Source organism: Sorex fumeus, unplaced genomic scaffold (genome assembly GCF_029834395.1).
Source record: "Sorex fumeus unplaced genomic scaffold, SorFum_2.1 ptg000044l, whole genome shotgun sequence".
Lineage (NCBI taxonomy): Eukaryota > Metazoa > Chordata > Mammalia > Eulipotyphla > Soricidae > Sorex > Sorex fumeus.
Genome location: NW_026606101.1, coordinates 24332856 through 24477034, shown reverse-complemented (window position 1 = coordinate 24477034; position 144179 = coordinate 24332856). Strand labels below are relative to the sequence as shown.

The 144179-nt window shown below is 37.1% G+C and overlaps 1 non-coding gene across 1 annotated transcript; it reads left to right on the top strand.

The window, feature by feature from the left end:
• Positions 1–59605: 59605 nt before the first annotated feature.
• On the top strand, positions 59606–59677 carry TRNAA-AGC (transfer RNA alanine (anticodon AGC)). The gene has a single exon. It is a non-coding gene; the product is annotated as a tRNA-Ala (tRNA).
• The last annotated feature ends 84502 nt before the right edge of the window (positions 59678–144179 follow it).

The following is a 144179-nucleotide window of genomic DNA, read 5'->3' as shown; positions in this document are numbered from 1 at the left end:
ATTTTTACATATATTGTATATCTCATATATGTAAATATTACATACATATATGCTGTTCATTTTATTAGGGTAGAAATTTGGTTGCACTTTTTAGGAAATAAAGAACATACTCTAAAATTAATTGTGGTGGTGGCTGCACAGCTCTGTGAACACATTAAAAATGATCCCTTTTCCTTTTTTAATTTGCTTTTTATTTTGAAATTCAGTTTTGGAATGACTACAGATACATTGATTCCTCAGAACTAGGTTTCCACTTAGTATCTACAATTCCTATATTTTGGTCATTGTCTCAGTGAGTTTATTTTGCTTTCAAAGAATTATGCTAACACAAAATGTATTTTAGAGTGAAAATTAAAATGTATCTATAATGAAATTGGTTTTTATTTAAAAATTCATGTATGTTCTTTAAATAGATGAATTTTATAGTTTGTGAATATTGTCAAAATTTTATAAATGTTACATTTTATCGCTGGAGCGATAGCACAGCGGGTAGGGCGTTCGCCTTACAAGTGGCCAACATGGCCGACCCGAGTTCGATTCCTCCGCCCCTCTCGGAGAGCCCGGCAAGCTACCGAGAGTATTCGATATGCCAGACACAGTAACAACAAAGTCTCCAATGGAGATGTTACTGGGCCCGCTCGAGCAAATCGACGATCAACGGGAGGGCCTTTACCTTTACCTTTTACATTTTATAAAATGTAAAATGACTCACAAGAAAATTTGGACCCTTATTTTATTTTATTTTTTTATATTTAATTAATTAATTTATTTATTATTTATTATTTATTTATTTTTATATTTAATTTATTTATTTAATTTATTTAATTTATTTTATTTAATTTATTTATTTTTAAACTTATTTTTATGAAGTTGTTCACAATAATTTATTACATTCAATATTTCAACACAAATCCCACCACCATTATTTTGAATCTTCTCACCATGACCCAAGCTTGCCTCAAAGGCAGATGCTAAATAATTTATTTTATATTGCTTGTTATGAATATGGATCCCTATTTTAAAGATTCATGGGTTTTAGGAAAAAGGGTTTTTTTTTTTCATTTTATAAATGGAGCAGAGAAAAGTGTAGCAGGTAAAATAAATTTTTAAGTTTTAAAAAATGTCCTTGGCAATAGTGTTCCACATAAAATAATTAAATAGTCAAAATGATTCTACACTAATATAAGGAAACACAACAGAAACAAGATTATAATGGTGGCAGTAGAAAAGAAGGACTACCTAATGTATGATAATAAAATTGTCAAGAATTTTGAATATGGGTAAAGGAGAAGCAAAGAAAGGTTCAAATTTAAGTCAAGTTTGTAAATGTTTATGTTGTGCAGCAAATGAATGGCATTGTTTTGGAGTAGATCAAACATTTTCAAGCAATTGAATTTTATAAAACTCATGTCAATATATCTATTAGTTTATATTTATTGTTTATATATCCATTAGTTTATATATCTATATATTAATATATCTACTGTTGAAACTTGTTTTATGCAGGTGAACAAAAGTAAGAATCATAGGGTCAGAAAGATAGTACAGCAGGTAAAACAGTTGACTTGCTTGAGGCTGATCCAGGTTCAATCCCCAGCATTGCACATGGTCCCCTGAGGCCTGCCAAGAGTAATCCCTAAGTGTAAAACCAGGAGTAAACCCTGAGCACCACTAAGTATGATCCCAAAACAAACAAAAAAATCATAAAAACTACAAAAAAAAACTGGAAGAAATTTAAGGCTTTCAGAGAGTTCTACTTGAGATTATATATTCCAAATGTGTACTGATTCCAAATTATTAAAAGGGAAGGCAAAAATGAGCCAACATTTATTTTTATAAATTAAAGAGAATAAAATTCAAGAAAGAAGTAGGTCACCAGTAGACAACAGTACTATTCAGTGGAGCTTTTGGTGAATTCAGTATTATTCAACATCATCTTGAAATTTTCAAGTAGTAATTGGAATGAGAATTAAGTATGAGTATTGTTGACTCTTTTAAGAACATTTTGGTGAGTGGGGTTTCATGTACCACACTAGTGGTGCCCAGGTGCTATTCCCGGCTCTGTGCTCAGGAGTGTCCCCTGATGCCACTCATGGGAATATATATGCCAGGAATTTGAACCAGGGTTGGCTGGATGTAAGACAAGTGCCTAAACCCTAGTACAATCTGACACTTGAAGAACATATTTTACAGAGAAGCATACAAAGGAAAACAGCAATGAGAAAGAAACAGTTTAACACAAGAAAGACTATCAAGTAGCAGATCAATTTACTTGTGGTTTAATCTGGCTGTGGAACCAGAGGAAAATAGAGCTGGAACCTCAAATATTTTTCAGTTAACTCTATTTCCTCATGTTGCCACCATAAATTTTTCAGTTATAACGTTTATAAAAATCCCCCTTTGAACTAAATTGTGCCATCTTCTGTATTAAATTTTAAAATAAATTATTTTCCTAATTACAATTGTTCCTTTTACTGCTCTAAAGTGACTGAATTTAAGCTGAAATGTGTTCAATTATTTAAAGGGTTTTGATCATAATACTAATCAAATAAGCATTAAAATGCAAATTACTACACTTAGTATCATTTCTAATATTCTAGGTTATGGAAAATGATTTTTTACCTTTATCTAGTGTTATAACACTTTGTAAGCTGCTTATAAAAAAAAGCAATGCTTACCACCATTAAACCACCCTGATACAGTTTGAAATCTTTCATGGTTTATCAAAAGCTACCAACTACAAATTTTAAACACAAGCCTTCATGAATTTGCCACAAAGAATTTTGTCATCATATACACTTATATCCATGAATATTAAAGAAACACATAAATGGTCTAAAACATTCCTTCTATTTTTTCGTACTTATTTTGTTTTAGGATCATTCCCTGAAGAGCTAAGGACCTACTCCTGACTGTGCTCGGAAACTACTCTTGTAAGTGCTTGGGTGCTGGTTATCAAACCCAAGTTGGCCACATGCAAGGAAAGCATCCTGCCCACTGCACTATCTCTCCAGCCCTTTTATGAGCATTTCTAGAGAAGTACAAAACAGGAAAAACATGATCTAGACATAAAAAGGAATTTTGCATGCTTTTTTGCTTCTAACTTCTTCCAGGAATTTTTTTACAAAATGGACATTCTTAAAATGCACATTTCCTATGGAAAATATTAAAACAATACATTCAGATACTAAAGGCACCAGATATTTCTTAAGTCTTTTACTTGCAATTTATGTATTTTTGGGTTTTTGTGTGTGTGTGTGACCCAGCAGTGATCAAGGATCATTCCTAGAAATCTCAGGAAACAGTATGGGATGCTGAAGATCACACATGGCTTGACCACGTGCAAGGCAAATGCCTTACTTGCTGTACTATAGCTATACCCCTAAAGCTGCCACTTTAATTTGAAGAGTTAAATCAGTGATCTAAAGAACCAACAAACACTTGAAATCTCCTATCTCTCTCTATCTCTCTTTCCCTCTTTTCTCTCTCTCTCTTTCTTTCCCTTCCTCCCTCACTTCCTTCCTCCCAGCCCCCTCCTTTCCTTCCTTCCTTCCTTCCTTCCTTCCTTCCTTCCTTCCTTCCTTCCTTCCTTCCTTCCTTCCTTCCTTCCCTTCCTCCTTGCCTTCCTCCCTCCCTCCCTCGCTCGCTCCCTCATTCACTTCCCTTCCCTCCCTCCCTCCCTCCCTCCCTCCCTCCCTTCCTTCCTTCCTTCCTTTCTTCCTTCCTTTCTTTTTCTTTCTCTTGCTTTCCTCCTTTCTTTCTTTCCTCCTTTCTTTCTTTCTTTCTTTCTTTCTCCTATTTTCTCTTTAATTTACAAAGTTGTTCTAATACAATTGTTTCAGGCATACAATGTTCCAACACCAATCCCACCCACAGGGTCACCTCCCCTCCATCACTGTCTCCTATTCTCCTTCCATCCCCCAAGCATGGCCCCTTAGCAGACTCATAACAAATTTATGTGGAATTATTAGAAATAATTCAATAAAATTCAATTTGTGAGGATTGATTGTTATATCTTACAGTGATTTGACTAAAGTATTGTCTGAATATATGCTGATCTGGTTGGTTCTGGTTGAGCCTTTCTGTGTTACTCTTTTAGCTCACTGAGATTGGTGAGATTCTATTCATTTTCCCCAACAAATTTTCTGTGCACCTACTGGCCTTTTAGTACTGTGAATTTGGAGGAAGTTTCAGGGTCTTTGAAAGTGCAGTGTAGCTTTCAATAATGTTTATCCTTTGGTCAATGACTTTTACATCATCTTTTTTCTTCTCTCACTCATAAACACAATATTGCCCATTTTTATTTGCTCTGTTAAATAATAACTTCAGTTTCTATAGTAACAGGCTATAGGTCAATGGGCTGAGTAAACAATTTACCTGTAGAAGGTCCAGGTTCAACACTGTACCAACTGGCCTCAGGACATCAGGATGGAGAGAGCTTCTACCTAGATCTGGGAGTTAGCTTTGAGCATTGCTGCATGTGTTCTAAAAATCAAACAAAATTTATTGGAGCTAATTTACAGTATTACATCTGCTTGTAATACTCTCAATTCAATGAATTGATCTATGTGAAAAGTTTATGCATTTTTACTTCTATTTTTATAAGGTCTTCCAAACCATGGGAATTAATCCCAATTACCCCATTTCCTCCAAAATCTCAAAGAGTCTAGTGTATTGTTAAAAAGTATCTTAATTTAGTGTTATAAATAATATGTGTCTTAGACCCCCTCTGGAATTTACCATTCTCAAGGCTAAGACTGATTGACACCCAATTCAAAATGTTCTAACGCTCCTTTTCAGTGTGTCATGCATTTTCTGAGCAAGTGAATACAGTAGGGAGGCAAACACCAACTACCAAATTGTGTAGGAATCATCACCATGGTCAAAATCATACATAAATTTTCTAACTTCTCCTTCATACCACTTGCCTCAAGTTGATCCAAAATTCTCAGCACAATCTCCTGGCCTTTTTAAAAGTGTTCAATCCATCAATAAATGTGCTTTCACCCAGACATTGAGAGAATCTCATATGCATGTATTTTTTTCCATCTCACATAATGATGTTTTCTGCCCTCTAGGATCTCAGTTCCACTGAACACAACACTACTGCAATGTTTTCCTTGGATGCCAACATAAAATTTAGTTGAACTTCTCCTAACCTCTTGAATCTTGGACCTTGGGTTGCAAGTCACTTGGGTTTCCCAGTTGCCTCACAAGTACTTTCTGGTTTCAACCCAGTTGGAAATATTGAGACAAGAGTCTCTCTCAGAGTGAGTGTTTGATCACTTTTACTTTTTTGAGTTGAAGGGAAGCAAAGCCTCTAAAAACAAATAAACAACAGTTAATCAAGCTTTTGATCCTCCTCAAAAGTTTGAACTCCGTTCCAGTTTGAGGCAAAAATTTAGGTCAGCTCTCATTTTATTTATTTGTTTCAAATTTTTCAAGAGAGCCCTTCACCTAGGACGCCCCAGGGCACAAACACAGTAATACACACGCAAGCACACACACTCACATACAATTTCCATGTTATTTTAAAATTTATCAACTTCTTCATAGAAGCACTACAATTTCCTAACAGAAAAAAAGGAACAATAACAAACCAATTCCAAAACCAGCAACATTTTATCAGTGGGACTTTCCCCAGTTGCGTTTATACTATGGTTTGAGTGATAATGCCAAAAATTTCCCCTGCCCTCAAATATTCCAAAATTTATCCTATCATTTAAATGGGTTTAGGCCTTTGAATAAGAGCATTAATCTCAAAAAATCCTTTAATGTCTTAGAAGAAGTATCACTAAGCCATTGACACCTCAGTGTGAATTAATTTATAGGAGATTAATGAGTGAGTCATTTTTAAGACCTGCAGGAACTCCCCACAAATGTAGATTCTTGCTCACTATCCACCAAACCCTTCCTTAAACAAACGTGTCTGTTCCAACTACTCACTGAGGTTTGCTTGTTGGGCATGCCAGCCCCTGCAACTAACTGGAATTTGTTTAACAATTTAAGGCTTAGCTCAAACTTTATATTTTCCATAATTACCAGGATGGAATAATTACCATATATTAAATGTTTTACACAGTGTTGCTTGTTTGTTTATTTATTTATTTACTTTGGTGATGGTGGATGGGGTGATAATAGAACAAATATCATTATTCTATCTGCAGAGTTACCAAAGACTTTTGTGAGTATCTCAAGGATGATGGTTGAGTCACAAGTGTCTTTAAGTGCCAAGTTAATAGCTAATAAGAGTTTAGAGAGGTGTAGTATTTTTTTATGAGTATTCCCATTTGGATCATATTCAAAGTAGAATAGGGTGGCATTTTCAAACTTTCTTGAGTGCCAGGGGAAAAAACAAGTAGAAGTAGTCAGTGAGAGGCTGATGGGCAATATATAGTCACATTCAAACACAAATGAATGAATGAAAATAAAGACTCTAAAGAAGTAGGTGTGTATATGATTTAAAAAAACGTGAAAAGGATAATAAGCATCTCATAGTAAAAGTTACTTTTCAGGGGTCTGAGAGTACAATAGGTAAAACACTTGCCTTGCAGGCAGACAACCCAGGTTCAATCCCTGGCAGCCCAAATTATGCCCTTTAGCCCATCAGGAGACATTCCTGAGGGCAGCATCAGGAATAAACCCTGAGAAATTCCAGGTGTGGTCCCAAAACAAAAAAAAAGGAAAAAAATAAATTTTCTTGCACAGAGAGAATACAACAAAAAGAGCAAACTATGTGGAAGCAGAAAAGTGAGTGGATGAGGAGGTCAAAAGTTAATGAAAGACAACACCAAATTTCTTATTAAAAAGCTGCACGATTATATTTATATACTATGGAAAACACATGTATAGGAAAAGAAGAAAGTAAAACTGGGGAAAAGCTGCCAAAGGTAAGGAAAAGGAACTCGTCATGAATAAACAAATATATTAGTATGTAGTGCTGAGGGTTCAGTTTTATGAAGACATACACATTTATATAGCAAACCACATGCTTTAATAAATGGTAACAAGGAACGATTTGCCCTGGTAATGAAGTTGCCTGCCCCAACTCAATTTTCTATGTATAACACATAAGGGAATAATAAATGTACTGTTTTTCTATATCAAAGAGAATTAACACTTCTCTTCTATGTTAAAAAAAATGAGTTTAATACTAAAGTGAGTCTACCCTCAAAATCTGCACAATAAACTTGTAACAGCTTCATTCATAATTATCAAAATTTGGAGGCCACCAAGAAATCATTTAGTAGGTGAATGAATAAACTGTGGTTTACATCCAGATCAAGGCCTAGTCTGCACTAAAGTGAGCTCTCAAACTCTGAAAATATATGAAGAAAAATCTAAGTGCATCTTACTAAACAAACAAAAAAGATAATATGTAAAGGCTATATGCTGTATGATTATGACTGTATTACATTGTGGGAAAGGCAAAATTATGGCCACTATAAAAATATAAGAGTGGTTTCAGCGGGTGGTGGAGGAGAGAGGCAGAGCCCAGATTTTTAGGAAAGTAAAAATACTCCACATGATACTATAATGGTAGCACTGTAGCGCTGTCACACTGTCCTCCTGTTGTTCACTGATTTGCTTGAGTGGGCCCAGTAGTGTCTCCATTGTGAGACTTGTTGTTGCCATGTTTGGCAACAAACAAGGTAGCTTGCCAGGCTTTGCAGTGCAGGCGAGATACTCTTCGTAGCTTGCCGGACTCTCTGAGAAGGTGGAGGAATTGAACTTGGGTCGGCCCAGTGGGACACGTGCAAGGCAAACGCCCTACCCGCTGTGCTATTGCTCCAGCACATATTATTATAAATTTGTTTAAACATGCAGAATTTGTATCACCAAAACTTAGCTCTAATACAAACTATAGACTTAGGGTAGAAGTAGTTTATCAGGAGAAACAATAGTAGAGCAGGTTGTATGTTTGCCTTACTGACAGCCCACCAGGGTTGGGTCCCTGGCACTCCATATGGCCCCAAGGCCCACTAACGGTACAGAGGCAAGATTAAGCCCTAAGTACCTTTGGCTGTGGCAAAAAAAAAAAAGAAACAAACAACAACAACAACAACAAAAAAAACAAACTAACCACAAAAACCCATCTGAAATGTGGCCTGAGTTATGATTATCAATTGCCATACAGTTTCTTCCATGGGGCAATGGGTAATTTTTTCAAGGGGAAAAGCCATATTACTTCAAAGCATTAACTTTCAAATACATCCCTAACACAACTGTTGAAATTGAATAAAAGGGTCAGTAAATGAGATTTCTAAAATATAACAATAATCAGATCAAATGGAAATAAATCTCAGGACCTTATACAAACCTTTTCATGGTCCAGCAAAAATATTCACAAAGACACGTCTCTATTGTTCTACTTTTTAAAATAAGATATTTAACCAAAATTGTTTGTATTTATTGTTTGTTTTCACTTCTTATCATGTTTCCTGACACATTGATTGCGATTGGTGGGCCACAGAGCTTTGGGTTAAGAGAAAACTCAGTTGTACCTAATTTTGAAAATGCTTAGCTCTGGGAATAGTAAGATGAATGTATATTTTGGCATCTGCTTCTACATATCATTGATGTGTGGTTTGAAAGTTGGTGTAGGAATCATACCCAGGAACAACAGTTACGACTTCAAACTGTAGGGTTAGAGGTTATATATAATGAAGGGAATCAATCCTATGGATTTTGGCACTAACCACAGGTTTATCACAGAGAAAATATGATGAGTAGAGGAGAAATATGGTTTGGAACATAGGCATTCACTGAAATATTCACCTTCCAATATGGTTATCTGAATTCATATGCAAGGGAAAAAAGTAGTTGCAAGGAAAAACTTTAAAGAAACATCTGATAGTTCTGCATATTTCTGTTTACTTTGTGATTCTAGTGGCATGTTTTAAATTTATATAGTGAGTACATTTTCATTATTAATTTTCTTATTCTAAGTAGATATTAATTATAAAACTATTTCATTTGATTTTAATTTTTTTATCCTCTTGGAGAAGGAAATTTTTCTATTTTATATAATATTTTAGACATTTATAATGTATATTATAATAAATAAAAGGCCCTCCCGTTGATCATTGATTTGCTTGAGCGGGCCCAGTAACGTCTCCATTGGAGACTTTGTTGTTACTGTGTCTGGCATATCGAATACATCACAGGCTCTGCCGTGCGGGCGAGATACTCTTGGTAGCTTGCTGGGCTCTCCGGGAGGGGCGGAGGAATAGAACTCGGGTCGGCCATGTTGGCTGCGGGCAGGGCAAACGCCCTACCGCTGTGCTATCGCTACAGCCCAGTATATTATATAACAGCAAAATAAATGTCTTGCTTGCTGTAAACAATATGACAGTATTATAAAAGTTGTATGCAAAATTAAAATTTTTTTTCTCTTTCTACTTTTTTTCTTTTTCTTTTTTTCTCCCTTTGAGAAATTGAATTAACTTAAGTTGCAGTTTTTCTATACTATACATTTTGATTTTTATTAAGATAACATAATTGGCCTACTTGAAAGGCTTTTATGGTAAAGTAATGTGAAAAATATAAGGGAACAGTATAAGATACTTGGATCATGTTGATATTTTCACATTTGTCTTTTCTTTAACCCATTAGAAATGGAATCTTTTTGCAAAATAGGCATTTTACTCCAAGAAGCTGTTACGCTAGCAAAGAAAACTTGGAGGTCTAATAGCCTAAAATTCAAATTCTACGATATTGATTATGTTTCCTTGGAGGATCTTAATGACACTATACCAACCTAGGAAGGAAGATTTAAGAACTGTACTGTCTGCGGTCATGACCTCACAATAGTCCACAAGATGGAGCCAGAGATTGAAAAGATGGCAGTACAAGGAAGAGAAAGGAAGACCACTACCCAATTTAGGGTGGTGCTCCTTAGACTCAGAAAAAATTCGTGAATTTGGTGTGTGTTTGTCTTTATCAAATAGATTCTTTGTTTTGGATTTCTGATTATGATTTTTTTTGCACAGTCTACCATGTAGGACAGAAGAAAAGTGACACATTAAAATGCAGATGTCCGTTAATATTATTATTGTTAGAATACATAAAATAATAGCATTAGTTCTAAAATACAAGCTTAGACATCATAGTGAATAGACCAAGATGACACAAAGATTTAGCAAGAGAAGGTGAATATTTTTATAAAACTTGCAGTTTGTATGGGCTTCTAATACGTATTTATAAAACCCAGATCATCAAAGTATGCTAAGTTCACCTGAAGTTTCCACCTGAAGGTCTAGTTTATAAAAATACATAATTATTCAACCACAAATTGAAAGTACTTGTGACCCTATAAGATTACCAAAGTTGTATATTTTATTATCTCCAAGAGGACTCCTGGGGAAAGCACAATTTACCATCTTTGTAATTCTCATATCTCTCAGGAAGACTATATTTTCCTTTTCTTACTATAGTTCTTAACTTTGCCTTGAATATTTATTGAACCTTAATAAATATTAACGGATATGAGTACCACTAATGCAAGAACCATCTAAAATGGATAGCAACAATATGAGTTTATAATTTTATTTTATGATACTATAAAGGAGAGCTACGTCAGGTGGTGCTTGATGGCCCTTATAGTGCCGGAGATCAAACACATATGAGCCTGCACATGTAAGGTGTATATGCTCTATCCCTTGGGCAACATCCCCAAAGAAGCTTATACTCATTTATCAGAAGATTGGTTCGTTTCTCTCCAGATTACTTCTACCCAATATCAAATAGCAATTTAGTAGTAATTACTAGTGACAATAATTCTAATTTCATTGAATTTTTAGAGAAGTTCAATTCCAAACATCCCTTAAAAAACTGTTTTTTTTAATTATTCATCTGTTTATATTTTAGAATCAGAAACCTTGCCATTTCTTTACATATATGTTATAGAAAAAGTCACACTAAATGTTGATATGGAAATAAATATTTGGAGGAACCACTGAAGCTTGAAGCTGTTATGAGTGGAAATAAATCTTTGGAGAAACCATGAAGCTTGAAGCTGTTATGAGTAAGATTCATGTAGACAGGGCCTATCAGTAGTCAATGCTTAGTTATTCTAGAAGCTTCTAGAGTGGTTTAATACTATTGTCTCCATAAAATGAAACAGTTGTTGTAATTATTTATTGACATCAAGTCTGGAGAAGAAAATTTCTAGGCTTCTCATCAAAACACTTTTTCTATGCTCGATAATAGACAAAACCAAAATTTAAATGACTGGCTCAGGATATAAGTATAGTTAGATTTGGAGTGAGAAAATTATAAAGAAGTCCAGTTCAAATCTCTGTCACTGTCACTGTCATCCTGTTGTTCGTCGATTTGCTCTAGCGGGCACCAGTAATGTCTCACAACAAATTGTGAGACTTGTTGTTACTGGTTTTGGCATATTGAATATGTCACAGGTAGCTTGTCAGGCTGTGCTGTGCGGGTGAGATATTCTCACTAGCTTGTCAGGCTCTCCGAGAGGGGCCTGGCAAGCTACCGAGAGTATCTTGCCCGCAAATATAGAAGAAAATAATCAATGCCTAAAAAGACTTCTTTCTGAACTTAGCTTTTCCAAAGATGTCAGAAAATCAGCATAGTCAGAGTCTTTATTTGAAAGGCATTTCCTTCCTTAGATTACATTTGAACATATTTTTATTCAATCCTATGTAGTGCGGACATTCAACTTAATTAGAATGAATTTCAGCATCTCAAAAAAGGAATGCTTCCTACATGGAAATAGTCTTTCGGTTACCTTATCTCAAAATTTGCTGGTCAGTTTTAATATCACAACTATCCCCATAACTGATGATTTTTTTTTAATTTAAGTTGGCAGCAGGGAAGAGAATGACTAAATTGATCCTCTGGTTCTCCCTTAATGTGAATTTCTTCAGCAAAGTGCCAGAGCGCTTTCTAGACAGCCACAATCTTCAGACAAACCAGAGTTCCCCAATCTCACTATAGAACTGTAACAATTGATCTTTTGTCATATTGAGCAAAATAAATAAAAACCTTAGGCGTAATGTCATATCTACACAATACATATATACATACACTAAATGACATATATATAAACATATATATACATATATGTATGCATATACACATATACATATATGTCATTTAGTGTCCATTTGTTTTGTGGTCACACTCTGCAGTGCTCAAGGTTTACAGCTGGTTCTATGCTCAACGGTGACTCCTTGAGATACTGGTGGGAAGAAGGGAGGCATGTGCAGTACCCAGGGGTTGCACCGTTGTCAGCTATGTGCAAGACAGTACAGCTTGCCACACCCCCGTGCTAGCTCTCTTATTCCTGAGTTTTTGTCATTGGTTTACCTTTCACATAACTCATCCCACTCTCAGCCACCCTAAATTTTCTTTCTTTTCGTTCCTAGTATCTAAACATTAAGGCCAGAGATTTAAGAGGGAAAAAGCCATTGTAGATAATGATAGGCAATAAACAACCAAATTAAGGAATTTAAAATGCATTTATGTGACACAGAACACATGGATTATATAAAATAAACAAGCCACACTTAGTTTTCCAGAAAAAAGAAAAAAATATTTCATGGTCTTCTTTACTTTTCCATATGGGCAGAGGACATTTCTCTCTTCTTTCCAGGAAATAAAAAAATTTAATTTTTCTAGCCTCCATTATCAAAATTCTGCCACAACTTTCCTGTTCAGTACTTTGAAAGCACTGACACTCAATGTAGGAAAAACAAAAACAAAAACAAAACTGAGATACTTGAAAAAGCAAAAGCCTAGATTAGAATAATCATGTTTCCATATTTTTTGAGCCCCTTAAAGATTAATTTGGCATGAACTAAAACAGGCTGGAAGCTGGCTTGTGACAGATGTTTATTTTTATTCTCTTTATCAAATATCTCCACACAACTCTTCTCTCTTTACCATCTTTATCTTCATGTATGTAGATCTATATACCTATATATACACACATACATATATCTATACACACATATACACATACACGCATATAGTTCATTTTGAAATCGTCATAAAAATAAAAGTTTTCTTCTTTCCCATTTTTCTTCGAACTTGCTCAAGATTTTCCAATCTAGAATTATGTAAATAAATTATATCATACGAGGCAATATGTTCAAGGAGTACTTACATCAAGTAAGTAAACGTCATAAAAAATAAAACACTGCAAAAGCAAAGTTCTTCATTCAGGTCCTTTGAAACATGTTTATTCTTGGGAGCTCATTCCCTCTTCAAACCTCCTTACCTTTAAACTGCTTCCAAGCTCAAGGAGGCCCGGAAGGAATACATCTGCCTGAAGCGATACCACCCTGAAAGGATCTCCTTAAATTTTACAATTGTCAGGTGGAGATGGGGGTGGGGGGGCAGGGTTAGGGTTGGGTTCAGCGGGAGTAGGAAGCCAACCTATCACACACCTGCAGTACAGGGGAGTTACCGTGTGTTGCCTATGACTCAGGCCTGGATCGGACTTTTTTACTCAGGATCTAAAGACTGTTGCTCATTTAAAAAAAAAAAATCTAACCCCCAGATAAATAAATAAATAAAGTCTTTGGCATGATGTCATTGAGAAACAGATGTTAATCCTCTTGGCTGGCCCGAACTGATTCTTGGAACATTCTGAGCTGCCCGCCTTGATGCCACCTGTAGGTTGAGCTGAACCATCTCCCTCTACATCTCTCTCTGCTCCCTCACCCAGCTGCGCTTCCTCTGAGCTAGACAGCCAGAAGCTGTGCTCCAGCCCAGTACCAAGTGGCTCCTCCAAAATGAATGCTCTTTTGTTGCCTCGAAGAAGGGAGTGGGAATCAGGGTGGACTCAGTGGGTGGTATCCATGATTACCTTCCATCACGTTCTTTAATCTTGATAGACAAATCCTATCTACTTCCTTACAGATCTTAACAGTATTTGTAGGAAAGCCTGGGTCATTTTTATTCTAATGCATTAGTTGTATACTTACAAGGCATATCAAAACCCACCATTACTGTGACTGAAGGGAAGTATTACAATCTTTCCAGGAAGGGGCTAGGAGATGGTATAGTGGTTAGGGCACCAACCACTATATTATCACTGTACATCCAACCCTGGTCTGACTCCTGCAACCACATCACAGAGCACCACTAGGTAAATTCCCAGGGTCCCTCCGCAAAGTAGGGTGTTGTTTTGGAGCCTCCTAGCATCACTGCTCTACCCAGATATCTCTAGCACAGCGGGACCAGAAATAAGCATCTCATCCTCTGTCCCTTGCATTAAACATCAGCCTGGTTGGCCAAGAATCACCCGTGGGGTCCCTGACCTTCTATCCCCCACCCCTGATAACAGGAGGCATTATCTAGTTTTTGAAACATTACAAACTGGAGTTTGCCAATTTTTTATAGACAATAACAATTGATATCTTGTCATGTTGAGCTAAAGAGCAAAACCACCCTCAGGATTTTCTCCTTCTCCCCTTTCTTCTTCCTACAAAAAAAAGTAACAAAATACAGTGTTTTGGATATCTTGAGAAATCCATCTGTGGTAGATAGGAATCATAATAATACTGATTATTGTGGAATAGAGTTTGGTGCAGGGAGAGGATTTTGTTGAAGTTTATTTGAATCAGCTTTAGCGGGTAGGATGTTTGCCTTGCACGCAGCTAACCGGGGTTCGATTCCTCCACCCCTCTTGGAGAGCCCAGCAAGCTATCAAGAGTATCTCACCCGCACGCCAAAGCCTGGCAAGCTACCCGTGACATATTCAATATCCAAAAACAGTAACAACAAGTCTCATAATTTGTTATGAGACGTTGCTGGTGCCCGCTAGAGCAAATCGATGAACAATGGGAGGACAGTGCTACAATGCAGTGCTAGATAATAAAAATCTTAAGTTTTCAGCCCCTTGCTGAAACTGCCCCACTAGATCAAGCTCTTGAAAGAGCTAGACTAGCTTATGATGAATTGTTATCTCTAGGTTGTTGTTTGTTTTTTAGGTTCGGTTCCATATTCAGTAGTGCTCAGGAATTAGTCCTGGCTCTGTTCTCAGGGATTATTCCTTGTGGTGGTTGGGGGATCATATGTGGCAAGCGCCCTACCCACTGTGCTCTTGCTCCAGCCCTGGGGGAGGGGGACATATATGGTGCCAGAGACAGAACTTGAGGCTGCCACATGCAAAACAAGTACCTAAACCCCTGTACTCTTTCTGACTGATGAATTGTTATCTTTTATTCTGCATTTTATGGTACATAGAATGATTCCCTCCTCTGAGATGATAGTCTCGAGTTAAAAATAATGTATATTTTTGGTCCAGAGAGTTAGCACTGGGGTAAAACATTTTTCTCTATCATGAATAGCCCACCTGCCCACTATTTATAAGTTGAATCTTCCCTTGTTGGAGGGGTGGGGTGTCCATGTGAAAAACTGAAATAGAACTTTTTCTCTGCTGGTTTCTACCCTTGGCAACACTAAACTCCAACTTTGAAAATTTAAATTTTGTTCCTTTCCCCCATATGGTGGTACCATTTTATTTTATTTAATAGTATGCGTATGAGTAAAAATCTTTTATTTGGAAGAAACATCATAGAAAATTTAATCAGTTAAACTGATGAAATCATATCTTGGCCATTTGGGGCAGTGGGGGTAGGGGTGGTGCTTCCGCTCACCTGGTGTTACTCAAGTATCCAGGAGGCAGTGAGGTATCTGGAAAATCAAAGACAGGATATGACTCTGACAGTCCCTCATAATCAATAATGAAATCCACCTTGCTAGATTTGCCAGACAAAATGCAGAGCACCAAGCTCATTTTGAATGTCAGATAAACAGTGAAAACTTTTTAGTGCAAATATGCCACAAATAATATGTAGGCTAACTAAAATTTAATGTTTACCCAAATTTAAAATGAAGTGTATCTTATTATTTTTTATTTGCTAAGTGTTACACCCCCTTTTATCCAAGCCTGGAAATCTGTGAACTACTACTCATTCCATAAAGTTATTGGAATAGCTCAGACTGAACAAACCTAGGGAGACACAATCTTTGCTTACATTCTAGTCTCTTAGTTACATCACCAAACAAATGTTTCTTTGGTTTTAGCTTTCCATATCTATAACTCTTGTCTAGGAGTCTTTATGAATTTTTGAAACACATATTTATAATCTACGTTGTTTACAGATAACTTCCATTTTAAAATTCCCCCAAGCCAAAGGAGTACGTGACTTTGAAGAGAAAGGAGTGAAAAGAAAAAGAGTCATATTACGAATTATCTCAATAAAGCTTTTTCATAGTAGTAATTTTAAACAATAGACCCTTTCTAATATGCATGTATAACTTTCATAATTATTTTTCTCTATGTATTTATAAATCATGTATAAGTTGGTGAAAATTACCAAAAATTTTTATACACTATTGTATAGTCACTATACATTTTAGCTTTATAGGACTTTTCTAAGTTCACCCTGCAGGAGAATTGAAGCTGATAGTGAGATTGACCTTGTCTTGAACTCAGTCATAATATCTTCCTATTTGTGTAGCACAGTTATTTTCCAGTTTATATTGACACAGAAGTTGTTGAACCAACGTTTATCTGATTTAAATAATGAAACCATACAACAAGATCATGGGTTATTGTATATCTAGGTTAAAAAAAAACATTTGGATTGAGAGTTGCAAAATTTGGAACCAACAACTTCTTCAACCTCTGTGTGATCCAAACAACTAAATCTAAGTAAATTCATCAAGTTTGTCACGAAAAAATTAAATACAATATGATCAGGCTGACTAAATGAGCACTAAAATTTTTATTTTTCCCTCCCAGATGGGTAGAAGGACTGAGTTTTCCCATGTGATATTTTTCCATGAACATCATAGTGTGAGAAATAATATTCTATATATTGAGACCTGAAGATCTTTACCTGTCTATCTTATATGGTAGAAACACATTCACAGGTTGGTCTGAGACTTCAGTTCTTGAAATCATGAAGAAATCATGAAGAAAGTACAAACTCTTACTGTCTAGCACCCCTCCCTGCCCCCGTCTCCCAGTTTTCCTGGCAAATACACTGCCCGAGAAAGCTCTTCCTCAACACAGCTGCTTCTAACACGAAAATCTGGTCTAGTGCTATTGAGTGGAAGAAAGTCCTTGATCATGGGAAGGGACTTTGATGCAGTGTATTTCCTAGTACCTCGAGACGGCTCATTAAAAAGCTCCAATTAAGCAAATGCTGACATTCTCTTCTCCTCCCCACCTCCTAGCTTATTATTAATATTTTTACATACTTATTCACTTTGAAAGTCATCAGAGCAACAGGGTATCCTAGGAGTAGTGGAAATATATACAAGGCACATATAGGTATTTTAAGATGCCAGAATTTAAGGAAACTGTGCTCTTTTAATTAGAACGGATTCAGATGCTTTGACAAGTCTTGAAAGAATAACATATGAGGCATTCCAGGTTTTCCCTGCAGTCAGGCTCAGTATTTCCAGCCTTTGAAGTTGCTGATTTACACACATCTGTGATGGGCTCAGCTGGACCCACTGCTTAAAGACAACTTTAGAGTCACAACCCCAGGTTCACTGCATTTAAATGGCTTAATAGAGAAGTACTGTTCATCCCTGTCTACACATTAGAATCACTCAAGGAACTTTCCAAGAATCCCAATACCTAGACTGCGTCCCAGATCCACGAAGTCAGGTATCTGGAAACGGAGGTAGTTGGGAAAGGGATCCAGGCATCACTGCTTTTTAAAGTCCCCAGAAGGGATATTAAGAATGAGAATAAATGAAATCTAAAGTACCTCTAAAATAAGGCCATAATAGGCATATCTCTAAATGCATCCTGAGTAGACAGAATAAGGACTACAGCAAAGGAAAGTGCTTCAAATGAAACCATATAATCCCCACCTTAGAGATCTAGGAACAAAGTCCCCAAAGGAAGCTTCCCTGCAAACTTCTAAGGAATGTACGTCTTGCAGTCTAAGGGTGCTTGAACCCCTATGTTTTAATCCTGATTTTACCACAACTCATTCTATACAATCCCTGAGGCTTCAGTTTCATCATCTGATTAATTGAGGGCAAGTTTTTATTAGTAACTCCAAACCATGGCGACGTATCAGGATCACCTAGGGATTATGTAAAGTTCACATGCCCAGACTGCATCCTAGGTCAATTCGATTGCAGTTGTGGCAGCATGGATGCAGACTTTGATATTTTAATGTTTCTTGTATCGGGTTGCCAAATAAAACAGAGGCTATTAAGTTGATTTTGAATTACTGAAAGAGAAACCAAAGGTCCTACTTTCATATAAATATACCACCAATAATTTCATACTTAGTCTTAAACATTTTTTCATGCTTATCTGGAATTCAGATACTAGTCTCTCATACTTTTACATGCTAAATATCATTACCTATGTATGCAGTCCCACATACATAGAAAAATTCAAGTAAAACTCTTTGTCTTCTTACTGCTCATGGTGTGGTCTCCAGGTCAGCAGCAACAGCTTGACCTAGGAGCTTATTAGAAATGCGAACGACGTGAGACATCCCCTCTCCTTCTCAGACATCCCCTCCCCTTCTCAGCCCTGAAGCAGAAACAGTATTTTAACAAAATCCTCAGGCATTGATGTGCACATTAAAGGTTGAAAAGTACTGGCCTAGATGATCTACCACAAAGTTTCCAAGGATCTTCCAACCATACCAACCAAAATCAGCAAATCCAGAGTTCGCTGTGCAAATCAAAATGTGTCCCCAAGTTCTTGGAAGCTTCAGGAATAGTTTGGTTATATTTCTGGCAGGAGAACTAGTTGCTTCTATTTTCACCCTAAATCTAAGTTAAAAATGTCTGTATTTTCTTCCTGACAGTCATAGCTTGCACTCATATTAGACCTCATATCAAACTTAGCCCGCCCATGCATGGTTTCTTCCCTATCGTGGCAAAGCCTGGATTTTGACCCAGATCTTGCTCTTGTCAGAACACAAAGCTGGGTTGACTTCATGCCACAAACCGAAAAATGGTGACATGAATGTGAACTGTCTCTGTAGAGAGACTCCTAATTATAGGGCAGGACCTTTTATTTGAGCTCACAAATGGGGCCTTTGATGACAATGGAAAAGTCTAGTCCTTAAAATAAATAGACATATATACCTGCTAATGCACATCTATATATACACATATATAGCACTGTAGCACTGTCCTCCCATTGTTCATCGATTTGCTCGAGCAGGCCCAGTAACATTGTGAGACTTGTTACTGTGTTTGGCTTATCGAATATGTCATGGGTAGCTTGCCAGGCTTTGCCGTGCAGGTTAGATACTCTTGGTAGCTTGCCAGGCTCTTGGAGAGGGGCAGAGGAATCGAACCCAGGTCAGCTGCATGCAAGACAAACGCCCTGCCCGCTGTGCTATCACTCCAGCCCAAAATATATAGAATAGTAGCATATATTATGAATGTATATTTATGTGCACATTGATGTTGCTGCTACCAAAATGCTAAGCTTGAACTAGCCAAATTTTGAAAATACAGCTTTACAGAATATAATGCCTTTAGACAACATTTATGATTTAAATCATAACTAATCAAATGCCATAAGCTTTCCACTCATTGATTTTAGGATCCAGTTATAAAACTATATGCTAATCATTTTGAAAGTTTCATACTAAAAATTTGTATGAAATTCACAGGTATCTTTCAAAAGAATGTGATTCTAACATCAGTTTTTATTGTATGAAATATAACCTCTTCTTGTTCCTATTAAAAAGGTTTAGATATGTCTAAATGTAAACCAGCCATTCTACTATGAAACTTCGCATTTCAGAGAAACTCAATATTTATGCTTCAAATTTATATGCAGTGAAGCTCAATAACATTGTTTTGCAAAAGAAATTTTCTGTAAAAGGCAATATCTTTCATATTCCTACTGCTTAGATAAAAGGTAATTAGACTATAATTTACAAAGCAGGGTAGCTGTTAAATCTGAAAGCTAGTACCCTATCAGCTCAAAACAATATTAAATTGTTGTACTTCAAGGAATCAGAATCTTGTATTTAGAAAGTTTCTTAAAGGTTTTTCTTCATTTGCAGTTGTTTAAAAAAGGGGTTTTTTTTAATTGAATAACTGTGAGATGCAGTTACAAAGCTTTCATGATTGGGCTTCAGTCATACAATGTTCGAACACCCATGCCTCAACCAGTGTAATTTCCCACCTCCAATATCCCCCCCAAGTGCCATTCCCCACCCCCACCCCACTGCCCCAACCTGCCTCTATGGCAGGCACATTTCTTCTCTCTCTCTCTCTCTCTCTCTCTCTCTCTCTCTCTCTCTCTCTCTCTCTCTCTCTCTCCTTTTGGGTATTATGGTTTGCAGTTTTTTTTAAAGCTAAAGCAAAAGATATGTGTTAAACTCTGGATACACCAGTTATAGTCACTTTCCCCAAGAAGTCTCCATCAAAATATGTAGTGAGTAAGTGCAATATTTATTCCACTTATTGTTTTCAATCAGAAAAAAAGACAGACCTTTTCTTTTCTATAGTAATTAGTATTAGCATAAACATGCTAAAATGGCCTCACAATTAAAAGATAAATCACTAGTGCTATTTTAGAGCTAACAATTTTCTCCCTATGATCGGGACCAAGTTGATGACCTAACTTACATTATTTTTCCCTTTCAATTTTGCAGTTGACAGTGAACTCAGTTCTTCCCTCCAGATCATGCCTTTGGCTGTGGAGTTCCTGACAGATGTTAGCTGGCTGCAACTTGCCCTCCTTGCTTACTGAGGTGACAGGACCTTTTTGCCCCATGGGGACTAGAGCCATTCAAACCAACACCCACACAGGGTGGGACTGATTCTCCCTGGACATAAATCTGCCAGATTGTCATCAACTAGATCATCCCCCTACAAGGGCAGAGCAGTATAAGCAAGCTGAATCATGGATTACTTCACAGCTTATAGCTAATAAAATAACAGACCCAAAGGTTAATGTGATTATTTTCCTGAGTTCAGGACCATATGCTGAGACAATTGGCTAAAAAGTGTGTGTGTGTGGAGTGTGGGGAGTTGGGAGGGGGGTAGTTAAAGAAGTCTTGCATGCAAAATAACTGTTAAAGATATTTAAAATTATTTGACAAACACAGAGATTAGGCTACTTTATAAAGTATTTATAAACAAAAATACTTTAAAATAACAAACTGCACACTTAGAAGACAAAGTAATATTTATTACCTTATAAATGTTTGTTATGAAAACTTGTTAGATAACATGAAATGGCCCATTGCAACTCTTTCTGATGGATTTTAAAATGAAAATGAAGGCATTTTAAGTATTGTTTGAATGTCTCACCTGTGGTTCTTGAGTTTTCATCTCCTTTTCACCTTACTTCTCTCAGAATGCAACCTTCAAATAGGACGATTGATCCTAATAAAAGTGAAAACATATTGAACAAATTGGAAAAGTGATAGTGTGTTGTAGAAAATCATTGTTTTCTCCCTAAGAAGATCATAGATATGATTTAAAATGAGTCATAGGGACCAGAGAGATAGTACCTTGTGTAAGGTTCTTGTTTTGGAAGCACTGACTCAAGTTCTATTCCTGGTGCCACACATGATGCCAAAGCACAAGGTGTGTTCCCTGAGCACAAGGCCCAGAGTAAGCCCTAAGCATACCTGAGTGTGCTCCACTCCCACCCAGGAATAATATTCTTTGTTAAAAGTATATATGACACCCAACATTTCTACTACAAAGCACAGTTACTAGAAATCATCCCTTGAAAACGTGAGATTATTCCTTTCACTACTGTGGAATAACAAATTACACCCAAACTTTGGAACTGAGAACATGTTTGTGATTTTGTAGATCAGGAATTTACAAAGAGCTCTTCTCAGTAGTATTAGCTTATGGTCTCACATATGGTCTTAAATATTACCCGGAGTTGTAGTTATCTGCAGGTTAATCTGTGTGAGATGTGAAGAAGAATCTCTTATCTTGCTATGGGGGGTTACCACTTCTGACTGTTATTTTTGGAGACCATCTAAGAACCTTAACTACATAAGACAGTATGTGGGAGAGATCCCATGTAGTAGACACCTAGATTAATAGCCATTAGCACCTTTGGATGTTATTTAGCCAGAGCTATTAATCTGACTGCCTACTACATGGAACCTCTCCAGCATACTGTCTTAGGTAGTCAAGGTTCTTAGTTCTTAGATGGTCTCCAAAAGTCTCTTCAAGCTATAAATAAGTTTTAGGGCATCACCTCAGAAATCACACCATTTCTTCTGTGGGTTTTCATTGGTGAGAAATAAGTCAAGATTTGAGAAAAAGAAGATTTGATATCATCCATTAAGAGGTAGCGTTCTTTTCATGCTGGTGGCATTGTTGATATTGCAGCCATCCTGGAAAACCCTGTCACTACATATTCAAGATTAACTAAAAGAGAATAGAAAAAAGTTGGAAAAGGGAGAAAGAAGAAAGAAAGAAAGAAAGAAAGAAAGAAAGAAAGAAAGAAAGAAAGAAGAAAGAAAGCTGAAATGAGAGAACAGGAAAAATGATAGAGAAATAGAGGGAGAGAGGAAGGAAGGAAGGAAGGAAGGAAGGAAGGAAGGAAGGAAGGGAGGGAGGGAGGGAGGGAGGGAGGGAGGGAGGGAGGGAGGGAGGGAGGGAGGAAGGGAGGGAGGGAAGAAGAAGGAAAGAAGGGAGAGAGAGGGAGGGAGGGAGGAAGGAAGGGATGTAGAGAGTGAGTGCATGAGGGAGGAAGATAGGTAGTAGGGAGGGCAGGAGGGAGGGAAGGCAGGAGGGAGGGATGGAGGAAGCAGGGAAAGCAGAGATACATTTCACTTAAATTGCATGCTTGACAAAACTGGAAAATCTGCCACAATAAGTCCTGAGGTGAACTTTTATTCTTGCAGGTTTCATTCAACAGGAAAAGTTAGCCTAAGTCAGCACTTAGATTGTTCTCATCTTAGGGTCAGTTATACCTATTATTATTATCCCTGAAGAAGTTTAAGAAAGAGACAACATAAAAGGAATAGGTATAGTAGAGGAAAAGCTAGGAAAGAAAAGAGGGTGGCCGGGAGAATAGCTCAAAGTACTGTAGCACAGACATATATGTTGGGGTTCCAGATTCAACCTCTGACACTCCGTAACAGTCCTCTGAGGACTACTGAGTGTGGTCCCCAAACAAAACTAAATTAAGTAGCAACTTGTGTATTTTTGAAGTAAAATAGATGTATTAAGTGAAATTTATGTGGAGGAATATGAGAGTAGAGAGAGAGTTGTGTTCAAAAGATAATACAGGTTTCTCCAGAGGGGAGGAAAATGGTGAGAGTACACATCTCGGGTCCAGAAAATCTCCATGTTGGAGAAATTCACATTTGTATCTTTTGTTTGTTTGTTTTAGGGTCATGCCTAGAAGTCCTCAAGGCTAACTGCAGCCCCTGGTTTGCACTTGCTGTTCAGTCCTGGAAAGGCTTGTGGTGGGGGAGGGGAGGGAAGAGAGGTCAAATGCAGTGATGGGACCAAAATCAGGTAAGCAACATGCAAGGCAAGTACCCTACTTTTGTGCTGACTCCACCCTGACTCCTGTACCTTTTATTTCAATGATCATACAAATAATACTATTTATATGTGTATTTATGCCCTCTAATCTCTCCTCTCTTTCTCTATTTTTTCATTAATGTATAAATGAATCTTCTTCCCCTTCATCTAGTTGAACCTACTAAGACTCAGCACAAAATACATACTGAATTTATTTAAAATGCAGAAATCAATCAATTCATTGATTCATTAATTTTATCCACTGTCCTTAATGCCCCAATCGTGATCTCTTTCTGCTTTATAACTCAAAAAAAACCCTCAGTTTCTTACTAACTTTCTAAAAAGCAAACAAACAAACTTAGTAAACTTCTTTTATCAACTTTGAAAATGAATGAGACAGAATTATCTCATTATTTTATTTAATTATCTCAGATCTGAATTAAACTCTTAGATTTTTTAAATAATAAATTTTCTAATAAATTTTTTTAGGGATCAGTGATCATATTTTTTAATAGTTTTTGCACAAAGCCAAGAACAAGAAAGATAGTATTGACACAGCAAGAATCAAAAATACAGGTTCTTAGCCAATCAGGTTTCTAATCCATGATTTTTTTAAAAATTTTTTTTTCTTTTTTTATTAGTGAAACACCATGAGGTACAGTTATAGGCTTACAAATTTTGTGCTTGGGTTTCAGTTATTCAGTGATCAAGTACCCATCCCTCCACCAGTGCCCGTCATCCATCACCACGGGTCCCAGCATCCCACCCCCACCCCCCATCCCCCCGGCCCATCCTGCCTCTGTGGCAGGGTATTCCCCCTTGTTCTCTCTCTCTTCTTTTGGGTACTGTGTTTTGCAAGAGAGGCATTGAGTGGCAATCATGTTTGGTCTATAGACTACTTTTAGCATGCTTCTCCCACCCTGGGAGGGTCCTCACAACACCCTTCATTTGGTGCTCTCTTCTCTATCTGAGCTTCCTTTTCACCTAGAACGTGTGGCTGGCCTTCCATTCTATTCTGTTACTTTTTTTTGGGTCATGTAGAGTTTGTTCCATGACCATGCTCTTAATTTATTATACTTACAGCGCTTAGCTTGTCCCCTTTCGATGTCAGGGTAGCTTAGAGCTTGCCCTGGGTTTATGCAGCCCCTTCGTCGGGACCCTCCTTTTGGGGATGTTAGGAAGTAAGGGCACCTGAGGTTTAAGTCAGGTAAATATGATGAATGCCAGGGAGTAAATATTATTTTGTAGTCAATTCATTCCCAAGTTACAAAGCATAGCATCAACTGTATTCTTGTGTCTATACAAAAAGGACATTGCTCAACCGTGGAGTGACATAAAGGAAAGGGAAAAACAGTATAGGATTATTATTTCTTTATGAAATTAGGTTTATAGTCTCTGGGTCTTGGCCGTTGATGGGATTACATGGCGCCAGGGGGCCAGTTGGTGGGTGTGACCCATGCCTACTGGAAGATGAAGAATCTGGGTGGAGGATGCTCAGCCCCAATCAAAGCAGGCTTGGAGATCTCAGCCCCGGAACCCACATGCCTTTGTTCCTTTGCTGGTACCTGCAAGGGGCCCTGGTGAGGACAGCAAGGCGTGGGGGCAGCAGGAGACGGCACTGTTCTCTTCTAGGAGCTGGTTTTTATAGTCTCTGGGTCTTGGCTGTTGATGGGATTACACGGCACCAGGGGGCCAGTTGCTGGGTGTGACCCATGCCTCCTGGAAGATATAAAACCTCCCTGAAGCGCCTGGCCCAAATGTGGTGGCGCAACATCTTATTATCTCATTTTTACTTTGGACAACTTAGCAGGCTACCGAATGTAACCTGCTCACACGGCAGAGTCTGGCAAACTCCCCGTGGCATACCCAATATGCCAAATACCAGTAACAATGATGGGTCTCATTCTCCTAACCCTGAAAGAGTCTTGAATATGGCACTTTTTAAAATCTCAGGGCTAGGACGAAGGGCTAGGACGAAGGAGACGTTACTGGTGCCTGCTCGAGGCAATCAACAAACAACAGGATGATCGTGATCGTGATAGAATTAGGTGTGCTTCAGGAGCACTGTTCTGGGAGTAGCCAGGAGCACTGTTCTGGGAGTAGCTCAATAAACCTAAGCTCCCTGTGGGAGGAGCAAGGACAAACCAATGTCTATCTAACTCATTCATCTTTTCAAATATTTTTTAAAATTTACCCTTTTTTTTTTTTAGGTTTTTGGGCCACAGCCAGCCTGGCTTTGCAATCAGGAATTACTCCTGGCAGTGCTCAGCTGACTATATGGGATGCTGGGGATCAAACCCAGGTTGGCAGCATGCAAGGCAAATGTCTTACCCACTGTATTATTGCTCTGGCCCTCTGAAAGCTCATCAATTCTTTTAATTTGTAATGCTCCCTACATTTTTTAATGTACACATTTTTCTGGCATATTCTTTAATTGGAAGGAATCTATAATGTTGTGTTTAATTAACCGGCTCTCTACAAAAATGAACTTTGTCCTTGAATTGTCCTTATTTGTAGTGTAATGGCTCAGCTATGATTGGTCTGTTGTTGATGGCCTTGGAATCATGAAACTTAAGACATGGAGCCCACCTTGATATTCCCCTTTAATAGCACCATTAAGCACACGAACGTTCTTGTAAATATTTAGACAGGAATGGGCGTTAGAGCAGCCACATCAGAAGATCCACAAGTCTGAGTGTTATACAAGGTTCTCACTCAGTTTCTGGCTTTGATTAATGTCTAAAAGAGAGAAATCCAATTGACTCCTCTCGTGTTAATGTTAATTAATTGCCTGTGGTGTCTGTTCATCAAGCGTGAGTGTGGAAACCTGTTAGTTCACTTTCCACAGGGGCTGGGCTTAGCAGATGGGAAAAATATTATTTTGGCATGTTTTTAATGGCAGCACAATTTATTTTTACCTCACACTCTTTGGTGTGCATAAAAGGAGACAGCCACCTGTGCTTTGTGGATAAGTGTCAATGATTTGGACAGATTAATTTATGGCTTAGTAGAGAACCACAGGAGATTGCTAGAGCAGAACTCACCACTAGTTCCAGAAGTGACGCAGATTAGGGTTTTACTCTATTTTCAAGGTCGAGAAGACTGCACTTGAGTTAAATTTCTGCCACATATAGTATAAGCTGACTTTCTCTTGATCTTGAAGAGTGCAAATCAAGGTTCCGTTTTGCTTCCTTATAGCTATAAGTATCCGCGTGCTTCAGAAATTTGACTCACCTCACTTAACAATATTTGTAGCTTATCAAAAGCTAGAGGCACAAGTGAAATTATGAAGGATGTAAAAGCATACACCCCTTTATGAGCAATAATAGACGGCTATAGAGCATCATTCTAGAACATTGAAAAGCTAATATTAACAAAGAAATTTACCTGTAACTTGCTGTCTGGGACTTGGTTTAGAAAATCATTCTGAAATTGGAACGCTGCTAGATATCTTCCTGAAGTATTCTACATGCAATATATTTTTCAAGGAATAGGTTTGACTTAAATGTAAATTATTAGGATCTTTTGTTCACTCTTTCAAAGAAATGCTTGTTGTATTACCCAGGGCTTTTCTGTTCTCTCATAGTCAAAATAATTAAGATCATTTGTAGGGCCTGGTTTGCTCATTTTGCCTAGTTGCTTTGCTGCTATGGTCCGTTATGTCTAAAGGGGTGTACCATTTTTTAATCTAGACATCTGGAATCCATCATGTGTAGTGAAAGAAAATATGTATCCTCAGTTTAAGCCAATATCATGATAAAACTGACGGATGGAGACAATGTGTATAGGTAAGGAAGATTAATACTTGAGAAATGTATTTTGTGATTGGGAGATCACAGAGACTTTTTTTTACTTATTTTTTGCTTTATTCTGTTTTACTGTATTTTATTTTCTTTATGACTTCACAAAATCATAATCTGATTGAGAACAAACATATCCTATTTGGACAGTTAAAAAATTGAATGAAGAAACAACTAATATTTCTTAAATCTCTCCAGTACAAGACGTTTGTTCTCTGGCTCCTTGATACAGTTTGGCATATCTAACTGCAGAAAATACCTGCCAAATATAAGGGTCATATATATGACTCTCATGCCCATTTCTTTCCTATGCCTCGGCAAAAGAGTGAAATGTTGTTGGTGTCTAAAGTTCACCTTGTTTTATTTTAATCAGAAAAGTATATGAACCCCAAACTGCACAAACTTACTTTTAATAATGCAAATCATCCCCTTGTTTATATGATTTCTCTGGCCCTTATCCTTTTTATTTTTCTTTTTACCTTTTTTTAAACTTTAAGAACATCTGTTCCACTGCAACTTCACTCTCATCGGGAAATCCAATTACAAAGATAGAGAAAACGTCTGGCAGATGAAGCAAAATAGGGCAGCTCCACCTCTCCTACTCAAATGACTCCCAAATGAACAGCTGATTCTTCTACAGTTTAAATTCTAGCTCACCTGGTAAACTGAAAGGGGCAGTTGGTGGAACAAAGAAGTGACAGAGAGAAGAAGGGGAGCACAGTGATCTGAAATATATTGTTAGGGGGCATAAAAACACAACTTGACTGAAGTTATTTCTAATGGTACACTGATGAGAAGACACAAGGGCCAATGTCAAGTTTGAAAAAGAACCTTTGGGTTAGTTTAAGTTTGCCTGTATCCTTTTTGTCTTAATCTGCTCCCCAGATATGCACTTAAAAGAAGAATGCGGGCCTACTGGGGTATGAAATAGTTGAGAACTATTCAACAATGAGGAGAATGAGAAAAATCTCTTTAGAAGTACATTTTGGAATTTAAGCCAGTTGAACCTGAATAGCCAGTGATAATTTCACTTGACCCTTAAGCCATTAGAAGATTTTTATTTATGGGAACTCTATTCGCCATGAAGGATGTCATCCTTAGAAATTCATAACTCTATAATTCTCTTATGAAATATAAGAGAAAGGATAGCTGTTCTTTGTGTTTAGAAGAGATTAAGATAAATACGAGATAAGGACTATGAAGTCCATTGAATCTCTTCCTACTATTTCAGTGTCTCAGTGTCAGAGATAGTAAAAAAAAAAAATAGAAAGCATATTCCTCTCTTCTCCCATTTCCCCTATAGGCAAGTTAAAATCAGTAAAATGGTAAAATGGCTATAATTATGGTGAAGGATCTATATGAAATACCAAGAAACTATTTCTATATGTCATTAAATAAGCCATAAATGCTGTCAGAAAACTGACTATTGTGGAATATATTGTTCTTTTAGTCCTGTCTTAATGATTTCCAGAGTTACTTTATTTAAACCAGATAAACATTTATTCATTTTCAGTGCATGATAATCCCTCTGCTACCTATCCCCCCCCTTTTTTGCTATTGCACATTACTTGTTTAGCATTAATTTGTATTAAATAACTTCTGTTTTAACCAGAAGTGCTATGACTTTACTTACAGTGCATTAGTAACTCTTAGGAGCATCTAAGGTAATCCAATCAAGAATTCTGCTTCATTTGATGGAACTGACTGCCAACATTTTTAATACAGTGCCTTCCTTTAAATCTAGTTTAGCAAATTTGCAAGAAAATCGAGTTGTCAAATAAATATCTTATTTGATTTGTACTTTCCGTGTCATCCAACTGTTCGTCTTGATTGGACCAATACAGTCAGACACTGGAAAGTGAAAGATGCAAGCCTAGAATGTGATGGTGTAAGTATGTCTAGAAATTATAAATCAGAAAGTGAGAAGCAATGACCAGCATGTATTTAGGCTTCCGGAATTTCCAAGCATATAGCAGAGTTTTAGAAAAGTGAAATGTTGTTGGGTATTTTTTTTCTTTTCTCAACCTGAGTATGACTTTAAGTTATTGCTTTTTCTCTGGAAACTTCATTTAGCCTGTGTAATTATAGTTTGCTCCAATCCCTGGCTCCATCAGTATTCATCATTATCTATTTAGTGCATTGTAGCAACATAAATGTAATGAAATTAGTAGGGTCAAACCACAACAGAAGGTACTGTTATGCTAATTAGAAGAGAAATGTAGTCTTGTTTTTTTTTCTTTTGGGGTCACATCCAGCGATGCTCAGGAGTTACTCCTGGTTCATGCACTCAGGAATTACTCCTGGCAGTGCTTGAGGGACCATATGGGATGCTGGGAATTGAATTTAGGTCGACTGCATGCAAGGCAAACGCCCTATCCTCTGTGCTATATTGCTCCAGCCCCGAAATGTAGTCTTTTTTGATGCAACTTGCAGAAATGCAGCTTGGGGTATGGCTTATAAGGCTGCCTTTAAAGTCTGGTTGTGGGTTCAAAGAGATAGAATGATAATGATGAAGTATACCATTAATCACAATTCTAGAAAACACTCTGCACTAAACCTCCTCTGTTCTCTATCAAGATTTCTCTTAGGTTGTCCAGAAGACAGAAACCAAGAGAAAGTTTAGCCTGAAGGTGCAAATTCCCATACCTTCACCAATTGTCAAAAAATATTTAAAATTTAATTGAAGCGAGTTAAAGGAAGCAAAATATTGGTGAAAGAATAGTGTCCCACTCAACACCACTGTGTGGGGTTTTAATATTATTACATTTTAATTAAATGGCACAATAATTTGAATGTATCTACCCATTCAGAACTTTTTCTTAGTCTACACATCTTTCAATTGTGCTTTATCTTAAAGAATGATTTGAGGTCTTTACACACAACCTATAAGTTTGCAACTTAAAACCACAATTTCACCATAAGTTCATTCAGCTTGTTATTCTTAATTTCTCTTATTTAATTTTTTGGTTATTTTTTATGTTCTGAGGTCATATCTAAGCAGGATCTGAGGTACCAGGCAGGATCAGATATCAAACCTATGGCTTCTTCATGCAAAGCATATGTGGTCCAGAAATTATCGGCCAACTGGGCCTGTAGTTCAGTGTTGAGGCTGGAGGATGCAGTGCTGTTATGGCCCTGCAGGGTCAGAAATTACTCAGGCCTCCCTGATTGTTCTCCAGAGTGTCAGAGCTATACCTGGTGATGTTCCTGGAGCTGGTCAGCCAAATAAAAGACAATTACAATAATCTCTTTACTATCTGTCAGGACTCCGATATTGCCTTTGAAAACTGTGATTCTAGACTAAAATTGATGTGTATGGAAATGTTGAACACAGAGTCTCAAAAATTAATAATTGCCATTATGTTTTGCTTAATGTCAGAAACTGAAGCATTCTAAATCAATGAAATATCACCTTTTTTATAGAGAAGTCAAATTGTAAAAGAAATGCTTGATCTTTAAGCAACACGGTTGAAGGAAGCAGTTAGTGACTACCTCGTACCTTTATTTAAGCTCACCCTATGTTGTTTTGGGTGTATTTTTACATGTATGTATACAAAAGGCTCACAGATGATTATAAACGTTTTGAAATTATTATTATTTTTTTATGTAGGAGTACTCAAATTATTTTTTGAAATGGACAATGTCACTTCTTAAATTGTCATGTAATGTAAGTCTGCAATTTGCAAAGTTAGTTATAGTTATTAAGCTTCCCGTGGTGTGTTCAATATAGCAAAAACAGTAACAAGTATCACAATGGAGACGTTACTGGTGCCCACTTGAGCTAATCAATGAACAACGGGAGGACAGTGCTACAGTGCTAGTATAGAGTCTAGTATGTTGTAAGCATCTAATAAGTTTTGAAAGTATGAATAAATTCTAGATATTGACAAAACAAATTTGTTGTAAAAGCCTCAATCATATATATGAATATTAAGCAACTGGAAAGTGATGGCTTCAAACTGCCATACTTCCACAGAACACTGGATTCATGCCTTCTGCTTTCTTTGACTTTCCAAAATACACAATAAAAATGTTTCCCATTGTACCACAAAACCTAAAAGGTCAGAGTGGTGAGCTGTTGAATATATAGTTCATGATCATCATTTGTCTAACATTTGGCATTGTTGTTCATCTTTGGCATTTTCATAGTTAATCAGTCCCAGCTTCTTTGAACGTTTCCTTGTTTGCTTAAACAAACTTTATTTTGGGGGTGGTGCTCCCCAGCTGTGGTTCTCATTCCAGGGGTCACATGGAATGTTGGCAGATGTTAATTAAACAAAGGTCTGAAATGTGCTTGTACATTTGGGCTTTTTATATAGCTCTATATCTTGTGCCCCAACAAGAACATATTTCAGTTGCCACTGACTGCAACTAGGATAAGAAACAGCTGGAGTTGACCTAAATTCAGCCTGCAGCTCTGAATCAAAACCAATCCAAAACTTTACATTTGGCAGATTCCCTGCTGTCCTCAAAAGATAGCACTCTAGCACTGTCCTCCCAATGTTCATCAATTTGCTCGAGTGGGCACCAGTAATATCTCACAACAAATTGTGAGACTTGTTACTGTTTTTGGCATATCGAATCATTACGGGGAGCTTGGCAGGCTTTGACATGCGGGCAAGTTACTCTCAATATCTTGACGGGCTCTCCGAGAGAGGTAGAGGAATCAAACCCAGGTCGACCTTATGCAAGGCAAATGCTCTATCTGCTGTGCTATCACTCCAGCCCCCTCAAAAGATAGGCATTAAAAAAACGAGATGAGGGAGATAGGCTAAAGCAATGCAATGCTTGCCCACATTCAGGAACCCCCAGCTCAAACTTGGGTATCACACAATCTTCTGAGCACCACTGGGAGGGACCCCTTAGCACCAACCTAGGAATAGCCTCCATCACTGATGGGTGTGGCCCCAAGACCCTCGAAATAATGCTTGCACTCTTTGTCATTAATTTTTGCAGCACCCTTGAGAAAACTGCAAACGATACATTTCATATATGCACTCATACTATTTTTAGGCAGTTCTTTTATATGCATTGTTATAAGACGATATTTTACTTAACCCTTCCCACAATCCTTTAAATAAGATATTACTTATACTCCCCAATTGCCACAATTCTAGCCCTGCAAGCTTCCAAGAGTATCTCATCTGCACAGCAAAGCCTAGCAAGCTACCCATGATGTTTTGGATATGCCTAACACAGTAACAACAAGTCTCACAATGGAGCATTACTGGGCCCGCTCGAGCAAATCGATGAACAACGAGAGAACAGTGCTACAGTGCTACCAACTTCATGCTTTTGAAAACTGAGACCCACAGAGGTAAAGAGACCTTCAAAGTAGGACTTGACTTTAGTGTGAATAGTTTCAAAACTAATATTTAACATTGACTCTCCTGTATAGATAGAGTTGAATACACCTACAATATGTTCAGGATGAGAACGTTATTTGGGTCTCCCAAAGAGGAATCAAAAGAGGTAGGCTTGGAGTATCACGCTTCTCTCAAGTGAGAGAAGGAATTCAGAGTTCCGACCTCTGTCGACGATAGAGAATCAGGGACACTGTCTTGTTCGTCAAGGCATCAAAATTCAGATGGGCTGGACACGTAATGCAATTTTGAGATGACCACTGGACTAGAGCCGTTACTGACTGGATTCCACAGGATGTCAAAAGATCGTGTGGCCAGCCACCTAATGGACAGACTTCTTCGTCAAGACCCTGAGTGAACGGTTTGAGGCTCTTTGTGTTCCTGGAGCGAGCAGATGGCATTGGGCTACACTAGCACACAGAAGGGACAAATGGAGATGTTACTGGCACCCGCTCAAGCAAATTGATGAGTAACGGGATGTCAAGTGATCAAGTGATCAAGTGATGTTCTGGTACCTTGTAAGTACTCAGAAAAAAGCCAATTTACTCAATATTTCTTTTCTTGAATTTCACGTGTCAGGTTTTCTGAAAATGTATTATTGAAGTAAAATTACTAAACCTTCATGTGGAATAGAAAGAAGGATAAAGCAAAAATCTCCCAGACACAATCTGTATGACAGTGGAGGCAAAATAAGGTGGTACAGATAAATTACTGAAACATGTATATAACTAATAGACTAAACAGTGGTTGTAGCTTGGTTAGAAACTAGACATAATTTATTGGAAAACTGAGCTTTTAGATAATTCACCTTAGAGGATGAGAAAATGAATATTTCTTACAAAATTTTTAATACTCATAAAGACTATATGAGTAATTATTGAAATGTTATGTTACATAATCAGATCAAGTAACTCAATTGTATTCACATGGAAAATAATCTCAGAAATTTCCTTATTTTACTACTATAAAGCTGGTTTTTGTCTCTTACCCACTGCCTCTGGCTTTGGAAGAGAAGGTTTTTATCTACAAGTATAGACTCTGACTCTAAATTCAGCTTTACTATTTGAACTAAATTCTGAACAAAATGTTCTTTATTCTCCCTCTCCCATTTTGTCTCAATTATATATGTTGTGACTGTTTGTCTATGTGTGTGTGTGCATGTGAAAAAAAAAGGATAAAAAATTCCTAAAGTCAAAATCAAATATTTTTTCATTTTATAATCAATGAAATTTCATCTTTCACAGTGTTCAAACGGGCACAGGCACACAAGTTCTTGTCCTCAAGCAGTCAAGGCTGAAAGCAAGGGACTGGAAATCAAGTGGCCAAATTCAGAAAATACTTTTTTTAAGGGAAGGGGAAGAAGGAAATGGGAAGCAGGGAAGCTCCCAGATTATGAGAGTGTTCTCCTACGGATTCAGGACAAAAGAGGAAGACATTCACCTTTTATATTTTTTTAATAAAGTTGTGGTCATGTGAGCATTTATTTATTATGTTCCAAGAATGCTGGCTATTAAAACAGGGAGAGAATGGTAATCTTCATTCTCTCCCTGTTTTATCTTTGTGTGTGAAGATGAGCAGTCTAGTCCTCTACGTTATCAGGCACCTTCTAGACTACAAATGATTCCCTTTCTTTAGGACTATATTCTTAATCTTGCCCAGACTGTTCCTTTGCTGTCCCTATCCATGGGATGGTGATTTTAGGTGTTGATTTAAATACATATTATGGGTCATGAATAAAACAGAGTTCTATTGTGCACGATGGTTTAGCTCATCTGCTACAGTCTTGCATTATCATTTAGAATGGAATCAAAGAAGTTAGAAATTTACCTCTTTCTTGCTTTATGCCAATATCTTCATGTTAAAAAAATTAGACCAGTAAAAGCCATCTCATATAGGGCTAATTAAATCTCTCTTTACAAAATGGAGATTTTTTCTCACAAAAATGAGAAAATAGGAGTATTGGAAACAGTAGAGTCACTCAATAATATTAGCATCACTCTTCTACGAATGTGTGTGTGTGTGCGCGCACGCGCACAGACATACACACACATATATACATATATACACATATTAAGAGTTGGATAAAACAGAAAAAAGTGGAACACCTGTTTCTTTCAGGAAGGTTGAAACTCTTAAGAATGTTTCCTCTTGGTTCCCCCAAAGGTTAATAGGGTAGAAACCTTGTTATAAACTGTTATTTGCTGTTACTTTGGTAGTGTGTCTCAGGGAATCAGCCAGACTCAATTTATTTATCACCATGATTCTCTTCAATCTGTAACATACACCCACTGCCTAAAAATGTGCTTTTATGTTTTCTTTACCATACAATAGCTTTTTGTAACCATGAAGTAAAGATGGTTGCTTTAAGGACACGAGTCTGCCATTTTCCAGACTATTAATCTACTGCCAATAAAACTCTTTTTTTCACAGGTCACCATATTTCTCACTTAATTGTTCCTCCAGTAGTAGCAGTGGAACTGAATCTTCATTATCAAACATACGCATATCTATTTGTATGTCTTGGAATTGTCCTATCATTCATCTATTTATTTTTGCTTATAGATTGTAAGCTAACTAAACATTGGCATGCAGTGCGCTTGGAAAAATTGTAGTAAAGCAGCTTAAGTTCTTGGACATTCCCTATTTGAATATGAGCTATGTGCTATTATGTAAATGTATTAAATCTCACTGGCTTTATTTTATTGAACTGTGTGATGAAGATAACACTTCATCACACAGTGCAATAGAATTATTATGTGGGGAATAAGTGAGAAAATAATTGTTTTGGTATTTAGAACAGTAACTGCCACATAGCAAAGAGTCAATAAGTATGCTATTATTTCTACCATCCTTTAAATGGTTACTCAGTTTCTACTTTTATTTTCAGATAAAAAGAAGAAAGAATAAACCCTCTGTATGTGTATGTGCAGCACTGTTAAAGAAATATATCTTACAATGTGTTATGATTTTTATAAAACCTAAATTCTAGTGAAGTTTAAAATCATTTTCAGAGTTCCTTAATTCCATCAATGTCTTTCAAACTTGAATTTTCATTTAGGGTAACCAAAGGATTGGTTTTAGTAAATTGTGCTTTTTTAAAAGGACATTATCTTTCTATTAACCATAAAGTTGAGAGCATAGATTTGTTTTACATTATCTTCACATAAGATTACTTGTCAATGACCTGTGCTGAATTTGAACTGGCATTCTTGAAAAGAAAGACTCACTTTACAAATCCCTTAAGCTCTAATGCAGTCACTTAATTCACAACAGGCTAGAACCTTGTATAATTGTTCTCAGCTCAATACGATCTTTAACAGCTTTTGATTTACATATTGAACAGCTGTTTTGAATAAGAAGTTGTCCATCATGGATCCTTTTGTCATCTGTCCAAGGAATGTGTTTATAAATGGTTCCAATTAGAGTAATGAAGGATTCATGTGAGAACAATGATCAATAGCCAACCTAAGGAACAATATAAGCCAAAGACAGATGTAATCTGTGACAAGGCATAACAGTAACAGTATCAAGCTATCAATTGGGAATGTGCACAATTGCTCCTGGAAAACAAGTGGAAATTTTCAAGTCTTTGACTATTGGACAGCAGTTGATTCCATGACACAGAAGTATTTATATTCTGTGTTAAATAAATCATTGACCCACACATGACTGAGGCTATGTAGAGTAATGTGAACAGCAGTGGCTAGGAAAAAGACAGTTCAAAAAAGGCCAGCCAGATGAGTCCTTTACTATGATTATGGACTGCACACTCCACACCCCACCACCCCCACCAGTCTTCAGGACCAGATGTCTATTACTATGAAAATGAGCCACGTTGATAGCAATGTTTCTGTGCAAACATACTTTAGTCTGTGTCAGACACATCTGGTCAAGGGCTTTGTAATAGCTTTATTTATTTCTTGCCTGAACTGGAACGTCAGAAGCATGCACTTCACATTAAGCCAAGAGTTCCCTTTGTTCCACACGGCTGCCACAGCTGGAACTTTTTGTTGGTTGACACAGCCAGATCTTCTGTAGAGACCATTATATTCTCTGGCCTATTCCAGTGAATTTGCATCTTTTAATCCACCTCAGAAAGCAGGAGGGGGTTTTGAAGGGCCACGCTTAGGACCTTCTATTAAAATTATATAGGGACACAAGCCGAGAATGCAAAATTGGTAGTGTCGAGGTGGCCTGCTACCAAGTTGGCCACAGTGGGGTGTGCTATTTGCCAGTTTTATTTGCTTAGATCATTTAGGGAAAAGGCATCAAAACATAAATTGCTTAGTTTTCTTAGGCATTGAGATTGTTCTTAATTTACCATCTCTAGACAAAAGAGAGGGGAGAACGAACAAAAAACAAGCAAGTGTAGACTATAAGATCTGTATAAGACACAGTTTCATGAGGATGACTAAAGAAACATCTGGCCTACAAAAGCTGAAGAAGATGAGACCAGTTAAAACTAGGTTCTGCCGAGATTTTTAATGTAATTAAAGCTGTTTTTCCTCTTTAACCACATCAATTGAAAGCTCAATTACAATGTTCTATTGCCTTAAGGAGTCATAAGTTAAAGGGAGATGGGGAAGGCTGAAAACTCTAAGTAGATATTCGCAACGTGCACCTCAAATGGTCTTGAAACACATGCTGAATTGATTGTGTCGGGCCTGGTTCAGATAAGTTCAGTGCCTGCTTCTAGTTTTCAGGAACACATTGTCTCTAAGATGAGAGTAGCCTTATTACAACCCCGGAACACTCACCCTTGCTTTGCTTTTGTCATATCCTTCCTAGGAACATACACCCACCATCCCTAACCCCCTCAACCCCTAATTCAAAAGAATTGATCTGACCTTTCTATTAACAATCCTTAGGCACTTGTGAGATGCTCTTCTCATGGAACTACTTGACCAGTGGCTAAGCTCTCATTTATTGGCAGAGTCTCTGTGTATATACATGCCTGACTGAAACTGACTTTTCACACACACTCAGTTAAAGCTTACCTACCAAAGATGTCTCTTGGGAATTAAATCTTCACTAAGACCCATTCTATTCCATTGTAGTTTCTTGAATAATCAAGAAAATTCCCAAGAATTATTTCCATTTATGTTATTAAAGTATCCTACCATGAGCAGATATATAAAGAGCAATGTGTCAATATGAACACACACAGATGTTAGCTATTTGTTTAATACATGGGGTGATATAGAGCTGCTTTACCACATACAGCAAGTTTTACTTTTATTAGGAAGACATTTATTCAATTAGAATGTAAGATCCAGAAGGAAAGAATTCTGTATATTTGGTTCTACTATGTGGTAAACACTCAGTAAATATTCTCTTTTTTAAAATAATGTTATTAAAGTGTCCTGGTTTATAAACTTATTCATAGTTGAGTTTTGGACATAGTGTTTCAGTAATGGTCCCACCACCAGTGTCAACTTCCCTTCACCAATGTTCCCAAGATCCCGTCCAGAACTACCCCAACCTGCCATCTTTCACACACCTTTTTTTAAATCTGGTGGTTGTTATTCAAGTTTGGGTTTCATGATTTCAGTGTGGTTGACTCTGTGGTTTGTATATTTAGCTCTATCATTTCTTAGTGTCACTTATGTAACTGAATTCCTTGATCTCTGCCCCCATTGCTACTCATTTGTCTCTTCTCTCTGTCCCCTGCACTTTATTTCTTTTCTTCTCCTCTCTATATTCTGGCCAAGGGCTATTTAGGTATTTCCCCTTTAAGACTTTGCATTCCTTCTTTCAATTATTCTAAATACAATGTATAAGTGAGATCATTCTGTGTTTGTTCTTCTTCTTCTGGCTCTTTATTAAACATGATATGGTCCAGTTCATCTAAGCTTGCTGTGAATTGTATGATTTCATTATTCTTTAGTGCTGTGTAGTATTCCATTATGTTATATGCCATATCTTCATGAACCACTAATCTGTCATTGGACATTGAGATTGACTCCAGAGTTTATCTATTGTGCTGCAATGAATAATAGTGTGTCTATGTTCTTTTGAATGAATTGTTGGGTCATATGGAAGTACAATTCTGATTTTAATGAGTACACTCCGTACTGGTTCCCATAGAGGTTGAACCAGACAACATTCTGGTTAAATGGATGAGTTTCTTTTTCACCACATCCACAACAATGCATGAGAATTCCTTTCTCACCACATCCTCACCAACAGAGATTATTCAGTATTTTTATATGTGTCATTCTCACTGGTATAATATGATATCTGTTTCCTTGATTTGAATTTCCCTAGTAATAAGTGATGATGAGCATTTTTTTATGTGTCTATTGGGCATCCATTGTTATTTTTTTCAGAGAAGCACCTGTTAATTTTCTTTCTCCATTTTTTTCTGGGATTTTTTTTTGTGAGTACTTTACATATTCTGAATATCATTCTTACCTTATATGATGAATGTGAATATTTTCTCCCACTCAGCTGGATATCTTTTATTTTTAGCCAGTGTTTCTTCATATGAAAATTTCTTAGTTTAATGGAGTCCCATTTATTTAGCTTTGATTCTGTAGCCTTTGCCAGTGACATCATATTGTTCAAGACTCAATTGAGGTCTAGGTCTTGGGTTCTGCTTACTTTGCTCAATGTGTTTCATAGATTCAGTACTGATCTCAAAGTCTTTGATCTTTTTAGTTGACTTTTGTGTAAGGTGTAGGATATGGATCCAGCTTTAATGTCTTATGGTCATCCAATTCTGCCAGCACCATTTGTTGAAAAGGCTGTCGTAGTCCATTTCATGCTTTTTTCTCCTTCGTCAAAAATTAACTGATTATTTATATTGCGGTTTATCTTTAGATATATTTTTGACTATTGGTCAGAGTCTTTCTTTATACCAATACTATGCTGTTTTGAGCACTATGATTTTATAGTATAGCCTCAAATTAGTTCATGAGATGTCTCACAGTTTCTTCTTTTTGCAGTATGGCTTTGTCTATTCAGGGTCTCTTATGATTTTAAACAAAGTTTATAATTGACTGTCAAAAGTCCTTGGAAAAGAATGTTGTTTAAATTTGGATAGGGGTTGCATCAATACATAATGTTTTAAATTGAGTTATACTTTATTTACCTGATAATCTTTATTCTTAGTTGTAACAAAGTATTTGGTTTTTGGCATTATAATGAAAGATTTACTGATGAATGAATATTTGTTTCCTCCCAAAATTTAGGTTGAAGCCTTACTCTCCAAGTAGGAGGTTCAGAGACAGAGCCTTTGGGAGGTGACACGTTTTATATGAGCTCATGAGAGTACAGTCTGCATAATGGCTTTCATGTTATTGAGGAAAACAAGATCCAGAGTCAGAGCCTGTTGATTCTCCAACAGAAGGAGAAAACAGCTTGACAATGGCAATGACAATCTTTAAACTTAACAGATGCTAACTCTGCTGGCACCTTAATCATGGATTTCCCAGCTTCTACAACTATTCAAAAAATTGTTTAAACCATTACTCTGTATTTTATTATAACAGTTCAAAATTAATAAGCAATTAACTATATTTTTCACTTTTCATGAATAAGTAGTTAAATCCATGAGAGAGTAGACAAGTTAAGGCAATCAATGATATCTCAACGGTCTGAGTGCATACTTTGTATGATGGAAGTCCAAGCTCAAACCTGGCACTGCAAGGTGTATTGACCACAACAGGGAAAAATCTCCATATTTTCCTATCACTACTTTCATTTTAAAATAAAAATAAGGCACACAACTCCGGGGACTGCTATGCTAGATGTTAATAATGAAGGGTTCAAAGCACAAAGAATGTGAGAAGGTACAGCATTAATTTTCCCCTGTTTTCAGATTGACCATTTCTTTATAAGTTTAATTTTTGCCTTCAAACTTAGAATTACCTATAATGAAGTCCCAGTTTAGATATTTCTGATACAAAGCTTATGTACTCAGGCCAGAGTAATAGTACAGAGGGTAAGGCACTTGTCTTGCACATGGCTGATCTGGGTTCTATTCCAGGTATCACGAGTATAACAAGTATGACCAAAACCAAAGAGAGAGAGACAGAGAGAGAGGTTTATACTATCACTCCCCTTTTCCTCTACCTGCCTGCCAAGATTTTCAAGGTTATTACTTCTTACTTCTAAGAATCACATGCTGAATGTTACTAATCACTATCAGCATATGGCTATTTCAACTTACATTTGATTAATTAAATTAAATACAATTTAAATTTTTCAGACAGTCTTTAAATAATCAGTAGCAACATGGGCTGGATACTTTTCTATTAAATAATGCAGATATCATGGAGCAATTGTAAAAAGTTCTTCTAAACAGCAGTGAAGCAGAAAAATGCATCTTAATGTATCTAAAACGACATAAAAGGGGTCATTTAGGTCATTTTCTATGTTCACCATGATTGTATAGAACAATCCTGTTTAATACAAAATTATCTCATTTTCTCAAAATCCTGTGTAATATTTATATGAATGAAATCATATTTCTAATTATTTGAATCTATAACATAAATTCTAAGTATATATAGCAAAAGCATTTTTAATTTTATGATATATTTCTTGGAATTTGCCTGCATGTGAATTAAAGTACTTATAGGGAGCTGGAGAGATAGCATAGCAAGTAGGGCTTTTGCCTTGCACGCGGCTGACCCAAGTTCGATTCCCAGCATCCCATATGGTCCCCTGAGCACCGCCAGGAGTAACTCCTGAGTGCAGAGCCAGGAGTAACCCCTGTGCATCACCAGGTGTGACTCAAAAATTAAAATAAATAAATAAAGTACTTATAAATGTACTGATTTTGATTATTAGAATCACTTAATCACTTAATCCCCGTTATTCATCGATTTATTCGAGCGGGTGCCAGTAACGTCTCCATTCATCCCGGTTGCGTGCTAGCGTAGCCCAATGGTATCTGTTCGTTTTAGGAATATGCAGAGCCTCAAACCGATCAATTAGGGTCTTGACGAAGAAGTGTGACCATCTTATAGGTGGGCGTCCACGTGATCTTTTGATGTCCCGTGGAATCCAATCAGTAATGGCTCTAGTCCAGCGGTTGTCTGTAATCCTCATTACGTGTCCAGCCCATCTGATTTTTGATGTCTTGGCAAATGAAACAGCGTCCCTGATTCTTGAGCGTTGACGAAGATCAGAACTCCGGATTCTATCTCTCATTTGAGTGAATCGTGATATTCCAAGCATAGTTCTTTCGATTCCTCTTTGAGAGACTCGAATAGCGTTCTCATCCTGTTTTCGTAGGGTCCAGGTCTCTGAGGCATATGTTAATGCAGGAAGAATAGTGGAATCAAAGAGATGTGCTCGTAGCTGGAGGTTCTTTGTCCTTTTAGTTATTTTTTCAATGCTCTTGAAGGCATTTCAAGCCGCTCTCTTCCTCCTGCGCAACTCAGGTGCCAGGTCATTCATCATGTTGATTTCTTGACCTAGGTATATATAACTGTTGCATTCGGAGATGGTGGTTCCGTTGAGAGCGAATGGAGCGTCAGGAACAAGGCTGTTTCTCATAAACATTGTCTTCGTAAGATTCAGCTGTAGTCCGACCTTTCCACATTCATGGTCAAAGTCGTTCAGCATTTGTGCCGCTTGGCTGATGTTTGGTGTTATTAGAATGATGTCATCAGCAAAGCGGAGGTGGTGTAGTTGCCGACCATCTATCTTCACTCCCATGTTTTCCCATTCCAGTAGTCGCATGATGTTCTCGAGGGTGGCACTGAAGAGTTTTGGTGAAATGGTATCACCCTGCCGAACCCCTCTCTTGATATGGATAATTACTTCTTTGTAGAATGGTGAGATCTTGGTAGTGAATCCGCAATAGAGCTCACGAAGGATCCTGATGTATTGAGTTTGTATGCCCTGATTGGCTAGGGCTTCCATGACCGCTTCCGTCTCAACAGAATCAAAGACCTTCTTTAAATCAATGAACGTTAGACAGAGCGGCATCTTGAACTCCTGAGATACCTCAATGAGCTTGGTTATTGTGTGGATATGGTCGATGGTACTGAATCCTTTTCGGAATCCAGCTTGTTCACTTGGTTGTCCTTCATCTAGTGTTCTGCTAATCCTATTCAGGATGACTCGAGTGAATAGTTTGTAGATGACAGACAATAGGCAGATTGGGCGATAGTTGCCAATGTCGTGGATGTCTCCTTTCTTGTATAGTAGTACAGTCCTGCTGGTTTTCCATTGGGATGGAACTTTGCGTTCAGACAGGTAGCGTGTGAAGAGTCGAGCCAATGTATGGATGAGTACTGATGGTAAGTTCTTCAGGTGTTCAGGTCTGATCTTGTCTGGGCCAGGTGCTCTTTGTTTCTTTACCGACGAGATGGCATGTTGGATTTCGGAAGGGAGAACATTGGGAACGACATATCCATCATGTGGTATGTGGTATATGGGCAAGTGGATGTGGCTATTAAAGAGATCTGAGTAGAAGTCATGAATAATCTTCTCCATTGCCCTTCTGGAAGATGTGATAGATCCATCATGATGTCGGAGGGCAGTCATCTTGGTTTTGTAGTTGGTGAAGGATAGGCGGGCATTACGAATGTTTTTCCCAGCTTCTGCTGCATCTACCAGTACTGCTGCTCTCCTGTTTTTGAGGTCATCCTTGATGGCTTCTCTGCACTGTTTTGCCAGTTCGGATGTTCGCTTATGGTTGCCTGAGGCATGTGCCAAGCCACATTGGCGAATAAGTTCAAGAGTATTCGAAGAAAGACGGTTTTTTGTGGTTATCTCTCTCTTGGCATTCCTTGCACAATCATAGAGGTGCTGAATCATTCGATCGTATTCCTCATCAATGTTGTCAATGATGGCATCTTCCCATGTTGCCGCAATAGAGCCAAAGAGCTCCCAGTTGGTGGTTGTTCTGGGAGTTCTCTTCTTAAACCTTGCATTCTTTTCTCCTCGTTCTGTGAGGTAGAAATTTTTAGAAAGATTTTTAGAAAGACATCTTTTAAAATTCCTCATAGTATATGAATATTTAATAAAGTTCCTCCATCTTTATTAAATATAATCATAATTTTAGGAATTATATATGTTAGATATGTAAGAACTCTGAAACATGAATAGGCATATTAAAAAGAATAGCATAACATAATAAATTTTCTATGACATATTTTAATTATCTCAGTATTAAGTCATGCAACTGCGAAACAAATTTGAAGATAATACAAATGACAAAGTGAAATTGCAATGCAAACAAATGGAATTTTAAATAAGTCTGATCCTTTTTAAAATGATAGCTTTTTTTAAAATAGAAAGGGGTGAAGAGATAGTACACTGAATAGCATGCTTTTGTTTACCCTTCTGCATATGGCCATAGGCGCTATCAATAGTATCCCATAAGGTCGTCTGAGCCACCCACCCTCCAGGAGTGATGCCAGAGCTCAGAGCCAGGAATAAGCCCTGAGCCTGGCCAGGTGTGTCCCCAAATCAAAAAATATAAACACATAAATTTGAAAACATCAAATTAAACCGTTTCCCCCTAAATTTTATTAAAGCACTGTGGTTTACAAAGTTATTCACTGTTGGATTGGACATACAATATTCTATCATTCATCCAAACAACAGTGTCAACTTCCCTCCACCAGTGTTCCCAGGATCCCTCTCCTACCCTTCCTTCCCCATCCTGCTATCTAGATTTGTTTACTTAGGTTTGGGTCTAATCATTTCTGTAGTGTTGACTCTATGGTTAAGATATTTAGCTCAACCATCCAAATGAACCAATTCTATGCACCTTAAAACTTCCCAAATTACTGATATCAAAAAAGACCATAAATCACAAGTATTAGCAGAGGTATGTAGAAACAACTGAAGGAGCTACTATCATACACTGCTCAGGAGAATATCGACTGGTAGATCTTTTATCGAAACGAACAGAGGGAATGAAATATCAAAAATGCTTCTGCCATATGATACATCAGTTCCACTCTATGGTATCTGCCAAGAACATAAAAGCACTAATTCAAAAGACATATGCGGAGATCATACAGGAGTTTAGGCAGTTGACTAGCATGTGGCCTACATTAGATCAAAATACTCCCAAGCACCAAGTGTAGACATATGTTTCCCCAAACACAGCCAGGGGTCACTCCTGAGCACAGGAGTAGTCCCTGTGCATTACTGGGTATGGACCCCAAACCATATATGTACATATTTATTGGACACTCTGCTATCTCAATCCCCAACCCCACTCACTGATAACCACAATTCTGCAGCCTGAGCACTTGGTTTTACAGGGAATCCAGTAAGCTGTGTTGGAAAAATAATGATACTTTGGTAGTGGCTGTAGTTGACTGTAGTGTATTAACGAAAAGTCATGAAATTGTATTCATAAAACATATACTGGTCATATTATATCAATAAATATCTTCAAATGAAACTTTTAAGATGGAATGGATAGGTAGTATTACAATAATTAAAGACATTTATTTAATATAGAATTCTAAAACCAATGTCTCTAAGACCAGATTGTGTGGGTGATGAACTCTATAAAACATTAGAATGATATGAATCTAGATATCCTAGTCTAGGAAACAAATGAGAGAGTGTCTTTATTTTGCTCCTAGACAAACATTTTATTACACTGATAACAAATCAGAAGAACATTTTAAGGACAATATATACCAATATCTCCTGCAAAGATGAGCACTAAAACCTTCAACAAAATATTAGTGAAAAAACTATGGCAACATGTAAAAAATACTGATATAACAATAATACACTACAACCCACTCTTTTGTGCTGTGTTATGGTATCTCTAATGTAGCCAACCATGAAACAATCTAGAGAATTTTGCTCTCACTTTATGCCTTAGTATATGTCCATCATTGTTTATGTAGCTCCTTTTAGAAACTCAATCTAGAATTCCTTACTGTTTCTGCTTCTTCTAACAGCTCTGCGCTTTCCCAGCTTTTCCCAAAGACTTCTGAAATCCTAAATAAATCTCTATCATATCACATTCCCGATTGAATTGAGATATTTTTAAAATTGGCTATCTCCTTCCCCATACAAAAGATTTTTACGACATTCATTTCCCAACTAGAGTTGTGGATTTGGTAAATGGAGGAAGATGAGACAGTAGCAGAAGTACTCTGCTCCAACAAATGAGAAAGTAATGACCATAAAATTAGTTGGAAGCAACTATTTCCAAAAAAAAATTTCCATCAACATTAATGTCATTTTCTATTTTTCTTTGAGATTGTAGAATAAATAAATCACTTGAACTTCATAGCTTCCTTAAGTTAAGTGAAATCTGAAAATTAAAGGTTAAGTCAATGCTTCATTCTTAATTAATAAAAGATGGTCCCTATTATGGGGAATGGAGTGGATTGTGTCTGTCAACATGAGAAGTGCCTGTCAGCACATCAAGATAGCAAGTAGGATCCAGGAGCCAGACTAGATGCTGTTTTATAAACAGCTTTGTAAAGAGACCACTAATATTTTAATTTGATCCGAGGTTATGTCTAAAAGATATACTAAGCACAACTGGAAGTAATCTTTCAACTGCTCAGTGATTAGGTTCTGATTGGCACATTTGCTTATTCTAATTGATACTTTTTTCCTTCTTGCATACAGAAATAATTTGAGGGGGAAATTATGTATTAAGCAAGCCTACACAAATGATCAAAGTTTTTAGACAGTTATTTCTGAGAAGTAGACTGACTAAAAGTGGTGTAACTAATCGAAAAAGAAACTCTTTCTGAGCCAGCAGAGGATTATAGATCTGCTTTTGTCACAATTTGCAAAGAAAATAATGTGTTTATAGGAAACAAATCATGACAGGTTAATGTTAGGGGAAAACCAACAATGGGTTCTCTGAAGGAGAGAGAGGATATGAATTTTCTCTTAATGGATATTTAATTAGAAATTAACTGAATGGTTTGAGGGATTTCCTCTAGATCTGGATTTCTAATGAGAGATGGAAATTAAGCAGTTTTGATCTTTTCATCTGAAAATATTCACTCTTCTCTATTACTGTTTATTCCTTAATTAAGTCCTTATGAATGACCACTTCTGCTTAACTTTCCAAATTGTCCCACCCACCCTTTCCTTTCTTTTCTGTGGTAGGATAAATACTTTAATGATTCACTTTTCTCACCACTTCTTATAATCTTTTTTTCTCCTACTTGTTCTGAAATAATGTGACTTTCTCAGTTCTTCTTCCTGAAGCGGCAGAATTTTCATAATCTGCACCTCAAGTTTGAGTATAGTCATGTGGCCTGTTTCCTCTAATAGAATCTTACCAGCATCATACAACAGCATTCTCTTGCCCTAGCGATTTGTGAATAAAAACAGGGCTGAGTTACCCTACTAAAGGATGTAAGATGTTGGGTAGAACTATATCTTCTATTGCACTCTATCAAGTGTATGCTAGGAATCAGAGACCACACAGTGTAGGGACACTGCATTTTACAAAGCTACAAGTGGTAAATATATTTGAAAGCAAATCTTATTAATTTGATGTCATTTTCCTTTCCTTTCTCCCTAATGATATAATATTTCTTAAATGGCTTGTATTATGGCAGTTATGATATATATCATGGTATATATATATTTATATGTAGGAGTACTGCTATTTATTCAGCCACTGATTAGCTGATTGAATTGGGCATGAACTCCATCTTACTTACTGAATCACTATGAGATACAGTTAAAAAGCTTTCATGTATGAGTTTGTCATAAAATGATCAAACACCAGTCCCTCCTCTGGTGTACATCTTCCACCACCGATGTTCCCGGTATCCCCAACCCATCCCAATACTCCCCCTACTTCTATGGTACACAATTTCCCTCAAACTCTCTGTCTACTTTTGGGCATTATGGTTTGCAATACAGATACTGAAAGTCTATCATATTTGGTCTTTATCTTCTTTCAGCACACATCTCCCATCCTGATCGATCCCTGCAACCATCATTGACTTAGTGACCCCTTCTTTATTCCAGCTTCCTTCTCCCCCAGCTTATAAGGAAGGTTTCCAACTATGGAGCAATATTCCTGGCCCTTGTGTCTACTGTCCTTGGGTATTAGTCTCATACTATCTTATTTTATATTCCACAAATCAGTGCAGTCATTCTATGTCTGTCCCTCTCTTTCTAACTCATTTCACTCAGCATGATATTGACCAAGACCATCCGCTTATAAGCAAATTTCATGACTTCATCTTTCCTAACAGCTGCATAGTATTTCATTGTGTAGATATAGCAAAGTTTCTTTAACCAGTTGTCTGTTCTTGGGCACCCAGGTTGTTTCCGGATTCTGGCTATTGCCAACAGTGTTGCAATGAACACACAGGTGCAGATGTCATTTCTACTGTGCTTTTTCGTACGCCTGGGATATATTTCTAAAAGTGGTATTGCTGAATCATACGGAAGCTCAATTTCTAGTTATTTAAGGAATGCCCATTTTTTTCCAAAAAGGCTAGACCAGTCAGTATTTCCACCAACAATGAAAGAGTCCCTTTCTCCCCACATCCCTGCCAGAACTGGTTATTCTTGTTCTTTTGAATGTATGCCAGTCTCTGTGGTGTGAGATGCTATCTCATTGTTGTTTTGATTTGCATCTCTCTGATGACTAGCAATATAGAGCATTTTTTCATGTGCCTTTTGGCCATTGTATTTATTTTTTTGTGGAAGCTTCTGTTCATTTTTTCTCCCCATTTTTTGATGGGACTGGAGGTTTTTTCTTGTACAATTCTACTAGTGTCTTGTATATCCTGGATATTAACCTCTTATCAGATGGATATTGGGTAAATATTCTTTCCCATTCCATGGGCTCTCTCTCTATTTTGGTCACTGTTTCTTTTGAGGTGCAGAAACTTCTTAGTTTAATATAGTCCCATTTGTTTAGGGGGCTGGAACGATAGCACAGCGGTAGGGCGTTTGCCTTGCACGCAGCCAACATGGCTGACCCGAGTTCTATTCATCCGCCCCTCTCAGAGAGCCTGGCAAGCTACCGAGAGTATCTCGCACACACGGCAGAGCCTGGCAAGCTCCCCGTGACATATTCGATATGCCAGACACAGTAACAGCAAAGTCTCCAATGGAGACGTTACTGGGCCCGCTCGAGCAAATTGATGATCAACGGGAGGGCCTTTACTTACTTTACTTTACATTTGTTTATATTTGTTTCCACTTGCTTGGTCAATGGTGTTTCATCCTTAAAGATGATTTTAGCTTCAATGCCATGGAAGCTTCTTCCTACATTTTTCTCCATGTATCTTATGGGTTCAGGTCTGATATTGAGGTCTTTAATCCTTTCTTCTGACTTTTGTGCCTGGCATTAGAGGTCAGAGTTCATTTTTTTTTTTTCTTGCAGATACCTGTCCAGTCTTCCCAGCACCACTTTTTGAAGAGGCTTTTCTTATTCCACTTCACATTTCTTGTTTTTTTTTTATCAAAGATTAAGTGATCAGATATTTGAGAATCTGTGACAGAATATTAAACTTTGTTTCATTCTTTTATGGGTCTGTTTCTAGTCCAATACCATGCTTTTATAATTACTACTACTTTGCAATACAGTTTGAAGTTGGGGAAGGTAATACCACCCATCTTCTTTTTCCCAAGGATTGGCAGCCATAGTATTAATCTGATTGAGATTCACTTTTTTCTATTGCCATTTTATTTTTTATAGTCTATTCTCCAAGTCTTTAGCCTTCATCTTCTATTTGGCATTGCTTTCTGGCAAAATTTCCTCAATTTCCAGATATTGAGCAAAATTTCACCTTTTTTATTACATTGGTATCCTTATTTTTTAAATATAATTTAATTTGGGAAACCTCCTAAGTGTTGCTGAGGAAATTCTGGAGTCCTCTGTCAGCAATTCTAGTATAGCCAAAAAGTCAAACTCAGTTCAGCCTCACACAAGGTATGCACATAAACTCCTGTGCTCTCTCTGGTTCCTAATATCAGTTTTATAAAGATCTTCTATTTATATTGAAACACTGGAAAATTTGTGTCATTCACATACCTCTGAGACCACAGGAAATCAGAGTGTGAGACTCAGAGCAACTTCATTATATACTGTAAGTACTTGCCCGGCTTCTATTTTCATTCATCTACAGAATAAAAAATGCAAAATATTTTCAAATTTAGAGAATATCATATATACTTTATGTTTCAGTGATCTTGATAACAAAGCTTATGCTTTACTTCTGAGAAAGTCCTTTTTGCCTTTGAAATTTCTGTACCAATTTTTTGTTTTAAGCCTATGTTCTAGTATTCAATCAGGAAGCACTGCCCTAATTCATTGGTAACTGATTGATGTTTAAACTCTCCACTTCCTTTTGGGAATTTCTTCTCACTCCAATCAAATTAGTCTGCATTTACTATGAAGGGGCAGCTTAGGCATCTTTATCTGTTGTTCTGTGTAATACTAATAAGAACATATGCTATGCCTCTTTGTTTTCATATCTTGTTGTTAGAGCTACAGAATATATGATTTTGCCAATCAATAGCTCAGACCTGTAAGATTATTGCACTATATACTTTGAGACTAATAATATGTGTTTCAGGTAGTCATTTTGGAATGCAAAGCAAGAACTTGAATTTTTTTCCATCCCTGGTTTTCATCACTTACTAGTAGTCACTGTCACTGTCATCCCATTAATCATCGATTTACTTGAGTGGGCACCAGTAGTGTCTCCATTTGTCCCAGCCCTGAGATTCTAGCATCTTAAACTTTACTAGTAGTAGATTTATATAAATATTTCTGGTTGAATAATCAGGTAGGGTTAAAAGGATGTTTAAAAACTAGAGGGAAAAAAGTGATATTTCTTGGCTAAAAATGTTACTCTGACTCAATAAAGGATCTGTTAAAACTGATATGTAAGCCCGCCAAACCAGACACCCACTGCCAGGCAGGCAATCAGGCCACTTTCGGGGACACCAGCCGGAGCGCCGCAGGACCCCAGGGACTCCCCATCAGCCCCTCCATTCCAGGTGGGTAGGGGGAGCCAGGACCATTCCAGGTGGGTAGGGGGAGCCAGTCCCCTGCTCTGTGCCTTTTCCCACCGACCCGGCCACTCGCTGTTGGGTAGGCAATCAGGATACTCGCTGCTGGGTAGGCAATCATCCCACTTTGTGGGACACCAGTCAGAGTGCCGTGGGACCCCCGGGACTCCCCATCGGTCCCTCCACTCCAGGTTCCTGGGTGGGAGTGACCCCGGGACTGGCTGGGGGCGTTGCCATCACGTGGGGGTGTGGCCACTACTTGGGTGTGTGGCCTCCAAGAAGTGGGCGTGGCCTTCTCCAGGGCAGGCGGCCACTTCCCGGCGGCAGTTATATTTCCCAGTCCAACCACTCAGGACTTTCATCCCACACTTTGTCACTTAATACCGACCAAAAATTTCTGACCACCTCTACTACAATACAACAATGTTCCACTCCCCTACTCCATTTCTAACAAATGACCAGTATGAAATAAGCTGTACAAGCTCAATATTAAAGAGCACCTCCTCCAAAGCTTCACTCAATGTCCATTATAAAACAAAGAATAATGCTTGACTGAGAAGAAGGTCGGACTCTAGAAAGGGAGAAGGGTGACTACCATCAACCAACCTTATGCAAAATCCTTTCCCATGATAAGAGGGAACAGTACCTGTGATTTCAAGGGTTCTACCTCTAGACAACCAAAACAACATGAAGAAACAACGCAAGTCTCCACTGCAAGGAGAATACAAAGAAAAGAATCCCGAATCCTCAACCGAGGTTATCCATAATTATGCTCCCTTTGATAAAGAATTCCAGGACAAAATGCAAAGGATGTTCAAGGTTCTACTCAAAGAATCAATGGAAGAGATATGCAGAAAACGAAAGGAAGTAATAAAAGAAATAATAGAACAGATAATCGAGAAAATACAGGAAGAAATGAGAGCAGAAATAAAAAAGCTACAAAAAGAAGTGTCACAAATAAAGGATTCAGTAGACAACTTAAAAACTCAGTAAGTGCCCTTAGCAATAGGATGAGTGAAGCTGAAGAGGGGATTAACAAGCTTGAAGATGAGCAACAGAAATCCCATAGGAAACAACAAGCAATTGGAAAGGCCTTCAAAATGGCTCTAAGGAGAATCAGAGACCTAGGGGATGACGCCAAGAGGAACAACATTAGAATCATTGGAGTACCGGAAGTACAGGGAGACAACTGCAATGAAAAAGCCAATAAATAAATCATTGCTGAAAAGTTCCCTGAGTTAAGGAATGCAGACATCCAGATCCAAGGAGCCATAAGTGTACCGACTAAAAGAGACCCTAGTAAAAACACTCCAAGGCATATCATAGTCAGAACAATGGATGCTGTGGACAGAGACACAATATTACAAGCAGCAAGGTCAAAGAAGGAAATCACATACAAAGTAGCACCCCTTAGATTCACAGCATACCTATCAGAGGAAACCCTCCAAGCCCGAAGGCAATGGGGGGACATAATGGAAAAAATGAAATGAACACCTCACCAAGAATACTTTATCCAGCTAAACTCTCACTCAAACTCGATGGAACGATATACCACTTTGTAGGTAAACAACAGCTCAAGGACTTCAGAGGCTCAAAAAGAAATCTAAAAGAAGGACTGAAGGGGCTCCTGTGAGATAAGAAGTAAAACACTTTTAAACACAACCAACTCCTAGAGAAAGATGGCACAAAACCCCATGACAATAATCTCTCTTAATGTCAATGGTCTAAATGCACAAACCAAGAGACAAAGAGTGGCAAAATGGATCCAGAAACTGAAACCAACATTCTGCTGTCTACAAGAAACTCATCTGAATAATCAGAGCAAACACAGACTCAAAGTTAAAGGATGGGAAAAAATCCTGCAAGCAAACAGCTCCCTCAAAAAAGCTGAGGTGGTCATACTAGTATCTGACAACATTAATTTCACGTTGAAAAAGATTAGAAGGGATAGAGAAGGCCATTTTCTCTTCATCAAGGGATACGTACACCAGGAAGAAATCACACTCTTAAATGTATACGCACTTAATGAAGGAACAAATAAATACTTAAAACAACTGCTAACAGACTTTAAGGAGGATATTGCTAGGAACACAATAGTAGCTGGAGACTTCAACATCACCTTATCACCTCTGGATAGATCAACAAGGACAAAACTCAGCAAGGAAACATTGGCATTCAAAGAAGAAATAGAAGAGAAAGGACTTGTAGACCTATACAGGGCTTTACACCCCAAAAAGAAAGAATACACATTCTTCTCCAGTGTGCACGGAACATTTTCCAAAATAGACCATGTGCTAGGACACAAAACATACCTTAATAGAATCAGGAAGACACAAATAGTATCAACAATCTTTTCAGACCATGATACACTGAAATAGAAGTGAATCACACACAGACACGGAGAACAAAATCAAACACCTGGAAACTAAACAACTCAATGCTGAACAACGAGTGGCTCAGGAAGGAAATCAAGGACGAAATCAAAAGGTACTTGGAAACAAATGAGAATGAAGACACGAGCTATCAGAACTTATGGGATGCAGCTAAAGCCATATTAAGGGGAAAATTTATAGCTCTGCATGCATATCTCAGGACAGAAGAAAGGATGCACATAAACAACTTGACTTCACAGCTTAAGATCTGAGAAAAGCATCAACATAAGGAAATCAAATTGGACAGAAGAAAAGAGATCATAAAACTTAGAGCAGAAATCAACGACATGGAAACCAAAGAAACAATCTGAAAGATCAATGAAACCAAGAGCTGGTTCTTCGAGAAAATAAATAAGATAGATAAACCACTAGCAAGACTCACAAAGAAACAGAGAGAGAGAGAACCCTAATAAATCGAATCAGAAATAAGAATGGGAATATCACAACAAAAACCAGTGAAAGTCAAAAGATCATCAGAGACTACTTTGAAAGTCTGTATGCCACGAAACAAGAGTACCTAGAAGAAAAGGATAAATTTCTGGATTCCTATCATCTCCCAAAGCTGAGTCAAGAAGATATAGAGTACCTGGATAGACCTATTAACATCAAGGAAATTGAAACTGTAATCAAGTCTTCCCAAAAACAAAAGCCCAGGTCCAGATGGATTCACTGGCAAATTTTTCCAAACATTTAAAGAGGACCTACTGCCATTCTTCTCAAGCTTTTCCAGGAAATTGAATGAAACAGAAACTCTCCCAAACAGTTTCTATGAAGCCCATATTTCTCTAATACCAAAAGGAAACAAAGACACCACACAAAAAAAGAAAACTATAGGCTGATGTCCCTGATGAACATGGATGCAAAGATTCTGAACAAGAATAGAATTCAACAAGTCATCAAAAAGATCATACACCATGACCAAATGTGATTCATCCCAGGGATGCAAGGATGGTTTAACATTCGGAAATCAATCAATATAATCCATCATATCAACAAAAGAAAAGATAAAAATCATATGATCATATCAACAGATGCAGAAAAAGCATTTGACAAGATCCAGCACCCATTTATGTTGAAAACCCTCGCCAAATTGGGGATAGAGAGGACTTTCCTCAATATAGTTAAAGCCATCTACCACAGGCCTACAGTAAGCATCACCCTCAATGGAGAAAAACAAAGAGCATTCCCCCTAAGGTCAGGGATGAGACAAAACAATAGCAATTAGGCAAGAAAAAGATATTAAGGGCATCCAAGTAGGAAAGGAAGAAATCAAGCTCTCACTATTTGCAGATGATATGATACTATACTTAGAGAATCCTAAAACCTCCATCAAGAAACTCCTAGAAATGATAGACTTGTATAGTAAAGTTGCAGGCTATAAAATCAATACCCAAAAGTCCATGGCTTTCCTATATGCAAATAGTGAGAGAGAAGAAAATGACATGAAGTAAACAAACCCATTCACAATTGTATGCCAGAAAATCAACTACCTAGGAATTAGCTTAACTAAGGAAAGCCTTTTTAACAAATGGTGCTGGCAAAACTGGATGGCTACATGCAAAAAACTGGACTCAGATCTCTCCCTAACACCATGTATAAAAGTAAGATCAAAATGGATTAAAGACTTCAACATCAGACCGGAATCCATAAGGTACATTGAAGACAAAGTTGGCAAAACCCTCCATGACATTGAAGCTAACGATATCTTCAAAGATGTCATGCCACTGTCCAAGCAAGTGAAAACAGAGATAGACAAATGGGACTATCTTAAACTAAGAAGCTTCTGCACTCCAAAAGAAACAGTGACCAAAATACAAAGACAGTCTACAGAATGGGAAAGGATAGTTGCCAAATACAAATCCGACAAGGGGTTGATATCAAGGATATACAAAGTACTGGTTGAACTCCACAAGAAGAAAACATCCAACCCCATCAAAAAATGGGGCAACAAAATGAACAGAAACTTTCTCAAAGAAGAAATCTGAATGGCTAAAAGGCACATGAGAAAATGCTCTACATCATTAATCATCAGGAAGATGCAGATCAAAACAACAATGAGGTATCATTTCACACCACAGAGACTGGCCCACATCCAAAAGAACAAAAGCAACCTGTGTTGGCGCCGATGTGGCGAGAAAGGGGCCCTCCTTCACTGCTGGTGGAATGCTGACTGGTTCAACCCTTTTTGAAAACAGTATGGACGATTCTCAAAAAACTAGAAATTGAGATCCCATTTGACCCAGCAATGCTACTCCTGGGAATATACCCACGAGAGGCAAAAAAGTATAGTCAAAGTGACATCTGCACTTGTTTGTTCATTGCAGCACACTTTACAATAGCTAGAATATGGAAAAAAACCTTAGTGCCCGATAACAGATGACTGGTTAAAGAAACTTTGGTACATCTACACAATGGAGTACTATGTAGCTGTTAGAAAAAATGAAGTCATGAAATTTACATACAAATGGTACTACATGTAAAATATCATGCAAAGCAAAATGAGCCAGAAAGAGAGGGACAGACATAGAAAGATTGCATTCATCTGGGGAACATAAAGTAACAAAATAGGAGACTAAAACCCAAGTATAGCTGTGATAAATACCTGGAGGTTCACTCCATGGCTTGGTGGCCAGCCACATACTCTAGGGATAAAAGCAGCTCAGATAGAGAAGGGAGCACAAATAAAGGGTGTTGGGAAGATCCGCCCAGGATGGGAGATGCATGCTGAAAGTAGACTATAGACCAAACATGATTGCTACCCAATGTCTCTTTTGCAAACCACAGCACCCAAAAGGAGAGAGACAACAAAAGGGAGTGCTCTGCCACAGAGACAGGGTGGGATGGGGGGATGGAGAGGTGGAATGGATACTGGGATTGGTGGGGGTAGAGAATGGCCACTGGTGGAGGGATGGGTACTTGATCTTTGTATGACTGTAACCCAAGCACAAAAATTTATAAGTCTATGAGTGTACTTCATGGTATTTCACTAATAAAAAAGGTGATATGTAATTATGCAGAAAGGTTTATATAAAAATAAGTTGGGAGATATAATTCTGGAAAAATTAATCACAAAGAGACAGGAAAAACAAAAATTTCAAGAATAAGGGAATGGCTCTCTATGTTAAGGGAACTGAAGTGTATTATGAAAAGAATTTGATCTTTGAAATCAAAAATACCTAAATTGACATGCTGAGTCACTCAGTAGAAAAGTTTATCAGCTCCTTTAAAAATTATATTTCTTGGAGTTAGATAGCTAGTACAGCAGATAAGACACTTGCCTTGCATGTGGCTGATGGGTTTTATCCCTGGCACCCCAGATAGTACCTTGAGCCTGCCAGGAGTGATTCCTGAACACATACACAGGATTAAGCCCCGAGCATAGATGGACATGGGGAAAAAAAACACTTATCTATAGAATATACAGAAAATGCAATTTGACAGTTATGAATGAGTTTTATAATAGTGAGATAATCCATATAATATTCTCAATGATGAACTACACAGCAAGCAATTATTTCAATATTATGGCTTTGCTACTTTTATAAAATCAGTTACACATATTTTCTCTATGCTAATGAATACCTTTATTAAGTGGAAAATGAGCTAGATTATAGGGTGGTATTTGGAAAACACACATGTTTATCATTTTTATTCATTTTCAACTTCTGGTTGCCTATTCAGTCTTTATTCATTAATAATTTTTTGGTGTCCTATCCAAACAGCATGTATTGTTTCCATGTCTGAAAATAAGAAAAATAAGGAAAATCTAATATTTTCAAAACTCAGAACCTACAAATAAGAGCTAGGAACAAGAGATATATGAACTCCATTAATTACAGTTTTAATGCCTAATAACTATTAAGAATACAATATTCAAACTTAAATTTTACATATTCCCCATTTATTCTCTCTCTCCTAGATAATCTCATAGGATTTTGACATCAATGAAGAGGATACAGCATTAATCAAAATCATAAACACATTAATTTATTCTAATTTTTTACATAATTATAAATAGAACTTCTGAAATAAGGGTTACTAACCCTGGTTCACTAAAACCTCAGCAATAAACAATATTATAATGAACTATCAAGTAGGTGAAAGGAAGTGCAAAAAGATGTAAACAAGAGGAAAAGCTTTATATTAGTTTATACACCACCGTTAGGGTGGAGTGATAGCACAGCGGTAGGGCATTTGCCTTGTATGCAGCCGGCTGGCCTAGTAGGGTTTGATTCTTCCACCCCTCTCAGAGAGCCCAGAAAGCTACCGAGAGTATTTCGCCGGCACAAGTATCTCGCCTGCACAGCAAAGCCTGGCAAGCTACCCGTGACATATTCTATATGCGAAACATAGTAACAAGTCTCACAATGGAGATGTTACTGGGCCCACTCGAGCAAATCGATGAACAATGGGAGGACAGTGCTACAGTACTATACCACCATTACTCATAGTTCAGTCCTGATACAGAGATAATGGGAAATTTAAGTAACTGTCAGCATTTAATTTTTAAACTTAAGAATGAGGAAAGTTTTTTTTTAAGTGTCCAAATATAGTATGCAAGTTATTTATGATGTCAAGCTATGCTTTGTTTTAAAAAATGAGGATTCAAAGAGGGACGTTCATATGAAATATGTTTTAGATATCAGAAACATGAAAGAATGAGGGAAGGACAGAGTGATATATTTGTATTTTAGGCCCAAACTTAACAACTAATTTATATTAGTTAACATTACCCATTGTAAACATTTTAGATGAAAATGTTTGAATTTCACAACATATTAGGATAGGCCTAAAAGGTGTTCTTTCACTTATACAGCCTAAGTAAGTGAAAGTGATAAAGAGATGCATCTTCTAAAACTCTACTTGCATAAGAAGCATTATCTTTACATGTGCTAGCAAGACGTTTGTCAATCCAGATCATAGATTTACTCTATAGAAATACTGAAGTATTGCACATGAGACGTTTTTCCAGATTTATTATTCTGTAACTGTCACTGTCCTCCCATTGTTCATCTATTTGCTCAAGCAGGCCAAGTAACATTGTGAGACTTGTCACTGTTTTTTGGTATATCAAATAGGTCACAGGGAGCTTGCCAGGCTTTGCTGTGTGGGCAAGATACTCTCGGTAGATTGCTGGGCTCTTTGAGAGGGGCAGAGACTTTGAACACAAGTCGGCTGGGTCGGCCGAATTCAAGGCAAATGCCCTACCCACTGTGCTATCACTTCAGCCTATTTATTATTCTAATGGAAAGAATATTATCCAAAACACATCAGATTCAGTTATTAAATGTCTTCCTGACATCCATCAGTTTGACTGTCAATCAGTTTCAAAAAGTGAATCTCTATGACATTTGTCTAGTGTTCACTGACAATCCTTGCCTTCTATCTTGGTTTAATATAATAAACTTTCAGAAACTTGTATTTATAGTCTCTGTTTGCTTTACAAATCTAGTATATTACTGACATTTAGATGTCAAACCTTTGTTTTTCAATCAACATCTTTTCTATCTCTGAAAATGATTGAACATATTACATTGGAATACCAATCATTCCACTCTGTTTGTAAACTATAAAATATATAAATATGTGTTAGAAAGAAGTAGAGATCTAAATAATGACATACCTGGAATCAAGACAATCGAGTAATATTGTTGCAAGTAGTGTTGACAACATATAAAACTACAGCCCAAATGTAGTATTAAATAAGTTGGATAGATTCCAACAAAATATTACAATATTAATATAATTAATATAATGTAATATAATTACTTAATATAACATTTCTCAGTGATGAACTCAGAGTGAGTTTTATCATTTTATCAGAGTAATTTCAATGTCACACCTATGCTACTTTAATAAAATAATTTACATATATTTTCTCTATGTTAACAAAGACTCTTAATAACTGGGAAAGGAGTTAGATTACATGAGTAAGCTCAGAGCACCTCCAGGTATGGTCTTAAAACTAAAGAAAAAAATAAAGAAGGAAATAGTGCAATGCTTACATTGGAACTATTTCTATATAAGGCCTCAAAGGGAAAAATGTAGATTAATCTGAGCTGGAAAGCTGTCTGGTCAAGGTTGCAAACCTCGACCAAGGCCTGATGTACAAGGAGAGTCTCCTTCTAGGACATTTCATAGGGCTTACCATACATAGGTCAAGTCAACATAAAGTCAGAGAGTATAGAAGCCTATTGATGTCATTCAAAATGGTCAGACTCAGCACAGAACAAGAGGGGAAATCTAGAGAATAAATAAATTTGAACTAGTAAAAACTGATAAAAAGAACAGATGAGTGAGATTAAACAAAATTTTCAAGTAACAATGCAAATATAATGCCAAATAGGAAAATTTTTAATTTTAAAGGCCCTCCCGTTGATCGTCGATTTGCTCGAGCGGGCCCAGTAACGTCTCCATTGGAGACTTTGTTGTTACTGTGTCTGGCATATCGAATACTCTCGGTAGCTTGCCAGGCTCTCCGAGAGGGGTGGAGGAATCGAACTCGGGTCGGCCATGTTGGCTGCGTGCAAGGCAGACGCCCTACCCGCTGTGCTATCGCTCCAGCCGCGGGGGTGTAGCTCAGTGGTAGAGTGTGTGCTTAGCATGCACGAGGCCCCGGGTTCAATCCCCGGCACCTCCATCTCCTGGATTCTGCCAAATAGGAAGAAAGAAAGAAATAGAAAGGAAAGAACAACGGGGAGAGAAAATGAAATAAAAACATAAGTAAAAAATGAATAAAGTATATAAGTAAAGAAGAAAGCTTAATACTTAATTGAAAAATTATTAAAGTAAGAAAAATTTTGTAAAGTGCTTTCCTCTGAAAGAAATAAAGCAAAGATTAAATGTGTAAGTTTAATATAACTAAATAGATAAAAAAAAGATTAGAAGAGAGGAAGTCATACTCAAGTCATAAACTTGAGAATGTTACAGGGAAAATATACACAAGAAAATGTTAAATAAAATTTAGAGAACAAGGAGAAAGAAGAAAAATGAAAACATTTCTAAAGTTTATAAAAATGGAGAAAACAAAACAATGGTACAACACATAAATGTTTAGTGTACCTAAAATAAATTAAAAGAAAATTATTTTACTAATAACATAGGTATTATGAAAAGCAGAACTGAAAGTTGTCTAAAAGATATTCTCACACAAAAAGGGCAAAGGTACTCTACATGAAATTTTTTTTTCTTAAAGAAATTACCTGCTAAAAGAATCCAATTAACCAACATATGAGCATACAAAATGCAACAATACAAGATTAAGTGACTGAATCACTATCAGTGTTGATCATGTATTTTATTAAATATGGATTTCTGAGAAAAGGATATGAGAAATTCCATTGCAGAAGAAAAACATGACACTTCAATAAAAGCTAAATATAGTTACAGATCAGAGCAAAAATCCAGAAGCCAATCTGAATCACTATTATTCAGGGATACTGAATTATTTTTGAATTAATAAATTTAAAAATAAGTGTTAATATAGAGTATTATTGAAATTATAAAATATTTTAAAGTAAATAATAAGGATAATACACAATAAAGACATTTGAAATTCCACACCATGTGTTTTGGAAGGGGACAAATTAAGAAAAGCATATACAATAAAGTGAGAAAAAAAGAAAATAGTGGAGTAGGAAAATAAAACTTATGCAAATATACAAAAATGGCTCAAATAAAATCAACAATAAAACTTACTCTATCCATCATATAACCATCTTATTATGTGGAGTGAAAAAAATAGTGTTTAAATGGCCTTAAGAGATAGTACAGAGATAAAGTGTCTTGCCTTGTATCCAGCTGACTCTGATTCCATTGCTGGGCCTGAGAGAAAGAAAACACAAAGCAAATAAGATACAGATACTTTTTAAGAAAAGCATTTGTGCCAAAATACAAAATGCAAAGCCACAGTTTTTTATTTGTATTTGTATTTTTTATTTGAGACAAAATACAAGGCCACAGTTCCCAAATCAGTATTGAATAAGTGAAATTCATGACAAATGGTATTCACTAAGATAAACAGAACCATACATAAATGACAAAAATCCACAGTTAGGATATATTCTGAATGGCATTGTTTTTCAAATTCAGCAAACAGTAGTAAATGAATGTACAAATAAAAATCTTGAAAAATTCTGAAAGAAATGAGCAGTTATAAACAATGTTAAGGGAGACTCAATCCTACTCCTCTTGCTAGTTCATAGCAAAGCAATAAAGTATAGAAAACAAGTCATCATAGGTAATTTTTTAATAAAGAAAAGAATTAAGTTTATTAACAACATAAGCCATTTCAAACCTTGAAAATGCAGAGTAATTATTCTTTTCAATTATTCTTAAACTTTAATATACTTTCACTTGATCACTTGATATCCCATTACTCATCGATTTGCTCAAGCGGGCGCCAGTAACATCTCCATTCATCCCTGTTGCATGCTTGCATAGCCCAATGTCATCTGCTTGTTTGAAGAACACGAAGAGCCTCAAATCGATTGTTCAGGATCTTGATGAAAAAGTCTGACCATCTCATAGGTGGGCGGCCACACGATCTTTTGATGTCCTCTGGAATCCAGTTGGTAATGACCCCAGTCCAGAGGTTGACTCTAAATCTCATTACATGTCCAGCCCATCTGATTTTCGATATCTTGGCAAATGAGACAGCGTCCCTGATTCTTGAGCATTGACGGAGGTCGGAACTCTGGATTCTTTCTCTCATTTGAGTGAAGTGTGATACTCCAAGCACACCTCTTTCGATTCCTCTTTGAGAGACCCAAATAGTGTTCTCATCCTGATTTTGTAGGGCCCAGGTCTCTGAGGCATATGTTAATGCAGGAAGAATAGTGGAATAGAAGAGATGTGCCCGGAGCTGGAAGTACTCTGTTCTCTTAGTTATTTCTTTGATGCTCTTGAAGGCATTCCAAGCCAGTCTCTTCCTCCTGCACAACTCAGGTGCCAGGTCATTCATCATGTTGACTTCTCTACCTAAGTACACATAACCATTGCATTTGGAGATGGTCATTCCATTGAGAGTGAATGGAACGTCAGGAACAAGACTGTTTCTCATGGACATTGTTTTTGTGAGATTCAGCTGTAATCTGACCTTTCCACACTCATGGTCGAAGTCAGTCAGCATTTGTGCGCTTGGCTGATATTTGGTGTTATTAGAACGATGTCATCAGCAAAGTGGAGGTGATGTAGTTGCCAACCATCTATCTTCACTCCCATTCCTTCCCATTCCAGTCATTACATGCAGGAATGAATCACACAGAACTCACATTACATGGAACTTTGTGACCTTAGACACTGGGCTCAACAGGACCGGGAGCACAGATCCTCTGCTTGCTTTCCCCAGTCTCAGGCGACTTAGGGATCACACCCACAAGCCACTCCCTGTCAGGGCCAGATAATCTCATCATCGGCCATCCTCCAGAATTCATGGCTGCTCCTCGTGAAAGGGAGCATAAAATGAGACCCCCATAACCATGCCTCCAGACTCTGCGCCAGGCTGTTTTCACTCGGAATGCCCCAGAGTGGGGTGGTGAGAGCCCTCCCTGCTCCAAGTGACCCAGCCCTACAGCCAACCTCCACTACCCAACCTCTGCCATGCTCCAGGTTGCTTTCCAGACCGCAAGGCTGCATCATAAGACACTTCCTACCCATTTTCCATAATTACCACACCTTATTTGATGGGGTTCAGACATTAGGCAACAAATCATAGAAATATATATATATATATGTATATATATATATATATATATATATTAGAGAGAGTCCAGCAAGTTACCGATAGTATCCCTCCCGCATGGGCAGAACCTGGCAAGTTCCCCGTGGTGTATTCAATAATATAATAAACGATAATAATAATGATAACAGGTCTCATTCCCCTGACCCTAAAAGAGCCTCCAATCACTGGGAAAGACGAGTAGGAAAAGGTTGCTAAAATCTTAGGGCTGGGAGGAATAAAGACGTTACTGGCACCCGCTTGAGTAAATCCATGACTAACGAGATGGCAGTGATACAGTGATACCAATAATTGATCAATTTTGAGTAATTTTTGTGTATGGTGTTGTAACTTTGTTATATACATATGTATCTACCTATGTGGATATATTTGGGAAAGCTCTATTTTAGTTCATCTGTGTGTCTGAGTACCCTTTATTTGCTTTAATAGCTACTATATTTTAATTACCATTTCTTGGTAGCATATTTTAAAATAAAAATTTTTTCAGCTTTTTTTCCTTCTTTCTCTCACAGTTTCTATATCCCTGTGGGTCTTTCATAGTACCATAGAAATTTTTAGTTGTTTATATAGATCACACAGATCCAAATATAAGCTTTTAGACCAATAAGAAGGAAACTATAAAAGTCATCTTCTGCCTATATTTTTTATATATTCCCACTGATCATTGCATGGTTTTTCTCATGGTCAGATGACAATTGAACAGATTCAATAGTTCTTAAAACATATTTCTTTTATGCGCAATTGTGTGCATTGTGATGCAATTTTTTATATTCAGTCAGAAGGTTACAACTCAAACTTTGTCCTCACCTCCTGCTTACATTAAATCTCCAATTATTCCAGAATTAGATTCATTGGTCTTTTCTGAGCATTTTTGTGATATTAGTCAGATGAGCAGTTCTAGGTGTATGTTTTTCAAGAGTTGCAGAAATATAGAAAAGCATTTCAAAATATTTTATGCATATTCATTCCGCTCCTTTTTTTTACAACTTTTGGTTTGTGGTTTGTTTTTCCCAATCATTACAAACTAGGCAAAGAACTGTGATGTTAAACAATTGCCTGTAATAGTTTCAACAAATGTCCAGAGAGAGGAGGTAGTTTACATTAGACTAACTCCTATTCAAGTCAATAAGACTGCCTAGCAAATAGCGTGTGCTACTGAACCACAGATAAAAGTTCTAATACTGTTTCTCTTTTAACAAAGTGATTTTAAAGAAACTCCAAAAGCATTTGCTAGTGACTGCCAGAATTCTGATTTATAGGATAGTTGCAGGATATTTATTTCTCATTGCTTTGGGAAAGATAATTTTTAGGGGTACTTTCTCTGTCAATTTTGCTTATGCAACCTCAAGTTATGTATTGTGGACCAAAAATATGGATTAGTAGGGTTATCAAAATGAGCTTCAGGAGCCAGTGATAGGACAGCAGTTATGTCATTTGCCTTGCAAAGGGGCTGATCTAAGTTTGGTACCTGGCACCCCATTTGGCCCCAGATCCCAGGTGGGAGTGATCTCTGACACTGGTGATGGGGTTTGAAGTCAGGAAAATTGTATATATGGAATTTGATCATGGTTGATTGTAAGGTTAGGTGCTATGACTAACTTCATAATCAACAGTACCTCAATAAAAAATAGTTTAAAAAAATGAGTTTCAGAGTCCACTTCATTAATCCAACATATGATATTGAACTTTGCCAAAGTTAATTAAATAGCTTGAGCTAATCAGTTGCAAACAACATGAATATGTTTACATTCTCCTGAATGTTGCTTTTAAGTTTTCAATGAGAAGAAACACTTCTGAAGAATTAAGATGATAATCCAGAGATTCAGGAAATTATAGTAATATGACACACTTGTGAAAAATTTAGTGATTTTATGAATCAATATTATATTAAAATAGTAATCAATTAGATTATCTTATAAATGCTGTAATAAACTAAAAATTATTTTTAAAAAAATCTCATTAACATCAAATAATTTCTGTAACTGCAACATTCTAGGTTAGGGAACTGGAACAGGAAGTCTCTGGAATTGACCATGAATCTCTTTCTATTCAAAGTGTCTCATACCCTCACCATGTGATCTTTTCATTCATCAGTATTTTTACAATATGACGGTTCCTATAGTTATCAGAGACTATACAAGTCATTAACAAGCTAATGACTTATATAGTCTCTGATGACTTCAAGTATGAGTATTATGGGGTTAAGAAAGATATTATAGGGGATAAGGTACATACCTTGAATGTGGTTGATTCCATCCAATCTCTGGTACCACATGGTCCTCTGAGCATCATTAGGTGCTGGGTGCCAGGGTAATCTTCATTATTACAGGGCCCCCAAATCACTGAATCCTCAGAACTTCCAATTGAAATGCCAGCCTGGTTAGCTAACAATCACCAGAAGGGGTCCCCAGGCCTCCATGATCATTGCATGGAAGGTCCTTCATTCACCCAACCCCCCCCAAAAAGAGGGGGTATTACATCAAGTAAGACATAACAGGCAGAATCTTCTATGATGTAGCCTCAAAAACTGTACATCATTATATTTTGATAATTACAAATCTGTCTTAGCCCACCTAGTTTCGTAGAGAGTGAGGCTCTACTGAATAATTGGAATATGACAATGTACCAGACACTGTCAATAGAGATAATGTTACAATCATCTCTGGAAAATTAAATTTGGTTCCCAATTAGAAACCTCATTCACAATCATCAGAAATCTGGGGAATTGGTGGATACAATATATCACTCAATGAAGAGTTAATAAGTGTCTTTGATCCTTCATATAGATCCATAGTTCATGAAATCCATAAACCATTCTCAGCTGATGCTTTGAATAACTGACCTTCAGTTACACCTTAGTTTCAGTTTTCATTGTAATTTAATTGTTTGCCACTCTGTTGAGATAGATTTGCCAAACCAGTTTCACTTTTGACTCATTAAGTATATTTTGCCCCATTACTCTCTTGGCTTCTATTAATATAAGGACACAAGTTGAAACATCGCTTCCAAGTCAATTGCTCAATTTAAAAGACAGAAAATTATTTTACTAAAACATGATGAGGATGATGAAATGCTTCATGTATTATTTCTCTTTCTAGACACCATGTTTCTGACAAGTTTCATTCCTCATTTGGTATTGAAACATTGCCATATTCATTAAACTTGTCATGTACATTTGCTGAGCACCAATTTGCTATATATTTCCTCTCTACAAATTACCTGTGGAATCAGGCAGTTGTAGCTGAGATGGAGATTTGATATGCATGTTGAATCAAGTCATTCACCACAATTACTAGATTTCTAACAAAATAATACATTCTCTGGAAACTAAGGCAAACTTTGTAAATAATAAATGCAGAAAAAACATTACAATTTTTTATTCTTTTCATTCTTTTAAAAATTCTTTTTATTCTAAAATATAAGACTACACTACATAATTATAAAGCAAATATATGATTTACTTCTGTAGTAATTCTGAGCCCCTCCCTGATTTTCATTTATCCCTCCTCCATTACACATGCTCTTCTTCATTCACTTAAGTTAATACTTAATACTAGCTCTGTTTTTAAAAATCTGCCTTTTGGGCCATAACCAGCTATGCTTAGAGTTTATTACCTTCTGTTGGCCTTGGAGAACATATAGGGATAAAATCATCATCAGCTGGTCAAGGGAAGCACTTTACCTGTTATACTATCTCTCTGGCATTCCTCTATACTGCTTTACATGAAACACCTAATCACGGATTTTTTAAAACATCAATTTGGCATATAGATTTTGCCTATTTTAACTTCAATTGGGATGTTTTGCTATTATAATATTTTACAACTGAATTTCTACGTGCACAGTTATGGTTATAAAATATACTTGAGTTGTTCATCAGCTCCCACTTTAAAGCACTAGAACGTTACTAGCACAAAGTTAGTATATTTGGAAATAAGGAAATAATTTTCCTTATTTACATGGTTAACAAATCTTTAAGAAAAATCAAATCCTTTGTTTTGGGGCTTTCCAAGATGCCTTCAAAATATTTAACAATTATTTTCATTGTAGACAAAATTTCATTTTCCAAGTCATCCCATATAGAATCTGAACTGCTTTTTCAAATTCTGTACAGTTTTTATAAAACTTTGCACATGCCAGTGGACAGGTAAGGTTTACTTGACAAAAATGTAAAGTTACTTTCAAAATATGTGTTTTCAGAGTCTATTGTGAGATAGATTTCACAGGAATCACTTTGATATCAGATTATCACTCACTTTGAATTTGGCATTCATTTACATGTATTTTATCATTCTGTCCTCATCATAGCTCTATTACTCTTTACTTTCATTTTACAGATGAATTTAAAGAAACAGAGGAGTGTTAAACAATTTTCAAATACTATGCTTTTTACCAGTGTCTAAAACATCCTCGTTTGAATATAAATATGTCCCCAACTTCAGTAGAATGTTGAATTAAATCTTGTGTCTAAATTATGTGTTTCTAATTAATCAGTGTAAGTTTAGAGTGAAGGACAGAAAAAAATTAATGTTTTGCAATGAGATGGAAGATAATTATAGCTGGCCAGAAAATCCAGGATCACATTAATAAATTAACAACAGGAAAGCAGGTCTATTATTGTTTGACCTCCCTATCGATTACTTAGAAACAAGCAGAATCATCACTGGGAAATAAGGGCATTCTAAATCAAGATAATTGCAGAATGACAATGGAGAAGTTCTAATGAGACTTGACAACATTTATTCCGTATGTTTATTTACTGGTTTGCTTTCTTCACCTTGCTGTTCCTGAGGTCACATTTCTTCTGTATTCCATTGATTCTTTCTACTACCCAAGCATGCTTCTGTCCACTTAATGGCTAATACCAATTTCCAACCTCAACCAAGTATTAAACTTTCTCTATTTGCGCATAAACTTGGTATCCTTAGGCAAGTGAGCAATTGCTTTAATTCTTATATTTAGTTTCTGTAAGATAAACAAAATGACCTTCAAATTATTTGCCAGCTTTCAAACACTACACTTTACAAGAATTTAAATATGTCTCTTGAGTGTTACTGTAAAATATAATCATGATTGTGTGCCAAATTTTGTTGAATGAAATTATGAACATTTAAATTTAAGGGAGGAGGCCCAGGTTCATGATGAACTTTCTAGTTCAGTTATTTGAATACTGTACTCTTGGCAGTTGCTATTAAGATTCTTGAAACCCTGTACTAATTATAATTTTTCTTATAGCTTAAAAGATTGAATGGATATTCTGGGTTTAGCATGGGTTTACTTTACATAGAGTGGATTTTGCTTATTATCTGGGTTCTTGGATACTAACAATAGTTCATTGAAGAACAAGTTATCCTGTAGACTTATTTCAAGAATTTTGCAAGTAACACAAAATAGGAGATGTTAATGAATATAATTTTCTGTAAAACGGCATCACTGCTTAATTTTATATCCTCAGATGAATGAAACATGAGGAGTACAATTAAGGTAATTATAAATGTGAAAAAATAAAAACCATGAAATTTATTCTTAGTAGGTAACCAACTAGAATTAGTTTTAATAAACGTAAATTTGCTAACTAGAAGATTAAAATCAAACAACCTAACTGATTGTCTTCTAAAGAATAACTAAGTCTTTTTTTAAAAAATAATTGCTTAAAAATAGAGTCTTACAAATGTGGTGATTTTATCTTTATTCTCTTAATTGTATTTATATATGCAAAGTCCTCATGCTGAAAATACCTTAGTAGTAGTATTGCTGGGTAATATGGAATTTCTATTTTTACTTTAAGGGATTGCAGTATCAATTTAATTGTGACTCTAAGACACTGCATTCTCAACATCAGTGTATTAGAGTTACGAGTTTTTTTTCTCTCTACCCCCTTGCCAAGATGTATTGTTTGAATCTTTTGGATATAGGTCATTGTCACCAAGGTAAGGTATTGAGGTCATTCTGGTTTCCTAGTAACCAATACTAAGCATTTTTAAGTGTGTTTTGGAGTCATCTATATGTCTCCTCTGTAAAAGCATTTAGGTCTTTTGAATCCATAATTTTAGAAAACTTTGTATGAAAGAAGCAAAAACATTCACATCTGTTTTATAAATTCAGTTGTTGATTTATAAAGAGGAAATTATATCCATCACCTTTAAATTGTGAGTGTAACAATTAGTATTCCATGTTATGGCATTTAATTTAAAATTACCTTTAAAATGTTACTTTATGTGCAAGAATTTTCTCCTTTTACTCACACTGTGAAACCCAACTAAAAGTCAGCACTGTTTCACACTTAAAACCAGAATTTTACGTGTAAATCCTGTTCCTCAATTTCCAGTTCTCAACAAAATCCACAATCTCAGGATCTCTAAGAAATGTGGCCATTTGCAAGATAAAGGGCATTTTCCTGCTTTCTATAATTTAAAGCAAAAATGCAGAAAGATCAATTAAGTAGTCCTTCTGCTTTGAGAACCCAGGGGATAGCAAAACAGGGCATCCTTTTCATGAACTGCTAACTGTAGACAGGCTTTTAGCAGAGTAATTTAAAATTAATGGGAACAAGTCTTTGAAGCAGTTAAAACTTCAAAGACATGCCAGGTTTTTATTTGTAATGAAAAAAAAAGGAGTTACAGTAAGAGGAGGGAACTCATTAAAGCTTACAAAATCTTTCTAAAGTATTTGGTTAGGCATTGGGTGTAGTCAGGGGTTTCCCCCTTTTTCTCTCTCTCGTTTTCTTGCTCACTCTTTCTCTCTGTCTTTCTCTGTCCCTGTCTTTGTCTTTGTCTTTGTCTCTGTCTCTCTGTCTCTGTCTGTCTCTCTGTCTCTCTCCTCTCTCCCTTTCTCTCTCCCCTATTTCTCCTTTCTCCCTTCTCCCCCTTTCTATGCTTCTTTCCTTCCCTCCCTTCCCCTTCCTCTCTCTATATGCCAAAGCCAATTTCTTTGTGGGTACCATCAGGATTACATCTCATAAAACAAACCATACATTTTCGTTTGAATTTATAGTAACTTGAATTCAACCTCACATTAGGAAAAATCATCTCTTGCTTCTCATCTCCATTCTACCTATTGGTTGTTTATGCCACAAAATTGGCTTTATATATTGTGTGCCCCCAAATTAATGTAAATCTTTTTGATACATTAACCACTTAGATTTCATATAATAAATGTGAAGTCACAAACTGAAGCAAAAACTGTACTTTTATACTACAAAACAAAACATATTCTCTTGGAGCTAGAACAATATAGTACTTGGATAGATGATTGCTGCCATGCCCATAGCTGACAAGGGTTCAATTCCCAACATCATATATAGTCTGCAAAACCTGGTTAGAAGTGATTCGTAAGCTCAGTGCCAGAAGTAAGCCCTGAGTACAGCCAGGTGCGCTCATGACAACCGCCCCCCACACAAATATATATATATATATATATATATATATATATATATATATATGTTCTTTAGATACACTGTTACATTGATACATTGATACATATATATACATATATATGTTGTCTAGAAGACCAACAATAGAACATATGCCTCAGTGGCATAAGGCTGCTAGTTCAATTTCCAATGCTGTTCCACATGCTGAGTTTGATGCCGAGGGCAGTGTTGTGTTTGATGCCCAGAACCAACACTGAAGTGTCCAATTACCAATATATTACAGCTACATGTGTGACTACTGAGCAGCTCAACCAACTGTATGGTCCCTGAAGAATATGACAAGCAAGTGTGTAAATAACACAACCAATTGTGTGACTCTAGCAATCAGCAGACCCAGGGAACAAGCACTATATCTACATATGTGCAACTCTCAACCAACATGGTGAAAAAAATCAGAAAGAAAGAGAAGGAAAAATGTATTAAATTGTGCAGAAAACAAAATGTGAAATTAAAAACTGCTATTCGATATTATACTTTAATAATTGCCCATGTCTAATCTATATTTAGATCTTCATTTATTTGTATCACTTTGTATTGCTGCTTGTGGATTTGTAGAGTAGTAACAACCTTCAGCTCTTTTCATTTACCTGGGAATGTCTTACTTTCTCACTCTAGAAAGAGAGATTTGATTAGTAGATACGAAATTCTTGATTGGCAATTATTTAGCACTTTTAACACATGGGCCTACTTTCTCTTCTACGAAGTTTATAATGAGAAGTCTGCTTCTGATTTCTTTCCTGTGTTTGTTGTATTGGGGATTAAACCCAAGACTTCACATATACACATATATCTCAAGGGTCGCTTGTATGTGACAGTTTGCTACTTTCTTGCTGCTTTTAAAGATTTATTGTATGTGTCTCTTGGACATTTGCTTATAGTATGTCATGATATGCAACTCCTAGTTCTTCGAATTTGGAGTTTATTGAAATTTATTGATGCTACAAGCATCTCTCTTATCAAATTTGGCAAGTTTTCAGCCATTATTTCTTAAGTCACTTGCACTCTTTCTCTCCTCTCCCAAGAAGATTTCTATTGTTTACATATTGGTTCATTTAGTGATGTCTTTCCAGTCTCTTAGACTCTGCTCAATGTTAAAGTAAGTAAAGTAAAGGCCCTCCCGTTGCTCATCGATTTGCTTGAGCGGGCCCAGTAACGTCTCCATTGGAGACTTTGTTGTTACTGTGTTTGTCATATCGAATACGTCACGGGGAGCTTGCCAGGCTCTGCCGTGCGGGCAAGATACTCTCGGTAGCTTGCCGGGCTCTCCGAGAGGGGCGGAGGAATCGAACTCGGGTCGGCCATGTTGGCTGCGTGCAAGGCAAATGCCCTACCGCTGTGCTATCGCTCTAGCCCAATGTTACTCAACCTATTTTTTTTCTAATCCAAACCTTTAAATTTTTCTCTTGTTTTTCTTCCAGTTTACAGATTCTTTTTTCTGCCTTCTTATTTTGTCTTTTGATTATTTTTGTATAATTTTTCATATATTACTATATATTATGTTGCAGAAATTCTATTTTGGTTATTTTTGAATTTTCACATATTCTGTAGTTTTATATTTCTTTTGTTTCATAAGGTATTTTCTTGATGTAATTTTATCTAAATTTAATTCTCTGGGCATTTTAATTTAAGATAGTTGTTTAAGAATGCTTATCTAGGGGTTGGAGTGATAGTATAGTGGGTAGGGTGTCTGTTTTGCACACTGCCAACCCGAGTTCAATTTCCAGCATCCCATATGGCCCCCTGAGCACCGTCAGGAGTAATTCCTGAGTACAGAGCCAGGAGAAACCCGAGTATCACCAGGTATTACCCAAAAAGCAAAAAAATAAAATAAAATAAATAAAAAAATAAAAACCAAACAAAAAAGAAGAATGTTTGTCTAGTAAGACACTAATCTATTTTGGGGGAACTATTTCTACTGACTTTTAAAATTAAAGCATTTATTATTTATTTTTTGTACTTGTTCATTTGTCTTGACTTACTTGTTGAGATCTGATTATCAAAATAAAAAATGTTTATTTCTTAAATCACTGTTTCTTTACTTTCCCTTTACTTTTACTTTACTTTTAAAAAAAAAGTTTGTAAGCTATCTCTAAGCCATGGATCAGGCAGAATTATGTCTTTCAGGAGTTTTCTTAACTTTTCTTTGATATGTAGGTCACCTTTTAAAATCCACTGTTCCTCAGCTGGTTTTGAATATCTTAGTATACAATACTAAAGGTCCCAGAGTGGGAAAAGTGCAAACTACATTGAAGAAAAAGTACGCCAATATCTAAATCACTGGAAGCTATTCAGCTGAAAAGGAATGGCTTGCAGAAATGGAGTTAATAGAAAGAACAATAACTGCCAGTTATTTTAAAATACTTAAGAGATAAGAAGCATCAGTCAGTAATCAGAGCACATTTTCAATGTTTGGAGGGTAGGACCCTTTTAACCTAATCCAGCTCCTATAATCTGTGTGCAAGCTGCTCCTAGAACAGATGTACAGCTGCTTGCCATGCATTTGAGCGGTTTGGGGATTGGTAGTTGCTACTGTGCTAAGATCTGAAATTAACCAAAATTAACTGTAATTTACTGTCCAACCTGGAACTTATAAGTCTTCAAAAGACTTCAGAGCTCCAAAATAGATACTTCAGATAATTTCTGCCAGTACGATTGTTGTTTAAAAGAGGAGATAGATTCCAGGAATTTCCTACTCTGCCATCTTCTTAAATTCTCTATTCAGAGTCTTATTTTAAATTCCTGCAAAATGAAACCCCACAGGTTTTTGATGTTACATATTATAAAGAAGAAATAAAAAATTGCCAATGTAAGACAGTGAAATTTAAAATAAATAGCAAACTGGCAGTTAAATAATCTTTATGTACAATGAATATATATTATCAAATCATGATGTCAACAGTTTTAGCCAGAAAACCTTAATACTGAATATGATGAGGTTAATTTTTGTATAGGGTCTATGAAACTGATGATTTTTAACAATTATTTATATTTAAAGGGTTTTTAGGGGGGGTTGATTGTTTATTTGTTTTCAATCTTGGGGCCACAACTGACTTACTCCTGGCACTGAACTCAAGAATCACTCCTGATTGTTTTTGGGGAGCTATATGTGATGCCTGGAATTGAAATCTGGGTTTCCATAAACCAGTTAAGACCCTTACCCACTCTAACCCCTTGTTTTTGAAGATTTTTTTAGTGGCTTTTAAGGGTGTTCTTTATATATTGTCCTGTTATCTACAAATAGTGATTGAGTAATTACATTTTGAGTCATTTTTTTTATCTTATCGAATTTCTGTTAAATTTTTCCCTTCTAAAACTACAATAAACACCGAAGGAGAAAGCAGATATCCTGTCTTATACCTAATCTCAGATTTAAGACATTCAGTTTTCTGTCATCAAGGATAATGATGGCTAAGGATTTGTTGCAAGTGGTCATTATAACCTACAGGTATGTTTCCTCTATCGCAATTTTGTAGAGATATGTTGAATGTTGTCAAACACAAACTCTATATCAATCAATATGAACATTAGATTTTTAGCTTTTGTGTTTTGATGTGAGGGTTTATATTTATAAATTAAAATCATAAAATATAAATTCATAAATTTATATTTATGAATTATATATTGAATTATCATTGCATGGCTAGAATGATAGCACAGCAGGTAGGGCATTTACCTTGCACATGGCCAACTGGGCGACCTGAGTTCATTTCCTCCGCCCCTCTGGGAGAGCCCGGCAAGCTACCGAGAGTATCTCGCCTGCACAGCAAAGTCTGGCAAGCAACCTGTGACATATTCGACATGCCAAACATAGTAACAAGTCTCACAATGCTAATGGGCCCACTCAAGCAAATCGATAAACAGCGGAGGACAGTGACAGTGACAGTGACCTGATGTAAAGTACCCTTGATCATTGTATGTTATCCTTTTGATATATCGTTGGATTTGCTTTGCTAAAATTTTGTGAAGGATCTCTGCATCAATGTTAATCAGGATAACAGTCTGCTGATATCAGTCTGATTGATATCTTGTCTTTTAGTAATATCTCTACTTTTGCTATTTGGATAATACTGACTTTATCAAAACTGTTAGGAAAAATTCCCATTTAATCAATATTTTGGAAGTACTTGAGTATACGTAGGAATTCTTCACTGAAGGTTGATAGAACTCACTAGTTAATCTAGGTGGACCTGGGCTTTTGTTCTTGGGAAGATTTTTAATTTCTGTTTCAATTTAAGATACATGGGGATGGTATCGGTGAAAGCATGGTGCAAAAGGAAACTTCTTTCATGGTTGGTTGTCTGTACTTTTCTCTTTGGAAAACAGTATAGAGATTTCTCAAAACAGTAAGAATAGAGCTTGATATGACCTGAAAACTCTTCTTATTGACATAAACAACCACAACACACACAAAAATAATCAAAAGATATTTTCACACTAAAGTTTACTGCCACATTTAGTATCACAAATCACACAAACTCCAAGCCTACTCAGATTTGGGCCGAGCATCCTCCACCCAGATCCTCCAAATTCCAGTAGGCAGGGGTCACACCCACCAACTGGCCCCCTGGCACCGTGTAATCCCATCAATGGCCAAGACTCAGAGACTATAAAAACCAGCTCCCAGAACCACGCGGCCGCGCGACATCTTATTATGACATCTTATTATCTCATTCCTACTTTGGACAAACTGGCAGGCTACCGAATGTAGCCTGCCCACACGGCAGAGTCTGGCAAACTCCTCGTGGCGTACCCAATATGCCAAATACCAGTAACAATGATGGGTCTCATTCTCCTAAAGAGCCTTGAATATAATCTCAGGGCTAGGATGAAGGAGACGTTACTGGGGCCTGCTTGAGGCAATCGACGAATAACAGGATGATTTGTGATCTCGGTCCCGGAACCCGTGTGACTTTTTCCCTCTGCCAGTACCTTCATGTGTGCGGAGAGTGGTCTCAGCATGGTGGTGGCTGGTCCTGGAGGTCTTCGGCTGCCGGAGCCCTGGTCGGGACGGGGAGGAAAGCTCAACACGCTCCTCTCCAAGGGGTCCCAGAGACTATAAAAACCAGGTCCCGGAAGAGAACAGTGCAGTCTTCTGCCCCCGCGCCTGACTGTCCTTGCTCGCCGGGACATTTAATATAATAGCCAGAAAATTGAAATAACCCTAATATCCAACAACATATGAACAGATAACAAAGCTGCAGTATATGTTCACAATAGAATATTAGGTTGCTACAAAATGATAAAAGTATTGCTGTTTGCTGCAACTTGAATTGAACTGAGGTTGTCAAATAACTCAAAGGAAAAACACATACTCACATTTATTGGTGTACAGAGAAAACAAGATAATAGACAGTATCAAACAATGAAGATCCTTGGTCTTGGATTACAAAATTGTTGATAATCAATCAAGGGAAGGGAGGAAATCAGGGAAATAAAAGAAGAGATGGACTAGAATTAACACAAGAATATTGGTGAAAGAGTCTTGAATTCTTCATTGGTGGTGAGGTATGTAACCATGTTCATCAAAACCATAGATGTTAACACTATCATAAACATGTAATTTAAACTATAATTAAATATTTTAATTGAAAATTATGTGAAATAATAAAAAAATAGTAAAAGAATGTAACTCTGGAGCTGTAAGGTAAAGAAAAATGGTCAAAGTGAATGACTGAAGATCTACAAAGTAGCTCAGGTGAACTGAGTTGAAAATCTTATACTCTTTAGCCTATTACTCTGCTTCAGATTCTTTTGGGTTTTCTGAGTGCCTGCTTCCCTCTTTCATGTCATTTCCTATCAATATTTCTCATAATTATTTGCATTACATAGGATGAGGGTGAATCAAATAAAGAATTTATATATTTCCCTGAACAGATTTGTAAAAAAAAGTGGAAAAGCTAAAGAGTGAAAATTTACATTTCTGGCCTATGGAGCACCTATTCACTATTTTTTAATTTATAGTATTAAAAAAAGTTATATATCTTCTCTTTGTCCTAAATAACCCTAATAGTAACTAAATTTAGCCCAGTGGTAAATTGGTTATGACTTGGAAATTTGTTAAATAAATTAGCCAGACATTTCGATTTTTTTAAAATTTTAATTTAATCTTGTTTGTTTGTTTACTTTGGGCTAGACCTAGCAGTGCTTGGGGCCCACTCTTGGCTTTGCATTCAGAGATCAATCCTGACTAGGTTTTGGAATCATACAGAGTGCTGGGGATCCAACCTGGGTCAACATCAAGGTAAACATTTTGATTTGGCCCTATACATGGATTTTTAATAAAATGTAACCCAAAGGATTGACTTTGTAACTAGTCTTATAGAAATAAAAAATTCCAATATGGCAGGGAGGGGGAATGAAGAGAAATTCATTGTAGGAAACACTATAATAGAGTCTTTCACTAGAAGGGTGAAAAGTAGAATTGATAATATTTGAAATACAATGCTCTATACACTATGGTTGAGGAATTGTCTTTTTACTCAATAAACTGGGCGGTACAAAGAAAAACTTACATAAAATAATTAAGAAAACCAATTTAGTGGAAAATATAAATAACTATTTCCTCTTTAGTTTTGGATGGGGTTTAATCACATCTCCCCTGAGAAGTTTGACTTTTAAGTATTATACTCATTGGTGTCTGGACTTTGAATAAATTAATAATAAAGATACAAAAATGACCCAAATATTTATCTACTCAGCAGCTTAATAATCTACTCCAAGAAAAAGAAACAAGCAAAAAACTCTGAGCACAAAGCAAAAGAGTTATCTTCTTGTAGAACTTTACAAAGAAAAAAAAACCTCATCAAAAACTGGGGAGCAGAAATGAATAGAAATTTCCTTAAAGCAGAAATACTTGTCATGCGCCAATAGACAAATGAAAAAATGCTCTGCATTGCTTATTATCAGAAAAATGTAAACAAAAGCAACAAATGAAATATCACCTCATTCCAGAGAGATTGACACACATCAAAAAGAAAAGTTGGCTTGTTCTTCAAGCCCATGTTCCCCCTTGAACATGTATGTCACTGTCTCTATCTCTTTGCTTACTTTTTCCTTTATGAAGAATCCCATGTTCTCTCTCTAACAACTACTTTCTCTCTTTCTCACCACTTACATCTTTCTAAATAAGTTTCATTCAACAAAAACTATCTTGCTTAAAAAAACACAACAAAATAAAAACAAAACAACAATGAATAAAACCCACCAGTAACTAGTACTGGCAAGAAAGTGGGGAAAGAAGAAACTTCATTTACTGCTAGAGGGAATGTCATCTGGTTCAGTGCTTTTGGAAAAGAATATTGACATTCCTAAAAAAAACTATGAGTTGAGCTTTCAAAAGACCCAGGAATTCTACTTATTGGAATATACCCCAAGAATGCAAAAGAACAATGCAAAAAAGACATTTGCACTCTTATTTTTTGTGTGTGTGTACTATTCACAATAGCCAAAGTCTGGGAACAACCAAAGTGCTGGATGACTGGACAAAGAAGTTATGAAAATATACGCAATGGAATACTACTTGACATAAAGAAGATCAAGTCACTCACAATTTGCTGCTGTGGGGATGGATCTGGAGAGCGTCATGCTGAGTGAAGTTAATCAGAGAGAGAGTGACATAGAATAATCTTTCTCTGGGCTGGAGCGATAGTGCAGCGGGTAGGGTGTTTGCCTTGCACGGAGCTGCTCCGGGTTCGATTCCCAGCTTTCCATTTGGTCCCCTGAGCACCACCAGGAATAATTCCTGAGTGCAAAGCCAGGAGCAACCCCTGTGCATCACCAGGAGTGATCCCAAAAAGGAAAAAAATAAAGGAGAATCTTTCTCATATGTGGTATAAAAAGAAACACAATAGGGGAATGCCACATGCTCCAAAGGTAATAGAAACAAAGAGCATGAGAACTGGTTTTTAGTGGGAAGCTTGCCACTGGGAGTGGGGGTGGGGGTGAGAATAAGTCAGAAATTGACAAGTATAGAGGAAAGTGGTCACTCTGGAGGATAAGGAATACTTTAAGGAAATATGAAGTGCCTGCTACTTTACATTTACACCAGGAATCTGGCATCAGGCACACTAGTGTATAGGTGTGAATGCAAGCAAGGCTAATGTGGCAATATATCAAATATGAAGGGCTAGTGTGGGGACAGGAAGGAAACTGGGGACAAGTGGACACTGGTGAAGGGTCTGGTGTTGGAACATTGTATATCTGAAACTCAATCATGAGTAATTTTGTAAATCACAGTGATTCAATTAAAAATTATATATATATATACATATATATATGTTGCTTTTTGGGTCACACCTGGTGATGCACAGGGTTTACTCCTGGTTCTGCACTCAGGAATTACCCCTGGCGGCTCAGGGGACCATATGGGATGCTGGGAATCAAACCCGAGTTGGCTGCATGCAAGGCACATGCCATACCCGCTGGGCTATTGCTCCAGCCCCCCAAAATAAGAATAAAATTTAAAAAAAACTTATACATATTGTGTGGTATCTAAAATTGTTTTTTAAATAAAACCTTTCAAATAAAACTTGGCTTTAAGATGAAAGACTACAAAATGTGGAAAATAAAAAAAGAGATGAATAAGATAAAAGATTCGACTTGAAGATGCAACTTGATAGATATTTACACCAGGAAGCTGGCATCAGGCAGGCTAGTGAATAGGTATGAATGCAAGCAATGCTAATGTGGCAATATATCAAGGTCAAAAAGCTGAATAAAAAAGGAAGGCTTATTGGAAGAAATTCACATAATTTAGTGCTGTGAGGCACCTGGTGCAACAAGGGAAAATGGCAGGGCTTAACTTCGTTGGTAGCCATGTTATGTGCAAACCTGCTTCCCCTTCAAAGGACCTAGATTTGCAACTGCAGGAAAATTATATCAATGGCATGATGTTGAGAGGGAGAGTGATGTGGAAAAATTCACAGTTTAGAAAGTGTGCCTAGGCAATAACGTTAGTTGTTCTCAGAACAAATGTAGAAAGGTGAGAAGAGAAATTATTGGACTAGCTTAATGGACTCTGTCACCTTGGATTTAGAGAAAAAGACATGAACATTTGAATAATTTTTTATTAGAGGCTTAGAGAAAGTATGCAATATGGCAGCAAAGTGCAAAACGCTGAGAAGAGTAGCAAGAGAGCTAATATTACTCACTCTGGAGATTAGTGAGGTAGAGAAGAAAGTGAAAATTCAAAAGAAAAATAATAAAATTGTCTTGGAAAACAGGATCTGAAACAAGAGAAGTTCAGAGAATAGAAGCAATGGGATGGAGGGAGAAAAAAAGATGTCATGGGGGACTGGAATTTGAAAGCAAATGAGAAAGATTTAAGAAATAAATACTTGTGAAAGTCGGTGTTAGACATGTAAAACAAAGTGATAAAACCACTGAAAGGGCAACTTTGATTCAAAGAACATTCCAGGAACTGAATATTTACTGTAGCACTGTAGCACTGTCCTCCCATTGTTCATTGATTTACTTGAACGGGCCTAGTAAGGTCTCCATTGTGAGACTTGTTACTGTGTTTGGCATATGGAATAGTCATGGGTATCTTGCCAGGCTTTGCCGTGTGGCTGAGATACTCTCAGTAGCTTGCCGGGCTCTCCAAGAGTGGCGGAGGAATCAAACTCAGATTGGCCAGGTTGGCCATGTGCAAAGCAAGCGCCCTTACCACTGTGCTATCGCTAGTGTAAGCATAATATTAATAGGGTAAATACAAAGTTAATGATAATATACCATCTTTAGGATTAATATTCTATCCATTAGAATATTAACTCATGTGCTATTCTATTACTCACAGCTCAAACTGTAATGGAATTTCACAAAGTATGTGCTTTTAATTTAGAGGAATAAAGCCAGCTTAAACCAATGGTACAGGCTCTTATAAAATAAAATAATCCTTAGTATAAAATGCAAATATATTCAGCCTATTTACAAATTTGGAGCTATTGGTTTTAAATATTAGTAATGAAAAAACTAATGTACATTTTCAGTAAGATTTTAACTATTAGGTAAAATACATCCACATTCAAATCTGAAACTCAGTCCATCTCTACAAATACCATTGTGTTTGTTGTAAAGTATTACAACTCACTTGGTTTATTACGGTAATCATTTAAGTGAACTGTTCATTTCAACTTTCTCTCAGTTACTCACAACAAGCTAAGTAAGTATATAGTAATAGAATTCCAGTTCAAGTCAAATAATGTTTCCCTTCCCTTAATGACTGCCCATTATACTTAGTAAAATTTGAAGAACTTCATCATAAACCTTAATAGTTCACCTAAACGGACCCTTCTTTACCACTCCAGTTATATATTTCCTTTAATTAACTTTAACAATGGCAAGGAATTTTTGTTGCTCAATGCTGAATCCTAAGTGACCAGTTCTGTGTTTTCCATTAAGGAACCGCCACCCACGTGTGGCTATTGACACTTGAAATGTGGTTAGTTTGAATGAAGATGTGCCATGAGTATAAAACACACATCTAGACTTCAAATGCTTAATAAGGGGAAAGAATGCTAATTGTTACATTTATGCTGAAATTATGATAATTTGGTATATTGAATTAGATACAATGTATTATTAAAATTAATTTTCCCTCAGGGCCAGAGTAATAGTAGAGTGAATCGGGTGCTTCTCTTGCACACTGCCAACACGGGTTCAATCCCCCACAAGACATATGGTCCCTAGCCTTCCAGAAGTGATACCTGAGAGGAGAGCCAAGAGGAAGCCCCAAGCACCATCAGGTGTGGTCCAAAAGAAACAAAAATAAAAAATAAATTTCCTCATATCTCTTTTATTGTTTATTCAGATACTAAAAGTTTAAAATGATGTATGATTCTTCTTCTTTTAATATGATGTTATCCAGTTCCATCCATGTTATAATAAATTGCATGATTTCATCATTCCTGACAGCTGTGTAGTATTCAGTATCAATTATACATGGCATTTAGAGTACATGTATGAGGGTATGCAGTGTTTTAAAAGGAGGGATGTCAGATTAATCTTGGCCCCAGAATACAGGGAGAAGGAAAAAGAGAGTGGACAGGAGAGTAGAGGAGATAGATGTGAAGCAACAGGGCCAGTGGTCAAGTTGATTCAGGTTCATTAAGGAATGAAAAAGCCAAATATCAAATCACAGATTCAACGACACTAAAATCAAGAGACCCAAACTTTAACAACTGAACTTAGAAAAGGGCTTGTCAAGAGGGCAGGCTGTGGGTGGGTGTGGTAGATATAGGAAGGAGAACATTGGTGGAGGGAAGCTGACACTGGTGGTAGGATCAGTGCTGCAGTATTGCATGTCTAAGACTCAACTGTGAATAGCTTTGCAAACCACAGTGCTTTAATAAAAAAAATTTAATTAAAAATAAAATAAACTATGCAACTTGCATTGTATTTTTGTGAAACCAGTCCTACCCTGGAATAAAAATATAAATCTCATAGTGTTTGAAAAAAATTATGCATGATTTTAAAAATTCAGTTGAGAATATTATCTCATGCTTACAAGAAATAACTTGTTTAGAATTATGTATATCACCACCAGTCCTGTGACTCAGGTTTCCTATCTGTGAAATGGGAAGAACTTCAATATTGTGAATGACAAAGTAATATGGCTATCGAATGCACAGTAATTGGTTATATTTTATACTCATTCATCTCCACTACATTTACATTGTAGGTGAAAGAATACTCCCTTTTTTCAATTTCAATATGTAATACACTTCTTTTTACTTTAAAAACCGAGTAATTACTGATTTAAGAACTGATTACTGTCCAATAAAGAGTACTTTGAAGAGTTTCAGTTTTTTGTTTGTTTGTTTTTTTTTTTTTTTGAGCAGGGTAGGTGAGGATTTCCCAAGTGGTCTTCAGGGTAGGGCCACTTCTAATGAAAATCAGCAAACTGGGTCAGTACTTCCAGACTATTGCTTGAGGATATGGTGTTACTTGGACCCTGAAATTCAGGAAAAGAAAAAGGCGCAGGGCTTTCAAGACCACAACAAGTGATGCTTGGTTGATGATATAGTACTAGGAATTGAACCTAGATATGGGCAACATACCTTGCTCCTATTCTAATTCCTTGGATCCTGGACACTTAAGAGTTTTAATAAATCGTGAAGGTCATAATATTTTTGTTATCTTTGCTCTCTAGATTTCCTATTCACATTGTTGGGTCATATTAGGATCTTTGTAGAATAAACGTGAGATTTTTAGTAGCTAAAAATACAAGCTTCTCCACTGAGGTAAGAACAAGAATCTTACTGATCTTTGAAAAATAAAGCCAAAATAAGAGAGTAGACTGTATCTAACAATGACCAAAACTTGACCTTAGATTAAAAAGCCCATTAAGAAACAGTAGAGGGAGGGGAAGAAGGGAATTGAGATTGGACAAAAAGTGACAGAAGAACAATTGTTGGAGGTCATGGATTCTTGGGTGTCAGAGGTGTGCAATAAGTTTGTTCATCATCAGTACCATAAACTTGAACACTACTATGATAATGTTACATAAACTATAATAAGATAAAAGAAACAGGAAACATTGGACTCTTGAGGTAGTTGCTATTCTGCTTCAGCAAATTTTAAGTTTAACTATATTAGGAAGTCACCTAATTTTTTTAAATTTGGGTTTCTTTCTTTAATTAACGAACAGTATTCATCAAGTTGTGAATCAAGATAATATGATGTATCACTCTTAGGGTGAGAATAGAAAGAGAAAATTGTTAATAAAGAAGGGTAACACAAGATTACAAAATGTATTTGTGGTATTTTAATCATTAAGATGATGATGCAAAGGTATTTCCTATATTGTGATCCATGTACTCCTATATATAAATACTTTTAATAAATAAATTATTATTAAGTAGAACTGGGCAGATAATATTGGGTTTAAGTCACATGGCACGAAGTTTTCAACCCCAGTTCAGATCCCTGGCACCAAATAAGGTCCCATGGACACTGCCAGGGGTCAATTATGAGCAATGAGCCAAGAATAGACCCTGAACATTACTGGTTGTACAAATAACGGATGAATAAATAAATAAATAAATAAATAGATAAGTAAAAACAAATGATAATTGCGATTCAGGACTGGATATGGTACAAATATTAATACACTTGTCTCAAACATGGTCTACCCTATTTTAATCCCAGGCATTGCATATGGTCCCATAACCACAGTGCTGTGAATAAGCCCTAAGCACTGTTATGTGTGACCCCCAAAAAGCCAACAGAAGTAGATCAACAAATAAATAAATATTGGTTAAGTAATTGGAAATCACTATTGCCTCACTAATTCTTTTTTTCAAAGGTCAAAGAGAAAAAAAAATTCTGGGTGAGAGTAGGAAAGGCCATCAGTTCAGTGAAGTCCTCTGTTCCTACAATTTGAATAATATGTAGAGACAATCGAGATGATCAAGGTGCCTTTAGTTATTTTTTATTGAATAACTGTGAACTAAAGAGTTACAAAGGTATTGCTTACCAAGTTTCAGTCATAAATTCTCCAACACCAGACACCCACCAATGTCTACTTCCCTATTCCTGAGTCTCCAGTTTCCCTCTTGTCCCCCAGCCTTGCCTCTGCAGGCTCTTTTTCTCTCTCCATTTCCTCTCTACCAATTTGCTGGTGTTCCCTTTAGTTTTCATCTGAACCTATACAGGAACCGTAGGCTACCTGTAAATAATGCTATCTTAGTGGTGAGTGCAGAGGCCTCAGCTTTTCCTCTGCCACTATCTTTGGCCACTGCTATGCCCAACTCTCCCAGTGAAACTCTGTTTTAAGCACAAATTGAATTGTGTAAGAAAATCTTTTAAAACCCAGAGCAGGACATTTCTTCTGAATAACCATGAACTTCTAAGAAACAGTCTTTCACTGAAATGAAGCTGGTCAGAAAACAAGATGCCCAGTTGTTCTTTTCACACACACACAACCCCAACTTCCACTTCTATCCCACCAGAATCCCACAATTTCAGCAACAGGAAATAAATGATGCCACTTTCAATCTATGGCAGCACATCAACAGGGTGGGAAGAAGGGGGGCTTGCTTTTTTGAAAAGCAGCTTTTATTCATTCACATAATCTGAAATGCCCTCTGGCCACGATCACTATCATCTTTGATGTGGCTTCCACATATTGTCTGCGCATCACTCTGCCTTCCAAAAGAATGGGGGTGCCTAAATGAAAGCAGTATGGGGAGGCTTGAAAGAAATGCTTAGCTATTGAACACAGTGTCTTAAAACAGAAGCTCTGTGGATTTCCCCCTGTTGATACAAAACCATAGTTCTCAAGACCTCACAGAGACATCTCAGATTCACTGAACAGGTCCCACAGGGAGCACATGCCTGTTGCTCATTCTGGTACATCTTGGCAGAATTCCACTTAGCTTCTCAAGGAAATTCAACTCAAGCAATGGCTTAACACATGCATTCAAGGTCAGAGAAAATATTTCCCAGTACTGCTGTTGATCTCTTGGCTTACTACAGAGGATAGGAATTACTAATTTAATTTGACGGTTGAAAGTTCTTTGTTTGTTGGTGCTCAGAAAAATAGTTCCTCTATTCTCCTTCAACCTTTATGTTTCTAGTACTTCAGTAAAATGTAAGAAGGGAAATGCACCTTAATCTTTCTCTGTATGTATTTCTAGCACAGCTTTCCTTTCCTATCTTCTAAATGCATAAACATTTGCAGAAATATGTCTAAGTTTTAAGAACTCTTAAGGTGTTTTCTAATAATACCAGGGACATCAGTACAGTGGTTTTTCTATTAGAATCTAAACCTTGATAAGGTCCCCATCAATCAAAGTAAACTTGAGCACAAAACAACAGCTTTTATTTATTATGCAGCATTTATTTAATAAGGGGGCTTGAGCGATAGCACAGCGGGTAGGGGGTTTGCCTTGCACGCAGCCAACACGGCCGACCTGAGTTCGATTCCTCCGCCCCTCTCAGAGAACCCGGCAAGCTACCGAGAGTATCTTGCCCCACGGCAAAGCCTGGCAAGCTCCCCGCGATGTATTCTATATGCCAAACACAGTAACAAGTTTCACAATGTTACTGGGCCCGCTGGAGCAAATCGATGAACAACGGCAGGATAGTGATAATGATAATAAGATAGTGCATTTTAGCAAACATAAATTTTTATCTTCTATTCTTCCATTTATTTTCATCCTCTTTCACTCTCCACATATGCTTCTTTAATATTCAAATTACAGAGTTTTCCTTACTATTATACAAGAGAAAAGACCAAAAGACATAAAAACTCCATTCTAGGAATCTCTTCTATCTTCCTACTGTCTCATTCCATGTGCCGTAGAAATTCAATGGCTTCAAATCTTCTATTCTGACATTAGCTAACTTTCCTGAAAGAAAGATTACTTGTTTCTTCAAATTGAGCACAACCATACACTATTTCAGTGAAATTAATAATGGTTAATCACTGTATCATTGTCATCCTGTCATTCATCAATTTTCTCGAGCAGGCACCAGTAACATCTCCTTCGTCCTAGCCCTGAGATTTTAGAAAGTGTCACATTCGAGGCTCTTTCAGGGTCAGGTGAATGAGACCCATCATTGTTACTGGTTTTTGGCATATTGAATACAGCACGGGGAGTTTGCCAGACTCTGCCGTGTGGGCAGGATGCTTTTGGTAGCCTGCCAGGTTCTCTAGAATAAGAACTAGATAATAATGGTTAAATGCAAGAATAAGCTGATTTCATTTTAACCTTTTCTACTAATACTCAAAATAAAAGCCTGCTTTCTGGATTCTTTAAAGACTCAATTAACTTATAAAACACAAGGTTATAAACGTGTAAACAATTCAATAGGTATTCTTGTTTAACTTCTACTCTTTATTCATCAATTTAAAGAGACAAAGGCATGACAACTTAGTTATACAATTTTATAGTATTCTAATTTATTAATCACTATTCTTTAATCATTAGTTCACCCCAACTATTGTTGTTGGGAATATCAATTGGTTCCACTTAGATGGAAAACACTATGGGTATTTTTCAAAAATTGAATAACTGAGCTTCCACTTGGTCTAACAATTCCACTTCTTGATACCTATCCAAAGAGGACCAAAACGAACTATTTTAGATGGACGTTTGTCCTCCTATGTTCATTGTAACATCAATCACAACAGCTAAGATCTGGAAACCACTCAAGTGTGTAAGAACAGATGACTGAATAAAGAAAGTGTATTATATATGCTCAAGAGGCCGCTACTGCATAAGGTAAAATCATGCAAATTGCCACTGTATGTATGGAACTGTAGCACTGTCTTCCTGTTGTTCATCAATTTGCTCTAGTGGACTTGTTTTTACTGTTTTTGGCATATCGAATATGCCACAGGTAGCTTGCCAGGCTTTGCTGTGCAGGCGGGATATTCTCGGTAGCTTGCCGGGCTCTCCAAGAGGGACAAAGGAATTAAATTCCAGTCGACTGCATGCACCCTACCGACTATGCTATTGCTCCAGCCCTATGTGTGGAACTAGAGAGTATTATGTTGAGTGAAGGAGTCAAGTAGAGAGGGAAAAATGAAGAATGATAGCTCTCATAGATGGAATATGGTGGAATATAAAGGAACATAATGTGGAAATAATAAGTGACCATGGGCTGGAGTGATAGCACAGCGGTAGGGCATTTGCCTTGCACGCAGCCAAGATGGCCGACTCGAGTTTGATTCCTCCGCCCCTCTCGGAGAGCCCGGCAAGCTACCGAGAGTATTCGATATGCCAAACACAGTAACAACAAAGTCTCCAGTGGAGATGTTACTGGGCCCGCTCGAGCAAATCGACGAACAACGGGAGGGCCTTTACCTTTACCTTTTAATAAGTGACCATAAGCAATAGAAACTGACAGTTGAGAGTCATGGGGTGAATGGAGGGGTAGTTTGTGACATTGATGAAAGGAAGTTGACACCATGGTGGTGGGTGTGATATTAAAACATGTTATACATCACTTGATCACTTGACATCCCATTATTCATCGATTTGCTCGAACGGGTGCCAGTAACGTCTCCATTTTTCCCGGTCACATGCTAGTGTAGCCCAATGGCATCTGCTCACTCCAGGAACACGAAGAGCCTCAAACCGACCATTTAGAAGTATGACCATCTCATAGGTTGGCGGCCACACGATCTTTTGAGGTCCCATGGAATCCAATTGATAATGGCTCAAGTCCAGCAGCCGTCTCCAAATCGCATTGCATGTCTAGCCCATCTGATTTTTGATGTCTTGGAAAATGAGACAGCATCCCTGATTCTCCATCATTGACAGAGGTCAGAACCCCGGATTCTTTCTCTCACTTGAGTGAAGCATGATACTCTAAGCATAGTTTTTTTCAATTTCTCTTTGGGAGACCCGTATAGCGTTCTCATCCTGTTTTTGTAGGGTCCAGGTCTCTGAGGCATATGTTTATGCGGGAATTCATAAAACTTTATAAATAATAACACTGGAAATCAGAATCCCTTAATAAAAATTTGTTCAAGGTAATTTTAGTGGCATAATCAGACCCAGAGAATTAGACTGAAGGAAAGCTGGTTTTCCATGCCAGATAGATATTCTTACCTCCCTAAAGTCCTTCTTAGATACATCCCAGCAAAACTGGGATACCAACTTAATTTTCCCAATTGATTTCTAGTGGTAGCGCAGCTGGTGACTTGTACTTTCCTGCCATGCCTTGTCAAGTCAGGAAAGAAGCATGAAACGATCTATACTGACTTACTGCTGGAAGGTGCAAGTGAAAGATCAGCTGCTTTGTAAAAACTTTTGGCACCAGATGAGGAGAGAAAGGAGGGGAGTGAATATTATTCCCACTTCCTACTATGCCATTATGCAAAATTGACACCAAGTGGAAGAAATCTATCATCTCTGTCATTGTCATCACACACACAAAAAAATAATTTCCAGAGGAACTGATATCTGAAAAGAGAGTGTAAACAAAGACCTTCACTTCCTCAAGCCTTATCAGGTTGAGACCTCTTAGCCATGATAAATGCATTCTTTCTGATATGTATGGATCCCAATTCCTATTTTGTCTTCTTAGTTGCCATCAGATAAACCCTATGTTATAAAATTTATGGTAAAGCAGAGGACTAAAAGTGATCTATTCAAGAAGATGGGTGTCTTGGTGAAATGATACTTTAGAGTAATTTCAAGAATTTAAGTGATGCACCAGTGTGAAAATTAATTTTATATGCCAATTCAGTAAATTTGTGGTGCCTAGAGTGTTGGTCAAATACTAATCTCTATATTTAATTTGCTAGACTCTAATTAATGCAAATTTCTTGTGTAATGTGAATGGGTTTCATATAGTCATTTGAAGGCTTAAGAGAAGAAGAATAAAGTGATGGAGTGCATGAAGAATTCAGCAGCCAGACTGACTGGATTCAAGCTGTTAGTTAACTCACTTAGGTCTCTAATCCACAAATCTTCTATGAAAACATAAAAAATCTCTCTCTGTTTCTGTCTCTTGTTCTCCTTCTCAAAATCTTACTGTCTCTTGCTTTCTCTTAGGCTTGCTCTGTCTCTCTCTCTCTCTCTCTCTCTCTCTCTCTCTCCGAGTCTTTTAATAATCCCCCATCACTGTCACTGTCCTCCCATTGTTCATCGTTTTGCTCGAGCGGGCGCAGTAACATCTCCATTAGAGACTTTGTTGTTACTGTGTTTGGCATATTGAATACATCATGGGTGGCTTGCCATGCTCTGCTGTGTGGGCGAGATACTCTCGGTAGCTTGCCGGGCTCTCCAAGAGGGGTGGAGGAATCGAACTCGGGTCGGCCATGTTGGCTGCCTGCAAGGCAAACACCCTATTGCTGTGCTATCGCTCCAACCCAATAATCCCCCTTATGAAACTTAATTGAAATTAAAGGCTCTTTGATTAACATTAGAGTTGTGTGATCTTTTATTATAAGCCTTAAAGCCATAAATATGGGGAATCTGTAGCTCCAGGATTGTGCCACGCAATTCATCATTTTCCTAAGTGTAAACTTGCATGTCAAATAATTAAAGGAAGTTGTTCACTGTACTATCTTTCAATAAGTATTTATTGAGTCACACTAAGGATAACTCATGACTCACACCAAGGATAACTCAGGGGTAATTCATGGCTCTATACTCAGAAATTACTCCTGGTGGTGCTTGGGGAACCATGTAGAATTCCAAGAATAAAACCCTGGCCAGCTTTATTCAAGGCCAACACCATCTCTGTTGTGCTATTACTCTGACTCCAGTTCCAAATCACAGAGGGAAATATATATATATATATATTTAAGAGGGAAATATATATACATATATTTATATATATGTGTGTATATATGTATATATATATGCCTGACACACTGGAGCAATATATATATATATATCTGTCTATCTATCTATCTATCTATCTATCTCTCTATCTATGCTGCCTTGGGTTGGAGCAATAGCACAGTGGGTAGGGTGTTTGCCTTGCATGCGGCTGACCTGGGTTCGATTCCTCCATCCATCTCAGAGAGCCTGGCAAACTACCGAGAGTATACCACCCGCAGGGTAGAGCCTGTCAAGCTCCAGGTGGGGTATATTCAACATGCCAAAAGCAGTAACAAGAAGTCTCACAATGGAGACGTTACTGGTGCCCACTTGAGCAAATCAATGAACAATGGGAGGACAGTGCTACAAAGCTATATATATTAGCATTGCCAATAAACAAACACATTTTTGAAAATTGGGAGGGGAAAGTAGGGGGATGGATTGGGCAACACTCTTAGGTGCTTGGAGCTTACTCCTAGTTCTGTGCCCAGGAATTACTCCTGGTGGTGCTCAGGGACTGAATGCAGTGCCAGGGACCAAATTCAATTTGGTTATATACAAAGCAAGCACCATACTATCTCTCTGGTTCAAGACTTTATTCTTTTTTTTTTTTTTTGCTTTTTGGGTCACACCCGGCAATGCTCAGGGGTTACTTCTGGCTTTGCACTCAGAAATCACTTCTGGCAGTGCTCGGGGAACCATATGGAATGCTGGGAATCGAACCCGGGTTGGACGCATGCAAGGCAAACGCCCTACCTGCTATGCTATTGCTCTAGCCCCAAGAATTTATTCTTAATGCTGCTCTGTTTCTGTAGCCAGGAAGATAAATTCTAATGTACATGGCATCCAAAGTCTTAGAGGAAACAATGATTAACATTTATGAAGTAATTCAAGAGCAACACAATCCAGAACATTAGTATAGTGACAAGTAGTTCAGAGAAAATGGTTGATGAGTAGATTAGGATAGCTATTTAAAAATGCTCCATTGGACTCTCTCAGGATGCAAGATGCGTGCTGAAAGTAGACTATAAGGCGAACACGATGGACACTCAATACCTCTATTGCAAACTATGACACCCTAAAGGAAAGAGTGAGCAAAAGGGAATGCCCTGTCACAGAGGCAGGGTGGGTTGGGGGAGGTGGGATGGGGGATGGGTGGGATAGATACTGGAAGCATTGGTGGTGGAGAATGGGCACTGATGGAGGGATGAGTACTCGATCATTGTATAACTGAAACCCAAGCATGAATGTTTGTAACTCTACAATTGTACCTCAGGGTGTTTCACTAATATAAATAAATAAATAAACAAAATTAAAAAAATAATAAAAATGCTCCAGTGAGAATGTCAACTAGGCTTAGAAAAGTAAAAAAGATAATGAAATCTATTTGAGGCAATATTTTAGACCATATATTTTCAAATTTTAGTAGTCAAAGAAGACTACTGGAGAGAGAGCCTATTAAAACATAAATTGCTAAGTCTGACAGCCAACATTTCTAATTCAATATATCTGGATGGTGGTATGAAATTTTACACTTCCCAGGTTTTACCGATACAATATTGATCTGAAAAGTCTACTATGGTAACAATTGACCTATCTAGATCATTCACGTTAAATGCATTTTTCCAGCAACTTACACACTTTGGAGATAAACTATTACACCTGCTGTTGACTTTGAGGTCTTCTGAGTTTCGTTTCACCTTCTTGAGTTTCATTGCTTTGCCTGCAATAAAGATATCCTAATAAACTCAAGGCTCTGTGACTTCAAAGAAAAATATGGCCATAGAGCAAAAAACTGAATGCCAGAATGAAGCCAACGTTAGATATTCTGTTTGAAAATAGTTCAATCTTTTATACTTTCATATACAAATCCGACATCAAAGTGAACTATCAGGTTCTGTCAGATTTCTTCTTTCTAGTAAGAGATGAAACGTTTGTCTGCTGTCATTCTCTTAATGTGATAATTAGACAGCGTGATAATACAGTTTTCCTGATGTTTATAATCCTTGATCACATATTGTAATCATAAATACAGGCCACAGACTCAATGACTTAATTATAACCTTGATGGTAGACTGATAGAGAAAAACCTCATACTATCCTCAGGGTAAAAAAGGAATCTTTTGAACATATTTTAAAATATATCTATGGTAAACATTTAAAACTGTACTGAAGCACTGATACTCAACCGAACACAATGATTTGAATATACTCTAAAACCTTCACCTTCTTGTCCATATTTAGCACGTTCTCTAAACTCATTTTCATCACGCCAATGTCTTCAATGTATTCCAAGCTTGTCTCATGTTTGCTCAATCCATTTATCTATTACTCCTCTTTCTAATACCATTTATTAAAAATATTATATAAAGCTTTCTCAGGGCTACCATTTAAAGACAAGAAAGTGAAAAATAAAAGAAATACTGTGCTAAGAGGTAGATAAACATAAATTTATATAAATGCAATGAAGTATTAGAGAGACTAACATAGAAGTAAAATTGCCACATTTTGACTCAAAAAAATTAGTTGCCTCTGTTTTTTCATTAATCTGTTAAGGTCACTACCTGGATTCAGTTTTTGGGTTTTTTTGTTTTGTTTTGCTTTGTTTTGCTAATAGTATAATAGGTTACACATTTTTTCAACATTTCAACATTTCTTCCCTAATTGTTAAATTTAGTGAAAGTTCTCTTGCCTCTTGGAACAATCTCATTCATACATTCAATGTTATACTTTTTCCTATAAAAAGGCCATTTAGAATCTATTTTATTGTAGTTAAAACATTGAACAAACATATTAAGTAGGAAATCATCATAATATCCCAGTTTTGAGTTCCAGATCTGGACACTCTTTCAGATTTGGAACATGAAAATAATACAAAATAAATATGCATTTCATGATGGCAATGCATTCTTTAAAGTTCTACTACACATAAATATACCTAAAATATAAATAAAAAAAAACTTCAAGGGGTTCAGAGGTGGAGTGAACGGTCTCAGATGTATAAGACTTTGGGCATGATCTCAATTACAAGTACTGAAAAACTAAACAAGCAAACTAAATAGTCTCAAAAACAAAGTAGTGTTCTAGTTGGGATAGAAGTGCTGGCAAGATTCAGAGGCCAGTGATTCTTGGCTGCCTCCAGGTAAATTCAATCAGCAACTGCACAGATTATTTTAGACTTTACAGTCCTACCTTTTTTCTAATAATTGTTCTTAAGCTTTAAGAAATCTTGCAACAGAAGAAAACTTTCAAATATGATTAGTAGCACAATAATATTTGTAGACCATTGTCTGTCTTCTAAGACCATTAACGGGAGGGTCTGTTATACAAAAAGCAGTGCCTGTAGTAATCCATTTTTGCCTTGAGCCATCCTTTGTACCTGTGATAGATATCTAAACAATAACAGACTCTGAAAACATTGGCTTATTAATAAGTTACAACTTCCTCTTCTATAGAAGTCTTTAGTCTCAAAATACATTGATTGCCAATTTCCTAAGTATTCTTACTCTTCAACAAATAATGTATTTGAGCTACAAACTTAAAGAGACAATGGATAACTTTTCTTTCTCAATGACAATTCCTCAGAAAGTGTTAAGAACCATTCTCTAGTTATACTTTTTGGTTGAAACTAATTTTTATAGATCAATGTATAGAACTCAGGGAAAGAAATTATCATAATAAAGTATATGTTCTTAAGGCAACCAAGCTGTTCATATCATTGGAGTCATTCATTCATTCTTAGGGCACCAGCATCCTAGAAGAAATAAATTAAAAATAATTTGTTCAATGAAGCTATTGATTTTTATGGCTTAATGTTAGTGTGTGCAGTTCAACTAATCCAGAATAGATACAATGTAAATAACAAAATAATCACAATTTTATTTTCGATATTGAGTCCATCAGAAGGAACTCTTGGAATAGCGAGACCTAGCCAGTAACAGATTAACAGGAAACAGAGACATTATAAAAAGTTAACGTGATGATTAAAATGTACATATACTCAATTAGGACAATGTATTATACAGACAATGAATCACAATCATTGTCAAAACCATTCCATCCACAAATCTCTGTTTGTTTGGTTCATATTCTCAAACCCTTATGTTGCACCTGACTTACTCCCTTAACAATACCCAAATAGCATCATTGCTACTTCATTTTCAAGTTTCCTTGACTGAAGTTTCCCATAGGCAGGAAACATATAAAGCAAAAAGACAGAATCTAAGTGTTACAATTTGTACAATTAATACATTATATTCCCAGGCTTTTGCCTTGAGAATAAATTAATAAGTAGCAGTAGTTTAAGTGATACAAATAACATCTCATTTTCTTCTTATGAATCTACTATAGTCACTGGCTGTACTAGATTTGAAATAATAATGATACTCAGGTTCTATCTCTGTCCTGTTTCTGCCATCCTCCTGCCACATACATTGTCCCCCAAACTTTAAAACATTGAGTTAGTTATAGTTTCACCACTGACAAGCAAATATCTCCTCCTTTGTGATAGAGATCTTTAATTTCTTTAGAAATCTTTTCATTAATCTATTACTGTAAGATAAATCTCCTTTGTACTTATGCCCCTTGGAATAAAGGGCTAGAAGAATTGAAACCACAAATTGCATTACTATGAGGAATAAAACAAGTATAAAAGGGTAATTTTATTAATGACATTTCAATGGTGTGATATGAGTATCTAATTATATAATTTATGAAATACGACACTGTACTCTATGTGGTTCATGCAGTATTTACTTCTTGAGAACATCAGACTTAAAACAAATAAAATGAAGTGGATAATATAAAATAAAAACATTTTGGAGAAAGGAAAATTAATCAGGATATATCAAACTCTATTAAAATCTATATTCATGAAAATTATGACATAGATTTGACAAATTCGAAAACAGGATTAAAGAAGTCTTAAAGACATTAATACAATATAATCTAGGAAATAGATTTCTTAATTCATGAATACTTAATATTTTTTGATTTTGTAGAATGTGGGCATTGTTATCATATATCAAAAGCAATAATTTTCAGGGAGATATTTTTAGCAAATATTGAAATTAGCAATGCACAGGTGAATAGGGTTTACTCCTGGATATGCACTCAGGGATTACTCCTGGCAGTGCTCAGGGGACCATACGGGATGCTGGGAATCGAACCCGGTTTGGCTGAGTGCAAGGCAAACTCCCTAAACGCCGTGCTATTGATCCAGCCCCCATAAATGCTTAATTTTTGAACTAAGCATTTCCCAGATTTTTCCTTTTACCGAGAATACAATGAGTCACACAAAATTTATGATTTCAAGAAAATCACCTGCCATCATCTGGAATACAACATTTGAGGGGTTGCAAAATAAATATAGTAAGTGACTTCATGTCAGATATTAATAAAAAATAAGGCCAAAGCATGAGATTTGCAATCTCAGAGATTAGAATGTAATCTGATTTGAGTAATTTTAAAATGTTTTATTAATAATGATAAAAAGCGTTAAAGGTTTAAAATTATCATATGGGCAGTCTATTATTTATTTTCCTGAGTGACCTCTTAAATAGCTTTATTATTCTGAAAGAGTCGTTCACTTCTCATCCACCTCTTTTTATGACATTCCTTGTCAGAATTTGGAGAATTTGTGTCTATATGTGAAGCAAGATAGTTCTTATTAAAACTTATTTTGTAGAAGGATTTTATTGAAGACAAAGTGAGAGGTGCTTTTCCAGAGTAGACAAAACAGGCAAGCAAGCAAGCAATGGCACGTGGAAAACAAGCTTGAAGAGAAAGCCAGGATTTGGAGTTTTCTAAAAAGAAAGGGACTCCCCTTACGCACACACCCTATTCTCTTGACTCATTTTGTATTCCATTGCAACTTTTTTTTCCTTTGGGGGTCACAACTGGCAATGCTCAGGGGTTACTCCTGGCTCTGCACTCAAGAATTACTCCTGGCAGTGCTCAGAGGACCATATGGGATGCCTACCTAGGTAGGCAATGTGCAAGGCAAACGCCCTACCTGCTGTGCTAGCACTCCAGACCCTCCATTGCATTTTTTTTAAAAATTTTTATTAGTGAGACATCATGAAGTACAGTGGTAGACTTAGAAATTTTTGTGCTTTGCAATTTTTGATCTTGCCCAACATCACTCGAATCTCCTCATGTCATGCTCAGTTATCCTGGTGTTTTACCCCAGTTCACTATCTGCTCCTGGTCAGTTCTTTCCCATTCACCTTCTACTGGTATTAGTATGTTTACTAATACTTTATGATTTGCCACTTTATTTTTCTGTCCATGGCTTTTTTACCTTTCCTTCCTCCAGTTTCAATGATAAAATTACAATGAATTTTTATGCTCTACACATAAGACTGCAAACTTCTTAAGATCAAAGATCATACTGCATATGCTAATAGCTGCAGAGCACGCAGGAAACCATCAGAGATTTTCAAAATTTTGTGGATAATTTAAGAATATGAAATTCTGTGCTTTGCTGTATTAATAAAAAGGGCTTCTGACCTTTCGTAGGTAGAATGTGGTCATTGTTATCATATATCAAAAGCAAAAATTTTCAAGGAGATTTCTTAGCAAATATTGAATTCTAACAAAGAAAAAGAAAGAACCCTAATGGTGTAAAATTGTCATTATTTTTAAAAGGAAATAAGAATATCCCTTGAATAAGTCTAGTTTAAATTTCATTCATATCTCAGAGGATAAGGAAATAAGACATCAACGTGTGTTACCTAAGATTATAGTCAGTTTTGCACAAATAGTTAAATGTCAGCTTTCCAACTCTGCCACAAGCAAGCTTCGTTCATCCCATGGTCCCAGTTTCTACATGTTGCTTGGGGATAGTTTTGTTATCTTGATATCAAGCCCTCAGTCTTCATTTCGAAGCGCCCCATGGGGTATTATTAGTCAGCCAGTAAAGCTGGGTTGACTTTCTAAGCCTGAATCATGCTGAGACTTTACTTAGGCTGCCAAGTTCAAGCATGGTTCCTCTTGCTAGAAGAGTTTTACTATTGTGTGGCCCAGACCACTGAGTCATTTCTACCCTCCTGTTAGTGGGCACAACTTCAAACAGGACCTCACTTCACCCTCTCCCGAAGGAGAGGAGTCACAGGATCCGCTAAATGAAAGGCGGAGAGTCTTGAATGGCATTGCTAATGTTCCTCAAGGTTGTCCTTCTCCTTTCACAGAATTATACTTTAAAGTGATGATCCCCGGAGGGCTTGGTCCTGTTCATTTAATTGGTTCTCATTTATGTTCCTTCTGATTCCCTACCCCACAAGAACATTTATTTCAGGCTAAAAAGTAGGAGGGAAAATAGAAAAAGTCGCCACGTTGAAATGTAAAAAGTAACTGATCTTCAAAGTTAAGTCCTTTTCTGATTACTTGGTAGTTACATGCTTCTATCTTATTCAGGTTTAGTATTTAGGATGCCCCCTGATATCTGATATTTAAATAAGGCAGCCTGCTCTCTTGTCGCCTCCAAACAACTTCACTGTTGAAAACTTACTAAATCAATTGAAAACATGACAACCACAACGTTATATTAAATAGAAGCTACTCTTCCTTAAAAAGTTGTTTCTAATATAAAATTGAAAAAATATTTACATAACTCTGCTGAATATTATGAAACAACTATAAATTGAAAGAAATACGTCATTTTTTGGGGATTTATATTGGGAGGTAGGTTAACTGTTCTTCATACTTCAAAAATATTTTAATTTATTTGAATGTAGACAAAAGCAAAAACTGTTGATGCAACTATAGAGTTGAAATCGAATGATAATGAAACTCTAATATTAAAATAAATAATTATAAAAATTAATTTTAATGTGAAAATTGTTTTGTCTGATAATAATTGTTATATCCAATTAAGTCCTTTCCTAAGAATTTACTAAGCTGTTTGTTGCTAGCTGAGCCTTCTGTGTTATTGTTTTCGTTTGTTGAGTTTAGTTGTCTTCTATGCTGCTTTCCCCTCTAATTTGGTATTCTACTGGGCGCATATAAAAAAGGAAGAATCATTGAGTAATGAGAAATTAGAAGGAACTCCAGTAACATATGCAGCTGCATGGTCCAAAACTTCAGAGTCTATGGTCTGGGCCAATGAATTGACCAGAGGGACCAGTGTATCCATGAATTTTAGTGGCTGGCATGCATCTCCTTGGAGATTTAGTCAGATCAGTAGAGCAGTGCAATTGGGTGAAACACCATCATGGTTGAAGATGTGGGAGGTGGATATGGCTGCCAGGGCTTCTGGAAGTTGAGAGGTATAAGGGAGGCTGCTCATCTGACTGAGAAAAGACCAGAAATCTTATCCTGGGCACTGGTATACCTGAACTACTCGCAGCTTGGAGTCTCTGCAGAGAATATTCCTGAAGCAGTGGAGTTGAGCCCCTGGTTTGGCTGCAGCACTGAGGTTGAGGACAGAAGACTTTAGTCATAGAGTACGCGTGAAGACTAATAGTACTAATACTTGTTGAGTAAGAGATGGGTGCCAGGACTTGATTTTCTAACTTGATATTATCTTTTTCCTAGGGGAAGTCTGTGTAACCTGATACTTGAAAGGAAAATACTAAATTTACTAATTTTTTCATTCTTAGGGCAAAAAGGAATAAATAATCAGTTTTGGACTTTACAATGGAGGATTGGAAAGTCAATTTAGGATGTAAAGAGCACAGCAACAGTAGTAGATTTATCTTCAAACACAAATTTAAGTCTAAATAAATATTTCAGTGTGTGAAAGATCAATTGGGGGTGGTGTATGCATATATGTATGTGTGTATGTATATATGTGTATATATTTATATATATACATATTATACGTATATGCATATACATATTATATGTATATATACATGTATGTATAGTATATATATATGTATATACATATAATATGTATATATATATATAGTCTATGGCCACCACCAATTGCATATACATATTATATGTATATATGTATATACATGTATATATATGGTTCCACTTTGGAGAAAAAAATACTAATACCAGTAGAATTGCATGTGGTCAACCCAGATTTAACGCCCAGAACATCATATGATAGAGAACACCAGGAGTGATTTCTGAGCATAGAGCCAGGAGTAAGCACTGAGGACTGTGGGACATGACTCCTCCATCTATATATAAAATATATAATATAATAAATTAAATTATATGTAATATATATAAGGTCAGTCACATGCAAGGCAAGTGATGTATAGTTTTATATATATGGTATATATATATCATATATGTAGTTTTCTGTTGGTTTTGTTTTGTTTGGGGATCAAACCTAATGGTTGCTTAGAACTTTAGGGCTTACTCCTAGTTTTATGCTCGAGGTTCAGGAATCACTCTTGGTCATGTTCATGGGACTATTGTGGTCCTGAGGATAGATGTCAAGTCAGCAAGACAAGTGAGACAAGTGTTTACCCACTGAACTGTCTTGCCAACCCTTGAGAAATAAAGTCATAGCGATTAAAAATCCTCCGTTTTCCATACAATATGGCTACAGATAAGAACAAAGTGTACAAGTTTTCTGCAATCCTTATTTCAATAAAACATAAACTAAAATTTTAATTTTACTTATTACAATTTCAGGGAAATAATGCAAGAAACTTAATACATGCTTTTAAAAAACTATTATTGGAGCTCAATTTCCTGGAGACCAATACTTACTCTTCTTAGAATTTCTCTGATATAGCTCCTCTAACTACAGTTAATCATTCAGAGAATAAAGTATTTAAATAATGAGATTAGCTTAAGATGCGGACTCTCTTTTGACTACATAGAATGTGGCATAATACCTTCAACTCTATCATCCTGGATAGATGTGCCCCCCAAATAAAACAAAAACAAATGTTGAATGATTAAAACATCAAAGAACTTGACATTTCAAGCCAGAATTCTATGTCTACTAAAATGTTATGCTCTTCAGTTAACTGTTTATTTAATTACGAAATGAGCATTTTTTCACTTATCTGGGCCTCGGTTCCCCAGATGTTGAGATCTGAAACCCAAATGTACACCAAACACTGTCTTCAGGTGTAGAAATACTTTGCCTCATACATGCCATACCAAAGTTTTTTTGTATGTGTGTGAATGCTCTTAAGGCTAACAAGATATATGGAAAGTGTAAAAAAATGTAAAATACTTTAGAAAATTATAGCAGCCTTAGAGGAAGAGACTTTGAATATCTAGAGGACAGGAACTGGGGTTAAAATTATCATTTAGATGCAAAGGTATTCATAGACACTAACAAGGATCTATAACTGAAATAATTTGCACATAAATTGAATTTTAAAGAACTCCATGTACTCTAAATATACCTGCCTGTACTTGCTTTTATTAAAATATCATTGTAATGGTTTCAAATCTATTTAGCTACCAAATAAACATATGACTTTGTTTTCCAAGTCTATGGCCACCACCAATTGCAGTGTTTTATTGTGCTCACATTTATTACTTCCAAAAGATTGACTTCTAACATGTATTATTTCTACTTTAATTTATGGAGCTTTTTGGAGGAGGTGGGGAGTAAAAGGAATTTGGCCACACCTCTGTCTGGTACTCAGGGCTTACTCCTGACTCTATGCTCAGGGATCACTTCTGTAGGGCTCGGGAAGTAGTGAAAAAATGCTGATTTGGCTAAAATAATGATAAAAAGGCAGTTAACTGTGTGAGGGGATCAAACCCCTATTGGCCACATAAAAAGTAAATCCCCTATCTGCTATCTTATCATGCTGGTCCAACCCCATGTTTTTAACTATGGTTGGTATCATCTACGGATTCAGTTTTCAATCAATAAGAATTTGTGTTTGAATACACTGCCACTTTGTGTTCCAAGTCAAGAGCTTTCCATTAATTGCTGTCAAGGCTCTTTAAGACCTGGATATTTCCCTCAAACCTAGTTCTAATTATACGTTTTCACCAGCCTTGAAACCTAACAGGGATAAGACAGTCAAGATAATGAACATAGGGGAGATTGAACCAAAATATCATTGAAACTGATTATAACCTAACCTGAAGATAATATAATTCATTAGGAATATGAGGAATATGAATATAAATTCATTAGGAAAATGAATAATATGATTCATTAGTATGTTATGGGAAGAGTGCATAGACAAAACAGCACTCTAAAAACATTGATAAGGTTAATTTAACTTGGCAATCAATGAACTTTCCATTTATCTTCTTTTGGAAATCTTGGAATTTCGTTTCTAATAAACTTTGGCCCCCTCCCAGAATTTTGCTGTAATCAAGATACCTTTAGGACCTTAATTTCCAAAAAGATTGATGAATGTCTGCACACAAGTGTTGTGCAACCAACTTCATGGATAAATTTCCTCTAGCTCAGACCTCTGGTTTTAAGACAAAGTTTGTGCTTTTAAAGAATTCCAATACCAACATAAGAAAATGATGATAGCCTTAGTATAATTGGATGCAATTCCTCTGCTTGCATTTGTGAGCTCCTTGACAGGTTATGAGTTTGAATGCAGTGTGAAATATTAGAGTGGGGGAATCGATGGCTTCCTATGAAGTTGATTATCAAAGTCTGGCACAATTGGTCAAAGTAGTCTTCTATGCAAAGTAAAATTCTGTAGTTTATGAATCTCACAGATATCTTAAACATCATGCTTTTTCATAGTACTCGACTTGAACTCCTTCATGTTCAAGGAAATGGACATGCAGGCACTGTTTGAGGATTCAAGAGTAATTATAGATTGAGGACTAAGTTTAATAGTCAAGAATAAGTGTACCTGGTTTGTCTAGAATCACCAGGGTATAGAGGCAGGACTTAGTAACGCAATCATAGGCAAGTAAAATATTTCTTAAGGGAAAAAAATTGTATTTGAACTGAGTTTGGTTCCTGTCCACATTGGGAATAGAAGGATTTTTCCCACAGATATATGGATTTTGGGAAAATATCCAAATAATATCATAACTGAGATATTATGAACAGTGCCCTGTACTCCATTATGTCACTAACTTAAACAGACCATCTGGTTTAAATGACTTGTAGCTAATGACAAAGAGATAAGTAAACTTGGCTTGGAATTTCTTTCCAAATGATATCTTTCAAGAAAAATCCAAAAGTTGAGAGTTGAAACTGAAATCTCTCATGACTGACATTTCTCTTTTGTGAGAAATGGAAGGTAGTGAAACAGGTGTACTCCATTTATGGAGGTTATCTTAAATTCAAATGGTTCTTGTGAAAGCTCAGGACAGGCACATTGACTTTATATGAATACATCTGCTTTTTTAACCAATGAATCATGTTGGAAACCAAGATGCCAGGAACTTTGCAGCTCCTAAGAGCCATGATGTGACAATAAAAGTACATGCTAAAGATAGAGAAATATACAAGAGGCTGTCATAGGACAGTCTATTGAAACACTGAAGGCGAATTAAGTCAGGTTTAGCAGTCTGGAAAGCCAACGCCACTGAAGGTGATGATGAAATTATATTTTGAGAGGTATATAAAGAGCTGGAGTGATAGCAGGGCTGGAGCTATAGCACAGTGGATAGGGCGTTTGCCTTGCATGCGGCAGACCCGGGTTCCATTCCTCCGTCCCTCTCGGCGAGCCTGGAAAGCTATGAGAGTATCCCCCCACACGGCAGAGCCTGGCAAGCTCCCCCTTGTGTATTTAATATGCCAAAAACAGTAACAAGTCTCGCAATTTTTTGTGAGACATTACTGGTGCCCGCTCAAGCAAATCAGTGAACAACGGGAGGACAGTGCTACAGTGCTATATAAAGAGATTTTTAAAAGTGGGTTTAAATTCATTGAGTTTGCAAAACTCAGTTCAGAATATATTGTAGATATGAAAAGCATGTCTGAAGAGGTTTCTGATTTGATACTTATGACTATTTTCTTTTTTATTTGTATTTATTTATTTTTATATTTATTTATTGAATCTGTGGGAAAAGTTACAAAGCTTTCAGGTGTAAGTCTCGGTCATGCAATGATCAAACACCTATTCCTTCACCAGTACTAATTTTTAACCACCAAGAACCCTAATATATCACCCCTCCCACCTATCCCAATGCCTGTGAGGTAGATGAATTCTACTTAACTCTCTATCTAATTTGATTACAATCATTATTTAGACAAAAGATACACCATTATTGTTTAGAGTTGCCACCAACAATCAGAACTGCTGAAAAGGCATTGTGAAATAATTTGTTTTCTATAGCTGGTTATGAGAACCAATTGATGTTGCGTGACTGCTATCGCTCACAGCCGCGCAATTTTGGATTTCTGATATTTTATTTATTAAGTCTGGAGGAATTTCTGCCAAGAGTCAGGTAATTACAAGATTGGTTTCTGTGACTCTGGAGTCATGGTCATGCCAAAGAGCCACTCGTAGGGGACAACTCGTAACCTCGGTAGGGAGTGAAGGATGAGTTGGAAATGCCCCCTTCCCATGAGGTTGCAGTTGCCCCATCACTGCCGGCTCATACCTGGCTTTCCAAAACGCTCCAAGGCAGTAGCCATCTTACTGCCCGGGGGATAAAAGGCGGAAGGGGCAACACCCCTTCCCTCCTGGGGAGGCATGGTACCATGGATTAATGCATAGTACTTATAATTATTTTCATGGAACGTTTTTTTCTTTTTAGTGCATTCCTGGCAGTACTTGAGGGATCAGGCATTGCCAGGAACAGAAATTTGGGAGTCTCACTGTGAAGCATGTACTCCAGCACATAGTATTATTCCATCCCTTAATGACTTTCTTAAGCAATATTTTGAGGAAATATTATTATATTAACTCTATCTCATGTTACCAAATAATTTATTTTGGATAATTTTATAGAGTACAGTTGTAGAACTTGAGTTAGGGTCTTTTGAATGTTTTCAGGTATGTGGTGTTTCTTTCTAGAAAGAAATACCACAACCAGGAGTATATGTAACCACACTTAAGAGTGTAGTTTAGTGGGCATAGTAGGTATCATTTAATATTGTTAATACAGTATGATAAAATGCCTATTAACACTAAGTCCATTTAACAAACGAGGAAGCACCAATGCAGAAGGCAAAACTTAAGAGTGGTCTGTCAGAACCTCAACTATTTCCTTAAGGGACCTCAACTAATTTCTAAAGGGAGGACTGATTTTCTTGTTCTAGTTATAGAGCTAGTCAAATAATCACCAGATTCCAGGATCAATTCGAGGACACCATCCCTTCCTATGAAGTGCCCACTATCTATAATGCCAAATTCCCTAGCAGCAGAGGGCATCATTTGTGCTTCTAAGACAGATATCTGTCCACAAAAGATGATTTTTGAGAACTCATGTTCCATCTTTTCATTGCTTGAAATCAAGCAGAACTTCCTGATTAGTTGACCTAGACTCTAAATCACAAATAAGGAAAGTCTTTGTTACATAAGTAACCTCTCATGGAAGTGAGGATTGTTACCTCTTGAGCAAAGATGGGTTTTGACATGACTTTGAATCAGAGGACCTATGAAATGTGGCTCAGTGGTAGAGTTCAAGCTGCACACACTTGAAGCTGTAAGTTCAATGCGCAATACCACCCCACATGCTGCATGCCAGCTCCACAGGGCACCTGTTTTAATCTCGAGTGCCACAAACAAAAGAATTTGAGTATTACGGATGAAGTGTGCAATGCTATCATCATAACAACTGAAACAGCAAATGGAGGAAAGGGTAATGAGAGTAAATATTAAGAGTTGTCCTCTATTGTTTCATTTTTAAAAAGAATGAAGACAGAGACCTTCTCCTTTTCCTTCTCCGGTAATGTTTCAAATTTTCATTTTTCATTTCCTTTCTCTTGTACTAAATCCAGCTTTCACAGTTTTACCAGTCAAACTGGTACACACAGATATTCACTCATATATGGGTATGTGTGTGTGTGTTTGTGTGTGTGTGTGTGCTTTCCCAACCAGAATAAAATCTTGATATTAACTTGGATAAATGTGTTCATATGGCACAATTCCACAAATGATACCTATCATGGTTTTGGAGTATTTAATTTCATAATCAAATTTTTTTTCTGAAGTATTATTCTTGCATTTCTTTAGCCCAGAGTGGAGAAGGATTGATACTTAAATCTTGAAGAGTAACGTCATAAGAAAAGATTCCAAGGCAGGTGATAACAGAAGGAATCCTTGATGACAAGGTGGCCTTTCTGAAATAGTCTGCTAGGTGTGCATATTCTTAGGATTTTTTGTCTTTTCTGTGCATGAAGCAACTAACAAAAAGGCATGCATATATATTAAATTAAAATTTTCAGGAAGCTAATTATTATTAACTTTTTACTTCTCTTTCCTCTAAAAAAAACGCTGTTATAGGCAGCTACTTTCCACATTGCTGAAAGTTAGAATAAGTCTCTACTTTACAATACCTTTAACAATGTAATTCTTTGGCAATTGAGATATTGCTTGAGCCTGGACACCCTCTGTTCCCTAACAGGAGTACATGCTGCCTGCTTCAGACTTATGCCTGTTGGTGCATCAAGAAAAGTAGCTGCCAGAGATTTATCCTGTCTTTAACAGTTTTCATTCCTTTCTTTTCCTGAGGATGAGACATGTAAACATCCCAAATCCTGCCAATTCACCAGATAAATGTAGCCACTTGAAGAAAATCCAGTGAAACCAATAGAAGAAACATCCTAATTCTGCATAATCTTGATTAAGTAATAAATCCTTGTTGAAATACACCATTTGGGTGGTGTGCTATATGTTGGTGGATAACTGATAAAGCATCACTCCCCTCAACAGATTTATGGCTGAATTAAATAATAACTCACCAACCACATTCTTTGGCTTTTGAATCTTCGATTTCTTAAGGAGCAAATGGGGTCTTGGGCGTATTATAGAGAAAAGTTCAATGTAGAGAATATAATTATATAAATTGGAAAGATTTAAAAATAAACGCATGAAACTGCAACTGATTGTAACTCCCTGAGTGAATTACAAAAAAATTTCCCAAAGATATACTTTTGGAAATAGCATATTTTTTCTATAAGAATGTGTAAAGTATAACTCCCAGATATTTTATGATATTGAGACACTAGTTATTAATGAAGGGTCTTTATTTCAAATTGTGTGCCTTTTCTGAAAGTCTAAAAACTATATAGGATCTGAATACTGCTATAAAAGAAGAGATATTTCACGAGTCATGAAACTTTAGCCTAAACAATAAAATAAGAAAAAAATAAATAAATGTCCACTATTGCTAGTGAAATTAGCAAATGTCAAACAATGTAGAAACAATCAGTGCTAAGTAGTATAAAAGTAACCCTCATCTACTTTTGGTGGGAATGTTAATGTGAATTGATTCAACCATTATGGAAAATGGAAAACAGTATGAAACTTCTGACAGACTTAAGAATTGAGTTGATATATGACTTAGAAATCTCACTTCTTGTTATTTATTCCCAAAAACCAAAAAATACTATTGCAAAATTTTTTGCACTCTTGTGAGATTGTAGCACTACTCACAATGACTAAGATGTGGAAATAACCCAAGCACCTAGTGATATATGACTAGATAAAGAAATTTTTGGTATAGGTACACAAGAGAATACTACACAGCTACAAGAAAATACTACAAAGCCACAAGAATAAATGAATTCATAAAATATGCCCCAGCATGAAGGAACTAGAGTGTATAATATTGACTGAAGTCATTCAGGAGAGGGTTATAGAATTGTTATAGAATGATTTTTCTCATAAGTAGGATATAAAAACACAAATGGCCAAGACAACAAACCCTGAGAGTCTGTCTTTAAAACTGAGTTTTAAAAAACAGTGGTGAGAATTTGGAAGGAGACCTTAGTGAGGCTGACATCACTCCTCTGGGTGTGATGTTGAGGTCGCGTGTTAAAGCCTGAAGCGCTACATGCCTGTATGCCTGAAGCACTATGATTAACAATACTATAAGTCAAAGTGCCTAAATAAAGTTTTCTTTGTTTCTAGTTTTTGATTTAAGGGTCATACCAGCAGTACTAAGGCTTACTCCTAGCTCTATGCTCAGCGATCACTCTTTGTGGGGTTTGGGTAATCATATAGGTGCCAGGGATCAAATCTGTGTCAGTTAATGCAAGGGGCATACCCTACTTGCTGTCCTATTATTCTGGCTCCCTAAAAATGTTTTTTAAGGGGGCCGGAATGATAGTACAGCAGGTAGGGCATTTGCCTTGCACGCAGCTGACCTGGGTTCAATCCCTGGCATCCTACATGGTTGCCCAATCACTACCAGGAGTAATTCGTGAGCACAGAGCCAGGAGTAAACACCTGATCATCACTGGGTGTGACCCCAAAAGCAAGAAAAAATGTTTTTTAAGAAATATAAATAGAAATTACATAAAAATTAAAAGAATATAGATCCTAGAACAAGAGATTCAATTAGCGGAAGTAAAAAATTACCTCATGGGACATGGCTAATAACCACAGCAAGCACCTCTTAGAAACCTGCTTCTGTGTACACAGTTCCATTCAAAGAATATGCACTCAATATCAAGATTGCACCCACCTGACTCAGGCCATTTGGCAACAGCTGTTTTTCAGTAATTGCACCAACTCTAGAATGTCTACTGGGGTCATGCATAAAGATTTCATCAGTTCTCCTCAACCATATATCTGCAGAGTATTGTTCTCTGTCAGTCTGTTTTCATTGAAGACATTGAAGTTGGATTTAAAATACTGCCTAACAAATCCCTTTGGATACTTCACAAATTTTTAATGGTGAAAAGGCAACAAAACTAGAGTTTGCTTATAATTCTGATCATATGTGACTTTTGGGGAGGTTATGAAAACTTATTGAAATAGCATAATTGGGTTTTTCCTTCTTCACTTAGCCCGCTTTCTCTTTGCACGTCTCAGCACTGCCCGTAAAAGCAGCCTGTTCCAGGTTCCCATTAGCTGTGGTCAGTTTTAATTTCTGGTTCTCATGCTCAAACCTGATGTGTGTAGGTCCCCAGTTCTGGAAGGAAATGCCACATACCATTTTACCATTGCTTAATTAAGACTTCAGATGCAGCCTACAACATACACAGCAAAATTTAAGATAATCACCTATGTCAAAGGAACAAAGATCTTCCCTGCATAATGCTTTGCCTTTGTGACCATTTGCTAATCACTTCAAATGATCCTCAACTTAGAAGAAACTTGACAGAATATTTTAGAATTTTTTCTTCTATCCCTACAAAAATTCCAACATGGACTTCTTAAATTTTGTGATAAAAGCAGAAACAAGTTTCTCAGTATTCCGATTGCAAAGACCACATAGCACTGTAGCAATGTCCTCCCGTTGTTCATAGATTTGCTTGAGCGGGCACCAGTAATGTCTCCATTGTGAGACTTGTTGTTACTGTTTTTGGCATATAACTATGCCACGGGGAGCTTGCCAGACTCTGCCATGCAGGCAGGATACTCTCGGTAGCTTGCCGGGCTCTCCGAAAGGGACAAAGGAATCTAACCTAGGTACACCATGTTCAAGGCAAATGCCCTACCCACTGTTCTATCTCTCCAGCCCCAGCAGAGACCACATATTCCATTCAAACCTAACTCTGGGGTTGGAAAGATAGTAGAGGTTTAAGGAACCTACTTTTCCTGCAGTGAACTGTGAATGACCCAGGCACAGAGCTTGGTGTTCTTCCAGATTCCTGCCCCTCTCTAAAATAGCAAATGATCACAAGGTAGGCATTCAATAGAGAGATTAGAGTAGCAGGTTCCCATTTTACCGGCCAGCACTAAAGCTGAGATCTTCTACTTCATATTGGAGAATCTTTGATCTCATATCTAACTTAAGCAAAACTCAGTTTCTAGAAATGAAAACTTAACTTATTCTGGATTTCAGTATGGTGAGAATGGGGAATAAAAGGTCACATTAGGGAAAGGTGATGGGGGGCATAGATCAGAATTTCAGAGACAAATCAGTCTATCGATAACATTTCCTCTCCATTTCTTGGCACTGTTCACTTGAACATTGGCTTTGTTCTTAGAAAGCTTCTTCTCTTGCACGGAAAAAATGAGGAATAGTGCTAGTTTAAATTTCAAAAACTGAGGAATCTCAACAGAAAGAAAGTACTTCTCATTTGACGGTTCCAGGAAAAATATCAGGTCTTTCATTGGTCTGGTTTGATTCAAGTTTGCGTCCATATAGAGTCATACATGCCAAGGATATAATGCTCTAATGTGCCAATCTTTGGTTTTGTCTCAGATTAGGTTCCCCAGAAGCAGATCTGAGCCACAGATTTCAGTGAAAACAGATGACTAGAAGTTGAGAAGAACACAGGTGGGTGACTAAGAAGTCAGCCAACTTAGGATGTTAAATTCCAAAGAGATATCGAAGCTTATAATGCAGAGATATTCTTTGACAAAGTAAATATATGGGTTACTTCTGTCAAGGAATGAGGAATTTGGATGTATATTTGAGGCATTTATGTTCACCAGTTGTGTAAATACTACTTCTAAAGAACTTTGTCCTCCTAAACACTTTCCTTTCACCTATTTAAATAATATATTTAAGCATATATAATATATTTAAGCATAAATAATATATTTCATTGACATGAAGGCACTTCTCCAATAGTCATGCTTTTCGTGACTATTGTAAGTCAGAATAATGGATGAAAATCAAGAGACATGAGATCATCAGCAAAGTGGTTATAGGTCCTGCTTCCACCAACTTAAATAAATTAGTGTAGTACATCATCTAAAATTCATATATTGAGTGAAGAGAGCTGGTGTGTAGAGAAAAAACAAAGTGCTGTCCTCAAAGAGAAAATGTTCTTTTATAGACAAAAGCAAGAGCTATTCATTTGATATACTTACAATGATCTGGTCTCTCTCAATGAAAAGTTTATTATATAGATAATGATACCACATGATGAGTGGGAGATTAAGAGCTAGAAACTGAGCTTCATCCAGATAAGGATGTAAATAACTATAAATAACAATGGTAGGTAGTATATCCTACTTTACAGAAAAACACTTTAATAGATACAAAAATTTGTTGAGTTTTTCAAGATATCATTGTCACCTTTTGATTTCTTACATTTTATCAGATTTCTTAAATTAAAAAGTTGTCAAATTATTGGGTAACTTATAATCTATATGTTATAATTAAAACCACATTAAGATTACATATTTAGAGATAGGAAAAGTTCAGGAAATTTATATACAGGTAAAAATGAATATAAAATATAGCAACATACATTTATATGTATTCATTATAAAGCTATACATCAATATATCACAATTTATCAAATATTCACAAACTGCATATTTATTAATATATATTTCTCTATATCCACTTAAGTGTATCATTAAGTCCTAACAATTGTATTGAGTTCTTTAAAGTCTATTCAGCATTGTCAAGGGTATAAAGCACTATAGCACTGTAGCACTGTCCTCCCGTTGTTCATCGATTTGCTCAAGCGGGCACCAGTAGCCTCTTCATTGTGAGACTTGTTGTTACTATTTTTGGCATATCAAATATATCACAGCTACCTTGCTAGGCTCTGCTGTGTGGGTAGGATACTCTTGGTAACTTGCTGGGCTCTCCGAGAAGGATGAAGGAATCGAACCCGGATTGGCCATGTGCAAGGTAAATGCCCTACCTGCTATGCTATTGCTCATCCAATCATTTGGTAATGTTTGGTTAGGGTGATAGAATTCTATTACAATTAAATTTTAGGAAACAACATTTAAGACAGGAACAGATACATTTAGTTTCTTCTTAAAGTATTTAAAAGTGAATTACAGCAAAGGCACAAAGGCCTTATCTGTAAATGATTGTGGAAAGAACTCTAAATAAACAATTATGTTATTCTAATTCCTTTGTTTTTATTTTGCTTTTATCATCAAGGTATTTTTTCCTTTGCAGTTTGTTCTTTTAAAAAACTAGGACGTCAACATCTTCTGAGAGTCATTGAGCAAGGAGCACTGTGTAAGCAGAAGTGAGACATTTGCAAGCAAGCAGGCATTAACAAAACCTGGGATAATTTCTACTATGGTGAGTAGAATAATGCCAAACCTGCTAGCTCTCTGAATTTCTGGCTGCTTAATAAATCTTTCCTTTGTATAGTTTGTGAATGTTGGCTCATGATATTCTTACATCAGACTCGCTTTAAGGGGATTCACTAAAATTGACCTCAACATTTCTACTTTCTAAAGTCAGAGTAAGACTTTTTTCATCATTATTAAAAGAGATAATTGTTCTGTAAGCTCAGGCAATTTCTATTTATTTGCTGCATTTCTATATGGTTTTGTTTGTTTTACTCTTTATTTTTTAAAATAAATAGTTAAGGGAGATTCGTGTGTTTCAAGAATTCCTCGAGTCTACTGAAAACACAAAGAGGATGTTCTCTTCTTTGTGTTTTCAGTATAATTACAGTTAAATATACCTTCTTAGCCTTGCCAACTCACTTTCTAATCCAGTCTCAACTGAGTTTTACTTAAATACCTCGACTTTGGAAACCTATCCCTGACTCACTGATATTTCTTAGTACATAGAATTTACTTCCCCCCATTAATTTTAATAAAAAGAAAAAAGAGTGAACAGTACTCTCTTTTCATTTCTGTAATCCGCAGATGCTCAGACACTGGAGTAAACTATGGAATGAAATGACCCATGCACTAGTCACTGGGATGTGATGAACAAACTGGATGGCTGAGGTAGGAAGTATGCATTACAATGCTCATGTACTGCAGATGTCTGCCCTACTGGAAAAGGGATAACGAAGGAGAAATGATTCATTTCTGTAGAATATACAGAAGACTCCTTTTCCAAGGGAATGGTCATCTTCAATGAAAGTCTCAAGACTTTTAGTAGAAACTTTTGGCTTCTGTGTCATAACTATCTTCAAAAAACAGTTACTAGACTTCCTCAAGTGATGATTCACTTACACAATGACAAACTATTAAATTTACAATTGATTGTGTGTATGTTTGTGGCCTTGGAGGTAGGCTAAAGATTCAGCAAGCCTTAAACCCTAAGATATGTGGTTAGTTCCACTCAACAGTGAGTCAAAATGAAGAGACTGCTGTTCTCAACCTAACGTCCATTTTTCCTTAGAGAATTGTGTCTTGGATAAGTACAAAGTGCTAGAACTCAATGGTAGATTCCCTCAGAAGAGGCCAACAGGAAAATGTTGAATCCAAAAAGGTGCATAATAACGGCCAGTTCTAGGCAAAGCAAAAAGGAAAAGAAAAACCCCTCCCTTAAACCATTCCAAACTTGGCTTGGGGAGAATATGGAAAAGGGAAAAAAATGTTTGGGTGTTTTTCTTCTTTTTTATGTGTTCTGTCTTGTTGGCGTCTTATTGCCAGAAGATATTGGAAAGCCAACAATGTGCAATGTGGAATTTTAAAAATAAATCCTGTCTTGGAGCAATCCAAGCTGTTTGCCATGAAAATGAGATTTTTCCATCATGCCAACACTGAACAAATCTGAAACCAACCTTCTCTAAATTTTCATCTTAAATATTAGAATGATGAGAAAAAGAGAATATAAAAGTGCTACTACAATAACGGCACAGTCCTGGTCTACCAAGTAATTAAGAAAGACTGGTGAGAAGCTGAAAAGAATAAACAATGTCCATGCTATCAGAATGGATTTTTGTAGAAGAAAGAAAATCACTTAGAGTTATAAACAAATCTGTTTGTTTTTTAGGAAAATGCAATAGTGTAAAGTTTAAGGAACCCTTTAAGGAATGTTTTAAGTGTGTAATTTTCCTATGGTTCTACTCACTCTATAATCATGAGTCTCTAAGCTTTGACTCAGTCCATAATAACCTCCTCTATTTTGCAATGTTTCTTTTTCTGTTGAGTCGTTGATGATTTGCACAATGAGAACGATTTACAGAGTTAGACCACTGAGCATACTGTTCTTTTATCACTAGTGAAGTAGACCAGAACTTACACAATGTACTGTTCCCAATATATTCATAAAGGAAAAAATATCTTGGCATGAGAAGCCAAAAAAAGGTGAACATAAATGCTAATAGCCAACAAGAAAAAAAAATCTTTCTAAATCCATTTTGATTGTCTTTGATCTTGGTGAATAGCAGTAATTGATGGAGATAATAATGGGGATTCATGATGAGAAGGAAAATGGTTAAATCTCTCTGTATAAGAAATTGGTAGATATGATGGACCTATTAGAAATTTTATAAGCTCCAACTTTTTGATAAACCTCTGAGAATTCAGCTTTGTTAGGAAAATTAGAGAATAGAAAATGCACAGGTGTCTAAATTTCAGTTACATATAGACAAGGAAGGACGGAAGGGAGGGAGGGAGGGGGCGGGAGGGAGGGAGGAAAGGAGGGAGGGACTGAAGGGAGAGAGAAGCTAAAGAATGAGGTCAATAAAGAAAGGAAGAAAGAAGCAGAGAAAGAAAGAAAGAAAGAAAGAAAGAAAGAAAGAAAGAAAGAAAGAAAGAAAGAAAATCATTGTTTTGATTATCTATTGTATGTTAGCACCTTACACATTTCAGAATCATTGAACAATTTAAGAAACATCTGTTTAATTAATAGGAAAATCAATGAAAGAGAAAAATAAGACCGTTTTAAGTAATTGTTCAACAGTCGAACTTACATTCAACTTGCAAGGAAGAAAGCTTTATACTAAGTAGACATGATATAATACATGGTACATAGCATATCGTTATAATTAATGTTCTAATAAAGATCTATTTCAATAAAGCTGTGGAGTTATAAACAAGAAATAATAAAGTTGAGAAGTAAATGAGTGGGATAAAACTAGAGACATTCCTCTTAACCAATGCTTTTCAAATTATTTGTGGACTCATGTCAATACATAATTAATTTTACAGGACTCATTCCACCAGTTGTAAAAGATTCCAAATGTGCTATATCCCACTATTCAATATGGTAGTCACTGACAACATATCAGTAACAATCACTTGAGATGTTTTAAAAATAGTGTAACATATGTTTCATCAAATTTCAGAACCATCAAACAGAAGATATTACAAAAAGAACCAAAAGAAAGTTGTGTGTGGAAGGTGAGGATTGGCTTAAGTGAAAAGAAAAATACTGAAATTGTGGTGGGATAATAGTAGATTGCAATTTCCTTTTAATTTATTAATGTAATAATTGAATTAGATTAAATGCTATCTGACATGAATTAAGAGAGAAAATTAGCGAAACAAAGTAGAGGATATAAAATGATAACTGGAAATAGAGTTCATTTACATGATAGAACTTTTAAATCTTTGAAGCAAGAAATCAGAGTATCTGTGAATCTTAAAAAATAGACTAAGTGGAAGCTGGAGAGATAGCACAGCGGGTAGGGCATTTGCCTTGCACGAGGCCAACCCAGAAGATCGAATACACAACGGATAGCTTCTGTGCGGACAGAATACTCTCGGTAGCTTGGCAGTCTTTCCGAGAGGGATGGAGGCTTTTGGGGCGACCTCTAATCGCCCTCATAGGTGTTACCATATTTGAACCCTATCAAATATGGCACAACAATTCCAGAAGATGGGTATTTAGGGTCTGGAAAGCGTCCTGGAGTGTGGGGGCGGCTGGGTAGTGAAGGTAGTGATTAAGTGATTAAGTGAGGCCAACCCGGGTTCTATTCCCAGCATCCCATATCCTCCCCTGAGCACCACCAGGAGTAACTCCTGAGTGCAGAGCCAGGAGTAACCCCTGTGCATCACCAGGTGTGGCCCAAAAAGGAAAAAAAAATAGACTAAGAACAAATGATAAGATGAGCCACACAGAGAGATGTTAAAGTCCCCAAAGATGATAGCAGGACTTATAGAGTAGGGGAAATCAATATATCCACTTATCAATGAAAGAGAAAATAGACAAAAATTGAAGGGAGATGGAGCAACAATGTAATTGATATATCAAGACCTGGTCAGAACCCTGCATTGGTTAATGCAGAGGATGAAATTAACCTTTATAAAAAAAAAAAGGCATAAAATTACCTGGAGAAAGTAGTTCAGTCAAAACCAAACCAAAACAATACAAAAACAACTAAACTAATCCATAGTGCTTCGAAAGGAAAATGTAACATTACAAAGAAAAGTATTCATCCAGAAAACAAGAAAGAAAGGTCAATAATCCACATTGGGTATTTTCTGAGTAGTCTCAATTGTGAGGTTTGGAAGAACTTATGGAAGCGAACGGTACAGCTTTATCTAGATATTTTAAAATCATGGTTAACTGTGATCTTTTTCATTTATGCTCAACTCTAACTTAATATACATACATCCATATTATTTGTAGTTTTACCTTTATATTTTTAGTTTCTCTGAATACTAAAAGCACAAAATACCAAATGAATACTGACTCAATGGATTGACAGCATGTCTGCTTTGAAGTAGTCATGTACTAAGTTAATAAAAAATTCTGTAAGATCTATAATTATGTAGTTTTATAGTACACAGAAATAGGGCTTATTTAACTGTCTACTGTGCAAATATGTGTGAATGCAACTATAATGACCTAATATTTACTTAGAATGCAATAGTTCCTTGCGGGTTGTTGGTGAGGTTCAAGAAGAGAAATCTAAGAGTGATTTTGTCACTAGGAATTTGATGTAAATTGAAAAAAATATCTTTTGAATTATTTAATAGTGAATTGTGGGAAATCTAGTAAAAACAAACCAAGATCATTATTTCATAGTAGTATTAGATTTAATTTAAATGCTAAAATTTTGTATAAATCATATTTCTACTCTTAATTTCAATACTCTCAATTATTCAATACATGTTATCCTAATGCTAACTAACCTGTGATAATTCATCTTTTTTCATAAATCTATTCTGGAGGAAAATCTGCATCAAGAAGCCATATAATATGGAGTTCACAAATTTGGATCAATAGCAACAAAGAAAAGAAATTTGTCTACCCGTGTTTGAAAATCCAACGTGGATTTGAAATTTCCCTTGATAATTGGAATGTTAAACAATGATAAATTTAAACAAGAAAAGACTACTACATATCCAGAGTATTCATTAACAATGTTATTAGTTAATTATGATCTCTTGAGGCTCCAAATATAACTTTGTTATATCTGACTCAAATATGTAGTTAATAATTGTATCAATGATATAGAATTCTAAAAATGCTGCATTACTAATAATGTCATTCAGAAGTACAATTTTGCATCGTTTTAAATTATATTTTAATATTATAATATTTACTATTTAATAACATTTAATATTATAAAATAAAATCAAGACTTGTTTACAAATCTAATATTTACAAAGTAAATCTCCTGCCCCTGAGCCAGATTGTCTTCACTGGAGCCCCTCGGAGGGGGGGGGGGGGCGGGTTGAGTCTCCCTTCCCACTCCAAGCAGAACCCCAAAAGCTGAAAACATCCAGAACTCAGCCACAGCTATGCTCAAGGCCACTCTCCACACACTCGGTCAAACCTCACTCATGAAAGAACTGGCAGAAGAACCCAGGTGTATGGGACCTGTGTCTGAGATCTCCAAGCCTGCTTGGATCAGGACTGGGCCTCTTCCACCCAGATCCCCCATGTTCCAGCAGCTTGGCAGTCACACCCACAAACCACCCTAGCACCGTGTAATCCCATCAACTGCAAAGATCCAGAGACTATAAAATCAAGCTCCCAGAAGAAAGCAATGAAGTATTTCCTGTATTTCACCCCAAAAGCCTCAGTCCCTCTCAGAGAACCCGGCAAGCTACCAAGACTATCTCGCCTGCAAGGCAGAGACTGGTAAACTACCCATGGCATATTTGTTAAGCCAAAAAACAGTAACAATAATGGGCCTCATTCCCTTGACCCTGGAAGAGCCCCCAATATGCCATTTGGCTACACTAGCATGAGGCAAAGACTAATGGAGACATTACTGGTGCCCACTAGAGCAAGTAGATAAACAACGGGTTAACAAGTGATACAAGTGATACAATCTTTATTTTTTGTATTATATAAAGTATGAAGAGAAAGTACTATACTCTCTTGGAGGGCTCATATCAATCCCAATCCCAATTTACAGGATGCTTATTAAAAGACAAAATAGAATGCAAATATTTCTTATAATAATTGTTCTGGCCTGCTATGCTGATTGCTTTCTGCACACTGGCTCTCTGTAATAAAAAATATTTTTGGTTTTTAATCCACACCCAGATGTGCTCAGGGCTTATTCCCCCCTCTGTGCTCAGGGATGACTCCTGAGCAGTGCTCAAGGGACCATATGTGTTGCCAGGGATCAAATCCAAGTTTGCTGTGTGAAAAGGCAAGTGCCTTAACCCCTATGCTATGAATCCAAAGTTTGGAAAAAGTGTTTTAAATGCACTCTTCGATTTCATTCTTTCTATAATCAATCCTATTATGACCAAATTCAATCTACTGATATGATGATTCTGTGTATAAAACTTGGAAAATATTAACGCATTTTATATTCACAAGGTCACACAAATGGTTCTAATAAATCACAGATAAGAGGTTGGTTTCCTGAGGTCGGATGAAATTAGTTAGAGAAGTGTAAACCCAGGAGGTAATCTGAGAAAGAGCGAGTGAGCGAGAGAGAGAGAGACAGAGACAGAGACAGAGACAGAGACAGAGAGACAGACAGAGAGAAAGAGAGAGAGAGAGAGGGACCATTATCTTAAGAACCACCTTAAGAAGCAAGATTTAGGACTAATAAGAGCACCTGCACAGCATGGAAGCTGAGGTCTCATTAGCCACAGAAGGCAGGTGCCAAGTTGTTCCTGAGGCCCACTTGTTTTGCACAGTGCAGGACTTGATCCCCACCACCCAGTTCTCTTTGGGATCTATATCCTCAGACAGGAGTGAGGGAGGAATATTTCTTTGCAGGAATAAGGGATCAAGTCCTAACCTCCTAGGTTTCCCATGGGCTGGAGCGATAGCACAGCGGGTAGGGCGTTCGCCTTACACGCGGCCAACATGGCCGACCCGAGTTCGATTCCTCCGCCCCTCTCGGAGAGCCCGGCAAGCTACCGAGAGTATTCGATATGCCAGACACAGTAACATATTCCCTTGAAGAAAAGAATTTCATGAGGTTATAAATAGTGAACCAAATTAGTTTTATTTAAGGTACAAAAAGGGGGAAAGAGAAAGATGTTCAAGAGAGGATGCAAGCCTCTCCAAAAAGAAGACAGTCCCAAGAAGGAAAAGAAAAGAGTGTACTTCTCAAGGTGAGATGCAGTCAACCCTAGGATGTGGATGTGGATGTGAGCCTCTAGCTTTTGGAGAAGTTGGAGTTACAGGGTTATTACCAAACTGCCTTTCTATAACCTAGATCTACTGCTAGGATGTTGTCACAGGGAAGAGCTTTGAACTTTAAGTGTCTATTTCCATATTCACAGCCTTTTTTAAAAAATTAAACAAGATTTATTGGATCGCCGTAATATACAGTTAAAAAACTTGCATGATTGCATTTCATTCAAACAACGCTCGAGCACCCATCCCTCCACCAGTGCACATTTTCCACCATCATTGTTTCCAGTGCCCCACCTGTCACCCTCACCCTACCGCACTCCCTGCCTCTGTGGCAGGTACAGTCTTTCTTTCTCTCTAATTTTGGGCACTGTGATTTGCGATACAGATACTAAGAGGTCATCATGTTTGGTCTACTTTGGTCAATATCTAAATATTAGATACATATATCTAAGTTAGATATTAAATATCTAATATCAATTTCAGCACACATCTCCCAATTTGGGCGATCCCTCCAATCATCATTTACTTAGTGGTCCCCTCTCTGTTCTAACTGCCTTTCCCCCCAGTGTATGGGGCCAGCTTCCAAACCATGGTGTGATCTTCCTAACCCTTATCTCTACTATCTTTAAGTGTTAATCTCATATTATGCTACTCTACATTCCACAAATGAGTGCAGTCATTCTATGTCTGACCTTCTCTTTCTGACTAATTTCACTTAGCATGATGCTCTCCATGTCCATCCACACAATGGAATACTATGAAGCTTTTAGAAGATATGAAATCATGAAATTCGCATATAAGAGGATGGATATTCAAAGTCTTTTGATCCTGCTGAACCTAATTACCTGAAGGGAGGTCACTCTTTTCAGGGCACTGATTATGGTTACAGTACCAGACATCAGTTTCTGCAAGTGAAAAAGAATCCTTCTTCATGCCTTTAGGCTACTTTGGGGCCCTGAGAACACTTTTTTAGATCATTTTGGTTTTTTTTTTCCTTTTTGTAAATTTTTAAAAAAAATTTTTTTAGTGAAACACAACAAGGTACAGTTGTAGACTAACAACATTTTGTGCTTGGGTTTCAATTATGCAATGATTGAGTACCCATCCCTCCACCAGTATCCATTCTCCACCACCAATGATCTCAGTATCTCTCCCAGCACCCCAAGCCCTCTCATCCCATCCTCCCTCTATGGCAGAGCATTCCCTTTTGTTCCCTCTCTTCTTTTGGGTGCTGTGATTTGCAAAAGAGGAATTGAGTGGCAATCATGTTTGTTCTATAGTCTACTTTCAGCATGTACCTGCCATCTTGGGAGAACCCTCCCAACACCCTATATTTGGTGCTCTCTTCTCTACCTGAGCTGCCTTTTCCCCCAGCATGTGCAGCTGGCCTCCAAGCCATGGAGTAAACCTCCTGGTACTTATCTCGGTTATTCGTGGGTGTTAGTCTCCTATTTTGTTACTTTATATTCCCCAGATGTATGCAGTCTTTCTATGTCTGTTCCTCTCTTTCTGACTCATTTCACTTAGCATGATACTTTCCATGTAGTACCACTTGTATGTAAATTTCATGACTTCATCTTTTCTAACAGCTACATAGTACTCCATTGTGTAAATGTACCAAAGTTTCTTTAACGAATCTTCTGTTCTCTGGCACTCAGGTTTTTTCCAGATGCTGGCTATTGTAAACAGTGCTACAATGAACAAACAAGTGCAGATGTCACTTTGACTATACTTTTTTGCAATCCCGGGATATATTCCCAGGAGTGGTATTGCTGGGTCAAATAGAAGCTCAATTTCTAATTTTTTGAGAATTGTCCATACTGTTTTCCAAAAGGGTTGAACCAGTCGGCATTCCCACCAGCAGTGAAGCAGGGTCCCTTTCTCGCCACATCCACGCCAACATCATTTGCTTTTGTTCTTTTGGTTGTGGGAAAGTCTCTGTGGTGTGAGATGATGTCTCATTGCTGTTTTGATCTGCATCTCCCGGATTAGTGATGTAGAGCATTTTCTCATGTGCCTTTTTGCCATTCAAATTTTTCTTTGAGAAAGTTTCTGTTCATGTTGTCGCCCCATTTTTTGATGAGGTTGAATGTTTTCTCCTTGTGGAGTTCAACCAGTAGTTTGCATATCCTTGATATCAATCCCTTGTTGGATGTGTATTGGGCGAATATCCTTTCCCATTCTGTAGAACTGTCTGTATATTTTGCTCACTGTTTCTTTTGAGGTGCAGAAGCTTCTTAGTTTAAGATAGTCCCATTTGTCTATCTCTGTTTTTACTTGCTTGGCCAGTGACGTGACATCTCTGAAGAAACCATTTGCTTCAATGTCGTGGAAGGTTTTACCAACTTTGATTTCCATGTACATTGATTCCGGATTCCAGTCTGATGTTGAGATCTTTAATCCATTTTGATGTTACTTTTGTACATGGTGTTAGGCAGAGATCTGACCCCACTTTTTTGCATGTAACTGTCCAGTTTTGCCAGCACAATTTGTTAAGGAGGTTTTTCTTTCTCCACTTCACATTTCTTGCTCCTTTTTCAAAGATTAGTTGATCATATGTTTGAAGGGAGATGTCAGTATATTCATCCCTGTTCCAAAGGTCTGAAGCTCTGCCTTTGTTCCAGTGCCATGCTGTTTTAAATATTACTGTTTTGCAGTAGAGTTTGAAGTTAGGGAGGTTGATTCCTCCCATTTTCTTTTTCCCAGGAATTGCTTTAGCTGTTCATGGGGGCTTATTGTTCCTTATGAATTTCATAACTGTTTGCTCCATTCTTTGAAAAATGTCATGGGTATCATTATAGGAATTGCATTGAATTTGTACAATACTTTGGGAAATATTGCCATTTTGACAATGTTAATTCTCCCCATCCATGGGCAGGGGATATCTTTCCATTTGCTCTTTTATTTCCTGAAGTAGTGTTTTTTGTTTTCTTTGTACAGGTCCTTTACTTCCTTAGTTAAGTTGATTCCTAGGTACTTGATTTTCTGGGGCACAACTGTGAACGGGATTGTTTTTTTTTTCATGTCACTTTCTTCTCTCTCACTATTTACATACAGGAAAGTCAATGAACTTTTGGGTACTTATTTTATAGCCTGAAACTTTACTATACAAGTTTATTGTTTTTAGAAGTTTCTTGATAGAGATTTTAGGGTTCTCTAAGTATAGTATCATATCATGTGCGAATACTGAGAGCTTGATTCCTTCATTTCCTACCAGAATGCCCTTAATATCTTTTTCTTGCCTAACTGCTATTGCAAGAACTTCCAGTACTATATTGTACATCAGTGGAGAGAGTGGGCATCCTTGTCTCATCCCTGAACTTAGAGGGAAGGCTCAGTTTTTCCCCATAAAGGATGATGCTTGCTGTAGGCTTGTGGTAGATGGCTTTAACTATATTGAGGAAAGTCCCTTCTATACCCATTTTGATGAAGGTTTTCATCATAAAGGGGTGCTGGATCTTGTCAAATGCTTTCTCTGAATCTATTGATATGATCATATGGTTTTTATCTTTTCTTTTGTTGATATGATGAATTATGTTGATTTCCAGGTGTTTGGTTTGGTTCTTCGTGACTGTGTGTGATTCACTTCTATCATCAGTGCATCGTGGTCTGAAAAGATTGTTGATACTATTTTTATCTTCCTGATTCTATTAGCTGAGGGTTTTTTTGTGGCCTAGCACATGGACTGTTTTGGAAAATGTTTCTTGTGCACTGGAGAAGAATGTGTATTCTTTCTTCTGGGGGTGTAAAGCCCTGTATAGGTCTATAAGTCCTTTCTCTTCTCTTTCTTCTTTCAAAGCCAATGTTTCCTTGCTGAGTTTTGTTCTTGTTGATCTATCCAGAGGTGATAAGGTGATGTTGAACTCTCCAGCTACTATTGTGTTGCTAGCACTGTCCTCCTTAAAATCTGTTAGCAGTTTTAAATGTTTAGCTGTTGCCTCATTAGGTGTGTTATCATTTAAGAGTGTGATTTCTTCCTGTTGTACCTATCCCTTGATGAATAGAAAATGGCCTTCGCTGTCCCTTCTAATCATTTTCAACCTGAGATCTATGTTGTCGGATACTATTATGGCAACCCCAGCTTTTTTGAGGGAGCTGTTTGCTTGCAGGATTGTTTTCCATCCTTTTAGTCTGTTTTTGTTCTGACTATTCAGATGAGTTTCTTTAGGCAGCAGAATGTTGGGTTCTGTCTCTGAATCATTTTTCCACTCTGTGTCTCTTAATTGGTAAATTTGGAATGTTAATGTTGAGAGAGTTTATTGTTATGGGTTTTTTTTGTCATATTTCTGTAAGGGTCTGTTGTGCTTGTAGGGTTTGTCTTGACTTATAGTAGCCCCTTTAGCCCTTGTTTTAGGTTTGATTTTGAGTCTATGAAGTTCCTGAGCTGCAGCTTATCCAGAAAATAGTGTACCATTTCTTCGAGTTTGAGTGAGAGTTTAGCCGGATAGAGTATTCTTGGTGAAGCATTCATTTCAGTGAGTTTTTTTCACTATATCCCACCATTGCCGTTGGGCTTGGAGGGTTTCCTCTGATAGGTCTGCTGTGAATCTAAGGGGTGCTCCTTTGTATGTGATTTCCTTCTTTGACCTTGCTGCTTGCAGTACTGTGTCTCTATCCACGGCATCCATCATTCTAAGTATGATATGTCTTGGAGTGTTTTTGTTAGGGTCTCTATTAGCTGGTACCCTTCGGGCTCCTTAAATCTGAATGGCTGCATTGTCCATCTCTGGGAACTTTTCAGCAATGATTTTTTGTAGGAGTACTTCTATTTATTCAGCCACTGATTAGCTGATTGAATTGTGCATGAACTCCACCTTACTTTTTTTTCATTTTTTATAATTTTATTTATTGAATCACCATGAGAGCAGTTACAAAGCTTTTGGGTCTAAGTCTCGGTCATACAATGAAACAACCATACCTTCACCAGTGCCCATTCTCCACCACCAAAAACCCCAGTATACCCCCATCCCACACCCTCCCCCTACCTGTGGGGTAGATGATTTCCACATTACTCTCTCTCTACTTTAATCACATTCAATATTTCAAGACCAGACCCACCATTATTATTTGAGATTTTACCCCAACACTCAGATCTGCTGAAAAGACAACAATAGACAATTTGTGTTCTATTGCTGGTTATGAATAACATATGATGTAGCATGGCTGCAGTAGGGCCATGTGGTTTTGAAATTCCGAAATTTTAACACTTAAATCTGGAGGGATTTCTGCCAAAAGCCACTGGGTTTCGAGATCTGCTCCTGATTCTCTGCGATCATGGCCATTGAGCAGCTTGATGAGGAGCCAAAAAGGCCGTTCATGGGCGATGACTTGGGGTCTCTTGGGGTGGGGAGGACAGGCCTGGCTCCACCCAATCCCGTGAGGCCCAACAAGTTTCGTCATTGTGGGCCCAAGCCTGACTGTCCAGTGGTCTCTGGAAGATGATGGCCAACAAGTCGCCAGAAGGAAACAGGCGGAGGGACAGCACCCTTTTCCCCCTGGGGTGGCCCGGCAACAGTAATCTACTGTGGGTTCCGGACACATTTCTGCCAAAAGCCGCTGGGTTTCGAGATTTGTTTCTGAGTCTCTGGGATCAAGGCCATTGAGCAGATTGATGAGGAGCCAGAGAGGCCGTTTGTGGGCAATGACTTGGGGTCTCGTTGGGGTGGGGAGGACAGGCCTGGCTACCCACCCCCCCATCCTGTGAGGCCCAACAAGTTTCGTCACTGCAGGCCCAAGCCTGACTGTCCAATGGCCTCTGGAGGATGACAGCCACCAAGCCACCAAGAGGGAGCAGGCGGAGGGACAACACCCTTTCCTCCCTGGGGTGGCCCAGCGACAGTAACGTACTGTGGGGTCCGGATGCATTTCTGCCAAAAGCCACTGGGTTTTGAGATTTGTTTCTGAGTTTCTGGGATCATGGCAATTAAGCAGCTTGATCAGGAGCCAGAGAGGCCGTTCGTGGGTGATGACTTGGGGTCTCGTTGGGGTGGGGAGGACAAGCCCAGCTCCACCCCCATCCCGTGAGGCCCTGTGTGTCTCATCATTGGGGCCCAAATGTGAGTATCTAATAGCCTCAGAAGGATGGCAGCCACTGGGCCGCCAGGGGGAACAGGCCAAGGCACAAAACCTATTCCCACCTGGGTTGGCCCAGCACGGTAACCTACTGCAAGGACCGGACGCAATTCTGCCAAAAGCCGCTGGGTTTCCAGATTTGTTTCTGAGTCTCTGGGATCATGGCCATTAAGCAGTTCGATCAGGAATCAGAGAGGCCATACCTCCAATTATATAGCTGAGCCGGAGGTGGTTTGTGGGTGTGTTTCTCACATACTTAACTTTTCGCCGTTTACTTTCTTGGTAAACTTTGCCCCAAGTTTTTGGGGTCTGGCCAAAGGCACAGCAGCAATTTTGGGGTTTCTGGAAGTCTGAAGGCGCCATGAGGCTGCTGATGCACTCTCCTCACAGGTACAGATTGACCTGCTGGCGGCACCATACCTCCAGCAATGATTTTTTTAATCTTGTCTTTTTCATTGGGATTGTTTCCTTGACCTTCTGGTACTCCGATGATTCTAATGTTGTTTCTCTTGGAATCATCTCCTAGGACTCTGATTCTCTCTAGAGCTATTTTGAGGTCTCTTGCCATTGTTGTTGTTGTCTGTTGGCTTCGTGCAGCTGATCTTCCAGCTCACTGATTCTGTCGTGAGCTGTGGCCATTCTACTATTGAGGGCAAAGACTTAGTTTTGTATTTCATCTACAGAATCTTTTATTTCTGTGCGTAGCTTTCCAATTTCTGCTCTCATTTCTTCCAACTATAGAGTTCAAGAGTCGCTTTGACAAGAACATATACATAGTAAAATTTCAGAGTGCAAAGAATTTCCAATCAACATCTAGCATTCCATAAGTAAATAACTTAAAATCAGAAAATATGTTTGATATTTCAAGACCCCCTATAATTTACTTGCCAACTAACAGAAACAAAAATCTAGCTTCTTTAAGAATTCAAATCATCATGCACATAATGAAAAAATACAATTAATTCTAAAATATAATTACAACTTATTATTGAATTTCAGATTCAAATTTTTGATATATTAATCTAATTCTTTAAGTCCATTTAAATATTTAACTGTAGACATAAAAATATAAATAGATATATAAATTTGTCTATAAAAGGCAAACCAGGTATGATTTAAAACCTAACAGATTTCTTGTCTCTTAAAGTAAAATTTTAAAATACAGCCTAGAGAAAATAAATCAAAAGTAGTGTGATCCAATCTATAAAGATAATAACATAAAAATCCAAGAACAGAAAATATGGGTAACTGAGGGCAAGGGAAAATACTTAAATTTTATTTTATAACCTAGGCTGGAGCGATAGCATAGAGCTGGAGAGATAGCATAGCGGGTTGGGAGTTGGCCTTGCATGCAGCTGTCCTGGGTTCAATTCCTCTGCCCCTCTCAGAGAGCATGGCAAGCTACTGAGAGTATCTCACCTGCATGGCAAAGCCTGGAAAGCTGCCCATGATGTATTCAATATGCCAAAAACAGTAAAAAGTCTCACAATTTGTTGTGAAATGTTACTGGTGCCCGCTCAAGCAAATGAATGAACAATGGAAGGACAGTGCTACAGTGGTATTTTATAACCTGTGTTGTTTTATTACATATATATTTATATTTTGAAACATTGGACATACTTATAAAAGGAATACAAAATGACTGTATGTTACCAGCAATTTTTCCAGGGTTAACGATGATAAAGAGATACTTTTCTCTGCTTTGCTTTGATCAATTTTTCACATAAAAATTATTTTATGACAAAAATAAAGCTATTAACATTTTACTATTATCTCAATATAAGAATATATATGCAATATATAAATTTGTATTATTAAAACAAAGCTGCTACTGTAATTTAAAGTAGCAGCTTTGTTTTAGCACTAAAACTCCAAGATAGATACTCTCGGTAGCTTGCCGGGCTCTCTGAGTGGGGCAAAGGAGACAAACCCGGCTCGGCCGGCTGGCTTCTCGCAAGGCAAATGTCCTACCTCTATGCTATTGCTCCAGCTCCAGGGCTGAAGTGATAGCACAGCAGATAGGACGTTTACCTTGCACACAGCCGACCTGGGTTCGATCCTCGGCATCTCACATGGTCCCCCAAGCACCACCAGGAATAATTCCTGAGTGCAGATATCTGGTTAATACAACCAAATTAAATCTGGCACTAAATACTATGTCATGAAACCTCCCTCACCTCCACATTCCCAGCTTTTTCTTATTTAGTGTACTATCTCATGCCAGGATTCAACAAAACTTGTAAAGAGGTAACAATGATTTGGGGGGTACGTATGCAACAATATTCCACACCTTATTTTATTATGCTGTAATATTACACAGCTTTACTATGATGGGGGAATGGGAGATGGGGGTAGAAGGGAAGAGCTCTGAGGTGTGGAGGAGAATAAGATACTCAGGTTGTGGATTTAGTGTCAGAAAACTTTATGTATGAATTGACAGCATTATAACATCATGATGCCAAAAAGAGAGATGAAGACACTGAATTGAAATAAGAAACATCTTCCTGAGATAATCTTTTTAATTTATTCACAGAGTTGCAGAGTAAACTTTCTGTAGGATGACATTGCTTTGTCCTTTCTCCCTTATCACAAGGAGCTTAGGTTTATCAGGTCACACACCAAGTGCTCCCGAGTCACCCCCATTCTTTTGTTTATCTGTAACCACTTCTCTATGCTCTCTTCCCCAACTAGTTAATCAGCTTATTCCCTAAACAGTTTCTGTTATTTTGTAAGGTCAGATCGTTCTAGGACACTGAACTTGTATTGTAAGTTAATATTGACTTTCTCCTTTCATTATGTCTTTTAAATAGTTTACTTTAAAGCAATGTACTTTTGTATAGATAGAAGAAGACAATTAATATTATGCTTTTGTAACTTGGGATTTACTTGGCTTCAAATATTATTCATTCCCAGGCATCTGCTTTCTCAACTTAAGCCTCAGTTGCACTCAGTTCCTAGCACTCTAAAAGCAGAAATCTGGCAAGGGACTGAATGGATCCAGAGCAAGCTGTGAACTACCCTGGCATCAAAATGGGCCAGGCCAAAGCGCCATGATTCTTAATTATAAGTTAATGACCATGGACAAATGCTGTCATGATCCTACAGTAACGACGAGACTAGGACCCTGCTAGGGATAGGAAAGACTAATCTTGCCTGAGCACTGTAGTCTGAGATCGAGATGACACCAGAAGAGCAATTCTACAAGATTAATGTATCTCTTACTGTGTCCATACAAAATTATTAATATTATGAATGCTTATATATTTGTTGGACAAGGAGAGGAGAAACACACCCATGAGATTCCTCCCTTAGGTGAGTCCTCCTGCTGAAAGAAAATCTGTCCTAGAAGCAGCATCCCCTGAGGAAAGAACTCCACATCAGGATCCATGGCCTAGATTGGACGAACAGGGTGAGAGACTGTCTGACTTCATCATGTTGACCAAGACCATCTATGGTAACTCACAGTCCCAGAAGGCTGAATCTAAATGTTGGACATGGGAGTGTCCATGGGAGTGTCCAGGTTGGACACTGGTGGACATTTCTACAATGAAATTGATCACAGCATATTCAATCAATGGTTTTGCCTGACCAATGTCGCTGTTGTCCCAAAATTCCAAACGGGATTGGAACACTGTCTCCTTCGTGCAAAATTCTACTTCACAAAGTGGGGAGAAAGCATTGCAAAGTTAAGAAGAGAACTCTGAGAACAACCACCAGCTGGGAGTTCTTTGGCACTATTGCGGCAACATGGGAAGATGTCATCGTTCACAAAATTGATGAAGAATAAGATCGACTGGTTCAGTACTTTCATGATTGTTTGAGGAATGCCGAGAGAAGGACAGCAAGAAAGAGATGCCTGTCTTCAAACCTTGAGCTCATTCGCTAACATGGCTTGGCGCAAGCCTCAGGCAACAGCAAGCAAACATCCGAGCTCGCAAAGCAGTGCAAAGAAGCGACAAAGGAAGACCTCAAAGAGAGAAGAGCAGTAGTGATGGCAGATGGAGCAGAAGCCAGGAAAAGCATTCGCAATGCCCACCTGTCCTTCGCCAACTACAAGACCAAGATGAATTCTGACATCCTGATGGCTCTATCACATATTCCAGAAGGGCAATGGAGAAGATTATCCATGACTTCTACTATGATCTTGGATTTCTGATATTTTACTAATTAAGTCTGAGGGGTTTCTTCCAAAATCCGCATAGTTGCAAGATTGATTTAAGTGTCTCTGGGTTCATGACCATGCTGGAGAGCCACTCGTGATGGAAACTCGTGGTCTTGCCAGGGAGGTAAGGATGTGCCAGTTCCACCCCCCATGAGGCCTCAGTTGTCCCATCATCACCCACCAGCTCATATCTGGCTGTCCAATAAGCTCTGAGGCGGCGGCCACTGTGCCATCAGGAGCTGGGGGGGAAGGCGGAAGAAACAGACACCCTTTCCCTTCCCGTGTGGCACGGTGTTGTAGCTTAATGCATAGTCCATTCACATTTCTGCCAAAAGCTGCTGGGTTCCGAATTAGGTCTGTGTGCCTCTGGGGCCATGGCCATGCTAGAGTGCCACTCGTGGGATGCTCCATTAATAATTCTTCAGAAAAAAATGTTGTAACTCAATGAATCCAAAGAAATAAAAGCTATATGTGTTTGTATGGGCCATATTTTTCCCCCAAATGATTTTTTAATATTATCTTATATTTAATATTTAAGGCTGCAGAGCCTGGCAAGCTATCCGTGGTCTATTTGATATGCCATATCCAGTAAAAAAAAAATGGATCTCATTCCCCTGACCCTGAATACGGAAGAGTCGAGAAGGATGTGGAAGGAGAGGCTGATAAAATCCCAAGGCATAAATAGGCTACCAACACGAAGAAATACAAAATTGATTGTCTGTACTTTTAATGCATGTACGCTGGCATCTGATGCATTCATCGGGGACCTGATGGTACAAGTGCGAAAGATCAAGTATGACATCATTGGTCTGACCGAAACGAGAAGACATCAATCACATCACGCCGTTTTCAACACTGAAGAAGAACTGTTCCTTGGAACATGTGACAAAAGAGGCATCGTTGGTGTCGGTCTCCTTGTCAACACAAACTTAGCCATGAGCATTGATTCATTCGAATGCCTAACAACCCGAATTGGACGATTACACTTGAATAGATATGGCTCACTGCCGGTAGTTTCTATCTTTGTTGTCTATGCACCAACATCCAATTATGGTGAAAGAGAAATTGAGAAGTTCTACATAGAGCTGGAGAAGTTCTATAAAGAAGATCACACCTTCCACAAGATCATTGTCGGTGATTTTAATGCCAAGATAGGACCAAGAAGATCAGCCAATGAACTCCACATTGGGACCCAGGGCCTAGAATGGAACGAACAGGGTTACAGACTGTCTGAGTTCATCATGTCAACCAAGACCTTCCATGGTAACTCACAGTTACAAAGGCTGAATCTAAACGTTGGACATGGGAGTCTCCCGATGGACGGTTCCACAATGAAATAGACCACATCATATTCAATTGACGGTTTTGCCTAACTGATGTTGCTCTTGTCCCAAAATTCCAAATGGGATCAGACCACTGTCTCCTTCATGCAAAATTCTACCTCACAGAACGCGGAGAAAAGAATGCAAAGTTTAAGAAGAGAACTCCCAGAACGACCACCAACTGGGAGTTCTTTGGCTCTGTTGTGACAACATGGGAAGATGCCATCATTGACAACATTGATGAGGAATACGATCGAATGATTCAGCACCTCCATGATTGTGCGAGGAATGCCAAGAGAGAGATAACCACAAAAAACCGCCTTTCTTTGAAAGCTCTTGAACTTATTCGCCAACATGGCTTGGCACATGCCTCAGGCAACCGCAAGCGAATGTCCGAGCTGGAAAACAATGCAGAGAAGCCATCAAGGATGACCTTAAAGACAGGAGAGCAGCGGTGCTGGTAGATGTGGCAGAAGCCGGGAAAAGCATTCGTAATGCCCGCCTGTCCTTCACCAACTACAAGACCAAGATAACTGCCCTCCGACATCATGATGGATCTATCACATCTTCCAGAAGGGAAATGGAGAAGATTATTCATGACTTCTACTCAGATCTCTTTAATAGCCATGCCCACTTGCCCACATACCACATTCCGCATGATGGATATGTCGTTCCCACTGTCCTCCCTTCCAAAATCCAACATGCCATCTCGTCAGTAAAGAAACAAAGAGCACCTGGCCCAGACAAGATCAGACCTGAACACCTGAAGAAATTACCATCAGTACTCATCAATACACTGGCTCGGCTCTTCACACGCTACCTGTCTGAATGCAAGGTTCCATCCCAGTGGAAAACCAGCAGGACTGTACTACTGTACAAGAAGGGAGACATCCACAACATTGGCAACTATTGCCCAATCTCCCTATTGTCTGTCATCTACAAACTGTTCACTCGAGTCATCCTGAATAGGATTAGCAGAACACTAGATGAAGGACAACCATGTGAACAAGCTGGATTCTGAAAAGGATTTAGTACCATTGACCATATCCACACTATTAGTAAGCTCATTGAGGTTTCTCAGGAGTTCAAGACGTTGCTCTGTCTAACATTCATTGATTTAAAGAAGGCCTTTGATTCTGTTGAGATGGAAGCGGTCGTAGAAGCCCTAGCCAATCAGGGAGCACAAACTCAATACATCAGGATCCTTCGTGAGCTCTATTATGGATTCACTACCAGGATTTCACCATTCTACAAAGAAGTAATCATCCATGTCAAGAGAGGAGTTCGGCAGGGTGATACCATTTCACCAAAACTCTTCAGTGCCATCCTCGAGAACATCATGAGACGACTGGAATAGGAAGGAATGGGAGTGAAGATAGATGGTCGGCAACTAAACCATCTATCTGATGATATCATCTGATGATAACTACACCATCTATCTGATGGTATCGTTCTAATAACACCAAACATCAGCCAAGTGGTACAAATGCTGACCGACTTCGACCGTGAGTGTGGAAAGGTCAGACTACAGCTGAATCTTACGAAGACAATGTTTATGAGAAAAAGCCTCGTTCTGGATGCTCCATTCGTTCTCAACGGAACCACCATCTCTGAATGCAACAGTTATATATACCTAGGTTGAGAAATCAACATGATGAATGATCTGGCACCTGAGTTGTGCAGGAGGAAGAGAGCGGCTTGGAATGCCTTCAAGAGCGTTAAAGAAATAACTAAGAGGACAAAGAACCTCCAGCTATGAGCACATCTCTTCGATTCCATTGTTCTTCCTGCATTAACATATGCCTCAGAGACCTGGGCCCTACGCAAACAGTATGAGAACGCCATTCAGGTCTCTCAAAGAGGAATCGAAAGAGCTATGCTTGGAATATCATGATACACTCAAATGAGAGATAGAATCCAGAGTTCTGATCTCCGTCAACGCTCAAGAATCAGGGACGCTGTCTCAATTGCCAAGGCATCAAAAATCAGATGGGCTGGACACGTAATGAGATTTACATACAACCGCTGGACTAGAGCCAGCCATTACTGACTGGATTCCACGGGACATCAAAAGATCGCGTGGACGCACACCTACAAGATGGTCAGACTTCTTCGTCAAGACCCTGAATGATCGGTTTGAGGCTCTGCACATTCCTAGGACGAACAGATGCCATTGGGCTACACTAGCACATAACAGGGATGAATGGAGACATTACTGGAGCCCGCTCGAGTAATTCAATGAATAATGGGAGACCAAGTGATCAAGTGATCTTATATTTAAGTTATGCAGAATTATATTTTCACTCTAGAAGTCTACTGTAAGATTAAATCAATTAAACTCAAAATAAATGAATCTTATACTTAGTGGTCCAATTACCTTTCTTTTTTCAAGTTTTTAGGTTTTCAGTTACTCTTTTCATTGCATACATATGACAGGGAGACTCATTGGAAACCACATCTTGTCTAGGAGCTATGTTCTTGTACAGAATGTGGTAAATATCATCTGATTTTCTGATACATGAGTTGCAGGGATCACTCTTCATTTTCCCAGCTGTTGGCTCCAGTTCACAACTTTCTTTGCAGAATTGTCTCACCAATTAGGAGTAATTTTGATCGAATTTCAATTCCAGATCCTATCCTTGAGGTTAACTTTCAGTCACAGACAGATTAAGAGAACACAAAATATGGCCATCATGCCTCAAATGAAGACCATTTCAGTGGTTCCTTTCAAATTCCGGCATTCTCTTTGGGGTAAACCTGAGGATTTGGCCTCTTTTTATTGCTAGAGATAATTTTATGCCTTCTTTATTTCATTGCTGTCTTACAATAGTCATCTGAGAGCATTTCCTAAATGCTCCATACAGACCTAATTTCTGTCTCCAGATAGGCTTATAGAGAATACAGCCTAATAGAATATTCAATGTAACTTTTTTGTGTTGTGCTCATGAACTCACAAATTCATTTCAGTATAAAATATTCATGTTTTTTTTGATGATGGCTCCAGGAAGCGTGTGGCTGCATTTGCTGCTGTGTGACTTCTTATTGTCTAGTTCTCGCTCTCAGAGAACCCGGCAGGCTACTGAGAGTATCCTTCCCTCGAGGCAGAGTCTAGCAAGCTCCTCCTGGCGTATTCAATATGCCAAAACCCAGTAACATGATCCCATTCCCCTGACCCTGAAAGAGCCTCCAATGTGGCAATTCCTAAAATCTCAAGGCTAAGACGAATGGAGACATTACTGGTGCCTGCTCAAGGAAATAGATGAACAACAAGATGACAGTGATACAGTGAAAGTACTCATTTGTTGCTGCTGATATTTGTCAATCTGAATGTTATTCTACATATCCACTGATACTTCTCAATCTGAGTCTGTTAGTCTACATATCCAATTCTATGAACTTCAATGTCCCTCTAAAGGATAATAGTAAATATACAAGTACATAAAAATAAGTAAAAAAGTGAACATATAATAAATGGATATTCTATATCTCCATTAGGATTTTTGCCTACTTGGGATTCCCTTTTCAATTTGCTAATAAAACACGGACCTGAAGTTTAATGAAAGGAAAACCACAGGATCATCCCTTTGAGATACTTTCTTGTTGCTCCTTCATTGTTGCTACACTGCCTCGTTTAGAATGGAAGTTTCCTCAATTTTGTGCTTCACATAAAGTGCATGGGCTTGTATCTTGGGTCAATAAATGTTTTATGAACATATTAGTATCTGCATGGCTTTCTGCTCTTATCTTAAAACCAAGGCTTGGACAAGTACCTGGAGACGTCTGTTCATAATAAAAGCAGGAAGTTACAGACACACCAAACCACCTCAGAAGGGACACAGAAGCAGCTGTGTTTATTTGAGTCTTGTTCTGCCAGGTCCCAGAATCTCAGCTGGAACAGTCTTAAGATAGAACAAATAATACTCACGTGACCTTAAATCAACCTCACTCCAAAAGACCTTCCCCCTCATTCTTTTTCATCCTTTCTAATGGAAAAAGAAAGATGTATAAAGAAAAAGTTGCATATTAAAAGAGCATAGGATGATTACTGCAATAAGATCCAATATATAAACAAAATAAAATGCAATATATTGTAGAGACCAAAGTTGATAAATAAATGAGATTAGGCAGTATACTATATTGCATTAAATGATTTACATTTCTTTATTTAACAGGTCATAATAATATAACAATCAATCACTACAAGTTGACTTTTGTTGATTTATTTTTCTTATAATTCCATTTGGTATTATTTTAAGTTTTTCTGGAGCAAGTAATATGAAATAAATTTTTTAGATGCCTTCTAAGGCGGCAAGATAGGGGTTAATAGGCAACCTGGGGTACTGGTAGAAAGAGGTATTGGTGGTGAGATTAGTGTAGGAACATTGTATGCCCCAAAAAACTCTTAAATGAACAACTTCATAAATCATGAAGTCTTAACACATTTTTAAGAATTCTTTGAATTTCTTTGAAAAAAACTTCAAAGAATGAGGTATGTGACAAGTTCAATAGGAAAAACAGAAAAACTGGTAAAGGTATTATTAACAAATCACCATTTTATAAAATTAAAAAAGTAAAAAAATGTTCAAGAACTAATAAACGAAGCCCTTAAAGTCCCTTATAATTATTTATCACCTTTATTATAAGAGAAATATATACTTCAAAAACAATATCATTATTGCTACTTTGTTAACAGTGTCCAGAGTTTGTTTATTTTGCCAAGCTATACTTGCAAGAAGGAGGATTACTGTTGGGTTCCAGACATATCTGACTCAAATGTCACGAGCTCTATCTATATCTACACTACCCATACAGATTTGCGAGTTACTAATGAAATCCTAAAGCCTGAAATTTAATGTCTTCTTTTTTCATAAGCTAGTTTAGATCAAAATGTTAGAAAGTTAAAATTTCTGCAACATGTGAGAAAAGCAACAAAAATTCAAATTGACCTCAAAATTATTTTCAGATTTTATGAAGAACCAAATGTATACATTAAAATAAATATATTCCATTGGCTAAATTTATGTTACTTGAATCAAATAGACCATTAGATATAGATGACTGCTAGGCTGATATATAATGTTCCCATAGCTTATGGAAACCAGCAATTTTAGGAAAGAAAGAAAGAAAGAAAGAAAGAAAGAAAGAAAGAAAGAAAGAAAGAAAGGAGGAAGAAACAGAGAGAGAAAGAAAGAAAGAAAGAAAGAAAGAAAGAAAGAAAAGAAGGAAAGAAGGAAAGAAGGAAGAAAGAGAAACAGAGAAAGAAAGAAGAAAGAGAGAAACAGAGAAAGAAAGAAAGAAGAAAGAGAGAAACAGAGAAAGAAAGAAAGAAAGAAAGAAAGAAAGAAAGAGGGAAGGAAAAAGGGAAGGAAAGAAGGAAAGAAGGAAAGGAAGAAAGAAGAAAAGGAAGAAAGGAAGGAATAGAGAAAGAAGAGAGAAAGAGAGAGAGAAAGACAAAGAGAAAGAGAAAGAAAGAAGAAAAATACAAAGAAAAAAAGAAAGAAAAAAGAGAAAGAGGGAAGAAGGGATTGAAGGAGGAAAGAAAGGAAACCAACAACAGTTCATATGGACATAAATATGGAAAACTTTAGAATGAGATAGAATTTACATTTTGAGATCTATATAAATCTGAAAAAGTATCTTATGAAGTTTAGAAAAGTCAGGTGATGTTATAAAAATTTGACAGTGAAATAACACTATTTATGGCTTGAGAGAATGGAGTAATTTGTTGAAATGAAAAAGATGTCTACCAACATTGACATGTTTGACTCCTAGCTGTGGTGTCATCTGCCTCCTTTAATTTTCAGTTTTGGTGAAAAGAAAAATATAAACCTTCACATCAAAATCCCACAGTTCTAACATTAAATAAATATCCATGAAGTCATCTTTGACCCTATTAGAATGGGAGTAAACTAGGGTGGGGAATATGTCTATTGCAATTACATTTATTTCATTAGTTTTTCACTTTAAAAGGGCATTGAAGGGTAGAAAGCTCCCAGATTGAATAAATAAATCAGATTCTTAATCAATGGTTCTAGAGAAGATTAAAGGAGTATCAGTTTTTCAATCGTGGTCTCTTCTAAAATATAAAAGAGAGTGTTAGGTATAGAATGAAGGGCTGATAACATGTCAGTACTAGAGCACTTTGCTTTGTGAGATCCTGTGTTTGATTCTTAGACAGCATAGTCTCCCAAGAACAGCTGGGGTCACCCCTGAGCATAGAACTTTGAGTAGCATCTAGGCACTGATCGGTGTGTCACTCCCACAATGTACATTATATTCATCTTTGTGTACCATGAATGCTATACCTGTTTTCCTCAATATGAAATAAATACAAACGCTTTTATATTTTAGCTGTTTTATATATCTTGTGCCCTCTGTTGATACTATAAAGTTTATTGAGGCAACATTATTTATAATATTGTAAAGGTTTCAGTTATGCAAAATTTTATTCAACAGCTGACTACACTGTATCACGATTACACCAAAAGTCTAGTATCCATCCATCCCCACACAATGACCATTTATCCCTTTAATCACCACTCCTCCTTCCCCTCTGGCAATAACCAATCTGTTCTCTGTATCTAAGAGTTCTTTTAATCTCTTTCTTCATCATGTTTTTTTCTTGCATCTTGCACTTACATACTTCTTAAATATTTCCCTGTATATGTTATTATTTAGTATCATTATATCTTCCACTGAGGATTGTGTACATTTACACATAGGTTAGTTTACATAGAGTGTTGGTTAACACATTTATAGCTGACCAGTTTGAGTCACTCTCCTGGTACATTTTTTGTATTACCCTAGAATGTTTTTATTTTTAAAAAAGAGACAGATAATTGAATCAAAGTCAACCATCATGTTGGGAGAATGCTGTACTGAAACTAACAGGAACTCATATCATTGTCACTGCTTTACAAAAAAAGGTAAACTGGTAAATAACTCAGTTTGGGAAATGGAATTTGAAAGGATTAAAAAGACCATTTTCTTAAATATGTTCAGTATCCATGTAAATAAATCTTAATAATGTTTATTAGAGAGCATGGTAAGCATTTATAATGTAATAAATTAAATAGCTATAGTAGCATAATTCAAAATGTTACCATTTACCTAGGTCTTTGGGATCTTGAGCTATCGATGGACAAAACCCAAACCTAATATCACTTTCATATCTTTCTCCTTCCCTGTGATTTAAAAGAAGTTATAATTTTAGTTGAAGTATTAAGTATTTAATGCTAAACAATTAAATTATTCTTCAACACAAAACTGTTAACTTTCAGGATGTAACCTAAATTTAGTCATACTGGATTTTACAATTCTACATGAAAATGAAAAAACTATAGATGTCAGGACTACTTTATGCTTTAGAGTTGATTGTTAAGCATTTACCAGAATGGTAGTTTACAGATTCATTGTTGTAAGTTTGGGATATGAAGATATGTTTCTTATTTTAATCCTAAGAACTTACACAATATATCAGTTACTCAAGACAATTTCTTCATTTGGAATAGAGTTGAGTACTATTTATACCTAAAACATTTCATTAAATGACGTTAAAATAATTCCAGATCAAGGAGGGAGGTAAGTACAAACTCCAGTGAGTTTAGAATAAACCCTATAAATGTATAACATCTATAATTACATTCACTTTGAAGAAGATAATGTTAAAATAATTTAATTGGAGCAACTCAAAATATGAGTATACACTTAGATAAAATTAAAAGCGAATGATAGATTGAGAAGTCTAAAAAAAGCGAATGGTAGAGTCAAACATAATGAAATTATAATGTAAGAGATGTGAAAAAATATTTTTATCCAACGAAAACCAGATGAGGGTGAGGGAAAATGTTTAATTTAGAGAGTATGAGAGGTTTTGTTGTGATTAGGAAGTGATTATACAAGAATATTATAAATATGATAATAAACCAGCAAGTATGTCTTATGTCAAATCAAGATGTAAGCTAATACCAAACATTCCTTTGCTATAATATGAGCTGACCTGAAGATACATGTTAACTTTGTTGGTATCATACACTCATAATTGTACAGACTCTAGTTAAAAATCTAGAATAGCCTGAGGTATAGGGAGGGAGTGAGGAGAAAATTTTCATAATAAATTGCTGGTTAACTCAGAATGATTTATGATTTATGATTTATGATCCAAGAGCTGAATTGTGGGTGTGTCCCTGTGTGTGGATCTAAATGCCTTTGCCAAAGGACACCAAATAATGTAGTATATATCAAAAAATACTCAAAATTTCGAATTCAATTCTCTGGGAAAATAACCAGGATAGAAGCTTTTATTTGCTATAATAAACTTTTCCCCCTTTAAATAAAGAGCTGAGAACATGAAGAGTGAGATCAAAGAGTAAAACATTGGGAAACACAGCCTCTCTCCCAGATTCTTGGCACTTTCTCCCACTATCTCACCAGGCACAACCTATCCGGCCAACAGCATCAAATTCAAAGCCAACAACTGGCTCTACAGTGCATGGGGCAAAAGATGCTACAATTATCAACAGGTTTCAAAGAGAAACGTAGCCAACCTGCCAAATAACAATGCTGCTCCTTCTTGTCACTCACTTGCTTTTGTTTCCTTTATTTCTCTTGGTCACAAAAGAAATTGAACAATGTTAATATTAATTAAGATCTTTTAAAAGGGGATATGATGCAGTACAGTGGGTGGGTGCTTGCCTTGCCTACCAGTATTCAACATCTGGCACCCAATAGGGGACCCTGAACACTCCGGGGGTGATCACTGAGAGCGGAACTGGAAGAAACCCATGAGCATCTCCAGGGGTGGCACCAAAACAAAACAAACAAATAAAAAATATCTTTCAAGTGGCCAGCTTATGAAGACCTCAAGAGTTTGCCTACATGACAATTATTCCAAAATGTGGCAAGAACATTCAGTTGACTTTAAGAGAGAACAAGAAATATCTGATAAACAGTCAGCTCGGCTGACCTCTTGCTACACTTCTCAAAGCAGGTGTGGGCCTCCCACCTGCTTGTCAAGCATCATAAAAGGTCCAAGAAATTCAAAATCTGAGTCACTCTGCCAAATTCCTAAATAAAATCTTCTATTCACATTAGAGTGTATTTCTGCTCATTTTATCAAAAACGAGGTCTAAAAGGAAGGTGACCGGCAGCTCATTCCTTCAATCCTAATCTCATTGTACTTTTCTAAGGTATATTTTCCGGCATTGTTCATCCATTTGCCTGAAAGCAATTAAATGTGACTCAAGTGAAACACAATTATGACCAAAAGAGAACATCATAAAATAGGCAAAACTCCATTTCTCATGCCAGGGACAGGTAATGCAGTAGTTTAAAAATGTGGGAAGGAGATTATATTTTGAGGAAAGCTTTTTCATTACTGAGGCAAGATTTGAGATCACAAGGAACGACAGATTACACCAGCAGGTAGAGCTGATTTGGAAAGTATTAGAGTTTATCTAGAATGTTTATAAATTGTAGGAAACAGGGGACAGAATTCCAGTTTGTGGCATTTATGCAGAGTGATTGTTTCATTTTAAATTTTGTAAGGAAAGTCCTCCTCTCAATAGAAGTCTTTGAAACATGAGTACAATATTTGACCAATGAAATGAAGAAACAGAATTTCAGACTCTTGAAAGTGGAATAGTGAAGGAGAACAAAAGAGAAACCTAAAGAACTATTATATGATGATGTATGATGGCTCCCCATCTTAATCCTTTTTTGTTGTTTTCCTAAGGAAAATCTTTTGGAATGTGAGTAAAACATTATGTAAATATTTCAAGTATAGGTGTGCTTAAAGTAAACAATTACAAGTCAGGTGTAGAAACAAAAAAAAAAGATTGGTCTACAATAAATTCTTATAATATTCATTTTCTATATATAACAACAATATTTGCTCGAGCTCGAGCGGGCCCAGTAACGTCTCCAGTGGAGACTTTTATTGTTACTGTGTTTGGCATATCGAATACGTCACGGGGAGCTTGCCAGGCTCTGCCATGCGGGTGAGATACTCTCGGTAGCTTGCCGGGCTCTCTGAGAGGGGCGGAGGAATCGAACTTGGGTCGGCCATGTTGACTGCATGCAAGGCAAACGCCCTACTGCTGTGCTATCGCTCGAGCAAACAACAATATATAATATTATGAAATTTAAACATTGTAGTAAAATAAAAATTCCTGTTTTTAACATTACAAATAAATACTGTTTTCCCAGTATTTCAGTGTTTTTATGTTCACCCTAAAACCTATAATTAAAGTACTGTGTTGTTATTTGATATTTTAGATTAGAAAATTCAACACACAATAACTTTTTATGTTAACATAATGTTCCTAAATGTGACTTTAAATGTCATGTATTATTTTGTCAAATTAATATAAATTTTACCTATTAACATTTTTCTAATTTAATACTTAATTTATAAAGCATTGATAAATTTAATCATTGTTTTGTTGAGACTAATTTATAAGGATAGAAAAATCTTTTAAACCATTTTATGTTAATCATCAAAATCAGACAATATAATGGCAATGAGACAGTTTCCATTTCAAACTCTACCAGCTTTTTTTTTTTTTTTTTGCTTTTTGGGTCATACCCAGTGAAGCTCTGCATTCAGAAATTACTTCTGGCAGTGCTTGGGGGACCATATGGGATGCCGGGGGTTGAACCCAGATCTGCCGTGTGCAAGGCAAACGCCCTATCTGCTGTACTATTGCTCCAGTCCCCAAACTCTATCAGTTTTAACATAACTCTTTGAAAAAATAATCTCAATCAAGGGGATGAATAGATAGTACAGGAAGTATGGTAGTTGATTTGAATGTGGATTACTCTGGTCTGATTCCTGGCTCTGCATATAGTCTCCCGAGTACCACCCAGAGTATTCACTGAGTGTAGACCCTGAAATATACTAGGTGTGACCCAATCTTATCTTACTGCCCAAACAATTACTAACCTAATTTGATAAGTAAAATATTTTTGATTATTTAAAATTATATTTTCAATATCAACAAAGCTATTTATTTCATAAATTTTACCAAGGAGCTCCTGGACTGTGATTCATCTCAAATTATTATATAAATATTATATCAAACTTTAATATTTTAGACTTATTAATTACCTTTACCTATTAATTGCTTATTCATGTGTCTTCATAAAAGAAAACATATTTTTGAGACTTCCTTATTCTATAATAAAGAAATCACTTTTCCTGCTTGTTATTTTGAAATATGGAAGCAGCTCTGTCATGTATATATCACATAAAAGACCTTTTGGGGAACAACAATGCTTGTTATGAAAATATATAGAGATATATGATATCTTATGCATTGTCCAAAGTATAGATTCTTTGCTATTGATAAAATCAATGGGGATGATAAATTCTGGTGCAGTTGATACTAAAATAATTATTGTAATACAAAACAGTAGAAACAAAGTGATCATTCTGATCATTTTGCTATGCCATATAAACATTTGCTCCTTCTACATATACTTAGTGAGAATTTTACAAATTATAGATGAGGTTCAGATGTTTTGCCAAATCCTGTTTATTTTCCATTCTGTGATCCTTTCTCCATTGTACTTATTGGTTGGGTACAATGAAAAAATGGAGGTCCATGATGACAAATTTAGAAGTAAAAGTGGTAACATAAGTAATAGAAGAAAGAAAGATAAACTCCCTCTTTGTTGCTAAACTCAATACTGGTAACATGCTGGACTAGAATTGTTATCAGATTTGTTACCAGCTATCATCTAGAAACAGAATAGATCCAACCTGGAGGATACCAAGCCAAAAGATAGAAAGATCAGGGTATGATGGTATGTTTGGGATGCCTAGATTAAGCAATATACTCTGCCTGGGCTTTTCCATCATGACCAATGTGCCCCTCAGACATTATGTGGTCTTAAGATATGTTGAGTGTAGTTTCTGACATTTTAAATGAAATAATTGGAATAGAGGTGTTGGAGGTAGTGGTCATTTATTGGTGCTCAGGGCATACTAATTCTTTTATCATGGATAATTCTTGGTGATGCTCAGGGATCAAACCAGGGTCAATCTCATGTAAGGCAAGTGCATAACTTATTGTACTCTTCAACCCACAAAAACGTTTTCAGGGCCTGGAGCAATAGCACAGCAGATAAGGTGTTTGCCTTGCATGCAGCTAGCCCATGCTTGATCTCTAGCATCCTATGGTGATCACTGAGTACCACAAGGAATAATTCCTGAGTGCAAAGCCACTCAATAATAATAATAATAATAATAATAATAATAATAATAATGGAGGTGTTGGAGGTAGTGGCTATATCCTGTGGTGCTTTGCAGGATGTGAACACAGCAGGATGTAGCCAAAAATAAGCAAAGTTTTAGTACCCCATCTTAGAGATTACTGCTAAAATCAGCAATTTTCCCTTGATTGTTTCTTCCTGCTTTATTTATCTTCCCACAGATGTTTCTTTAATTAATTTATATTTATTTTAAGATACCTTGATAATAGTCCCTTCTTCCATGTTCCTCATTATGCAACATAATCCAATATTTTATATAATGTCCATACAACATTGTGCTCGTTTCCTAATCAGTTTCATTGCTTTAGAATTCATCCTTTTCCAGTAAAAGTTTTATTTCTATTTTCAGCTACTCAAGCTCTATTTTCATAGAAGTGCAAAATTTTATTTGTTTCTTGCACAAACTTTATAATTGTGCCAGTCGAAATCAGTACTCCTTTTTTCTTATACATAACACCATATAGACAGTAAGTTAAACATTTGACTTGCATTGCTTTTCCACTCAGTAGACTGAAATTCCTTTAGAAACTCAACCTGAAACATCTTTCCAAACTCCCAGTAAAAACAACTATGTTTTATTAGATAAAATATATAGGGGAGGTTGTGTGTTTGTGTGTCTGTGTGTGTGTGTGTGTGTGTGTGTGTTTGGGGGGGGTGTGGTTTGATGATCCCTGAGCACAGAGCCAGATGTCAGTCCTGAGCAAAAAGTAAGCCCTGTGCATTCCTGGATGTGATTCCCCCAAACAAAAACAAAATAAGTAAAACACAGCTTCTGTGCCACACCAGTGATACTCAGGAAAATAACAACTGGAATTACTCAGAGGACAAAATGCAATGCCAGGCATCTAAATGCGTTAGGCTGCATGAAAAGCAAGGGTTTTAAGGCCTCTATTCTCTCCAGTCCCTATATACACTTTTATAAATGTGGCTTGTAGTTCATGAAGAAGCCACAGGCAGCCAAAACAAAAACAAATACTGTTTATTCTATGCCCTCCTTTGGAGGACTAGGAAAGAATAAAAAGAATGCTGATAGAAGGCAGAGGGGCAGAGCATGAGTCCCCTGACAGAAAACTTTATAGCATACTGAATATCTAATCAGAAGGTCTAAGTTGAAAGTATTTGAAACTATCTCACCTGCATGGCAAAGCCTGGGAAGCTACCCTTGATGTATTTGATATGCCAAACACAGTAACAAGTGTCACAATGGAGATGTTACTGGGCTTGCTCAAGCAAATCAATGAACAACCGGAGGAGAGTGCTACAGTGCTACAGCATTACAATTACACTGTAGAATGTAGGATAACGATGGTTTGTCCTTTCTGCCTTGCCACAGGGAGGCTTATTGGGTTTATTGGGTTGCTCCCATCACAGAGCTCCCATTCCTCTGTGGTTATTTGTAACCTCTTTTTTTGTGCTCTGTTGACTTGTAAATATTTTTTCTCTTCTCCTTCAGTCCTTTGCATAGTTAATTCAGAGTAATGTCCTTTTTGTATGAATACAAGACAGTTTGCTATGCTTTTGTAACTTGGGAGTTAATTAACTCTGAATATTTACCTCTTGGACATCTGTTCCCTCGACTTAAGCCTCAGTTACCCTTATTTCCTAGCACCCACAAAGCAGGGTCCAGACAAGGGACTGGATGACCCAGGGAGCAAGCTGTGAACTCTGTGCTACCCTGATATCTAAATGGGCCTGGCCAAAGTGCCATAATGCTTACTAAGAAATTAGACCAGACTACAGATTCTGAAGTGTATAGACCATGCAGTCACATGTGCCAAATATGACACCTCCACATAGGCAGTACTGAAATTCCAGTAAGAGTACAACAAACTAAATGGGAAAGTAACATAGAAGCCAATTGAATTCAACAAAAAGACACAGTAACACAGATGGATGGCTCAACTAGCAACAAACAGCTTAGCAAATCCTTGGCAAGGAGTTACCAACCCCAAGTGAAATATAACAATTTCCACAATTTTTCTTTTATTGAAGTATTTTTGATAACTCCACTAGCCATTTAGTTGTAACAAGCAATATAAAATGAATCATTGTGTGTCTGCTATGGGAGCAGGCTTGGGAAGTAGTTTGGCAGTTGGGAACAGTGGTCACTCTGTAGGTGGGATAGATGTTGGAACATTGACAGTCTGTAGCAATTGTATTATGACAAACTTTGTAAACCAAGATGTTTAAAGTATACTTTATTTTATTTAAAAGTAACAAAATGGGAGACTAACACTCAAGAATGGTAGAGATAAGTACCAGGAGTTTTGCTCTAGGGCTTAGAAGGTGACCTCACATGCTGGGGGAAAAAACACCAAATAAAGGGTGTTTGGAAGACACGCTCAGGATGGGAGATGTGGGCTGAAAGTAGATCATAGACTGAACATGATGGCCACTCAATACCTCTATTGCAAGCTACAACACCCAAAAGGAGAAAGAGAACAAAAGGAAATGCCCTGCCACAGAGGCCAGGTAGGGTGGGAGGGATGGGGTGTGGGTGGTGTGAGGGATGCTGGGATCACTGGTGGTGGATAATGGGCACTGGTGGAGGGATGGCTACTGGATCATTGTATGACTGAAACACAAGCACTAAAGTCTGTAAGTCTGTGACAGGACCTTGTGGTGATTCACTAATAAAAAATTTAAAAATAAATAAAATAAAGTACTTTCATCTCATTGACACTGTCCTCCCGTTTCATTGATTTGC